Genomic DNA, 144,179 nt, shown 5'->3' on the forward strand with positions numbered 1-144,179 from the left:
ATTCCGAACTTTCCGGAACCTTGGTGCATTCCGGAACTCTGAACATTCCGGAATTCCGAACATTCCGGAACTCTGAACATTCCGGAATTCCGAACATTCCGGAACCTTGGTGCATTCCGGAACTCTGAACATTCCGGAATTCCGAACATTCCGGAACCTTGGTGCATTCCGGAACCTTGGTGCATTCCGGAATTCCGAACATTCCGGAACCTTGGTGCATTCCGGAACTCTGAACATTCCGGAACCTTTGTACATTCCGGAATTCCGAACATTCCGGAACCTTGGTGCATTCCGGAACTCTGAACATTCCGGAACTCTGAACATTGCGGAATTCCGAACATTCCGGAACCTTGGTTCATTCCGGAACTCTGAACATCCCGGAATTCCGAACATTCCGGAACCTTGGTGCATTCCCGAACCTTGGTGCATTCCGGAACTCTGAACATTCCGGAACTCTGAACATTCCGGAACTCTGAACATTCCGGAATTCCGAACATTCCGGAACCTTGGTGCATTCCGGAACTCTGAACATTCCGGAACCTTGGTGCATTCCGGAACTCTGAACATTCCGGAATTCCGAACATTCCGGAATTCCGAACATTCCGGAACCTTGGTGCATTCCGGAACCTTGGTGCATTCCAGGATTCTGAACATTCCGGAACCTTGGTGCATTCCGGAATTCCGAACATTCCGGAACCTTGGTGCATTCCGGAACTCTGAACATTCCGGAACTCTGAACCTTCCAGAATTCCGAACATTCCGGAATTCCGAACATTCCGGAACCTTGGTGCATTCCGGAACTCTGAACATTCCGGAATTCCGAACATTCCGGAACCTTGGTGCATTCCGGAACCTTGGTGCATTCCGGAATTCCGAACATTCCGGAACCTTGGTGCATTCCGGAACTCTGAACATTCCGGAATTCCAAACATTCCGGAATTCTGAACATTCCGGAACCTTGGTGCATTCCGGAACTCTGAACATTCCGGAATTCCGAACATTCCGGAACCTTGGTGCATTCCGGAACTCTGAACATTCCGGAATTCCGAACATTCCGGAATTCCGAACATTCCGGAACCTTGGTGCATTCCGGAACTCTGAACATTCCGGAATTCCGAACATTCCGGAACCTTGGTGCATTCCGGAACTCTGAACATTCCGGAATTTCGAAAATTCCGGAATTCTGAACATTCCAGAATTCCGAACATTCCGGAACCTTGGTGCATTCTGAAACTCTGAACATTCCGGAATTCCGAACATTCCGGAATTCCGAACATTCCAGAATTCCGAACATTCCGGAATTCCGAACATTCCGGAACCTTGGTGCATTCCGGAACTCTGAACATTCCGGAATTCCGAACATTCCGGAATTCCGAACATTCCGGAACCTTGGTGCATTCCGGAACTCTGAACATTCCGGAACTCTGAACATTCCGGAATTCCGAACATTCCGGAACCTTGGTGCATTCCGGAACCTTGGTGCATTCCGGAATTCCGAACATTCCGGAACCTTGGTGCATTCCGGAACTCTGAACATTCCGGAACCTTTGTACATTCCGGAATTCCGAACATTCCGGAACCTTGGTGCATTCCGGAACTCTGAACATTCCGGAACTCTGAACATTGCGGAATTCCGAACATTCCGGAACCTTGGTTCATTCCGGAACTCTGAACATCCCGGAATTCCGAACATTCCGGAACCTTGGTGCATTCCCGAACCTTGGTGCATTCCGGAACTCTGAACATTCCGGAACTCTGAACATTCCGGAACTCTGAACATTCCGGAATTCCGAACATTCCGGAACCTTGGTGCATTCCGGAACTCTGAACATTCCGGAACCTTGGTGCATTCCGGAACTCTGAACATTCCGGAATTCCGAACATTCCGGAATTCCGAACATTCCGGAACCTTGGTGCATTCCGGAACCTTGGTGCATTCCAGGATTCTGAACATTCCGGAACCTTGGTGCATTCCGGAATTCCGAACATTCCGGAACCTTGGTGCATTCCGGAACTCTGAACATTCCGGAACTCTGAACCTTCCAGAATTCCGAACATTCCGGAATTCCGAACATTCCGGAACCTTGGTGCATTCCGGAACTCTGAACATTCCGGAATTCCGAATATTCCGGAACCTTGGTCCATTCCGGAACTCTGAACATTCCGGAATTCCGAACAGGTTCCGGAATGTTCAGAATTCTGGAATGCACCAAGGTTCCGGAATGCACTAAGGTTCCGGAATGTTCGGAATTCCGGAATGTTCAGAGTTCCGGAATGCACCAAGGTTCCGGAATGTTCGGAATTCCGGAATGTTCGGAATTCCGGAATGTTCAGAGTTCCGGAATGCACCAAGGTTCCGGAATGTTCAGAATTCCGGAATGTTCAGAGTTCCGGAATGCACCAAGGTTCCGGAATGTTCGGAATTCCGGAATGTTCGGAATTCTGGAATGTTCAGAGTTCCGGAATGCACCAAGGTTCCGGAATGTTCGGAATTCCGGAATGTTCAGAGTCCCGGAATGCACCAAGGTTCCGGAATGTTCGGAATTCCGGAATGCACCAAGGTTCCGGAATGCACCAAGGTTCCGGAATGTTCGGAATTCCGGAATGTTCAGAGTTCCGGAATGCACCAAGGTTCCGGAATGCACCAAGGTTCCGGAATGTTCGGAATTCTGGAGTGTTCAGAGTTCCGGAATGTTTGGAATTCCGGAATGTTCAGAGTTCCGGAATGCATCAAGGTTCCGGAATGTTCGGAATTCCGGAATGTTCGGAATTCCGGAATGTTCAGAGTTCCGAAATGCACCAAGGTTTCGGAATGTTCGGAATTCCGGAATGTTCAGAGTTCCGGAATGCACCAAGGTTCCGGAATGTTCGGAATTCCGGAATGCACCAAGGTTCCGGAATGTTCGGAATTCCGGAATGCACCAAGGTTCCGGAATGCACCAAGGTTCCGGAATGTTCGGAATTCCGGAATGCACCAAGGTTCCGGAATATTCGGAATTCCGGAATGTTCAGAGTTCCGGAATGCACCAAGGTTCCGGAATGTTCGGAATTCCGGAATGTTCGGAATTCCGGAATGTTCAGAGTTCCGAAATGCACCAAGGTTCCGGAATGTTCGGAATTCCGGAATGTTCAGAGTTCCGGAATGCATCAAGGTTCCGGAATGTTCGGAATTCCGGAATGTTCAGAGTTCCGGAATGCACCAAGGTTCCGGAATGTTCGGAATTCCGGAATGTTCAGAGTTCCGGAATGCACCAAGGTTCCGGAATGTTCAGAATTCCGGAATGCACCAATGTTCCGGAATGTTCGGAATTCCGGAATGCACCAAGGTTCCGGAATGCACCAAGGTTCCGGAATGTTCGGAATTCCGGAATGTTCAGAGTTCCGGAATGCACCAAGGTTCCCGAATGCACCAAGGTTCCGGAATGTTCGGAATTCCGGAATGTTCAGAGTTCCGGAATGTACCAAGGTTCCGGAATGTTCGGAATTCCGGAATGTTCAGAGTTCCGGAATGTTCAGAGTTCCGGAATGTTCAGAGTTCCGGAATGCACCAAGGTTCCGGAATGTTCGGAATTCCGGAATGTTCGGAATTCCGGAATGTTCAGAGTTCCGGAATGCACCAAGGTTCCGGAATGTTCGGAATTCCGGAATGTTCGGAATTCCGGAATGTTCAGAGTTCCGGAATGCACCAAGGTTCCGGAATGTTCGGAATTCCGGAATGTTCGGAATTCCGGAATGTTCGGAATTCCGGAATGTTCAGAGTTCCGGAATGCACCAAGGTTCCGGAATGTTCGGAATTCCGGAATGTTCGGAATTCCGGAATGTTCAGAGTTCCGGAATGCACCAAGGTTCCGGAATGTTCGGAATTCCGGAATGTTCGGAATTCCGGAATGTTCAGAGTTCCGGAATGCACCAAGGTTCCGGAATGTTCGGAATTCCGGAATGTTCGGAATTCTGGAATGTTCAGAGTTCCGGAATGTTCGGAATTCCGGAATGTTCAGAGTTCCGGAATGCACCAAGGTTCCGGAATGTTCGGAATTCCGGAATGTTCAGAGTTCTGGAATGTTCAGAGTTCCGGAATGTTCAGAATTCCGGAATATTCAGAGTTCCGGAATGCACCAAGGTTCCGGAATGTTCGGAATTCCGGAATGTTCGGACTTCCGGAATGTTCAGAGTTCCGGAATGTTCAGAGTTCCGGAATGTTCAGAGTTCCGGAATGCACCAAGGTTCCGGAATGTTCGGAATTCCGGAATGTTCGGAATTCCGGAATGTTCAGAGTTCCGGAATGCACCAAGGTTCCGGAATGTTCGGAATTCCGGAATGTTCCGAATTCCGGAATGTTCAGAGTTCCGGAATGCACCAAGGTTCCGGAATGTTCGGAATTCCGGAATGTTCGGAATTCCGGAATGTTCGGAATTCCGGAATGTTCAGAGTTCCGGAATGCACCAAGGTTCCGGAATGTTCGGAATTCCGGAATGTTCGGAATTCCGGAATGTTCAGAGTTCCGGAATGCACCAAGGTTCCGGAATGTTCGGAATTCCGGAATGTTCGGAATTCCGGAATGTTCAGAGTTCCGGAATGCACCAAGGTTCCGGAATGTTCGGAATTCCGGAATGTTCGGAATTCTGGAATGTTCGGAATTCCGGAATGTTCGGAATTCCGGAATGTTCAGAGTTTCAGAATGCACCAAGGTTCCGGAATGTTCGGAATTCTGGAATGTTCAGAATTCCGGAATTTTCGAAATTCCGGAATGTTCAGAGTTCCGGAATGCACCAAGGTTCCGGAATGTTCGGAATTCCGGAATGTTCAGAGTTCCGGAATGCACCAAGGTTCCGGAATGTTCGGAATTCCGGAATGTTCAGAGTTCCGGAATGCACCAAGGTTCCGGAATGTTCGGAATTCCGGAATGTTTGGAATTCCGGAATGTTCAGAGTTCCGGAATGCACCAAGGTTCCGGAATGTTCGGAATTCCGGAATGTTTGGAATTCCGGAATGTTCAGAGTTCCGGAATGCACCAAGGTTCCGGAATGTTCGGAATTCCGGAATGTTCGGAATTCCGGAATGTTCAGAGTTCCGGAATGCACAAAGGTTCCGGAATGTTCGGAATGCCGGAATGTTCAGAGTTCCGGAATGTTCAGAGTTCCGGAATGTTCAGACTTCCGGAATTCACCAAGGTTCCGGAATGTTCGGTATTCCGGAATGTTCGGAATTCCGGAATGTTCAGAGTTCCGGAATGCACCAAGGTTCCGGAATGCACCAAGGTTCCGGAATGTTCGGAATTCCGGAATGTTCAGAGTTCCGGAATGCACCAAGGTTCCGGAATGTTCGGAATTCCGGAATGTTCAGAGTTCCGGAATGTTCAGAGTTCCGGAATGTTCAGAGTTCCGGAATGCACCAAGGTTCCGGAATGTTCGGTATTCCGGAATGTTCGGAATTCCGGAATGTTCAGAGTTCCGGAATGCACCAAGGTTCCGGAATGTTCAGAATTCCGGAATGTTCAGAGTTCCGGAATGCACCAAGGTTCCGGAATGTTCGGAATTCCGGAATGTTCGGAATTCTGGAATGTTCAGAGTTCCGGAATGCACCAAGGTTCCGGAATGTTCGGAATTCCGGAATGTTCAGAGTCCCGGAATGCACCAAGGTTCCGGAATGTTCGGAATTCCGGAATGCACCAAGGTTCCGGAATGCACCAAGGTTCCGGAATGTTCGGAATTCCGGAATGTTCAGAGTTCCGGAATGCACCAAGGTTCCGGAATGCACCAAGGTTCCGGAATGTTCGGAATTCTGGAGTGTTCAGAGTTCCGGAATGTTTGGAATTCCGGAATGTTCAGAGTTCCGGAATGCATCAAGGTTCCGGAATGTTCGGAATTCCGGAATGTTCGGAATTCCGGAATGTTCAGAGTTCCGAAATGCACCAAGGTTTCGGAATGTTCGGAATTCCGGAATGTTCAGAGTTCCGGAATGCACAGAGGTTCCGGAATGTTCGGAATTCCGGAATGCACCAAGGTTCCGGAATGTTCGGAATTCCGGAATGCACCAAGGTTCCGGAATGCACCAAGGTTCCGGAATGTTCGGAATTCCGGAATGCACCAAGGTTCCGGAATATTCGGAATTCCGGAATGTTCAGAGTTCCGGAATGCACCAAGGTTCCGGAATGTTCGGAATTCCGGAATGTTCGGAATTCCGGAATGTTCAGAGTTCCGAAATGCACCAAGGTTCCGGAATGTTCGGAATTCCGGAATGTTCAGAGTTCCGGAATGCATCAAGGTTCCGGAATGTTCGGAATTCCGGAATGTTCAGAGTTCCGGAATGCACCAAGGTTCCGGAATGTTCGGAATTCCGGAATGTTCAGAGTTCCGGAATGCACCAAGGTTCCGGAATGTTCAGAATTCCGGAATGCACCAATGTTCCGGAATGTTCGGAATTCCGGAATGCACCAAGGTTCCGGAATGCACCAAGGTTCCGGAATGTTCGGAATTCCGGAATGTTCAGAGTTCCGGAATGCACCAAGGTTCCGGAATGCACCAAGGTTCCGGAATGTTCGGAATTCCGGAATGTTCAGAGTTCCGGAATGCACCAAGGTTCCGGAATGTTCGGAATTCCGGAATGTTCAGAGTTCCGGAATGTTCAGAGTTCCGGAATGTTCAGAGTTCCGGAATGCACCAAGGTTCCGGAATGTTCGGAATTCCGGAATGTTCGGAATGCCGGAATGTTCAGAGTTCCGGAATGCACCAAGGTTCCGGAATGTTCGGAATTCCGGAATGTTCCGAATTCCGGAATGTTCAGAGTTCCGGAATGCACCAAGGTTCCGGAATGTTCGGAATTCCGGAATGTTCGGAATTCCGGAATGTTCGGAATTCCGGAATGTTCAGAGTTTCAGAATGCACCAAGGTTCCGGAATGTTCGGAATTCCGGAATGTTCGGAATTCCGGAATGTTCAGAGTTCCGGAATGCACCAAGGTTCCGGAATGTTCGGAATTCCGGAATGTTCAGAGTTCCGGAATGTTCAGAGTTCCGGAATGCACCAAGGTTCCGGAATGTTCGGAATTCCGGAATGTTCGGAATTCTGGAATGTTCGGAATTCCGGAATGTTCGGAATTCCGGAATGTTCAGAGTTTCAGAATGCACCAAGGTTCCGGAATGTTCGGAATTCTAGAATGTTCAGAGTTCCGGAATGCACCAAGGTTCCGGAATGTTCGGAATTCCGGAATGTTTGGAATTCCGGAATGTTCAGAGTTCCGGAATGCACCAAGGTTCCGGAATGTTCGGAATTCCGGAATGTTTGGAATTCCGGAATGTTCAGAGTTCCGGAATGCACCAAGGTTCCGGAATGTTCGGAATTCCGGAATGTTCGGAATTCCGGAATGTTCAGAGTTCCGGAATGCACAAAGGTTCCGGAATGTTCGGAATGCCGGAATGTTCAGAGTTCCGGAATGTACAGAGTTCCGGAATGCACCAAGGTTCCGGAATGCACCAAGGTTCCGGAATGTTCGGAATTCCGGAATGTTCCGAATTCCGGAATGTTCAGAGTTCCGGAATGCACCAAGGTTCCGGAATGTTCGGTATTCCGGAATGTTCGGAATTCCGGAATGTTCAGAGTTCCGGAATGCACCAAGGTTCCGGAATGCACCAAGGTTCCGGAATGTTCGGAATTCCGGAATGTTCAGAGTTCCGGAATGCACCAAGGTTCCGGAATGTTCGGAATTCCGGAATGTTCGGAATTCCGGAATGTTCAGAGTTCCGGAATGCACCAAGGTTCCGGAATATTCGGAATTCCGGAATGTTCAGAGTTCCGGAATGCACCAATGTTCCGGAATATTCGGAATTCCGGAATGTTCGGAATTCCGGAATGTTCGGAATTCCGGAATGTTCGGAATTCCGGAATGTTCAGAGTTCCGGAATGCACCAAGGTTCCGGAATGTTCGGAATTCCGGAATGTTCAGAGTTCCGGAATGTTCAGAGTTCCGGAATGTTCAGAGTTCCGGAATGCACCAAGGTTCCGGAATGTTCGGAATTCCGGAATGTTCAGAGTTCCGGAATGCACCAAGGTTCCGGAATGCACCAAGGTTCCGGAATGTTCGGAATTCCGGAATGTTCGGAATTCCGGAATGTTCAGAGTTCCGGAATGCACCAACGTTCCGGAATGTTCGGAATTCCGGAATGCACCAAGGTTCCGGAATGTTCGGAATTCCGGAATGTTCAGAGTTCCGGAATGCATCAAGGTTCCGGAATGTTCGGAATTCCGGAATGTTTTGAATTCCGGAATGTTCAGAGTTCCGGAATGCACCAAGGTTCCGGAATGTTCGGAATTCCGGAATGTTCAGAGTTCCGGAATGTTCAGAGTTCCGGAATGTTCAGAGTTCCGGAATGCACCAAGGTTCCGGAATGTTCGGAATTCCGGAATGTTCAGAATTCCGGAATGTTCAGAGTTCCGGAATGCACCAAGGTTCCGGAATGTTCGGAATTCCGGAATGTTCCGAATTCCGGAATGTTCAGAGTTCCGGAATGCACCAAGGTTCCGGAATGTTCGGAATTCCGGAATGTTCGGAATTCCGGAATGTTCGGAATTCCGGAATGTTCAGAGTTCCGGAATGCACCAAGGTTCCGGAATGTTCGGAATTCCGGAATGTTCAGAGTTCCGGAATGTTCAGAGTTCCGGAATGCACCAAGGTTCCGGAATGTTCGGAATTCCGGAATGTTCAGAGTTCCGGAATGCACCAAGGTTCCGGAATGTTCGGAATTCCGGAATGTTCGGAATTCCGGAATATTCAGAGTTCCGGAATGAACCAAGGTTCCGGAATGTTCGGAATTCCGGAATGTTCAGAGTTCCGGAATGCACCAAGGTTCCGGAATGTTCAGAATTCCGGAATGTACCAAGGTTCCGGAATGCACCAAGGTTCCGGAATTTTCGGAATTCTGGAATGTTCGGAATTCCGGAATGTTCGGAATTCCGGAATGTTCAGAGTTTCAGAATGCACCACGGTTCCGGAATGTTCGGAATTCTGGAATGTTCAGAATTCCGGAATGTTCGAAATTCCGGAATGTTCAGAGTTCCGGAATGCACCAAGGTTCCGGAATGTTCGGAATTCCGGAATGTTTGGAATTCCGGAATGTTCAGAGTTCCGGAATGCACCAAGGTTCCGGAATGTTCGGAATTCCGGAATGTTCAGAGTTCCGGAATGCACCAAGGTTCCGGAATGTTCGGAATTCCGGAATGTTTGGAATTCCGGAATGTTCAGAGTTCCGGAATGCACCAAGGTTCCGGAATGCACCAAGGTTCCGGAATGCACCAATGTTCCGGAATGTTCGGAATTCCGGAATGTTCAGAGTCCCGGAATGTTCAGAGTTCCGGAATGCACCAAGGTTCCGGAATGCACCAATGTTCCGGAATGTTCGGAATTCCGGAATGTTCAGAGTTCCGGAATGTTCAGAGTTCCGGAATGCACCAAGGTTCCGGAATGCACCAAGGTTCCGGAATGTTCGGAATTCCGGAATGTTCAGAGTTCCGGAATGCACCAAGGTTCCGGAATGTTCGGAATTCCGGAATGTTCAGAGTTCCGGAATGCACCAAGGTTCCGGAATGTTCGGAATTCCGGAATGTTCGGAATTCTGGAATGTTCAGAGTTCCGGAATGCACCAAGGTTCCGGAATGTTCGGAATTCCGGAATGTTCAGAGTTCCGGAATGTTCAGAGTTCCGGAATGCACCAAGGTTCCGGAATGTTCGGAATTCCGGAATGTACCAAGGTTCCGGAATGCACCAAGGTTCCGGAATGTTCGGAATTCTGGAATGTTCGGAATTCCGGAATGTTCGGAATTCCGGAATGTTCAGAGTTCCGGAATGCACCAAGGTTCCGGAATGTTCGGAATTCCGGAATGTTCAGAGTTCCGGAATGTTCAGAGTTCCGGAATGTTCAGAGTTCCGGAATGCACCAAGGTTCCGGAATGTTCGGAATTCCGGAATGTTCGGAATTCCGGAATGTTCAGAGTTCCGGAATGCACCAAGGTTCCGGAATGTTCGGAATTCCGGAATGTTCGGAATTCCGGAATGTTCAGAGTTCCGGAATGCACCAAGGTTCCGGAATGTTCGGAATTCCGGAATGTTCGGAATTCCGGAATGTTCGGAATTCCGGAATGTTCAGAGTTCCGGAATGCACCAAGGTTCCGGAATGTTCGGAATTCCGGAATGTTCGGAATTCCGGAATGTTCAGAGTTCCGGAATGCACCAAGGTTCCGGAATGTTCGGAATTCCGGAATGTTCGGAATTCTGGAATGTTCGGAATTCCGGAATGTTCGGAATTCCGGAATGTTCAGAGTTTCAGAATGCACCAAGGTTCCGGAATGTTCGGAATTCTGGAATGTTCAGAATTCCGGAATTTTCGAAATTCCGGAATGTTCAGAGTTCCGGAATGCACCAAGGTTCCGGAATGTTCGGAATTCCGGAATGTTCAGAGTTCCGGAATGCACCAAGGTTCCGGAATGTTCGGAATTCCGGAATGTTCAGAATTCCGGAATGTTCAGAGTTCCGGAATGCACCAAGGTTCCGGAATGTTCGGAATTCCGGAATGTTCAGAGTTCCGGAATGCACCAAGGTTCCGGAATGTTCGGAATTCCGGAATGTTTGGAATTCCGGAATGTTCAGAGTTCCGGAATGCACCAAGGTTCCGGAATGCACCAAGGTTCCGGAATGTTCGGAATTCCGGAATGTTCAGAGTTCCGGAATGCACCAAGGTTCCGGAATGTTCGGAATTCCGGAATGTTCAGAGTTCCGGAATGTTCAGAGTTCCGGAATGTTCAGAGTTCCGGAATGCACCAAGGTTCCGGAATGTTCGGAATTCCGGAATGTTCGGAATTCCGGAATGTTCCGAATTCCGGAATGTTCAGAGTTCCGGAATGCACCAAGGTTCCGGAATGTTCGGAATTCCGGAATGTTCAGAGTTCCGGAATGTTCAGAGTTCCGGAATGTTCAGAGTTCCGGAATGCACCAAGGTTCGGGAATGCACCAAGGTTCCGGAATGTTCGGAATTCCGGGATGTTCAGAGTTCCGGAATGAACCAAGGTTCCGGAATGTTCGGAATTCCGGAATGTTCAGAGTTCCGGAATGTTCAGAGTTCCGGAATGCACCAAGGTTCCGGAATGCACCAATGTTCCGGAATGTTCGGAATTCCGGAATGTTCACAGTTCCGGAATGTTCAGAGTTCCGGAATGCACCAAGGTTCCGGAATGCACCAATGTTCCGGAATGTTCGGAATTCCGGAATGTTCAGAGTTCCGGAATGTTCAGAGTTCCGGAATGCACCAAGGTTCCGGAATGCACCAAGGTTCCGGAATGTTCGGAATTCCGGAATGTTCAGAGTTCCGGAATGCACCAAGGTTCCGGAATGTTCGGAATTCCGGAATGTTCAGAGTTCCGGAATGCACCAAGGTTCCGGAATGTTCGGAATTCCGGAATGTTCAGAGTTCCGGAATGCACCAAGGTTCCGGAATGTTCGGAATTCCGGAATGTTCGGAATTCTGGAATGTTCAGAGTTCCGGAATGCACCAAGGTTCCGGAATGTTCGGAATTCCGGAATGTTCAGAGTTCCGGAATGTTCAGAGTTCCGGAATGCACCAAGGTTCCGGAATGTTCGGAATTCCGGAATGTACCAAGGTTCCGGAATGCACCAAGGTTCCGGAATGTTCGGAATTCTGGAATGTTCGGAATTCCGGAATGTTCGGAATTCCGGAATGTTCAGAGTTTCAGAATGCACCAAGGTTCCGGAATGTTCGGAATTCTGGAATGATCAGAATTCCGGAATGTTCGAAATTCCGGAATGTTCAGAGTTCCGGAATGCACCAAGGTTCCGGAATGTTCGGAATTCCGGAATGTTCAGAGTTCCGGAATGCACCAAGGTTCCGGAATGTTCGGAATTCCGGAATGTTCGGAATTCCGGAATGTTCAGAGTTCCGGAATGCACCAAGGTTCCGGAATATTCGGAATTCCGGAATGTTCAGAGTTCCGGAATGTTCAGAGTTCCGGAATGTTCAGAGTTCCGGAATGCACCAAGGTTCCGGAATGTTCGGAATTCCGGAATGTTCGGAATTCCGGAATGTTCAGAGTTCCGGAATGCACCAAGGTTCCGGAATGTTCGGAATTCCGGAATGTTCAGAGTTCCGGAATGCACCAAGGTTCCGGAATGTTCGGAATTCCGGAATGTTCAGAGTTCCGGAATGTTCGGAATTCCGGAATGTTCAGAGTTCCGGAATGCACCAAGGTTCCGGAATGTTCGGAATTCCGGAATGTTCGGAATTCCGGAATGTTCAGAGTTCCGGAATGCACAAAGGTTCCGGAATGTTCGGAATTCCGGAATGTTCGGAATTCCGGAATGTTCAGAGTTCCGAAATGCACCAAGGTTCCGGAATGTTCGGAATTCCGGAATGTTCAGAGTTCCGGAATGCACCAAGTTTCCGGAATGCACAAAGGTTCCGGAATGTTCAGAGTTCCGGAATGTTCAGAGTTCCGGAATGTTTGTCTGAGTCTTCTATCAATTATTTATATGAAGTTGTACAAAAACGCTTTCTTTCGCCAAGACAGTGCGTTTCTCACTGTTACATGCATTTGAATGGGGAACTTGACCGAAACAAAGTATAGGTTTTCACTATGTGAATAACTTGGAAATCTTAGCTCAAACAGCTGCAAAACCTGTTTTCCCAGCATGGGAACCTTGAGCTCTATAAGATAAAGCCATAAACATGTTTGTCTGAGTCTTCTATCAAAAGTTACAGCTATTTATATGAAGTTGTACAAAAACGCTTTCTTTCGCCAAGACAGTGCGTTTCTCACTGTTACATTCATTTGAATGGGGAACTCGACCGAAACAAAGTATAGGTTTTCATTATGTGAATAACTTGGAAATCTTAGCTCAAACAGCTGCAAAACCTGTTTTCCCAGCACGGAGACCTTGAGTTCTATAAGATAAAGCCATAAACATGTGTATCCGAGTCTTCTATCAAAAGTTACAGCTATTTATATGAAGTTGTACAAAAACGCTTTCTTTCGCCAAGACAGTGCGTTTCTCACTGTTACATGCATTTGAATGGGGAACTCGACCGAAACAAAGTATAGGTTTTCATTATGTGAATAACTTGGAAATCTTAGCTCAAACAGCTGCAAAACCTGTTTTCCCAGCACGGAGACCTTGAGTTCTATAAGATAAAGCCATAAACATGTTTGTCTGAGTCTTCTATCAAAAGTTACAGCTATTTATATGAAGTTGTACAAAAACGCTTTCTTTCGCCAAGACAGTGCGTTTCTCACTGTTACATGCATTTGAATGGGGAACTCCACCGAAACAAAGTATAGGTTTTCATTATGTGAATAACTTGGAAATCTTAGCTCAAACAGCTGCAAAACCTGTTTTCCCAGCACGGAGACCTTGAGTTCTATAAGATAAAGCCATAAACATGTTTGTCTGAGTCTTCTATCAAAAGTTACAGCTATTTATATGAAGTTGTACAAAAACGCTTTCTTTCGCCAAGACAGTGCGTTTCTCACTGTTACATGCATTTGAATGGGGAACTCGACCGAAACAAAGTATAGGTTTTCATTATGTGAATAACTTGGAAATCTTAGCTCAAACAGCTGCAAAACCTGTTTTCCCAGCACGGGAACCTTGAGCTCTATAAAATAAAGCCATAAACATGTGTATCCGAGTCTTCTATCAAAAGTTACAGCTATTCATATGAAGTTGTACAAAAACGCTTTCTTTCGCCAAGACAGTGCGTTTCTCACTGTTACATGCATTTGAATGGGGAACTCCACCGAAACAAAGTATAGGTTTTCATTATGTGAATAACTTGGAAATCTTAGCTCAAACAGCTGCAAAACCTGTTTGCCCAGCACGGGAACCTTGAGTTCTATAAGATAAAGCCATAAACATGTGTATCCGAGTCTTCTATCAAAAGTTACAGCTATTTATATGAAGTTGTACAAAATAGCTTTCTTTCGCCAAGACATTGCGTTTCTCACTGTTACATGCATTTGAATGGGGAACTCCACCGAAACAAAGTATAGGTTTTCATTATGTGAATAACTTGGAAATCTTAGCTCAAACAGCTGCAAAACCTGTTTTCCCAGCACGGAGACCTTGAGTTCTATAAGATAAAGCCATAAACATGCGTATCCGAGTCTTCTATCAAAAGTTACAGCTATTTATATGAAGTTGTACAAAATAGCTTTCTTTCGCCAAGACAGTGCGTTTCTCACTGTTACATGCATTTGAATGGGGAACTCGACCGAAACAAAGTATAGGTTTTCATTATGTGAATAACTTGGAAATCTTAGCTCAAACAGCTGCAAAACCTGTTTTCCCAGCACGGGAACCTTGAGCTCTATAAGATAAAGCCATAAACATGTGTATCCGAGTCTTCTATCAAAAGTTACAGCTATTCATATGAAGTTGTACAAAAACGCTTTCTTTCGCCAAGACAGTGCGTTTCTCACTGTTACATTCATTTGAATGGGGAACTCCACCGAAACAAAGTATAGGTTTTCATTATGTGAATAACTTGGAAATCTTAGCTCAAACAGCTGCAAAACCTGTTTTCCCAGCACGGGAACCTTGAGTTCTATAAGATAAAGCCATAAACATGTGTATCCGAGTCTTCTATCAAAAGTTACAGCTATTTATATGAAGTTGTACAAAAACGCTTTCTTTCGCCAAGACAGTGCGTTTCTCACTGTTACATGCATTTGAATGGGGAACTCGACCGAAACAAAGTATAGGTTTTCATTATGTGAATAACTTGGAAATCTTAGCTCAAACAGCTGCAAAACCTGTTTTCCCAGCACGGAGACCTTGAGTTCTATAAGATAAAGCCATAAACATGTTTGTCTGAGTCTTCTATCAAAAGTTACAGCTATTTATATGAAGTTGTACAAAAACGCTTTCTTTTGCCAAGACAGTGCGTTTCTCACTGTTACATTCATTTGAATGGGGAACTCCACCGAAACAAAGTATAGGTTTTCATTATGTGAATAACTTGGAAATCTTAGCTCAAACAGCTGCAAAACCTGTTTTCCCAGCACGGGAACCTTGAGCTCTATAAGATAAAGCCATAAACATGTGTATCCGAGTCTTCTATCAAAAGTTACAGCTATTTATATGAAGTTGTACAAAAACGCTTTCTTTCGCCAAGACAGTGCGTTTCTCACTGTTACATGCATTTGAATGGGGAACTCGACCGAAACAAAGTATAGGTTTTCATTATGTGAATAACTTGGAAATCTTAGCTCAAACAGCTGCAAAACCTGTTTTCCCAGCACGGGAACCTTGAGCTCTATAAAATAAAGCCATAAACATGTGTATCCGAGTCTTCTATCAAAAGTTACAGCTATTCATATGAAGTTGTACAAAAACGCTTTCTTTCGCCAAGACAGTGCGTTTCTCACTGTTACATGCATTTGAATGGGGAACTCCACCGAAACAAAGTATAGGTTTTCATTATGTGAATAACTTGGAAATCTTAGCTCAAACAGCTGCAAAACCTGTTTGCCCAGCACGGGAACCTTGAGTTCTATAAGATAAAGCCATAAACATGTGTATCCGAGTCTTCTATCAAAAGTTACAGCTATTTATATGAAGTTGTACAAAATAGCTTTCTTTCGCCAAGACATTGCGTTTCTCACTGTTACATGCATTTGAATGGGGAACTCCACCGAAACAAAGTATAGGTTTTCATTATGTGAATAACTTGGAAATCTTAGCTCAAACAGCTGCAAAACCTGTTTTCCCAGCACGGAGACCTTGAGTTCTATAAGATAAAGCCATAAACATGCGTATCCGAGTCTTCTATCAAAAGTTACAGCTATTTATATGAAGTTGTACAAAATAGCTTTCTTTCGCCAAGACAGTGCGTTTCTCACTGTTACATGCATTTGAATGGGGAACTCGACCGAAACAAAGTATAGGTTTTCATTATGTGAATAACTTGGAAATCTTAGCTCAAACAGCTGCAAAACCTGTTTTCCCAGCACGGGAACCTTGAGCTCTATAAGATAAAGCCATAAACATGTGTATCCGAGTCTTCTATCAAAAGTTACAGCTATTCATATGAAGTTGTACAAAAACGCTTTCTTTCGCCAAGACAGTGCGTTTCTCACTGTTACATTCATTTGAATGGGGAACTCCACCGAAACAAAGTATAGGTTTTCATTATGTGAATAACTTGGAAATCTTAGCTCAAACAGCTGCAAAACCTGTTTTCCCAGCACGGGAACCTTGAGTTCTATAAGATAAAGCCATAAACATGTGTATCCGAGTCTTCTATCAAAAGTTACAGCTATTTATATGAAGTTGTACAAAAACGCTTTCTTTCGCCAAGACAGTGCGTTTCTCACTGTTACATGCATTTGAATGGGGAACTCGACCGAAACAAAGTATAGGTTTTCATTATGTGAATAACTTGGAAATCTTAGCTCAAACAGCTGCAAAACCTGTTTTCCCAGCACGGAGACCTTGAGTTCTATAAGATAAAGCCATAAACATGTTTGTCTGAGTCTTCTATCAAAAGTTACAGCTATTTATATGAAGTTGTACAAAAACGCTTTCTTTTGCCAAGACAGTGCGTTTCTCACTGTTACATTCATTTGAATGGGGAACTCCACCGAAACAAAGTATAGGTTTTCATTATGTGAATAACTTGGAAATCTTAGCTCAAACAGCTGCAAAACCTGTTTTCCCAGCACGGGAACCTTGAGTTCTATAAGATAAAGCCATAAACATGTGTATCCGAGTCTTCTATCAAAAGTTACAGCTATTTATATGAAGTTGTACAAAAACGCTTTCTTTCGCCAAGACAGTGCGTTTCTCACTGTTACATGCATTTGAATGGGGAACTCGACCGAAACAAAGTATAGGTTTTCATTATGTGAATAACTTGGAAATCTTAGCTCAAACAGCTGCAAAACCTGTTTTCCCAGCACGGAGACCTTGAGTTCTATAAGATAAAGCCATAAACATGTTTGTCTGAGTCTTCTATCAAAAGTTACAGCTATTTATATGAAGTTGTACAAAAACGCTTTCTTTTGCCAAGACAGTGCGTTTCTCACTGTTACATTCATTTGAATGGCGAACTCCACCGAAACAAAGTATAGGTTTTCATTATGTGAATAACTTGGAAATCTTAGCTCAAACAGCTGCAAAACCTGTTTTCCCAGCACGGGAACCTTGAGCTCTATAAGATAAAGCCATAAACATGTGTATCCGAGTCTTCTATCAAAAGTTACAGCTATTCATATGAAGTTGTACAAAAACGCTTTCTTTCGCCAAGACAGTGCGTTTCTCACTGTTACATGCATTTGAATGGGGAACTCGACCGAAACAAAGTATAGGTTTTCATTATGTGAATAACTTGGAAATCTTAGCTCAAACAGCTGCAAAACCTGTTTTCCCAGCACGGAGACCTTGAGTTCTATAAGATAAAGCCATAAACATGTTTGTCTGAGTCTTCTATCAAAAGTTACAGCTATTTATATGAAGTTGTACAAAATAGCTTTCTTTCGCCAAGACAGTGCGTTTCTCACTGTTACATGCATTTGAATGGGGAACTCGACCGAAACAAAGTATAGGTTTTCATTATGTGAATAACTTGGAAATCTTAGCTCAAACAGCTGCAAAACCTGTTTTCCCAGCACGGGAACCTTGAGTTCTATAAGATAAAGCCATAAACATGTGTATCCGAGTCTTCTATCAAAAGTTACAGCTATTTATATGAAGTTGTACAAAATAGATTTCTTTCGCCAAGACAGTGCGTTTCTCACTGTTACATGCATTTGAATGGGGAACTCGACCGAAACAAAGTATAGGTTTTCATTATGTGAATAACTTGGAAATCTTAGTTCAAACAGCTGCAAAACCTGTTTTCCCAGCACGGGAACCTTGAGTTCTATAAGATAAAGCCATAAACATGTTTGTCTGAGTCTTCTATCAAAAGTTACAGCTATTTATATGAAGTTGTACAAAATAGCTTTCTTTCGCCAAGACAGTGCGTTTCTCACTGTTACATGCATTTGAATGGGGAACTCGACCGAAACAAAGTATAGGTTTTCATTATGTGAAAAACTTGGAAATCTTAGCTCAAACAGCTGCAAAACCTGTTTTCCCAGCACGGGAACCTTGAGTTCTATAAGATAAAGCCATAAACATGTGTATCCGAGTCTTCTATCAAAAGTTACAGCTATTTATATGAAGTTGTACAAAATAGCTTTCTTTCGCCAAGACAGTGCGTTTCTCACTGTTACATGCATTTGAATGGGGAACTCGACCGAAACAAAGTATAGGTTTTCATTATGTGAATAACTTGGAAATCTTAGCTCAAACAGCTGCAAAACCTGTTTTCCCAGCACGGAGACTTTGAGTTCTATAAGATAAAGCCATAAACATGTTTGTCTGAGTCTTCTATCAAAAGTTACAGCTATTTATATGAAGTTGTACAAAAACGCTTTCTTTCGCCAAGACAGTGCGTTTCTCACTGTTACATGCATTTGAATGGGGAACTCCACCAAAACAAAGTATAGGTTTTCATTATGTGAATAACTTGGAAATCTTAGCTCAAACAGCTGCAAAACCTGTTTTCCCAGCACGGGAACCTTGAGTTCTATAAGATAAAGCCATAAACATGTGTATCCGAGTCTTCTATCAAAAGTTACAGCTATTCATATGAAGTTGTACAAAAACGCTTTCTTTCGCCAAGACAGTGCGTTTCTCACTGTTACATGCATTTGAATGGGGAACTCGACCGAAACAAAGTATAGGTTTTCATTATGTGAATAACTTGGAAATCTTAGTTCAAACAGCTGCAAAACCTGTTTTCCCAGCACGGGAACCTTGAGTTCTATAAGATAAAGCCATAAACATGTTTGTCTGAGTCTTCTATCAAAAGTTACAGCTATTTATATGAAGTTGTACAAAATAGCTTTCTTTCGCCAAGACAGTGCGTTTCTCACTGTTACATGCATTTGAATGGGGAACTCGACCGAAACAAAGTATAGGTTTTCATTATGTGAATAACTTGGAAATCTTAGCTCAAACAGCTGCAAAACCTGTTTGCCCAGCACGGGAACCTTGAGTTCTATAAGATAAAGCCATAAACATGTGTATCCGAGTCTTCTATCAAAAGTTACAGCTATTTATATGAAGTTGTACAAAATAGCTTTCCTTCGCCAAGACAGTGCGTTTCTCACTGTTACATGCATTTGAATGGGGAACTCGACCGAAACAAAGTATAGGTTTTCATTATGTGAATAACTTGGAAATCTTAGCTCAAACAGCTGCAAAACCTGTTTTCCCAGCAAGGGAACCTTGAGTTCTATAAGATAAAGCCATAAACATGTTTGTCTGAGTCTTCTATCAAAAGTTACAGCTATTTATATGAAGTTGTACAAAATAGCTTTCTTTCGCCAAGACAGTGCGTTTCTCACTGTTACATGCATTTGAATGGGGAACTCCACCGAAACAAAGTATAGGTTTTCATTATGTGAATAACTTGGAAATCTTAGCTCAAACAGCTGCAAAACCTGTTTGCCCAGCAAGGAGACCTTGAGTTCTATAAGATAAAGCCATAAACATGGGTATCCGAGTCTTCTATCAAAAGTTACAGCTATTCATATGAAGTTGTACAAAAACGCTTTCTTTCGCCAAGACAGTGCGTTTCTCACTGTTACATGCATTTGAATGGGGAACTCGACCGAAACAAAGTATAGGTTTTCATTATGTGAATAACTTGGAAATCTTAGCTCAAACAGCTGCAAAACCTGTTTTCCCAGCACGGGAACCTTGAGTTCTATAAGATAAAGCCATAAACATGTGTATCCGAGTCTTCTATCAAAAGTTACAGCTATTTATATGAAGTTGTACAAAATAGCTTTCTTTCGCCAAGACAGTGCGTTTCTCACTGTTACATGCATTTGAATGGGGAACTCGACCGAAACAAAGTATAGGTTTTCATTATGTGAATAACTTGGAAATCTTAGCTCAAACAGCTGCAAAACCTGTTTTCCCAGCAAGGGAACCTTGAGTTCTATAAGATAAAGCCATAAACATGTTTGTCTGAGTCTTCTATCAAAAGTTACAGCTATTTATATGAAGTTGTACAAAATAGCTTTCTTTCGCCAAGACAGTGCGTTTCTCACTGTTACATGCATTTGAATGGGGAACTCCACCGAAACAAAGTATAGGTTTTCATTATGTGAATAACTTGGAAATCTTAGCTCAAACAGCTGCAAAACCTGTTTTCCCAGCACGGGTACCTTGAGCTCTATAAGATAAAGCCATAAACATGTGTATCCGAGTCTTCTATCAAAAGTTACAGCTATTCATATGAAGTTGTACAAAAACGCTTTCTTTCGCCAAGACAGTGCGTTTCTCACTGTTACATGCATTTGAATGGGGAACTCGACCGAAACAAAGTATAGGTTTTCATTATGTGAATAACTTGGAAATCTTAGCTCAAACAGCTGCAAAACCTGTTTTCCCAGCACGGAGACTTTGAGTTCTATAAGATAAAGCCATAAACATGTTTGTCTGAGTCTTCTATCAAAAGTTACAGCTATTTATATGAAGTTGTACAAAAACGCTTTCTTTCGCCAAGACAGTGCGTTTCTCACTGTTACATGCATTTGAATGGGGAACTCCACCAAAACAAAGTATAGGTTTTCATTATGTGAATAACTTGGAAATCTTAGCTCAAACAGCTGCAAAACCTGTTTTCCCAGCACGGGAACCTTGAGTTCTATAAGATAAAGCCATAAACATGTGTATCCGAGTCTTCTATCAAAAGTTACAGCTATTCATATGAAGTTGTACAAAAACGCTTTCTTTCGCCAAGACAGTGCGTTTCTCACTGTTACATGCATTTGAATGGGGAACTCGACCGAAACAAAGTATAGGTTTTCATTATGTGAATAACTTGGAAATCTTAGTTCAAACAGCTGCAAAACCTGTTTTCCCAGCACGGGAACCTTGAGTTCTATAAGATAAAGCCATAAACATGTTTGTCTGAGTCTTCTATCAAAAGTTACAGCTATTTATATGAAGTTGTACAAAATAGCTTTCTTTCGCCAAGACAGTGCGTTTCTCACTGTTACATGCATTTGAATGGGGAACTCGACCGAAACAAAGTATAGGTTTTCATTATGTGAATAACTTGGAAATCTTAGCTCAAACAGCTGCAAAACCTGTTTTCCCAGCACGGGAACCTTGAGTTCTATAAGATAAAGCCATAAACATGTTTGTCTGAGTCTTCTATCAAAAGTTACAGCTATTTATATGAAGTTGTACAAAATAGCTTTCTTTCGCCAAGACAGTGCGTTTCTCACTGTTACATGCATTTGAATGGGGAACTCGACCGAAACAAAGTATAGGTTTTCATTATGTGAATAACTTGGAAATCTTAGCTCAAACAGCTGCAAAACCTGTTTTCCCAGCAAGGGAACCTTGAGTTCTATAAGATAAAGCCATAAACATGTTTGTCTGAGTCTTCTATCAAAAGTTACAGCTATTTATATGAAGTTGTACAAAATAGCTTTCTTTCGCCAAGACAGTGCGTTTCTCACTGTTACATGCATTTGAATGGGGAACTCGACCGAAACAAAGTATAGGTTTTCATTATGTGAATAACTTGGAAATCTTAGCTCAAACAGCTGCAAAACCTGTTTTCCCAGCAAGGGAACCTTGAGTTCTATAAGATAAAGCCATAAACATGTTTGTCTGAGTCTTCTATCAAAAGTTACAGCTATTTATATGAAGTTGTACAAAATAGCTTTCTTTCGCCAAGACAGTGCGTTTCTCACTGTTACATGCATTTGAATGGGGAACTCCACCGAAACAAAGTATAGGTTTTCATTATGTGAATAACTTGGAAATCTTAGCTCAAACAGCTGCAAAACCTGTTTTCCCAGCACGGGTACCTTGAGCTCTATAAGATAAAGCCATAAACATGTGTATCCGAGTCTTCTATCAAAAGTTACAGCTATTCATATGAAGTTGTACAAAAACGCTTTCTTTCGCCAAGACAGTGCGTTTCTCACTGTTACATGCATTTGAATGGGGAACTCGACCGAAACAAAGTATAGGTTTTCATTATGTGAATAACTTGGAAATCTTAGCTCAAACAGCTGCAAAACCTGTTTTCCCAGCACGGAGACTTTGAGTTCTATAAGATAAAGCCATAAACATGTTTGTCTGAGTCTTCTATCAAAAGTTACAGCTATTTATATGAAGTTGTACAAAAACGCTTTCTTTCGCCAAGACAGTGCGTTTCTCACTGTTACATGCATTTGAATGGGGAACTCCACCAAAACAAAGTATAGGTTTTCATTATGTGAATAACTTGGAAATCTTAGCTCAAACAGCTGCAAAACCTGTTTTCCCAGCACGGGAACCTTGAGTTCTATAAGATAAAGCCATAAACATGTGTATCCGAGTCTTCTATCAAAAGTTACAGCTATTCATATGAAGTTGTACAAAAACGCTTTCTTTCGCCAAGACAGTGCGTTTCTCACTGTTACATGCATTTGAATGGGGAACTCGACCGAAACAAAGTATAGGTTTTCATTATGTGAATAACTTGGAAATCTTAGTTCAAACAGCTGCAAAACCTGTTTTCCCAGCACGGGAACCTTGAGTTCTATAAGATAAAGCCATAAACATGTTTGTCTGAGTCTTCTATCAAAAGTTACAGCTATTTATATGAAGTTGTACAAAATAGCTTTCTTTCGCCAAGACAGTGCGTTTCTCACTGTTACATGCATTTGAATGGGGAACTCGACCGAAACAAAGTATAGGTTTTCATTATGTGAATAACTTGGAAATCTTAGCTCAAACAGCTGCAAAACCTGTTTTCCCAGCACGGGAACCTTGAGTTCTATAAGATAAAGCCATAAACATGTTTGTCTGAGTCTTCTATCAAAAGTTACAGCTATTTATATGAAGTTGTACAAAATAGCTTTCTTTCGCCAAGACAGTGCGTTTCTCACTGTTACATGCATTTGAATGGGGAACTCCACCAAAACAAAGTATAGGTTTTCATTATGTGAATAACTTGGAAATCTTAGCTCAAACAGCTGCAAAACCTGTTTTCCCAGCACGGGAACCTTGAGTTCTATAAGATAAAGCCATAAACATGTGTATCCGAGTCTTCTATCAAAAGTTACAGCTATTCATATGAAGTTGTACAAAAACGCTTTCTTTCGCCAAGACAGTGCGTTTCTCACTGTTACATGCATTTGAATGGGGAACTCGACCGAAACAAAGTATAGGTTTTCATTATGTGAATAACTTGGAAATCTTAGCTCAAACAGCTGCAAAACCTGTTTGCCCAGCACGGAGACCTTGAGTTCTATAAGATAAAGCCATAAACATGTGTATCCGAGTCTTCTATCAAAAGTTACAGCTATTTATATGAAGTTGTACAAAAACGCTTTCTTTCGCCAAGACAGTGCGTTTCTCACTGTTACATGCATTTGAATGGGGAACTCGACCGAAACAAAGTATAGGTTTTCATTATGTGAATAACTTGGAAATCTTAGCTCAAACAGCTGCAAAACCTGTTTTCCCAGCACGGGAACCTTGAGCTCTATAAGATAAAGCCATAAACATGTGTATCCGAGTCTTCTATCAAAAGTTACAGCTATTCATATGAAGTTGTACAAAAACGCTTTCTTTCGCCAAGACAGTGCGTTTCTCACTGTTACATGCATTTGAATGGGGAACTCGACCGAAACAAAGTATAGGTTTTCATTATGTGAATAACTTGGAAATCTTAGCTCAAACAGCTGCAAAACCTGTTTGCCCAGCACGGAGACCTTGAGTTCTATAAGATAAAGCCATAAACATGTGTATCCGAGTCTTCTATCAAAAGTTACAGCTATTCATATGAAGTTGTACAAAAACGCTTTCTTTCGCCAAGACAGTGCGTTTCTCACTGTTACATGCATTTGAATGGGGAACTCCACCGAAACAAAGTATAGGTTTTCATTATGTGAATAACTTGGAAATCTTAGCTCAAACAGCTGCAAAACCTGTTTTCCCAGCACGGGAACCTTGAGCTCTATAAGATAAAGCCATAAACATGTGTATCCGAGTCTTCTATCAAAAGTTACAGCTATTTATATGAAGTTGTACAAAAACGCTTTCTTTCGCCAAGACAGTGCGTTTCTCACTGTTACATGCATTTGAATGGGGAACTCCACCGAAACAAAGTATAGGTTTTCATTATGTGAATAACTTGGAAATCTTAGCTCAAACAGCTGCAAAACCTGTTTTCCCAGCACGGGTACCTTGAGCTCTATAAGATAAAGCCATAAACATGTGTATCCGAGTCTTCTATCAAAAGTTACAGCTATTCATATGAAGTTGTACAAAAACGCTTTCTTTCGCCAAGACAGTGCGTTTCTCACTGTTACATGCATTTGAATGGGGAACTCGACCGAAACAAAGTATAGGTTTTCATTATGTGAATAACTTGGAAATCTTAGCTCAAACAGCTGCAAAACCTGTATGCCCAGCACGGGAACCTTGAGTTCTATAAGATAAAGCCATAAACATGTGTATCCGAGTCTTCTATCAAAAGTTACAGCTATTTATATGAAGTTGTACAAAAACGCTTTCTTTCGCCAAGACAGTGCGTTTCTCACTGTTACATGCATTTGAATGGGGAACTCGACCGAAACAAAGTATAGGTTTTCATTATGTGAATAACTTGGAAATCTTAGCTCAAACAGCTGCAAAACCTGTTTTCCCAGCACGGAGACCTTGAGTTCTATAAGATAAAGCCATAAACATGTTTGTCTGAGTCTTCTATCAAAAGTTACAGCTATTTATATGAAGTTGTACAAAAACGCTTTCTTTCGCCAAGACAGTGCGTTTCTCACTGTTACATGCATTTGAATGGGGAACTCCACCAAAACAAAGTATAGGTTTTCATTATGTGAATAACTTGGAAATCTTAGCTCAAACAGCTGCAAAACCTGTTTGCCCAGCACGGGAACCTTGAGTTCTATAAGATAAAGCCATAAACATGTGTATCCGAGTCTTCTATCAAAAGTTACAGCTATTTATATGAAGTTGTACAAAATAGATTTCTTTCGCCAAGACAGTGCGTTTCTCACTGTTACATGCATTTGAATGGGGAACTCGACCGAAACAAAGTATAGGTTTTCATTATGTGAATAACTTGGAAATCTTAGTTCAAACAGCTGCAAAACCTGTTTTCCCAGCACGGGAACCTTGAGTTCTATAAGATAAAGCCATAAACATGTTTGTCTGAGTCTTCTATCAAAAGTTACAGCTATTTATATGAAGTTGTACAAAATAGCTTTCTTTCGCCAAGACAGTGCGTTTCTCACTGTTACATGCATTTGAATGGGGAACTCGACCGAAACAAAGTATAGGTTTTCATTATGTGAATAACTTGGAAATCTTAGCTCAAACAGCTGCAAAACCTGTTTTCCCAGCACGGGAACCTTGAGTTCTATAAGATAAAGCCATAAACATGTGTATCCGAGTCTTCTATCAAAAGTTACAGCTATTTATATGAAGTTGTACAAAATAGCTTTCTTTCGCCAAGACAGTGCGTTTCTCACTGTTACATGCATTTGAATGGGGAACTCGACCGAAACAAAGTATAGGTTTTCATTATGTGAATAACTTGGAAATCTTAGCTCAAACAGCTGCAAAACCTGTTTTCCCAGCAAGGGAACCTTGAGTTCTATAAGATAAAGCCATAAACATGTTTGTCTGAGTCTTCTATCAAAAGTTACAGCTATTTATATGAAGTTGTACAAAATAGCTTTCTTTCGCCAAGACAGTGCGTTTCTCACTGTTACATGCATTTGAATGGGGAACTCGACCGAAACAAAGTATAGGTTTTCATTATGTGAATAACTTGGAAATCTTAGCTCAAACAGCTGCAAAACCTGTTTTCCCAGCACGGGTACCTTGAGCTCTATAAGATAAAGCCATAAACATGTGTATCCGAGTCTTCTATCAAAAGTTACAGCTATTCATATGAAGTTGTACAAAAACGCTTTCTTTCGCCAAGACAGTGCGTTTCTCACTGTTACATGCATTTGAATGGGGAACTCGACCGAAACAAAGTATAGGTTTTCATTATGTGAATAACTTGGAAATCTTAGCTCAAACAGCTGCAAAACCTGTTTTCCCAGCACGGGAACCTTGAGTTCTATAAGATAAAGCCATAAACATGTTTGTCTGAGTCTTCTATCAAAAGTTACAGCTATTTATATGAAGTTGTACAAAAACGCTTTCTTTCGCCAAGACAGTGCGTTTCTCACTGTTACATGCATTTGAATGGGGAACTCCACCAAAACAAAGTATAGGTTTTCATTATGTGAATAACTTGGAAATCTTAGCTCAAACAGCTGCAAAACCTGTTTTCCCAGCACGGGAACCTTGAGTTCTATAAGATAAAGCCATAAACATGTGTATCCGAGTCTTCTATCAAAAGTTACAGCTATTCATATGAAGTTGTACAAAAACGCTTTCTTTCGCCAAGACAGTGCGTTTCTCACTGTTACATGCATTTGAATGGGGAACTCGACCGAAACAAAGTATAGGTTTTCATTATGTGAATAACTTGGAAATCTTAGCTCAAACAGCTGCAAAACCTGTTTGCCCAGCACGGAGACCTTGAGTTCTATAAGATAAAGCCATAAACATGTGTATCCGAGTCTTCTATCAAAAGTTACAGCTATTTATATGAAGTTGTACAAAATAGATTTCTTTCGCCAAGACAGTGCGTTTCTCACTGTTACATGCATTTGAATGGGGAACTCGACCGAAACAAAGTATAGGTTTTCATTATGTGAATAACTTGGAAATCTTAGTTCAAACAGCTGCAAAACCTGTTTTCCCAGCACGGGAACCTTGAGTTCTATAAGATAAAGCCATAAACATGTTTGTCTGAGTCTTCTATCAAAAGTTACAGCTATTTATATGAAGTTGTACAAAATAGCTTTCTTTCGCCAAGACAGTGCGTTTCTCACTGTTACATGCATTTGAATGGGGAACTCGACCGAAACAAAGTATAGGTTTTCATTATGTGAATAACTTGGAAATCTTAGCTCAAACAGCTGCAAAACCTGTTTTCCCAGCACGGGAACCTTGAGTTCTATAAGATAAAGCCATAAACATGTGTATCCGAGTCTTCTATCAAAAGTTACAGCTATTTATATGAAGTTGTACAAAATAGCTTTCTTTCGCCAAGACAGTGCGTTTCTCACTGTTACATGCATTTGAATGGGGAACTCCACCGAAACAAAGTATAGGTTTTCATTATGTGAATAACTTGGAAATCTTAGCTCAAACAGCTGCAAAACCTGTTTTCCCAGCAAGGGAACCTTGAGTTCTATAAGATAAAGCCATAAACATGTTTGTCTGAGTCTTCTATCAAAAGTTACAGCTATTTATATGAAGTTGTACAAAATAGCTTTCTTTCGCCAAGACAGTGCGTTTCTCACTGTTACATGCATTTGAATGGGGAACTCGACCGAAACAAAGTATAGGTTTTCATTATGTGAATAACTTGGAAATCTTAGCTCAAACAGCTGCAAAACCTGTTTTCCCAGCACGGGTACCTTGAGCTCTATAAGATAAAGCCATAAACATGTGTATCCGAGTCTTCTATCAAAAGTTACAGCTATTCATATGAAGTTGTACAAAAACGCTTTCTTTCGCCAAGACAGTGCGTTTCTCACTGTTACATGCATTTGAATGGGGAACTCGACCGAAACAAAGTATAGGTTTTCATTATGTGAATAACTTGGAAATCTTAGCTCAAACAGCTGCAAAACCTGTTTTCCCAGCACGGGAACCTTGAGTTCTATAAGATAAAGCCATAAACATGTTTGTCTGAGTCTTCTATCAAAAGTTACAGCTATTTATATGAAGTTGTACAAAAACGCTTTCTTTCGCCAAGACAGTGCGTTTCTCACTGTTACATGCATTTGAATGGGGAACTCCACCAAAACAAAGTATAGGTTTTCATTATGTGAATAACTTGGAAATCTTAGCTCAAACAGCTGCAAAACCTGTTTTCCCAGCACGGGAACCTTGAGTTCTATAAGATAAAGCCATAAACATGTGTATCCGAGTCTTCTATCAAAAGTTACAGCTATTCATATGAAGTTGTACAAAAACGCTTTCTTTCGCCAAGACAGTGCGTTTCTCACTGTTACATGCATTTGAATGGGGAACTCGACCGAAACAAAGTATAGGTTTTCATTATGTGAATAACTTGGAAATCTTAGCTCAAACAGCTGCAAAACCTGTTTGCCCAGCACGGAGACCTTGAGTTCTATAAGATAAAGCCATAAACATGTGTATCCGAGTCTTCTATCAAAAGTTACAGCTATTTATATGAAGTTGTACAAAAACGCTTTCTTTCGCCAAGACAGTGCGTTTCTCACTGTTACATGCATTTGAATGGGGAACTCGACCGAAACAAAGTATAGGTTTTCATTATGTGAATAACTTGGAAATCTTAGCTCAAACAGCTGCAAAACCTGTTTTCCCAGCACGGGAACCTTGAGCTCTATAAGATAAAGCCATAAACATGTGTATCCGAGTCTTCTATCAAAAGTTACAGCTATTCATATGAAGTTGTACAAAAACGCTTTCTTTCGCCAAGACAGTGCGTTTCTCACTGTTACATGCATTTGAATGGGGAACTCGACCGAAACAAAGTATAGGTTTTCATTATGTGAATAACTTGGAAATCTTAGCTCAAACAGCTGCAAAACCTGTTTTCCCAGCACGGAGACCTTGAGTTCTATAAGATAAAGCCATAAACATGTTTGTCTGAGTCTTCTATCAAAAGTTACAGCTATTTATATGAAGTTGTACAAAAACGCTTTCTTTCGCCAAGACAGTGCGTTTCTCACTGTTACATGCATTTGAATGGGGAACTCCACCGAAACAAAGTATAGGTTTTCATTATGTGAATAACTTGGAAATCTTAGCTCAAACAGCTGCAAAACCTGTTTTCCCAGCACGGAGACCTTGAGTTCTATAAGATAAAGCCATAAACATGTGTATCCGAGTCTTCTATCAAAAGTTACAGCTATTTATATGAAGTTGTACAAAATAGCTTTCTTTCGCCAAGACAGTGCGTTTCTCACTGTTACATGCATTTGAATGGGGAACTCGACCGAAACAAAGTATAGGTTTTCATTATGTGAATAACTTGGAAATCTTAGCTCAAACAGCTGCAAAACCTGTTTTCCCAGCACGGAGACCTTGAGTTCTATAAGATAAAGCCATAAACATGTGTATCCGAGTCTTCTATCAAAAGTTACAGCTATTTATATGAAGTTGTACAAAAACGCTTTCTTTCGCCAAGACAGTGCGTTTCTCACTGTTACATGCATTTGAATGGGGAACTCGACCGAAACAAAGTATAGGTTTTCATTATGTGAATAACTTGGAAATCTTAGCTCAAACAGCTGCAAAACCTGTTTTCCCAGCACGGAGACCTTGAGTTCTATAAGATAAAGCCATAAACATGTGTATCCGAGTCTTCTATCAAAAGTTACAGCTATTTATATGAAGTTGTACAAAATAGCTTTCTTTCGCCAAGACAGTGCGTTTCTCACTGTTACATGCATTTGAATGGGGAACTTGACCGAAACAAAGTATAGGTTTTCATTATGTGAATAACTTGGAAATCTTAGCTCAAACAGCTGCAAAACCTGTTTGCCCAGCACGGAGACCTTGAGTTCTATAAGATAAAGCCATAAACATGTGTATCCGAGTCTTCTATCAAAAGTTACAGCTATTTAAATGAAGTTGTACAAAAACGCTTTCTTTCGCCAAGACAGTGCGTTTCTCACTGTTACATGCATTTGAATGGGGAACTCGACCGAAACAAAGTATAGGTTTTCATTATGTGAATAACTTGGAAATCTTAGCTCAAACAGCTGCAAAACCTGTTTTCCCAGCACGGGAACCTTGAGCTCTATAAGATAAAGCCATAAACATGTGTATCCGAGTCTTCTATCAAAAGTTACAGCTATTCATATGAAGTTGTACAAAAACGCTTTCTTTCGCCAAGACAGTGCGTTTCTCACTGTTACATGCATTTGAATGGGGAACTCCACCGAAACAAAGTATAGGTTTTCATTATGTGAATAACTTGGAAATCTTAGCTCAAACAGCTGCAAAACCTGTTTTCCCAGCACGGAGACCTTGAGTTCTATAAGATAAAGCCATAAACATGTTTGTCTGAGTCTTCTATCAAAAGTTACAGCTATTTATATGAAGTTGTACAAAAACGCTTTCTTTCGCCAAGACAGTGCGTTTCTCACTGTTACATTCATTTGAATGGGGAACTCGACCGAAACAAAGTATAGGTTTTCATTATGTGAATAACTTGGAAATCTTAGCTCAAACAGCTGCAAAACCTGTTTGCCCAGCACGGGAACCTTGAGTTCTATAAGATAAAGCCATAAACATGTGTATCCGAGTCTTCTATCAAAAGTTACAGCTATTTATATGAAGTTGTACAAAAACGCTTTCTTTCGCCAAGACAGTGCGTTTCTCACTGTTACATGCATTTGAATGGGGAACTCCACCGAAACAAAGTATAGGTTTTCATTATGTGAATAACTTGGAAATCTTAGCTCAAACAGCTGCAAAAGCTGTTTTCCCAGCACGGAGACCTTGAGTTCTATAAGATAAAGCCATAAACATGTGTATCCGAGTCTTCTATCAAAAGTTACAGCTATTTATATGAAGTTGTACAAAATAGCTTTCTTTCGCCAAGACAGTGCGTTTCTCACTGTTACATTCATTTGAATGGGGAACTCCACCGAAACAAAGTATAGGTTTTCATTATGTGAATAACTTGGAAATCTTAGCTCAAACAGCTGCAAAACCTGTTTTCCCAACACGGGAACCTTGAGTTCTATAAGATAAAGCCATAAACATGTTTGTCTGAGTCTTCTATCAAAAGTTACAGCTATTTATATGAAGTTGTACAAAATAGCTTTCTTTCGCCAAGACAGTGCGTTTCTCACTGTTACATGCATTTGAATGGGGAACTTGACCGAAACAAAGTATAGGTTTTCATTATGTGAATAACTTGGAAATCTTAGCTCAAACAGCTGCAAAACCTGTTTTCCCAGCACGGGAACCTTGAGCTCTATAAGATAAAGCCATAAACATGTGTATCCGAGTCTTCTATCAAAAGTTACAGCTATTTATATGAAGTTGTACAAAAACGCTTTCTTTCGCCAAGACAGTGCGTTTCTCACTGTTACATGCATTTGAATGGGGAACTCCACCGAAACAAAGTATAGGTTTTCATTATGTGAATAACTTGGAAATCTTAGCTCAAACAGCTGCAAAACCTGTTTTCCCAGCACGGAGACCTTGAGTTCTATAAGATAAAGCCATAAACATGTTTGTCTGAGTCTTCTATCAAAAGTTACAGCTATTTATATGAAGTTGTACAAAAACGCTTTCTTTCGCCAAGACAGTGCGTTTCTCACTGTTACATTCATTTGAATGGGGAACTCGACCGAAACAAAGTATAGGTTTTCATTATGTGAATAACTTGGAAATCTTAGCTCAAACAGCTGCAAAACCTGTTTGCCCAGCACGGGAACCTTGAGTTCTATAAGATAAAGCCATAAACATGTGTATCCGAGTCTTCTATCAAAAGTTACAGCTATTTATATGAAGTTGTACAAAAACGCTTTCTTTCGCCAAGACAGTGCGTTTCTCACTGTTACATGCATTTGAATGGGGAACTCCACCGAAACAAAGTATAGGTTTTCATTATGTGAATAACTTGGAAATCTTAGCTCAAACAGCTGCAAAAGCTGTTTTCCCAGCACGGAGACCTTGAGTTCTATAAGATAAAGCCATAAACATGTGTATCCGAGTCTTCTATCAAAAGTTACAGCTATTTATATGAAGTTGTACAAAATAGCTTTCTTTCGCCAAGACAGTGCGTTTCTCACTGTTACATTCATTTGAATGGGGAACTCCACCGAAACAAAGTATAGGTTTTCATTATGTGAATAACTTGGAAATCTTAGCTCAAACAGCTGCAAAACCTGTTTTCCCAGCACGGGAACCTTGAGTTCTATAAGATAAAGCCATAAACATGTGTATCCGAGTCTTCTATCAAAAGTTACAGCTATTTAAATGAAGTTGTACAAAAACGCTTTCTTTCGCCAAGACAGTGCGTTTCTCACTGTTACATGCATTTGAATGGGGAACTCCACCGAAACAAAGTATAGGTTTTCATTATGTGAATAACTTGGAAATCTTAGCTCAAACAGCTGCAAAAGCTGTTTTCCCAGCACGGAGACCTTGAGTTCTATAAGATAAAGCCATAAACATGTGTATCCGAGTCTTCTATCAAAAGTTACAGCTATTTATATGAAGTTGTACAAAATAGCTTTCTTTCGCCAAGACAGTGCGTTTCTCACTGTTACATTCATTTGAATGGGGAACTCCACCGAAACAAAGTATAGGTTTTCATTATGTGAATAACTTGGAAATCTTAGCTCAAACAGCTGCAAAACCTGTTTTCCCAGCACGGGAACCTTGAGTTCTATAAGATAAAGCCATAAACATGTGTATCCGAGTCTTCTATCAAAAGTTACAGCTATTCATATGAAGTTGTACAAAAACGCTTTCTTTCGCCAAGACAGTGCGTTTCTCACTGTTACATGCATTTGAATGGGGAACTCCACCGAAACAAAGTATAGGTTTTCATTATGTGAATAACTTGGAAATCTTAGCTCAAACAGCTGCAAAACCTGTTTTCCCAGCACGGGAACCTTGAGCTCTATAAGATAAAGCCATAAACATGTGTATCCGAGTCTTCTATCAAAAGTTACAGCTATTCATATGAAGTTGTACAAAAACGCTTTCTTTCGCCAAGACAGTGCGTTTCTCACTGTTACATTCATTTGAATGGGGAACTCCACCGAAACAAAGTATAGGTTTTCATTATGTGAATAACTTGGAAATCTTAGCTCAAACAGCTGCAAAACCTGTTTTCCCAGCACGGGAACCTTGAGTTCTATAAGATAAAGCCATAAACATGTGTATCCGAGTCTTCTATCAAAAGTTACAGCTATTTATATGAAGTTGTACAAAAACGCTTTCTTTCGCCAAGACAGTGCGTTTCTCACTGTTACATGCATTTGAATGGGGAACTCCACCGAAACAAAGTATAGGTTTTCATTATGTGAATAACTTGGAAATCTTAGCTCAAACAGCTGCAAAACCAGTTTTCCCAGCACGGAGACCTTGACTTCTATAAGATAAAGCCATAAACATGTGTATCCGAGTCTTCTATCAAAAGTTACAGCTATTTATATGAAGTTGTACAAAATAGCTTTCTTTCGCCAAGACAGTGCGTTTCTCACTGTTACATGCATTTGAATGGGGAACTCCACCGAAACAAAGTATAGGTTTTCATTATGTGAATAACTTGGAAATCTTAGCTCAAACAGCTGCAAAAGCTGTTTTCCCAGCACGGAGACCTTGAGTTCTATAAGATAAAGCCATAAACATGTGTATCCGAGTCTTCTATCAAAAGTTTCAGCTATTTATATGAAGTTGTACAAAAACGCTTTCTTTCGCCAAGACAGTGCGTTTCTCACTGTTACATGCATTTGAATGGGGAACTCCACCGAAACAAAGTATAGGTTTTCATTATGTGAATAACTTGGAAATCTTAGCTCAAACAGCTGCAAAACCTGTTTGCCCAGCACGGAGACCTTGAGTTCTATAAGATAAAGCCATAAACATGTGTATCCGAGTCTTCTATCAAAAGTTACAGCTATTTATATGAAGTTGTACAAAAAAGCTTTCTTTCACCAAGACAGTGCGTTTCTCACTGTTACATGCATTTGAATGGGGAACTCGACCGAAACAAAGTATAGGTTTTCATTATGTGAATAACTTGGAAATCTTAGCTCAAACAGCTGCAAAACCTGTTTTCCCAGCACGGAGACCTTGAGTTCTATAAGATAAAGCCATAAACATGTGTATCCGAGTCTTCTATCAAAAGTTACAGCTATTTAAATGAAGTTGTACAAAATAGCTTTCTTTCGCCAAGACAGTGCGTTTCTCACTGTTACATGCATTTGAATGGGGAACTCCACCGAAACAAAGTATAGGTTTTCATTATGTGAATAACTTGGAAATCTTAGCTCAAACAGCTGCAAAACCTGTTTTCCCAGCACGGGAACCTTGAGCTCTATAAGATAAAGCCATAAACATGTGTATCCGAGTCTTCTATCAAAAGTTACAGCTATTCATATGAAGTTGTACAAAAACGCTTTCTTTCGCCAAGACAGTGCGTTTCTCACTGTTACATTCATTTGAATGGGGAACTCGACCGAAACAAAGTATAGGTTTTCATTATGTGAATAACTTGGAAATCTTAGCTCAAACAGCTGCAAAACCTGTTTTCCCAGCACGGGAACCTTGAGTTCTATAAGATAAAGCCATAAACATGTGTATCCGAGTCTTCTATCAAAAGTTACAGCTATTTATATGAAGTTGTACAAAAACGCTTTCTTTCGCCAAGACAGTGCGTTTCTCACTGTTACATGCATTTGAATGGGGAACTCCACCGAAACAAAGTATAGGTTTTCATTATGTGAATAACTTGGAAATCTTAGCTCAAACAGCTGCAAAACCTGTTTTCCCAGCACGGAGACCTTGAGTTCTATAAGATAAAGCCATAAACATGTGTATCCGAGTCTTCTATCAAAAGTTACAGCTATTTATATGAAGTTGTACAAAATAGCTTTCTTTCGCCAAGACAGTGCGTTTCTCACTGTTACATGCATTTGAATGGGGAACTCGACCGAAACAAAGTATAGGTTTTCATTATGTGAATAACTTGGAAATCTTAGCTCAAACAGCTGCAAAACCTGTTTTCCCAGCACGGAGACCTTGAGTTCTATAAGATAAAGCCATAAACATGTGTATCCGAGTCTTCTATCAAAAGTTACAGCTATTTATATGAAGTTGTACAAAAACGCTTTCTTTCGCCAAGACAGTGCGTTTCTCACTGTTACATGCATTTGAATGGGGAACTCGACCGAAACAAAGTATAGGTTTTCATTATGTGAATAACTTGGAAATCTTAGCTCAAACAGCTGCAAAACCTGTTTTCCCAGCACGGAGACCTTGAGTTCTATAAGATAAAGCCATAAACATGTGTATCCGAGTCTTCTATCAAAAGTTACAGCTATTTATATGAAGTTGTACAAAAACGCTTTCTTTCGCCAAGACAGTGCGTTTCTCACTGTTACATTCATTTGAATGGGGAACTCCACCGAAACAAAGTATAGGTTTTCATTATGTGAATAACTTGGAAATCTTAGCTCAAACAGCTGCAAAACCTGTTTTCCCAGCACGGGAACCTTGAGTTCTATAAGATAAAGCCATAAACATGTGTATCCGAGTCTTCTATCAAAAGTTACAGCTATTTATATGAAGTTGTACAAAAACGCTTTCTTTCGCCAAGACAGTGCGTTTCTCACTGTTACATGCATTTGAATGGGGAACTCCACCGAAACAAAGTATAGGTTTTCATTATGTGAATAACTTGGAAATCTTAGCTCAAACAGCTGCAAAACCAGTTTTCCCAGCACGGAGACCTTGAGTTCTATAAGATAAAGCCATAAACATGTGTATCCGAGTCTTCTATCAAAAGTTACAGCTATTTATATGAAGTTGTACAAAATAGCTTTCTTTCGCCAAGACAGTGCGTTTCTCACTGTTACATGCATTTGAATGGGGAACTCGACCGAAACAAAGTATAGGTTTTCATTATGTGAATAACTTGGAAATCTTAGCTCAAACAGCTGCAAAACCTGTTTGCCCAGCACAGAGACCTTGAGTTCTATAAGATAAAGCCATAAACATGTTAATCCTAGTCTTCTATCAAAAGTTACAGCTATTTAAATGAAGTTGTACAAAAACGCTTTCTTTCGCCAAGACAGTGCGTTTCTCACTGTTACATGCATTTGAATGGGGAACTCCACCGAAACAAAGTATAGGTTTTCATTATGTGAATAACTTGGAAATCTTAGCTCAAACAGCTGCAAAACCTGTTTTCCCAGCACGGGAACCTTGAGCTCTATAAGATAAAGCCATAAACATGTGTATCCGAGTCTTCTATCAAAAGTTACAGCTATTCATATGAAGTTGTACAAAAACGCTTTCTTTCGCCAAGACAGTGCGTTTCTCACTGTTACATTCATTTGAATGGGGAACTCCACCGAAACAAAGTATAGGTTTTCATTATGTGAATAACTTGGAAATCTTAGCTCAAACAGCTGCAAAACCTGTTTTCCCAGCACGGGAACCTTGAGTTCTATAAGATAAAGCCATAAACATGTGTATCCGAGTCTTCTATCAAAAGTTACAGCTATTTATATGAAGTTGTACAAAAACGCTTTCTTTCGCCAAGACAGTGCGTTTCTCACTGTTACATGCATTTGAATGGGGAACTCCACCGAAACAAAGTATAGGTTTTCATTATGTGAATAACTTGGAAATCTTAGCTCAAACAGCTGCAAAACCAGTTTTCCCAGCACGGAGACCTTGAGTTCTATAAGATAAAGCCATAAACATGTGTATCCGAGTCTTCTATCAAAAGTTACAGCTATTTATATGAAGTTGTACAAAATAGCTTTCTTTCGCCAAGACAGTGCGTTTCTCACTGTTACATGCATTTGAATGGGGAACTCGACCGAAACAAAGTATAGGTTTTCATTATGTGAATAACTTGGAAATCTTAGCTCAAACAGCTGCAAAACCTGTTTTCCCAGCACGGGAACCTTGAGTTCTATAAGATAAAGCCATAAACATGTGTATCCGAGTCTTCTATCAAAAGTTACAGCTATTTATATGAAGTTGTACAAAAACGCTTTCTTTCGCCAAGACAGTGCGTTTCTCACTGTTACATGCATTTGAATGGGGAACTCCACCGAAACAAAGTATAGGTTTTCATTATGTGAATAACTTGGAAATCTTAGCTCAAACAGCTGCAAAAGCTGTTTTCCCAGCACGGAGACCTTGAGTTCTATAAGATAAAGCCATAAACATGTGTATCCGAGTCTTCTATCAAAAGTTACAGCTATTCATATGAAGTTGTACAAAAACGCTTTCTTTCGCCAAGACAGTGCGTTTCTCACTGTTACATTCATTTGAATGGGGAACTCGACCGAAACAAAGTATAGGTTTTCATTATGTGAATAACTTGGAAATCTTAGCTCAAACAGCTGCAAAACCTGTTTGCCCAGCACGGAGACCTTGAGTTCTATAAGATAAAGCCATAAACATGTGTATCCGAGTCTTCTATCAAAAGTTACAGCTATTTAAATGAAGTTGTACAAAATAGCTTTCTTTCGCCAAGACAGTGCGTTTCTCACTGTTACATGCATTTGAATGGGGAACTCGACCGAAACAAAGTATAGGTTTTCATTATGTGAATAACTTGGAAATCTTAGCTCAAACAGCTGCAAAACCTGTTTGCCCAGCACAGAGACCTTGAGTTCTATAAGATAAAGCCATAAACATGTTAATCCTAGTCTTCTATCAAAAGTTACAGCTATTTAAATGAAGTTGTACAAAAACGCTTTCTTTCGCCAAGACAGTGCGTTTCTCACTGTTACATGCATTTGAATGGGGAACTCCACCGAAACAAAGTATAGGTTTTCATTATGTGAATAACTTGGAAATCTTAGCTCAAACAGCTGCAAAACCTGTTTTCCCAGCACGGGAACCTTGAGTTCTTTAAGATAAAGCCATAAACATGTGTATCCGAGTCTTCTATCAAAAGTTACAGCTATTCATATGAAGTTGTACAAAACGCTTTCTTTCGCCAAGACAGTGCGTTTCTCACTGTTACATGCATTTGAATGGGGAACTCCACCGAAACAAAGTATAGGTTTTCATTATGTGAATAACTTGGAAATCTTAGCTCAAACAGCTGCAAAACCTGTTTTCCCAGCACGGGAACCTTGAGCTCTATAAGATAAAGCCATAAACATGTGTATCCGAGTCTTCTATCAAAAGTTACAGCTATTCATATGAAGTTGTACAAAAACGCTTTCTTTCGCCAAGACAGTGCGTTTCTCACTGTTACATTCATTTGAATGGGGAACTCCACCGAAACAAAGTATAGGTTTTCATTATGTGAATAACTTGGAAATCTTAGCTCAAACAGCTGCAAAACCTGTTTTCCCAGCACGGGAACCTTGAGTTCTATAAGATAAAGCCATAAACATGTGTATCCGAGTCTTCTATCAAAAGTTACAGCTATTTATATGAAGTTGTACAAAAACGCTTTCTTTCGCCAAGACAGTGCGTTTCTCACTGTTACATGCATTTGAATGGGGAACTCCACCGAAACAAAGTATAGGTTTTCATTATGTGAATAACTTGGAAATCTTAGCTCAAACAGCTGCAAAACCAGTTTTCCCAGCACGGAGACCTTGAGTTCTATAAGATAAAGCCATAAACATGTGTATCCGAGTCTTCTATCAAAAGTTACAGCTATTTATATGAAGTTGTACAAAATAGCTTTCTTTCGCCAAGACAGTGCGTTTCTCACTGTTACATGCATTTGAATGGGGAACTCGACCGAAACAAAGTATAGGTTTTCATTATGTGAATAACTTGGAAATCTTAGCTCAAACAGCTGCAAAACCTGTTTTCCCAGCACGGAGACCTTGAGTTCTATAAGATAAAGCCATAAACATGTGTATCCGAGTCTTCTATCAAAAGTTACAGCTATTTATATGAAGTTGTACAAAAACGCTTTCTTTCGCCAAGACAGTGCGTTTCTCACTGTTACATGCATTTGAATGGGGAACTCCACCGAAACAAAGTATAGGTTTTCATTATGTGAATAACTTGGAAATCTTAGCTCAAACAGCTGCAAAAGCTGTTTTCCCAGCACGGAGACCTTGAGTTCTATAAGATAAAGCCATAAACATGTGTATCCGAGTCTTCTATCAAAAGTTACAGCTATTCATATGAAGTTGTACAAAAACGCTTTCTTTCGCCAAGACAGTGCGTTTCTCACTGTTACATTCATTTGAATGGGGAACTCGACCGAAACAAAGTATAGGTTTTCATTATGTGAATAACTTGGAAATCTTAGCTCAAACAGCTGCAAAACCTGTTTGCCCAGCACGGAGACCTTGAGTTCTATAAGATAAAGCCATAAACATGTGTATCCGAGTCTTCTATCAAAAGTTACAGCTATTTATATGAAGTTGTACAAAAAAGCTTTCTTTCGCCAAGACAGTGCGTTTCTCACTGTTACATGTATTTGAATGGGGAACTCGACCGAAACAAAGTATAGGTTTTCATTATGTGAATAACTTGGAAATCTTAGCTCAAACAGCTGCAAAACCTGTTTGCCCAGCACGGAGACCTTGAGTTCTATAAGATAAAGCCATAAACATGTGTATCCGAGTCTTCTATCAAAAGTTACAGCTATTTAAATGAAGTTGTACAAAATAGCTTTCTTTCGCCAAGACAGTGCGTTTCTCACTGTTACATGCATTTGAATGGGGAACTCGACCGAAACAAAGTATAGGTTTTCATTATGTGAATAACTTGGAAATCTTAGCTCAAACAGCTGCAAAACCTGTTTTCCCAGCACGGGAACCTTGAGCTCTATAAGATAAAGCCATAAACATGTGTATCCGAGTCTTCTATCAAAAGTTACAGCTATTCATATGAAGTTGTACAAAAACGCTTTCTTTCGCCAAGACAGTGCGTTTCTCACTGTTACATTCATTTGAATGGGGAACTCCACCGAAACAAAGTATAGGTTTTCATTATGTGAATAACTTGGAAATCTTAGCTCAAACAGCTGCAAAACCTGTTTTCCCAGCACGGGAACCTTGAGTTCTATAAGATAAAGCCATAAACATGTGTATCCGAGTCTTCTATCAAAAGTTACAGCTATTTATATGAAGTTGTACAAAAACTCTTTCTTTCGCCAAGACAGTGCGTTTCTCACTGTTACATGCATTTGAATGGGGAACTCCACCGAAACAAAGTATAGGTTTTCATTATGTGAATAACTTGGAAATCTTAGCTCAAACAGCTGCAAAACCTGTTTTCCCAGCACGGAGACCTTGAGTTCTATAAGATAAAGCCATAAACATGTGTATCCGAGTCTTCTATCAAAAGTTACAGCTATTTATATGAAGTTGTACAAAATAGCTTTCTTTCGCCAAGACAGTGCGTTTCTCACTGTTACATGCATTTGAATGGGGAACTCGACCGAAACAAAGTATAGGTTTTCATTATGTGAATAACTTGGAAATCTTAGCTCAAACAGCTGCAAAACCTGTTTTCCCAGCACGGAGACCTTGAGTTCTATAAGATAAAGCCATAAACATGTGTATCCGAGTCTTCTATCAAAAGTTACAGCTATTTATATGAAGTTGTACAAAAACGCTTTCTTTCGCCAAGACAGTGCGTTTCTCACTGTTACATGCATTTGAATGGGGAACTCGACCGAAACAAAGTATAGGTTTTCATTATGTGAATAACTTGGAAATCTTAGCTCAAACAGCTGCAAAACCTGTTTTCCCAGCACGGAGACCTTGAGTTCTATAAGATAAAGCCATAAACATGTGTATCCGAGTCTTCTATCAAAAGTTACAGCTATTTATATGAAGTTGTACAAAATAGCTTTCTTTCGCCAAGACAGTGCGTTTCTCACTGTTACATGCATTTGAATGGGGAACTCCACCGAAACAAAGTATAGGTTTTCATTATGTGAATAACTTGGAAATCTTAGCTCAAACAGCTGCAAAACCTGTTTGCCCAGCACAGAGACCTTGAGTTCTATAAGATAAAGCCATAAACATGTGTATCCGAGTCTTCTATCAAAAGTTACAGCTATTTAAATGAAGTTGTACAAAAACGCTTTCTTTCGCCAAGACAGTGCGTTTCTCACTGTTACATGCATTTGAATGGGGAACTCCACCGAAACAAAGTATAGGTTTTCATTATGTGAATAACTTGGAAATCTTAGCTCAAACAGCTGCAAAAGCTGTTTTCCCAGCACGGAGACCTTGAGTTCTATAAGATAAAGCCATAAACATGTGTATCCGAGTCTTCTATCAAAAGTTACAGCTATTTATATGAAGTTGTACAAAATAGCTTTCTTTCGCCAAGACAGTGCGTTTCTCACTGTTACATGCATTTGAATGGGGAACTCGACCGAAACAAAGTATAGGTTTTCATTATGTGAATAACTTGGAAATCTTAGCTCAAACAGCTGCAAAACCTGTTTTCCCAGCACGGGAACCTTGAGCTCTATAAGATAAAGCCATAAACATGTGTATCCGAGTCTTCTATCAAAAGTTACAGCTATTAATATGAAGTTGTACAAAAACGTTTTCTTTCGCCAAGACAGTGCGTTTCTCACTGTTACATTCATTTGAATGGGGAACTCGACCGAAACAAAGTATAGGTTTTCATTATGTGAATAACTTGGAAATCTTAGCTCAAACAGCTGCAAAACCTGTTTGCCCAGCACGGGAACCTTGAGTTCTATAAGATAAAGCCATAAACATGTGTATCCGAGTCTTCTATCAAAAGTTACAGCTATTCATATGAAGTTGTACAAAGACGCTTTCTTTCGCCAAGACAGTGCGTTTCTCACTGTTACATGCATTTGAATGGGGAACTCGACCGAAACAAAGTATAGGTTTTCATTATGTGAATAACTTGGAAATCTTAGCTCAAACAGCTGCAAAAGCTGTTTTCCCAGCACGGAGACCTTGAGTTCTATAAGATAAAGCCATAAACATGTGTATCCGAGTCTTCTATCAAAAGTTACAGCTATTTATATGAAGTTGTACAAAAACGCTTTCTTTCGCCAAGACAGTGCGTTTCTCACTGTTACATTCATTTGAATGGGGAACTCGACCGAAACAAAGTATAGGTTTTCATTATGTGAATAACTTGGAAATCTTAGCTCAAACAGCTGCAAAACCTGTTTTCCCAGCACGGGAACCTTGAGTTCTATAAGATAAAGCCATAAACATGTGTATCCGAGTCTTCTATCAAAAGTTACAGCTATTCATATGAAGTTGTACAAAAACGCTTTCTTTCGCCAAGACAGTGCGTTTCTCACTGTTACATTCATTTGAATGGGGAACTCCACCGAAACAAAGTATAGGTTTTCATTATGTGAATAACTTGGAAATCTTAGCTCAAACAGCTGCAAAACCTGTTTGCCCAGCACGGGAACCTTGAGTTCTATAAGATAAAGCCATAAACATGTGTATCCGAGTCTTCTATCAAAAGTTACAGCTATTTAAATGAAGTTGTACAAAAACGCTTTCTTTCGCCAAGACAGTGCGTTTCTCACTGTTACATGCATTTGAATGGGGAACTCGACCGAAACAAAGTATAGGTTTTCATTATGTGAATAACTTGGAAATCTTAGCTCAAACAGCTGCAAAAGCTGTTTTCCCAGCACGGAGACCTTGAGTTCTATAAGATAAAGCCATAAACATGTGTATCCGAGTCTTCTATCAAAAGTTACAGCTATTTATATGAAGTTGTACAAAATAGCTTTCTTTCGCCAAGACAGTGCGTTTCTCACTGTTACATGCATTTGAATGGGGAACTCGACCGAAACAAAGTATAGGTTTTCATTATGTGAATAACTTGGAAATCTTAGCTCAAACAGCTGCAAAACCTGTTTGCCCAGCACGGAGACCTTGAGTTCTATAAGATAAAGCCATAAACATGTGTATCCGAGTCTTCTATCAAAAGTTACAGCTATTTAAATGAAGTTGTACAAAAACGCTTTCTTTCGCCAAGACAGTGCGTTTCTCACTGTTACATGCATTTGAATGGGGAACTCGACCGAAACAAAGTATAGGTTTTCATTATGTGAATAACTTGGAAATCTTAGCTCAAACAGCTGCAAAACCTGGTTTCCCAGCACGGGAACCTTGAGTTCTATAAGATAAAGCCATAAACATGTGTATCCGAGTCTTCTATCAAAAGTTACAGCTATTTAAATGAAGTTGTACAAAATAGCTTTCTTTCGCCAAGACAGTGCGTTTCTCACTGTTACATGCATTTGAATGGGGAACTCGACCGAAACAAAGTATAGGTTTTCATTATGTGAATAACTTGGAAATCTTAGCTCAAACAGCTGCAAAACCTGTTTTCCCAGCACGGGAACCTTGAGTTCTATAAGATAAAGCCATAAACATGTTTGTCTGAGTCTTCTATCAAAAGTTACAGCTATTTATATGAAGTTGTACAAAAACGCTTTCTTTCGCCAAGACAGTGCGTTTCTCACTGTTACATGCATTTGAATGGGGAACTCGACCGAAACAAAGTATAGGTTTTCATTATGTGAATAACTTGGAAATCTTAGCTCAAACAGCTGCAAAACCTGTTTTCCCAGCACGGGAACCTTGAGTTCTATAAGATAAAGCCATAAACATGTTTGTCTGAGTCTTCTATCAAAAGTTACAGCTATTTATATGAAGTTGTACAAAAACGCTTTCTTTCGCCAAGACAGTGCGTTTCTCACTGTTACATGCATTTGAATGGGGAACTCGACCGAAACAAAGTATAGGTTTTCATTATGTGAATAACTTGGAAATCTTAGCTCAAACAGCTGCAAAACCTGTTTTCCCAGCACGGGAACCTTGAGCTCTATAAGATAAAGCCATAAACATGTGTATCCGAGTCTTCTATCAAAAGTTACAGCTATTCATATGAAGTTGTACAAAAACGCTTTCTTTCGCCAAGACAGTGCGTTTCTCACTGTTACATGCATTTGAATGGGGAACTCCACCGAAACAAAGTATAGGTTTTCATTATGTGAATAACTTGGAAATCTTAGCTCAAACAGCTGCAAAACCTGTTTTCCCAGCACGGGAACCTTGAGTTCTATAAGATAAAGCCATAAACATGTGTATCCGAGTCTTCTATCAAAAGTTACAGCTATTTATATGAAGTTGTACAAAAACGCTTTCTTTCGCCAAGACAGTGCGTTTCTCACTGTTACATGCATTTGAATGGGGAACTCCACCGAAACAAAGTATAGGTTTTCATTATGTGAATAACTTGGAAATCTTAGCTCAAACAGCTGCAAAACCTGTTTTCCCAGCACGGAGACCTTGAGTTCTATAAGATAAAGCCATAAACATGTGTATCCGAGTCTTCTATCAAAAGTTACAGCTATTTATATGAAGTTGTACAAAATAGCTTTCTTTCGCCAAGACAGTGCGTTTCTCACTGTTACATGCATTTGAATGGGGAACTCGACCGAAACAAAGTATAGGTTTTCATTATGTGAATAACTTGGAAATCTTAGCTCAAACAGCTGCAAAACCTGGTTTCCCAGCACGGGAACCTTGAGTTCTATAAGATAAAGCCATAAACATGTGTATCCGAGTCTTCTATCAAAAGTTACAGCTATTTAAATGAAGTTGTACAAAATAGCTTTCTTTCGCCAAGACAGTGCGTTTCTCACTGTTACATGCATTTGAATGGGGAACTCGACCGAAACAAAGTATAGGTTTTCATTATGTGAATAACTTGGAAATCTTAGCTCAAACAGCTGCAAAACCTGTTTTCCCAGCACGGGAACCTTGAGTTCTATAAGATAAAGCCATAAACATGTTTGTCTGAGTCTTCTATCAAAAGTTACAGCTATTTATATGAAGTTGTACAAAAACGCTTTCTTTCGCCAAGACAGTGCGTTTCTCACTGTTACATGCATTTGAATGGGGAACTCGACCGAAACAAAGTATAGGTTTTCATTATGTGAATAACTTGGAAATCTTAGCTCAAACAGCTGCAAAACCTGTTTTCCCAGCACGGGAACCTTGAGCTCTATAAGATAAAGCCATAAACATGTGTATCCGAGTCTTCTATCAAAAGTTACAGCTATTCATATGAAGTTGTACAAAAACGCTTTCTTTCGCCAAGACAGTGCGTTTCTCACTGTTACATGCATTTGAATGGGGAACTCCACCGAAACAAAGTATAGGTTTTCATTATGTGAATAACTTGGAAATCTTAGCTCAAACAGCTGCAAAACCTGTTTTCCCAGCACGGGAACCTTGAGTTCTATAAGATAAAGCCATAAACATGTGTATCCGAGTCTTCTATCAAAAGTTACAGCTATTTATATGAAGTTGTACAAAAACGCTTTCTTTCGCCAAGACAGTGCGTTTCTCACTGTTACATGCATTTGAATGGGGAACTCGACCGAAACAAAGTATAGGTTTTCATTATGTGAATAACTTGGAAATCTTAGCTCAAACAGCTGCAAAACCTGTTTTCCCAGCACGGGAACCTTGAGTTCTATAAGATAAAGCCATAAACATGTGTATCCGAGTCTTCTATCAAAAGTTACAGCTATTTATATGAAGTTGTACAAAAACGCTTTCTTTCGCCAAGACAGTGCGTTTCTCACTGTTACATGCATTTGAATGGGGAACTCGACCGAAACAAAGTATAGGTTTTCATTATGTGAATAACTTGGAAATCTTAGCTCAAACAGCTGCAAAAGCTGTTTTCCCAGCACGGAGACCTTGAGTTCTATAAGATAAAGCCATAAACATGTGTATCCGAGTCTTCTATCAAAAGTTACAGCTATTTATATGAAGTTGTACAAAATAGCTTTCTTTCGCCAAGACAGTGCGTTTCTCACTGTTACATGCATTTGAATGGGGAACTCGACCGAAACAAAGTATAGGTTTTCATTATGTGAATAACTTGGAAATCTTAGCTCAAACAGCTGCAAAACCTGTTTGCCCAGCACGGAGACCTTGAGTTCTATAAGATAAAGCCATAAACATGTGTATCCGAGTCTTCTATCAAAAGTTACAGCTATTTAAATGAAGTTGTACAAAAACGCTTTCTTTCGCCAAGACAGTGCGTTTCTCACTGTTACATGCATTTGAATGGGGAACTCGACCGAAACAAAGTATAGGTTTTCATTATGTGAATAACTTGGAAATCTTAGCTCAAACAGCTGCAAAACCTGTTTGCCCAGCACGGGAACCTTGAGTTCTATAAGATAAAGCCATAAACATGTTTGTCTGAGTCTTCTATCAAAAGTTACAGCTATTTATATGAAGTTGTACAAAAACGCTTTCTTTCGCCAAGACAGTGCGTTTCTCACTGTTACATGCATTTGAATGGGGAACTTGACCGAAACAAAGTATAGGTTTTAACTATGTGAATAACTTGGAAATCTTAGCTCAAACAGCTGCAAAACCTGTTTTCCCAGCACGGGAACCTTGAGTTCTATAAGATAAAGCCATAAACATGTGTATCCGAGTCTTCTATCAAAAGTTACAGCTATTTAAATGAAGTTGTACAAAAACGCTTTCTTTCGCCAAGACAGTGCGTTTCTCACTGTTACATGCATTTGAATGGGGAACTCCACCGAAACAAAGTATAGGTTTTCATTATGTGAATAACTTGGAAATCTTAGCTCAAACAGCTGCAAAACCTGTTTGCCCAGCACGGGAACCTTGAGTTCTATAAGATAAAGCCATAAACATGTTTGTCTGAGTCTTCTATCAAAAGTTACAGCTATTTATATGAAGTTGTACAAAAACGCTTTCTTTCGCCAAGACAGTGCGTTTCTCACTGTTACATGCATTTGAATGGGGAACTCGACCGAAACAAAGTATAGGTTTTCATTATGTGAATAACTTGGAAATCTTAGCTCAAACAGCTGCAAAACCTGTTTTCCCAGCACGGGAACCTTGAGCTCTATAAGATAAAGCCATAAACATGTGTATCCGAGTCTTCTATCAAAAGTTACAGCTATTCATATGAAGTTGTACAAAAACGCTTTCTTTCGCCAAGACAGTGCGTTTCTCACTGTTACATGCATTTGAATGGGGAACTCCACCGAAACAAAGTATAGGTTTTCATTATGTGAATAACTTGGAAATCTTAGCTCAAACAGCTGCAAAACCTGTTTTCCCAGCACGGGAACCTTGAGTTCTATAAGATAAAGCCATAAACATGTGTATCTGAGTCTTCTATCAAAAGTTACAGCTATTTATATGAAGTTGTACAAAAACGCTTTCTTTCGCCAAGACAGTGCGTTTCTCACTGTTACATGCATTTGAATGGGGAACTCGACCGAAACAAAGTATAGGTTTTCATTATGTGAATAACTTGGAAATCTTAGCTCAAACAGCTGCAAAAGCTGTTTTCCCAGCACGGAGACCTTGAGTTCTATAAGATAAAGCCATAAACATGTGTATCCGAGTCTTCTATCAAAAGTTACAGCTATTTAAATGAAGTTGTACAAAAACGCTTTCTTTCGCCAAGACAGTGCGTTTCTCACTGTTACATGCATTTGAATGGGGAACTCGACCGAAACAAAGTATAGGTTTTCATTATGTGAATAACTTGGAAATCTTAGCTCAAACAGCTGCAAAACCTGTTTGCCCAGCACGGGAACCTTGAGTTCTATAAGATAAAGCCATAAACATGTTTGTCTGAGTCTTCTATCAAAAGTTACAGCTATTTATATGAAGTTGTACAAAAACGCTTTCTTTCGCCAAGACAGTGCGTTTCTCACTGTTACATGCATTTGAATGGGGAACTTGACCGAAACAAAGTATAGGTTTTCACTATGTGAATAACTTGGAAATCTTAGCTCAAACAGCTGCAAAACCTGTTTTCCCAGCACGGGAACCTTGAGTTCTATAAGATAAAGCCATAAACATGTGTATCCGAGTCTTCTATCAAAAGTTACAGCTATTTATATGAAGTTGTACAAAATAGCTTTCTTTCGCCAAGACAGTGCGTTTCTCACTGTTACATGCATTTGAATGGGGAACTCGACCGAAACAAAGTATAGGTTTTCATTATGTGAATAACTTGGAAATCTTAGCTCAAACAGCTGCAAAACCTGTTTGCCCAGCACGGAGACCTTGAGTTCTATAAGATAAAGCCATAAACATGTGTATCCGAGTCTTCTATCAAAAGTTACAGCTATTTAAATGAAGTTGTACAAAAACGCTTTCTTTCGCCAAGACAGTGCGTTTCTCACTGTTACATGCATTTGAATGGGGAACTCGACCGAAACAAAGTATAGGTTTTCATTATGTGAATAACTTGGAAATCTTAGCTCAAACAGCTGCAAAACCTGTTTTCCCAGCACGGGAACCTTGAGTTCTATAAGATAAAGCCATAAACATGTTTGTCTGAGTCTTCTATCAAAAGTTACAGCTATTTATATGAAGTTGTACAAAAACGTTTTCTTTCGCCAAGACAGTGCGTTTCTCACTGTTACATGCATTTGAATGGGGAACTCGACCGAAACAAAGTATAGGTTTTCATTATGTGACTAACTTGGAAATCTTAGCTCAAACAGCTGCAAAACCTGGTTTCCCAGCACGGGAACCTTGAGTTCTATAAGATAAAGCCATAAACATGTTTGTCTGAGTCTTCTATCAAAAGTTACAGCTATTTATATGAAGTTGTACAAAAACGCTTTCTTTCGCCAAGACAGTGCGTTTCTCACTGTTACATGCATTTGAATGGGGAACTCGACCGAAACAAAGTATAGGTTTTCATTATGTGAATAACTTGGAAATCTTAGCTCAAACAGCTGCAAAACCTGTTTTCCCAGCACGGGAACCTTGAGCTCTATAAGATAAAGCCATAAACATGTGTATCCGAGTCTTCTATCAAAAGTTACAGCTATTCATATGAAGTTGTACAAAAACGCTTTCTTTCGCCAAGACAGTGCGTTTCTCACTGTTACATGCATTTGAATGGGGAACTCCACCGAAACAAAGTATAGGTTTTCATTATGTGAATAACTTGGAAATCTTAGCTCAAACAGCTGCAAAACCTGTTTGCCCAGCACGGGAACCTTGAGTTCTATAAGATAAAGCCATAAACATGTTTGTCTGAGTCTTCTATCAAAAGTTACAGCTATTTATATGAAGTTGTACAAAAACGCTTTCTTTCGCCAAGACAGTGCGTTTCTCACTGTTACATGCATTTGAATGGGGAACTCCACCGAAACAAAGTATAGGTTTTCATTATGTGAATAACTTGGAAATCTTAGCTCAAACAGCTGCAAAACCTGTTTGCCCAGCACGGGAACCTTGAGTTCTATAAGATAAAGCCATAAACATGTTTGTCTGAGTCTTCTATCAAAAGTTACAGCTATTTAAATGAAGTTGTACAAAAACGCTTTCTTTCGCCAAGACAGTGCGTTTCTCACTGTTACATGCATTTGAATGGGGAACTCGACCGAAACAAAGTATAGGTTTTCATTATGTGAATAACTTGGAAATCTTAGCTCAAACAGCTGCAAAACCTGTTTTCCCAGCACGGGAACCTTGAGTTCTATAAGATAAAGCCATAAACATGTTTGTCTGAGTCTTCTATCAAAAGTTACAGCTATTTATATGAAGTTGTACAAAAACGCTTTCTTTCGCCAAGACAGTGCGTTTCTCACTGTTACATGCATTTGAATGGGGAACTCGACCGAAACAAAGTATAGGTTTTCATTATGTGAATAACTTGGAAATCTTAGCTCAAACAGCTGCAAAACCTGTTTTCCCAGCACGGGAACCTTGAGCTCTATAAGATAAAGCCATAAACATGTGTATCCGAGTCTTCTATCAAAAGTTACAGCTATTCATATGAAGTTGTACAAAAACGCTTTCTTTCGCCAAGACAGTGCGTTTCTCACTGTTACATGCATTTGAATGGGGAACTCCACCGAAACAAAGTATAGGTTTTCATTATGTGAATAACTTGGAAATCTTAGCTCAAACAGCTGCAAAACCTGTTTTCCCAGCACGGGAACCTTGAGTTCTATAAGATAAAGCCATAAACATGTGTATCCGAGTCTTCTATCAAAAGTTACAGCTATTTATATGAAGTTGTACAAAAACGCTTTCTTTCGCCAAGACAGTGCGTTTCTCACTGTTACATGCATTTGAATGGGGAACTCGACCGAAACAAAGTATAGGTTTTCATTATGTGAATAACTTGGAAATCTTAGCTCAAACAGCTGCAAAAGCTGTTTTCCCAGCACGGAGACCTTGAGTTCTATAAGATAAAGCCATAAACATGTGTATCCGAGTCTTCTATCAAAAGTTACAGCTATTTAAATGAAGTTGTACAAAAACGCTTTCTTTCGCCAAGACAGTGCGTTTCTCACTGTTACATGCATTTGAATGGGGAACTCGACCGAAACAAAGTATAGGTTTTCATTATGTGAATAACTTGGAAATCTTAGCTCAAACAGCTGCAAAACCTGTTTGCCCAGCACGGGAACCTTGAGTTCTATAAGATAAAGCCATAAACATGTTTGTCTGAGTCTTCTATCAAAAGTTACAGCTATTTATATGAAGTTGTACAAAAACGCTTTCTTTCGCCAAGACAGTGCGTTTCTCACTGTTACATGCATTTGAATGGGGAACTTGACCGAAACAAAGTATAGGTTTTCACTATGTGAATAACTTGGAAATCTTAGCTCAAACAGCTGCAAAACCTGTTTTCCCAGCACGGGAACCTTGAGTTCTATAAGATAAAGCCATAAACATGTGTATCCGAGTCTTCTATCAAAAGTTACAGCTATTTATATGAAGTTGTACAAAATAGCTTTCTTTCGCCAAGACAGTGCGTTTCTCACTGTTACATGCATTTGAATGGGGAACTCGACCGAAACAAAGTATAGGTTTTCATTATGTGAATAACTTGGAAATCTTAGCTCAAACAGCTGCAAAACCTGTTTGCCCAGCACGGAGACCTTGAGTTCTATAAGATAAAGCCATAAACATGTGTATCCGAGTCTTCTATCAAAAGTTACAGCTATTTAAATGAAGTTGTACAAAAACGCTTTCTTTCGCCAAGACAGTGCGTTTCTCACTGTTACATGCATTTGAATGGGGAACTCGACCGAAACAAAGTATAGGTTTTCATTATGTGAATAACTTGGAAATCTTAGCTCAAACAGCTGCAAAACCTGTTTGCCCAGCACGGAGACCTTGAGTTCTATAAGATAAAGCCATAAACATGTGTATCCGAGTCTTCTATCAAAAGTTACAGCTATTTAAATGAAGTTGTACAAAAACGCTTTCTTTCGCCAAGACAGTGCGTTTCTCACTGTTACATGCATTTGAATGGGGAACTCGACCGAAACAAAGTATAGGTTTTCATTATGTGAATAACTTGGAAATCTTAGCTCAAACAGCTGCAAAACCTGTTTTCCCAGCACGGGAACCTTGAGCTCTATAAGATAAAGCCATAAACATGTGTATCTGAGTCTTCTATCAAAAGTTACAGCTATTCATATGAAGTTGTACAAAAACGCTTTCTTTCGCCAAGACAGTGCGTTTCTCACTGTTACATGCATTTGAATGGGGAACTCGACCGAAACAAAGTATAGGTTTTCATTATGTGAATAACTTGGAAATCTTAGCTCAAACAGCTGCAAAACCTGTTTTCCCAGCACGGAGACCTTGAGTTCTATAAGATAAAGCCATAAACATGTTTGTCTGAGTCTTCTATCAAAAGTTACAGCTATTTATATGAAGTTGTACAAAAACGCTTTCTTTCGCCAAGACAGTGCGTTTCTCACTGTTACATGCATTTGAATGGGGAACTCGACCGAAACAAAGTATAGGTTTTCATTATGTGAATAACTTGGAAATCTTAGCTCAAACAGCTGCAAAACCTGTTTTCCCAGCACGGAGACCTTGAGTTCTATAATATAAGGCCATAAACATGTTTGTCTGAGTCTTCTATCAAAAGTTACAGCTATTTATATGAAGTTGTACAAAAACGCTTTCTTTCGCCAAGACAGTGCGTTTCTCACTGTTACATGCATTTGAATGGGGAACTCGACCGAAACAAAGTATAAGTTTTCATTATGTGAATAACTTGGAAATCTTAGCTCAAACAGCTGCAAAACCTGTTTTCCCAGCACGGAGACCTTGAGTTCTATAATATAAGGCCATAAACATGTTTGTCTGAGTCTTCTATCAAAAGTTACAGCTATTTCTATGAAGTTGTACAAAATAGCTTTCTTTCGCCAAGACAGTGCGTTTCTCACTGTTACATGCATTTGAATGGGGAACTCGACCGAAACAAAGTATAGGTTTTCATTATGTGAATAACTTGGAAATCTTAGCTCAAACAGCTGCAAAACCTGTTTTCCCAGCACGGAGACCTTGAGTTCTATAATATAAGGCCATAAACATGTTTGTCTGAGTCTTCTATCAAAAGTTACAGCTATTTATATGAAGTTGTACAAAAACGCTTTCTTTCGCCAAGACAGTGCGTTTCTCACTGTTACATGCATTTGAATGGGGAACTCGACCGAAACAAAGTATAAGTTTTCATTATGTGAATAACTTGGAAATCTTAGCTCAAACAGCTGCAAAACCTGTTTTCCCAGCACGGAGACCTTGAGTTCTATAATATAAGGCCATAAACATGTTTGTCTGAGTCTTCTATCAAAAGTTACAGCTATTTCTATGAAGTTGTACAAAATAGCTTTCTTTCGCCAAGACAGTGCGTTTCTCACTGTTACATGCATTTGAATGGGGAACTCGACCGAAACAAAGTATAGGTTTTCATTATGTGAATAACTTGGAAATCTTAGCTCAAACAGCTGCAAAACCTGTTTTCCCAGCACGGAGACCTTGAGTTCTATAAGATAAAGCCATAAACATGTGTATCCAAGTCTTCTATCAAAAGTTACAGCTATTTATATGAAGTTGTACAAAAACGCTTTCTTTCGCCAAGACAGTGCGTTTCTCACTGTTACATGCATTTGAATGGGGAACTCGACCGAAACAAAGTATAAGTTTTCATTATGTGAATAACTTGGAAATCTTAGCTCAAACAGCTGCAAAACCTGTTTTCCCAGCACGGAGACCTTGAGTTCTATAAGATAAAGCCATAAACATGTTTGTCTGAGTCTTCTATCAAAAGTTACAGCTATTTATATGAAGTTGTACAAAATAGCTTTCTTTCGCCAAGACAGTGCGTTTCTCACTGTTACATGCATTTGAATGGGGAACTCGACCGAAACAAAGTATAGGTTTTCATTATGTGAATAACTTGGAAATCTTAGCTCAAACAGCTGCAAAACCTATTTGCCCAGCACGGAGACCTTGAGTTCTATAAGATAAAGCCATAAACATGTGTATCCAAGTCTTCTATCAAAAGTTACAGCTATTCATATGAAGTTGTACAAAAACGCTTTCTTTCGCCAAGACAGTGCGTTTCTCACTGTTACATGCATTTGAATGGGGAACTCGACCGAAACAAAGTATAGGTTTTCATTATGTGAATAACTTGGAAATCTTAGCTCAAACAGCTGCAAAACCTATTTGCCCAGCACGGAGACCTTGAGTTCTATAAGATAAAGCCATAAACATGTGTATCCGAGTCTTCTATCAAAAGTTACAGCTATTTATATGAAGTTGTACAAAAACGCTTTCTTTCACCAAGACAGTGCGTTTCTCACTGTTACATGCATTTTGAATGGGGAACTCGACCGAAACAAAGTATAAGTTTTCATTATGTGAATAACTTGGAAATCTTAGCTCAAACAGCTGCAAAACCTGTTTGCCCAGCACGGAGACCTTGAGTTCTATAAGATAAAGCCATAAACATGTGTATCCGAGTCTTCTATCAAAAGTTACAGCTATTTCTATGAAGTTGTACAAAAACGCTTTCTTTCGCCAAGACAGTGCGTTTCTCACTGTTACATGCATTTGAATGGGGAACTCGACCGAAACAAAGTATAAGTTTTCATTATGTGAATAACTTGGAAATCTTAGCTCAAACAGCTGCAAAACCTGTTTTCCCAGCACGGAGACCTTGAGTTCTATAAGATAAAGCCATAAACATGTTTGTCTGAGTCTTCTATCAAAAGTTACAGCTATTTATATGAAGTTGTACAAAAACGCTTTCTTTCACCAAGACAGTGCGTTTCTCACTGTTACATGCATTTTGAATGGGGAACTCGACCGAAACAAAGTATAAGTTTTCATTATGTGAATAACTTGGAAATCTTAGCTCAAACAGCTGCAAAACCTGTTTGCCCAGCACGGAGACCTTGAGTTCTATAAGATAAAGCCATAAACATGTGTATCCGAGTCTTCTATCAAAAGTTACAGCTATTTCTATGAAGTTGTACAAAAACGCTTTCTTTCGCCAAGACAGTGCGTTTCTCACTGTTACATGCATTTGAATGGGGAACTCGACCGAAACAAAGTATAAGTTTTCATTATGTGAATAACTTGGAAATCTTAGCTCAAACAGCTGCAAAACCTGTTTTCCCAGCACGGAGACCTTGAGTTCTATAAGATAAAGCCATAAACATGTTTGTCTGAGTCTTCTATCAAAAGTTACAGCTATTTATATGAAGTTGTACAAAAACGCTTTCTTTCGCCAAGACAGTGCGTTTCTCACTGTTACATGCATTTGAATGGGGAACTCGACCGAAACAAAGTATAAGTTTTCATTATGTGAATAACTTGGAAATCTTAGCTCAAACAGCTGCAAAACCTGTTTTCCCAGCACGGAGACCTTGAGTTCTATAATATAAGGCCATAAACATGTTTGTCTGAGTCTTCTATCAAAAGTTACAGCTATTTCTATGAAGTTGTACAAAATAGCTTTCTTTCGCCAAGACAGTGCGTTTCTCACTGTTACATGCATTTGAATGGGGAACTCGACCGAAACAAAGTATAGGTTTTCATTATGTGAATAACTTGGAAATCTTAGCTCAAACAGCTGCAAAACCTGTTTTCCCAGCACGGAGACCTTGAGTTCTATAATATAAGGCCATAAACATGTTTGTCTGAGTCTTCTATCAAAAGTTACAGCTATTTATATGAAGTTGTACAAAATAGCTTTCTTTCGCCAAGACAGTGCGTTTCTCACTGTTACATGCATTTGAATGGGGAACTCGACCGAAACAAAGTATAGGTTTTCATTATGTGAATAACTTGGAAATCTTAGCTCAAACAGCTGCAAAACCTATTTGCCCAGCACGGAGACCTTGAGTTCTATAAGATAAAGCCATAAACATGTGTATCCGAGTCTTCTATCAAAAGTTACAGCTATTTATATGAAGTTGTACAAAAACGCTTTCTTTCGCCAAGACAGTGCGTTTCTCACTGTTACATGCATTTTGAATGGGGAACTCGACCGAAACAAAGTATAAGTTTTCATTATGTGAATAACTTGGAAATCTTAGCTCAAACAGCTGCAAAACCTGTTTGCCCAGCACGGAGACCTTGAGTTCTATAAGATAAAGCCATAAACATGTTTGTCTGAGTCTTCTATCAAAAGTTACAGCTATTTCTATGAAGTTGTACAAAAACGCTTTCTTTCGCCAAGACAGTGCGTTTCTCACTGTTACATGCATTTGAATGGGGAACTCGACCGAAACAAAGTATAGGTTTTCATTATGTGAATAACTTGGAAATCTTAGCTCAAACAGCTGCAAAACCTATTTGCCCAGCACGGAGACCTTGAGTTCTATAAGATAAAGCCATAAACATGTGTATCCGAGTCTTCTATCAAAAGTTACAGCTATTCATATGAAGTTGTACAAAAACGCTTTCTTTCGCCAAGACAGTGCGTTTCTCACTGTTACATGCATTTGAATGGGGAACTCGACCGAAACAAAGTATAAGTTTTCATTATGTGAATAACTTGGAAATCTTAGCTCAAACAGCTGCAAAACCTGTTTGCCCAGCACGGAGACCTTGAGTTCTATAAGATAAAGCCATAAACATGTTTGTCTGAGTCTTCTATCAAAAGTTACAGCTATTTATATGAAGTTGTACAAAATAGCTTTCTTTCGCCAAGACAGTGCGTTTCTCACTGTTACATGCATTTGAATGGGGAACTCGACCGAAACAAAGTATAGGTTTTCATTATGTGAATAACTTGGAAATCTTAGCTCAAACAGCTGCAAAACCTATTTGCCCAGCACGGAGACCTTGAGTTCTATAAGATAAAGCCATAAACATGTGTATCCGAGTCTTCTATCAAAAGTTACAGCTATTCATATGAAGTTGTACAAAAACGCTTTCTTTCGCCAAGACAGTGCGTTTCTCACTGTTACATGCATTTGAATGGGGAACTCGACCGAAACAAAGTATAGGTTTTCATTATGTGAATAACTTGGAAATCTTAGCTCAAACAGCTGCAAAACCTATTTGCCCAGCACGGAGACCTTGAGTTCTATAAGATAAAGCCATAAACATGTGTATCCGAGTCTTCTATCAAAAGTTACAGCTATTTATATGAAGTTGTACAAAAACGCTTTCTTTCACCAAGACAGTGCGTTTCTCACTGTTACATGCATTTTGAATGGGGAACTCGACCGAAACAAAGTATAAGTTTTCATTATGTGAATAACTTGGAAATCTTAGCTCAAACAGCTGCAAAACCTGTTTTCCCAGCACGGAGACCTTGAGTTCTATAAGATAAAGCCATAAACATGTGTATCCGAGTCTTCTATCAAAAGTTACAGCTATTTCTATGAAGTTGTACAAAAACGCTTTCTTTCGCCAAGACAGTGCGTTTCTCACTGTTACATGCATTTGAATGGGGAACTCGACCGAAACAAAGTATAGGTTTTCATTATGTGAATAACTTGGAAATCTTAGCTCAAACAGCTGCAAAACCTATTTGCCCAGCACGGAGACCTTGAGTTCTATAAGATAAAGCCATAAACATGTGTATCCGAGTCTTCTATCAAAAGTTACAGCTATTCATATGAAGTTGTACAAAAACGCTTTCTTTCGCCAAGACAGTGCGTTTCTCACTGTTACATGCATTTGAATGGGGAACTCGACCGAAACAAAGTATAAGTTTTCATTATGTGAATAACTTGGAAATCTTAGCTCAAACAGCTGCAAAACCTGTTTTCCCAGCACGGAGACCTTGAGTTCTATAAGATAAAGCCATAAACATGTTTGTCTGAGTCTTCTATCAAAAGTTACAGCTATTTATATGAAGTTGTACAAAAACGCTTTCTTTCGCCAAGACAGTGCGTTTCTCACTGTTACATGCATTTGAATGGGGAACTCGACCGAAACAAAGTATAAGTTTTCATTATGTGAATAACTTGGAAATCTTAGCTCAAACAGCTGCAAAACCTGTTTTCCCAGCACGGAGACCTTGAGTTCTATAATGTAAGGCCATAAACATGTTTGTCTGAGTCTTCTATCAAAAGTTACAGCTATTTCTATGAAGTTGTACAAAATAGCTTTCTTTCGCCAAGACAGTGCGTTTCTCACTGTTACATGCATTTGAATGGGGAACTCGACCGAAACAAAGTATAGGTTTTCATTATGTGAATAACTTGGAAATCTTAGCTCAAACAGCTGCAAAACCTATTTGCCCAGCACGGAGACCTTGAGTTCTATAAGATAAAGCCATAAACATGTGTATCCGAGTCTTCTATCAAAAGTTACAGCTATTTATATGAAGTTGTACAAAATAGCTTTCTTTCGCCAAGACAGTGCGTTTCTCACTGTTACATTCATTTGAATGGGGAACTCCACCGAAACAAAGTATAGGTTTTCATTATGTGAATAACTTGGAAATCTTAGCTCAAACAGCTGCAAAAGCTGTTTTCCCAACACGGGAACCTTGAGTTCTATAAGATAAAGCCATAAACATGTTTGTCTGAGTCTTCTATCAAAAGTTACAGCTATTTATATGAAGTTGTACAAAATAGCTTTCTTTCGCCAAGACAGTGCGTTTCTCACTGTTACATGCATTTGAATGGGGAACTTGACCGAAACAAAGTATAGGTTTTCATTATGTGAATAACTTGGAAATCTTAGCTCAAACAGCTGCAAAACCTGTTTGCCCAGCACGGAGACCTTGAGTTCTATAAGATAAAGCCATAAACATGTGTATCCGAGTCTTCTATCAAAAGTTACAGCTATTTAAATGAAGTTGTACAAAAACGCTTTCTTTCGCCAAGACAGTGCGTTTCTCACTGTTACATGCATTTGAATGGGGAACTCGACCGAAACAAAGTATAGGTTTTCATTATGTGAATAACTTGGAAATCTTAGCTCAAACAGCTGCAAAACCTGTTTTCCCAGCACGGGAACCTTGAGCTCTATAAGATAAAGCCATAAACATGTGTATCCGAGTCTTCTATCAAAAGTTACAGCTATTCATATGAAGTTGTACAAAAACGCTTTCTTTCGCCAAGACAGTGCGTTTCTCACTGTTACATGCATTTGAATGGGGAACTCCACCGAAACAAAGTATAGGTTTTCATTATGTGAATAACTTGGAAATCTTAGCTCAAACAGCTGCAAAACCTGTTTTCCCAGCACGGAGACCTTGAGTTCTATAAGATAAAGCCATAAACATGTTTGTCTGAGTCTTCTATCAAAAGTTACAGCTATTTATATGAAGTTGTACAAAAACGCTTTCTTTCGCCAAGACAGTGCGTTTCTCACTGTTACATTCATTTGAATGGGGAACTCGACCGAAACAAAGTATAGGTTTTCATTATGTGAATAACTTGGAAATCTTAGCTCAAACAGCTGCAAAACCTGTTTGCCCAGCACGGGAACCTTGAGTTCTATAAGATAAAGCCATAAACATGTGTATCCGAGTCTTCTATCAAAAGTTACAGCTATTTCTATGAAGTTGTACAAAAACGCTTTCTTTCGCCAAGACAGTGCGTTTCTCACTGTTACATTCATTTGAATGGGGAACTCCACCGAAACAAAGTATAGGTTTTCATTATGTGAATAACTTGGAAATCTTAGCTCAAACAGCTGCAAAACCTGTTTTCCCAGCACGGGAACCTTGAGTTCTATAAGATAAAGCCATAAACATGTGTATCCGAGTCTTCTATCAAAAGTTACAGCTATTTATATGAAGTTGTACAAAAACGCTTTCTTTCGCCAAGACAGTGCGTTTCTCACTGTTACATGCATTTGAATGGGGAACTCGACCGAAACAAAGTATAGGTTTTCATTATGTGAATAACTTGGAAATCTTAGCTCAAACAGCTGCAAAACCAGTTTTCCCAGCACGGAGACCTTGAGTTCTATAAGATAAAGCCATAAACATGTGTATCCGAGTCTTCTATCAAAAGTTACAGCTATTTATATGAAGTTGTACAAAATAGCTTTCTTTCGCCAAGACAGTGCGTTTCTCACTGTTACATGCATTTGAATGGGGAACTCGACCGAAACAAAGTATAGGTTTTCATTATGTGAATAACTTGGAAATCTTAGCTCAAACAGCTGCAAAACCTGTTTTCCCAGCACGGAGACCTTGAGTTCTATAAGATAAAGCCATAAACATGTGTATCCGAGTCTTCTATCAAAAGTTACAGCTATTTATATGAAGTTGTACAAAAACGCTTTCTTTCGCCAAGACAGTGCGTTTCTCACTGTTACATGCATTTGAATGGGGAACTCGACCGAAACAAAGTATAGGTTTTCATTATGTGAATAACTTGGAAATCTTAGCTCAAACAGCTGCAAAACCTGTTTTCCCAGCACGGAGACCTTGAGTTCTATAAGATAAAGCCATAAACATGTGTATCCGAGTCTTCTATCAAAAGTTACAGCTATTCATATGAAGTTGTACAAAAACGCTTTCTTTCGCCAAGACAGTGCGTTTCTCACTGTTACATTCATTTGAATGGGGAACTCGACCGAAACAAAGTATAGGTTTTCATTATGTGAATAACTTGGAAATCTTAGCTCAAACAGCTGCAAAACCTGTTTGCCCAGCACGGAGACCTTGAGTTCTATAAGATAAAGCCATAAACATGTGTATCCGAGTCTTCTATCAAAAGTTACAGCTATTTATATGAAGTTGTACAAAAAAGCTTTCTTTCACCAAGACAGTGCGTTTCTCACTGTTACATGCATTTGAATGGGGAACTCGACCGAAACAAAGTATAGGTTTTCATTATGTGAATAACTTGGAAATCTTAGCTCAAACAGCTGCAAAACCTGTTTTCCCAGCACGGAGACCTTGAGTTCTATAAGATAAAGCCATAAACATGTGTATCCGAGTCTTCTATCAAAAGTTACAGCTATTTAAATGAAGTTGTACAAAATAGCTTTCTTTCGCCAAGACAGTGCGTTTCTCACTGTTACATGCATTTGAATGGGGAACTCGACCGAAACAAAGTATAGGTTTTCATTATGTGAATAACTTGGAAATCTTAGCTCAAACAGCTGCAAAACCTGTTTTCCCAGCACGGGAACCTTGAGCTCTATAAGATAAAGCCATAAACATGTGTATCCGAGTCTTCTATCAAAAGTTACAGCTATTCATATGAAGTTGTACAAAAACGCTTTCTTTCGCCAAGACAGTGCGTTTCTCACTGTTACATTCATTTGAATGGGGAACTCCACCGAAACAAAGTATAGGTTTTCATTATGTGAATAACTTGGAAATCTTAGCTCAAACAGCTGCAAAACCTGTTTTCCCAGCACGGGAACCTTGAGTTCTATAAGATAAAGCCATAAACATGTGTATCCGAGTCTTCTATCAAAAGTTACAGCTATTTATATGAAGTTGTACAAAAACGCTTTCTTTCGCCAAGACAGTGCGTTTCTCACTGTTACATGCATTTGAATGGGGAACTCCACCGAAACAAAGTATAGGTTTTCATTATGTGAATAACTTGGAAATCTTAGCTCAAACAGCTGCAAAACCTGTTTTCCCAGCACGGAGACCTTGAGTTCTATAAGATAAAGCCATAAACATGTGTATCCGAGTCTTCTATCAAAAGTTACAGCTATTTATATGAAGTTGTACAAAATAGCTTTCTTTCGCCAAGACAGTGCGTTTCTCACTGTTACATGCATTTGAATGGGGAACTCGACCGAAACAAAGTATAGGTTTTCATTATGTGAATAACTTGGAAATCTTAGCTCAAACAGCTGCAAAACCTGTTTTCCCAGCACGGAGACCTTGAGTTCTATAAGATAAAGCTATAAACATGTTTGTCTGAGTCTTCTATCAAAAGTTACAGCTATTTATATGAAGTTGTACAAAAACGCTTTCTTTCGCCAAGACAGTGCGTTTCTCACTGTTACATGCATTTGAATGGGGAACTCGACCGAAACAAAGTATAAGTTTTCATTATGTGAATAACTTGGAAATCTTAGCTCAAACAGCTGCAAAACCTGTTTTCCCAGCACGGAGACCTTGAGTTCTATAAGATAAAGCCATAAACATGTGTATCCGAGTCTTCTATCAAAAGTTACAGCTATTTATATGAAGTTGTACAAAAACGCTTTCTTTCACCAAGACAGTGCGTTTCTCACTGTTACATGCATTTTGAATGGGGAACTCGACCGAAACAAAGTATAGGTTTTCATTATGTGAATAACTTGGAAATCTTAGCTCAAACAGCTGCAAAACCTATTTGCCCAGCACGGAGACCTTGAGTTCTATAAGATAAAGCCATAAACATGTGTATCCGAGTCTTCTATCAAAAGTTACAGCTATTTATATGAAGTTGTACAAAAACGCTTTCTTTCACCAAGACAGTGCGTTTCTCACTGTTACATGCATTTTGAATGGGGAACTCGACCGAAACAAAGTATAAGTTTTCATTATGTGAATAACTTGGAAATCTTAGCTCAAACAGCTGCAAAACCTGTTTTCCCAGCACGGAGACCTTGAGTTCTATAAGATAAAGCCATAAACATGTTTGTCTGAGTCTTCTATCAAAAGTTACAGCTATTTATATGAAGTTGTACAAAAACGCTTTCTTTCGCCAAGACAGTGCGTTTCTCACTGTTACATGCATTTGAATGGGGAACTCGACCAAAACAAAGTATAAGTTTTCATTATGTGAATAACTTGGAAATCTTAGCTCAAACAGCTGCAAAACCTGTTTTCCCAGCACGGAGACCTTGAGTTCTATAAGATAAAGCCATAAACATGTGTATCCGAGTCTTCTATCAAAAGTTACAGCTATTTCTATGAAGTTGTACAAAAACGCTTTCTTTCGCCAAGACAGTGCGTTTCTCACTGTTACATGCATTTTGAATGGGGAACTCGACCGAAACAAAGTATAGGTTTTCATTATGTGAATAACTTGGAAATCTTAGCTCAAACAGCTGCAAAACCTGTTTTCCCAGCACGGAGACCTTGAGTTCTATAAGATAAAGCCATAAACATGTTTGTCTGAGTCTTCTATCAAAAGTTACAGCTATTTATATGAAGTTGTACAAAAACGCTTTCTTTCGCCAAGACAGTGCGTTTCTCACTGTTACATGCATTTGAATGGGGAACTCGACCGAAACAAAGTATAGGTTTTCATTATGTGAATAACTTGGAAATCTTAGCTCAAACAGCTGCAAAACCTATTTGCCCAGCACGGAGACCTTGAGTTCTATAAGATAAAGCCATAAACATGTGTATCCGAGTCTTCTATCAAAAGTTACAGCTATTTATATGAAGTTGTACAAAAACGCTTTCTTTCACCAAGACAGTGCGTTTCTCACTGTTACATGCATTTTGAATGGGGAACTCGACCGAAACAAAGTATAAGTTTTCATTATGTGAATAACTTGGAAATCTTAGCTCAAACAGCTGCAAAACCTGTTTTCCCAGCACGGAGACCTTGAGTTCTATAAGATAAAGCCATAAACATGTGTATCCGAGTCTTCTATCAAAAGTTACAGCTATTTCTATGAAGTTGTACAAAAACGCTTTCTTTCGCCAAGACAGTGCGTTTCTCACTGTTACATGCATTTTGAATGGGGAACTCGACCGAAACAAAGTATAGGTTTTCATTATGTGAATAACTTGGAAATCTTAGCTCAAACAGCTGCAAAACCTGTTTTCCCAGCACGGAGACCTTGAGTTCTATAAGATAAAGCCATAAACATGTTTGTCTGAGTCTTCTATCAAAAGTTACAGCTATTTATATGAAGTTGTACAAAAACGCTTTCTTTCGCCAAGACAGTGCGTTTCTCACTGTTACATGCATTTGAATGGGGAACTCGACCGAAACAAAGTATAAGTTTTCATTATGTGAATAACTTGGAAATCTTAGCTCAAACAGCTGCAAAACCTGTTTTCCCAGCACGGAGACCTTGAGTTCTATAAGATAAAGCCATAAACATGTTTGTCTGAGTCTTCTATCAAAAGTTACAGCTATTTATATGAAGTTGTACAAAAACGCTTTCTTTCGCCAAGACAGTGCGTTTCTCACTGTTACATGCATTTGAATGGGGAACTCCACCAAAACAAAGTATAGGTTTTCATTATGTGAATAACTTGGAAATCTTAGCTCAAACAGCTGCAAAACCTGTTTGCCCAGCACGGGAACCTTGAGTTCTATAAGATAAAGCCATAAACATGTGTATCCGAGTCTTCTATCAAAAGTTACAGCTATTTATATGAAGTTGTACAAAATAGATTTCTTTCGCCAAGACAGTGCGTTTCTCACTGTTACATGCATTTGAATGGGGAACTCGACCGAAACAAAGTATAGGTTTTCATTATGTGAATAACTTGGAAATCTTAGTTCAAACAGCTGCAAAACCTGTTTTCCCAGCACGGGAACCTTGAGTTCTATAAGATAAAGCCATAAACATGTTTGTCTGAGTCTTCTATCAAAAGTTACAGCTATTTATATGAAGTTGTACAAAATAGCTTTCTTTCGCCAAGACAGTGCGTTTCTCACTGTTACATGCATTTGAATGGGGAACTCGACCGAAACAAAGTATAGGTTTTCATTATGTGAATAACTTGGAAATCTTAGCTCAAACAGCTGCAAAACCTGTTTTCCCAGCAAGGGAACCTTGAGTTCTATAAGATAAAGCCATAAACATGTTTGTCTGAGTCTTCTATCAAAAGTTACAGCTATTTATATGAAGTTGTACAAAATAGCTTTCTTTCGCCAAGACAGTGCGTTTCTCACTGTTACATGCATTTGAATGGGGAACTCGACCGAAACAAAGTATAGGTTTTCATTATGTGAATAACTTGGAAATCTTAGCTCAAACAGCTGCAAAACCTGTTTTCCCAGCACGGGTACCTTGAGCTCTATAAGATAAAGCCATAAACATGTGTATCCGAGTCTTCTATCAAAAGTTACAGCTATTCATATGAAGTTGTACAAAAACGCTTTCTTTCGCCAAGACAGTGCGTTTCTCACTGTTACATGCATTTGAATGGGGAACTCGACCGAAACAAAGTATAGGTTTTCATTATGTGAATAACTTGGAAATCTTAGCTCAAACAGCTGCAAAACCTGTTTTCCCAGCACGGGAACCTTGAGTTCTATAAGATAAAGCCATAAACATGTTTGTCTGAGTCTTCTATCAAAAGTTACAGCTATTTATATGAAGTTGTACAAAAACGCTTTCTTTCGCCAAGACAGTGCGTTTCTCACTGTTACATGCATTTGAATGGGGAACTCCACCAAAACAAAGTATAGGTTTTCATTATGTGAATAACTTGGAAATCTTAGCTCAAACAGCTGCAAAACCTGTTTTCCCAGCACGGGAACCTTGAGTTCTATAAGATAAAGCCATAAACATGTGTATCCGAGTCTTCTATCAAAAGTTACAGCTATTCATATGAAGTTGTACAAAAACGCTTTCTTTCGCCAAGACAGTGCGTTTCTCACTGTTACATGCATTTGAATGGGGAACTCGACCGAAACAAAGTATAGGTTTTCATTATGTGAATAACTTGGAAATCTTAGCTCAAACAGCTGCAAAACCTGTTTGCCCAGCACGGAGACCTTGAGTTCTATAAGATAAAGCCATAAACATGTGTATCCGAGTCTTCTATCAAAAGTTACAGCTATTTATATGAAGTTGTACAAAAACGCTTTCTTTCGCCAAGACAGTGCGTTTCTCACTGTTACATGCATTTGAATGGGGAACTCGACCGAAACAAAGTATAGGTTTTCATTATGTGAATAACTTGGAAATCTTAGCTCAAACAGCTGCAAAACCTGTTTTCCCAGCACGGGAACCTTGAGCTCTATAAGATAAAGCCATAAACATGTGTATCCGAGTCTTCTATCAAAAGTTACAGCTATTCATATGAAGTTGTACAAAAACGCTTTCTTTCGCCAAGACAGTGCGTTTCTCACTGTTACATGCATTTGAATGGGGAACTCGACCGAAACAAAGTATAGGTTTTCATTATGTGAATAACTTGGAAATCTTAGCTCAAACAGCTGCAAAACCTGTTTGCCCAGCACGGAGACCTTGAGTTCTATAAGATAAAGCCATAAACATGTGTATCCGAGTCTTCTATCAAAAGTTACAGCTATTCATATGAAGTTGTACAAAAACGCTTTCTTTCGCCAAGACAGTGCGTTTCTCACTGTTACATGCATTTGAATGGGGAACTCGACCGAAACAAAGTATAGGTTTTCATTATGTGAATAACTTGGAAATCTTAGCTCAAACAGCTGCAAAACCTGTTTTCCCAGCACGGAGACCTTGAGTTCTATAAGATAAAGCCATAAACATGTTTGTCTGAGTCTTCTATCAAAAGTTACAGCTATTTATATGAAGTTGTACAAAAACGCTTTCTTTCGCCAAGACAGTGCGTTTCTCACTGTTACATGCATTTGAATGGGGAACTCCACCGAAACAAAGTATAGGTTTTCATTATGTGAATAACTTGGAAATCTTAGCTCAAACAGCTGCAAAACCTGTTTTCCCAGCACGGAGACCTTGAGTTCTATAAGATAAAGCCATAAACATGTGTATCCGAGTCTTCTATCAAAAGTTACAGCTATTTATATGAAGTTGTACAAAATAGCTTTCTTTCGCCAAGACAGTGCGTTTCTCACTGTTACATGCATTTGAATGGGGAACTCGACCGAAACAAAGTATAGGTTTTCATTATGTGAATAACTTGGAAATCTTAGCTCAAACAGCTGCAAAACCTGTTTTCCCAGCACGGAGACCTTGAGTTCTATAAGATAAAGCCATAAACATGTGTATCCGAGTCTTCTATCAAAAGTTACAGCTATTTATATGAAGTTGTACAAAAACGCTTTCTTTCGCCAAGACAGTGCGTTTCTCACTGTTACATGCATTTGAATGGGGAACTCGACCGAAACAAAGTATAGGTTTTCATTATGTGAATAACTTGGAAATCTTAGCTCAAACAGCTGCAAAACCTGTTTTCCCAGCACGGAGACCTTGAGTTCTATAAGATAAAGCCATAAACATGTGTATCCGAGTCTTCTATCAAAAGTTACAGCTATTTATATGAAGTTGTACAAAATAGCTTTCTTTCGCCAAGACAGTGCGTTTCTCACTGTTACATGCATTTGAATGGGGAACTTGACCGAAACAAAGTATAGGTTTTCATTATGTGAATAACTTGGAAATCTTAGCTCAAACAGCTGCAAAACCTGTTTGCCCAGCACGGAGACCTTGAGTTCTATAAGATAAAGCCATAAACATGTGTATCCGAGTCTTCTATCAAAAGTTACAGCTATTTAAATGAAGTTGTACAAAAACGCTTTCTTTCGCCAAGACAGTGCGTTTCTCACTGTTACATGCATTTGAATGGGGAACTCGACCGAAACAAAGTATAGGTTTTCATTATGTGAATAACTTGGAAATCTTAGCTCAAACAGCTGCAAAACCTGTTTTCCCAGCACGGGAACCTTGAGCTCTATAAGATAAAGCCATAAACATGTGTATCCGAGTCTTCTATCAAAAGTTACAGCTATTCATATGAAGTTGTACAAAAACGCTTTCTTTCGCCAAGACAGTGCGTTTCTCACTGTTACATGCATTTGAATGGGGAACTCCACCGAAACAAAGTATAGGTTTTCATTATGTGAATAACTTGGAAATCTTAGCTCAAACAGCTGCAAAACCTGTTTTCCCAGCACGGAGACCTTGAGTTCTATAAGATAAAGCCATAAACATGTTTGTCTGAGTCTTCTATCAAAAGTTACAGCTATTTATATGAAGTTGTACAAAAACGCTTTCTTTCGCCAAGACAGTGCGTTTCTCACTGTTACATTCATTTGAATGGGGAACTCGACCGAAACAAAGTATAGGTTTTCATTATGTGAATAACTTGGAAATCTTAGCTCAAACAGCTGCAAAACCTGTTTGCCCAGCACGGGAACCTTGAGTTCTATAAGATAAAGCCATAAACATGTGTATCCGAGTCTTCTATCAAAAGTTACAGCTATTTATATGAAGTTGTACAAAAACGCTTTCTTTCGCCAAGACAGTGCGTTTCTCACTGTTACATGCATTTGAATGGGGAACTCCACCGAAACAAAGTATAGGTTTTCATTATGTGAATAACTTGGAAATCTTAGCTCAAACAGCTGCAAAAGCTGTTTTCCCAGCACGGAGACCTTGAGTTCTATAAGATAAAGCCATAAACATGTGTATCCGAGTCTTCTATCAAAAGTTACAGCTATTTATATGAAGTTGTACAAAATAGCTTTCTTTCGCCAAGACAGTGCGTTTCTCACTGTTACATTCATTTGAATGGGGAACTCCACCGAAACAAAGTATAGGTTTTCATTATGTGAATAACTTGGAAATCTTAGCTCAAACAGCTGCAAAACCTGTTTTCCCAACACGGGAACCTTGAGTTCTATAAGATAAAGCCATAAACATGTTTGTCTGAGTCTTCTATCAAAAGTTACAGCTATTTATATGAAGTTGTACAAAATAGCTTTCTTTCGCCAAGACAGTGCGTTTCTCACTGTTACATGCATTTGAATGGGGAACTTGACCGAAACAAAGTATAGGTTTTCATTATGTGAATAACTTGGAAATCTTAGCTCAAACAGCTGCAAAACCTGTTTGCCCAGCACGGAGACCTTGAGTTCTATAAGATAAAGCCATAAACATGTGTATCCGAGTCTTCTATCAAAAGTTACAGCTATTTAAATGAAGTTGTACAAAAACGCTTTCTTTCGCCAAGACAGTGCGTTTCTCACTGTTACATGCATTTGAATGGGGAACTCGACCGAAACAAAGTATAGGTTTTCATTATGTGAATAACTTGGAAATCTTAGCTCAAACAGCTGCAAAACCTGTTTTCCCAGCACGGGAACCTTGAGCTCTATAAGATAAAGCCATAAACATGTGTATCCGAGTCTTCTATCAAAAGTTACAGCTATTCATATGAAGTTGTACAAAAACGCTTTCTTTCGCCAAGACAGTGCGTTTCTCACTGTTACATGCATTTGAATGGGGAACTCCACCGAAACAAAGTATAGGTTTTCATTATGTGAATAACTTGGAAATCTTAGCTCAAACAGCTGCAAAACCTGTTTTCCCAGCACGGAGACCTTGAGTTCTATAAGATAAAGCCATAAACATGTTTGTCTGAGTCTTCTATCAAAAGTTACAGCTATTTATATGAAGTTGTACAAAAACGCTTTCTTTCGCCAAGACAGTGCGTTTCTCACTGTTACATTCATTTGAATGGGGAACTCGACCGAAACAAAGTATAGGTTTTCATTATGTGAATAACTTGGAAATCTTAGCTCAAACAGCTGCAAAACCTGTTTGCCCAGCACGGGAACCTTGAGTTCTATAAGATAAAGCCATAAACATGTGTATCCGAGTCTTCTATCAAAAGTTACAGCTATTTATATGAAGTTGTACAAAATAGCTTTCTTTCGCCAAGACAGTGCGTTTCTCACTGTTACATGCATTTGAATGGGGAACTCGACCGAAACAAAGTATAGGTTTTCATTATGTGAATAACTTGGAAATCTTAGCTCAAACAGCTGCAAAACCTGTTTTCCCAGCACGGGAACCTTGAGCTCTATAAGATAAAGCCATAAACATGTGTATCCGAGTCTTCTATCAAAAGTTACAGCTATTCATATGAAGTTGTACAAAAACGCTTTCTTTCGCCAAGACAGTGCGTTTCTCACTGTTACATTCATTTGAATGGGGAACTCCACCGAAACAAAGTATAGGTTTTCATTATGTGAATAACTTGGAAATCTTAGCTCAAACAGCTGCAAAACCTGTTTGCCCAGCACGGGAACCTTGAGTTCTATAAGATAAAGCCATAAACATGTGTATCCGAGTCTTCTATCAAAAGTTACAGCTATTTATATGAAGTTGTACAAAAACGCTTTCTTTCGCCAAGACAGTGCGTTTCTCACTGTTACATGCATTTGAATGGGGAACTCCACCGAAACAAAGTATAGGTTTTCATTATGTGAATAACTTGGAAATCTTAGCTCAAACAGCTGCAAAACCAGTTTTCCCAGCACGGAGACCTTGAGTTCTATAAGATAAAGCCATAAACATGTGTATCCGAGTCTTCTATCAAAAGTTACAGCTATTTATATGAAGTTGTACAAAAACGCTTTCTTTCGCCAAGACAGTGCGTTTCTCACTGTTACATGCATTTGAATGGGGAACTCCACCGAAACAAAGTATAGGTTTTCATTATGTGAATAACTTGGAAATCTTAGCTCAAACAGCTGCAAAACCTGTTTTCCCAGCACGGAGACCTTGAGTTCTATAAGATAAAGCCATAAACATGTGTATCCGAGTCTTCTATCAAAAGTTACAGCTATTTATATGAAGTTGTACAAAATAGCTTTCTTTCGCCAAGACAGTGCGTTTCTCACTGTTACATGCATTTGAATGGGGAACTCGACCGAAACAAAGTATAGGTTTTCATTATGTGAATAACTTGGAAATCTTAGCTCAAACAGCTGCAAAACCTGTTTGCCCAGCACGGGAACCTTGAGTTCTATAAGATAAAGCCATAAACATGTTTGTCTGAGTCTTCTATCAAAAGTTACAGCTATTTATATGAAGTTGTACAAAAACGCTTTCTTTCGCCAAGACAGTGCGTTTCTCACTGTTACATGCATTTGAATGGGGAACTCCACCGAAACAAAGTATAGGTTTTCATTATGTGAATAACTTGGAAATCTTAGCTCAAACAGCTGCAAAACCAGTTTTCCCAGCACGGAGACCTTGAGTTCTATAAGATAAAGCCATAAACATGTGTATCCGAGTCTTCTATCAAAAGTTACAGCTATTTATATGAAGTTGTACAAAATAGCTTTCTTTCGCCAAGACAGTGCGTTTCTCACTGTTACATGCATTTGAATGGGGAACTCGACCGAAACAAAGTATAGGTTTTCATTATGTGAATAACTTGGAAATCTTAGCTCAAACAGCTGCAAAACCTGTTTTCCCAGCACGGAGACCTTGAGTTCTATAAGATAAAGCCATAAACATGTGTATCCGAGTCTTCTATCAAAAGTTACAGCTATTTATATGAAGTTGTACAAAAACGCTTTCTTTCGCCAAGACAGTGCGTTTCTCACTGTTACATGCATTTGAATGGGGAACTCCACCGAAACAAAGTATAGGTTTTCATTATGTGAATAACTTGGAAATCTTAGCTCAAACAGCTGCAAAAGCTGTTTTCCCAGCACGGAGACCTTGAGTTCTATAAGATAAAGCCATAAACATGTGTATCCGAGTCTTCTATCAAAAGTTACAGCTATTTATATGAAGTTGTACAAAAACGCTTTCTTTCGCCAAGACAGTGCGTTTCTCACTGTTACATGCATTTGAATGGGGAACTCGAGCGAAACAAAGTATAGGTTTTCATTATGTGAATAACTTGGAAATCTTAGCTCAAACAGCTGCAAAACCTGTTTGCCCAGCACGGAGACCTTGAGTTCTATAAGATAAAGCCATAAACATGTGTATCCGAGTCTTCTATCAAAAGTTACAGCTATTTATATGAAGTTGTACAAAAAAGCTTTCTTTCACCAAGACAGTGCGTTTCTCACTGTTACATGCATTTGAATGGGGAACTCGACCGAAACAAAGTATAGGTTTTCATTATGTGAATAACTTGGAAATCTTAGCTCAAACAGCTGCAAAACCTGTTTTCCCAGCACGGAGACCTTGAGTTCTATAAGATAAAGCCATAAACATGTGTATCCGAGTCTTCTATCAAAAGTTACAGCTATTTAAATGAAGTTGTACAAAATAGCTTTCTTTCGCCAAGACAGTGCGTTTCTCACTGTTACATGCATTTGAATGGGGAACTCCACCAAAACAAAGTATAGGTTTTCATTATGTGAATAACTTGGAAATCTTAGCTCAAACAGCTGCAAAACCTGTTTTCCCAGCACGGGAACCTTGAGCTCTATAAGATAAAGCCATAAACATGTGTATCCGAGTCTTCTATCAAAAGTTACAGCTATTCATATGAAGTTGTACAAAAATGCTTTCTTTCGCCAAGACAGTGCGTTTCTCACTGTTACATTCATTTGAATGGGGAACTCCACCGAAACAAAGTATAGGTTTTCATTATGTGAATAACTTGGAAATCTTAGCTCAAACAGCTGCAAAACCTGTTTTCCCAGCACGGGAACCTTGAGTTCTATAAGATAAAGCCATAAACATGTGTATCCGAGTCTTCTATCAAAAGTTACAGCTATTTATATGAAGTTGTACAAAAACGCTTTCTTTCGCCAAGACAGTGCGTTTCTCACTGTTACATGCATTTGAATGGGGAACTCCACCGAAACAAAGTATAGGTTTTCATTATGTGAATAACTTGGAAATCTTAGCTCAAACAGCTGCAAAACCTGTTTTCCCAGCACGGAGACCTTGAGTTCTATAAGATAAAGCCATAAACATGTGTATCCGAGTCTTCTATCAAAAGTTACAGCTATTTATATGAAGTTGTACAAAAACGCTTTCTTTCGCCAAGACAGTGCGTTTCTCACTGTTACATTCATTTGAATGGGGAACTCCACCGAAACAAAGTATAGGTTTTCATTATGTGAATAACTTGGAAATCTTAGCTCAAACAGCTGCAAAACCTGTTTTCCCAGCACGGGAACCTTGAGTTCTATAAGATAAAGCCATAAACATGTGTATCCGAGTCTTCTATCAAAAGTTACAGCTATTTATATGAAGTTGTACAAAAACGCTTTCTTTCGCCAAGACAGTGCGTTTCTCACTGTTACATGCATTTGAATGGGGAACTCCACCGAAACAAAGTATAGGTTTTCATTATGTGAATAACTTGGAAATCTTAGCTCAAACAGCTGCAAAACCTGTTTTCCCAGCACGGAGACCTTGAGTTCTATAAGATAAAGCCATAAACATGTGTATCCGAGTCTTCTATCAAAAGTTACAGCTATTTATATGAAGTTGTACAAAATAGCTTTCTTTCGCCAAGACAGTGCGTTTCTCACTGTTACATGCATTTGAATGGGGAACTCGACCGAAACAAAGTATAGGTTTTCATTATGTGAATAACTTGGAAATCTTAGCTCAAACAGCTGCAAAACCTGTTTGCCCAGCACAGAGACCTTGAGTTCTATAAGATAAAGCCATAAACATGTTAATCCTAGTCTTCTATCAAAAGTTACAGCTATTTAAATGAAGTTGTACAAAAACGCTTTCTTTCGCCAAGACAGTGCGTTTCTCACTGTTACATGCATTTGAATGGGGAACTCCACCGAAACAAAGTATAGGTTTTCATTATGTGAATAACTTGGAAATCTTAGCTCAAACAGCTGCAAAACCTGTTTTCCCAGCACGGGAACCTTGAGTTCTATAAGATAAAGCCATAAACATGTGTATCCGAGTCTTCTATCAAAAGTTACAGCTATTCATATGAAGTTGTACAAAAACGCTTTCTTTCGCCAAGACAGTGCGTTTCTCACTGTTACATGCATTTGAATGGGGAACTCCACCGAAACAAAGTATAGGTTTTCATTATGTGAATAACTTGGAAATCTTAGCTCAAACAGCTGCAAAACCTGTTTTCCCAGCACGGGAACCTTGAGTTCTATAAGATAAAGCCATAAACATGTGTATCCGAGTCTTCTATCAAAAGTTACAGCTATTTATATGAAGTTGTACAAAAACGCTTTCTTTCGCCAAGACAGTGCGTTTCTCACTGTTACATGCATTTGAATGGGGAACTCCACCGAAACAAAGTATAGGTTTTCATTATGTGAATAACTTGGAAATCTTAGCTCAAACAGCTGCAAAACCAGTTTTCCCAGCACGGAGACCTTGAGTTCTATAAGATAAAGCCATAAACATGTGTATCCGAGTCTTCTATCAAAAGTTACAGCTATTTATATGAAGTTGTACAAAATAGCTTTCTTTCGCCAAGACAGTGCGTTTCTCACTGTTACATGCATTTGAATGGGGAACTCGACCGAAACAAAGTATAGGTTTTCATTATGTGAATAACTTGGAAATCTTAGCTCAAACAGCTGCAAAACCTGTTTGCCCAGCACAGAGACCTTGAGTTCTATAAGATAAAGCCATAAACATGTTAATCCTAGTCTTCTATCAAAAGTTACAGCTATTTAAATGAAGTTGTACAAAAACGCTTTCTTTCGCCAAGACAGTGCGTTTCTCACTGTTACATGCATTTGAATGGGGAACTCCACCGAAACAAAGTATAGGTTTTCATTATGTGAATAACTTGGAAATCTTAGCTCAAACAGCTGCAAAACCTGTTTTCCCAGCACGGGAACCTTGAGTTCTATAAGATAAAGCCATAAACATGTGTATCCGAGTCTTCTATCAAAAGTTACAGCTATTCATATGAAGTTGTACAAAAACGCTTTCTTTCGCCAAGACAGTGCGTTTCTCACTGTTACATGCATTTGAATGGGGAACTCCACCGAAACAAAGTATAGGTTTTCATTATGTGAATAACTTGGAAATCTTAGCTCAAACAGCTGCAAAACCTGTTTTCCCAGCACGGGAACCTTGAGCTCTATAAGATAAAGCCATAAACATGTGTATCCGAGTCTTCTATCAAAAGTTACAGCTATTTATATGAAGTTGTACAAAAACGCTTTCTTTCGCCAAGACAGTGCGTTTCTCACTGTTACATGCATTTGAATGGGGAACTCCACCGAAACAAAGTATAGGTTTTCATTATGTGAATAACTTGGAAATCTTAGCTCAAACAGCTGCAAAACCTGTTTTCCCAGCACGGAGACCTTGAGTTCTATAAGATAAAGCCATAAACATGTGTATCCGAGTCTTCTATCAAAAGTTACAGCTATTCATATGAAGTTGTACAAAAACGCTTTCTTTCGCCAAGACAGTGCGTTTCTCACTGTTACATTCATTTGAATGGGGAACTCGACCGAAACAAAGTATAGGTTTTCATTATGTGAATAACTTGGAAATCTTAGCTCAAACAGCTGCAAAAGCTGTTTTCCCAGCACGGAGACCTTGAGTTCTATAAGATAAAGCCATAAACATGTGTATCCGAGTCTTCTATCAAAAGTTACAGCTATTCATATGAAGTTGTACAAAAACGCTTTCTTTCGCCAAGACAGTGCGTTTCTCACTGTTACATTCATTTGAATGGGGAACTCCACCGAAACAAAGTATAGGTTTTCATTATGTGAATAACTTGGAAATCTTAGCTCAAACAGCTGCAAAACCTGTTTGCCCAGCACGGAGACCTTGAGTTCTATAAGATAAAGCCATAAACATGTGTATCCGAGTCTTCTATCAAAAGTTACAGCTATTTATATGAAGTTGTACAAAAAAGCTTTCTTTCGCCAAGACAGTGCGTTTCTCACTGTTACATGTATTTGAATGGGGAACTCGACCGAAACAAAGTATAGGTTTTCATTATGTGAATAACTTGGAAATCTTAGCTCAAACAGCTGCAAAACCTGTTTGCCCAGCACGGAGACCTTGAGTTCTATAAGATAAAGCCATAAACATGTGTATCCGAGTCTTCTATCAAAAGTTACAGCTATTTAAATGAAGTTGTACAAAATAGCTTTCTTTCGCCAAGACAGTGCGTTTCTCACTGTTACATGCATTTGAATGGGGAACTCCACCGAAACAAAGTATAGGTTTTCATTATGTGAATAACTTGGAAATCTTAGCTCAAACAGCTGCAAAACCTGTTTTCCCAGCACGGGAACCTTGAGCTCTATAAGATAAAGCCATAAACATGTGTATCCGAGTCTTCTATCAAAAGTTACAGCTATTCATATGAAGTTGTACAAAAACGCTTTCTTTCGCCAAGACAGTGCGTTTCTCACTGTTACATTCATTTGAATGGGGAACTCCACCGAAACAAAGTATAGGTTTTCATTATGTGAATAACTTGGAAATCTTAGCTCAAACAGCTGCAAAACCTGTTTGCCCAGCACAGAGACCTTGAGTTCTATAAGATAAAGCCATAAACATGTGTATCCGAGTCTTCTATCAAAAGTTACAGCTATTTAAATGAAGTTGTACAAAAACGCTTTCTTTCGCCAAGACAGTGCGTTTCTCACTGTTACATGCATTTGAATGGGGAACTCCACCGAAACAAAGTATAGGTTTTCATTATGTGAATAACTTGGAAATCTTAGCTCAAACAGCTGCAAAAGCTGTTTTCCCAGCACGGAGACCTTGAGTTCTATAAGATAAAGCCATAAACATGTGTATCCGAGTCTTCTATCAAAAGTTACAGCTATTTATATGAAGTTGTACAAAATAGCTTTCTTTCGCCAAGACAGTGCGTTTCTCACTGTTACATGCATTTGAATGGGGAACTCCACCGAAACAAAGTATAGGTTTTCATTATGTGAATAACTTGGAAATCTTAGCTCAAACAGCTGCAAAACCTGTTTTCCCAGCACGGAGACCTTGAGTTCTATAAGATAAAGCCATAAACATGCGTATCCGAGTCTTCTATCAAAAGTTACAGCTATTTATATGAAGTTGTACAAAATAGCTTTCTTTCGCCAAGACAGTGCGTTTCTCACTGTTACATGCATTTGAATGGGGAACTCGACCGAAACAAAGTATAGGTTTTCATTATGTGAATAACTTGGAAATCTTAGCTCAAACAGCTGCAAAACCTGTTTTCCCAGCACGGGAACCTTGAGCTCTATAAGATAAAGCCATAAACATGTGTATCCGAGTCTTCTATCAAAAGTTACAGCTATTCATATGAAGTTGTACAAAAACGCTTTCTTTCGCCAAGACAGTGCGTTTCTCACTGTTACATTCATTTGAATGGGGAACTCCACCGAAACAAAGTATAGGTTTTCATTATGTGAATAACTTGGAAATCTTAGCTCAAACAGCTGCAAAACCTGTTTTCCCAGCACGGGAACCTTGAGTTCTATAAGATAAAGCCATAAACATGTGTATCCGAGTCTTCTATCAAAAGTTACAGCTATTTATATGAAGTTGTACAAAATAGCTTTCTTTCGCCAAGACAGTGCGTTTCTCACTGTTACATGCATTTGAATGGGGAACTCGACCGAAACAAAGTATAGGTTTTCATTATGTGAATAACTTGGAAATCTTAGCTCAAACAGCTGCAAAACCTGTTTGCCCAGCACGGGAACCTTGAGTTCTATAAGATAAAGCCATAAACATGTGTATCCGAGTCTTCTATCAAAAGTTACAGCTATTTAAATGAAGTTGTACAAAAACGCTTTCTTTCGCCAAGACAGTGCGTTTCTCACTGTTACATGCATTTGAATGGGGAACTCGACCGAAACAAAGTATAGGTTTTCATTATGTGAATAACTTGGAAATCTTAGCTCAAACAGCTGCAAAACCTGTTTGCCCAGCACGGAGACCTTGAGTTCTATAAGATAAAGCCATAAACATGTGTATCCGAGTCTTCTATCAAAAGTTACAGCTATTTATATGAAGTTGTACAAAGACGCTTTCTTTCGCCAAGACAGTGCGTTTCTCACTGTTACATGCATTTGAATGGGGAACTCGACCGAAACAAAGTATAGGTTTTCATTATGTGAATAACTTGGAAATCTTAGCTCAAACAGCTGCAAAACCTGTTTGCCCAGCACGGGAACCTTGAGTTCTATAAGATAAAGCCATAAACATGTGTATCCGAGTCTTCTATCAAAAGTTACAGCTATTTAAATGAAGTTGTACAAAAACGCTTTCTTTCGCCAAGACAGTGCGTTTCTCACTGTTACATGCATTTGAATGGGGAACTCGACCGAAACAAAGTATAGGTTTTCATTATGTGAATAACTTGGAAATCTTAGCTCAAACAGCTGCAAAAGCTGTTTTCCCAGCACGGAGACCTTGAGTTCTATAAGATAAAGCCATAAACATGTGTATCCGAGTCTTCTATCAAAAGTTACAGCTATTTATATGAAGTTGTACAAAATAGCTTTCTTTCGCCAAGACAGTGCGTTTCTCACTGTTACATGCATTTGAATGGGGAACTCGACCGAAACAAAGTATAGGTTTTCATTATGTGAATAACTTGGAAATCTTAGCTCAAACAGCTGCAAAACCTGTTTTCCCAGCACGGGAACCTTGAGTTCTATAAGATAAAGCCATAAACATGTTTGTCTGAGTCTTCTATCAAAAGTTACAGCTATTTATATGAAGTTGTACAAAAACGTTTTCTTTCGCCAAGACAGTGCGTTTCTCACTGTTACATGCATTTGAATGGGGAACTCGACCGAAACAAAGTATAGGTTTTCATTATGTGAATAACTTGGAAATCTTAGCTCAAACAGCTGCAAAACCTGGTTTCCCAGCACGGGAACCTTGAGTTCTATAAGATAAAGCCATAAACATGTGTATCCGAGTCTTCTATCAAAAGTTACAGCTATTCATATGAAGTTGTACAAAAACGCTTTCTTTCGCCAAGACAGTGCGTTTCTCACTGTTACATTCATTTGAATGGGGAACTCCACCGAAACAAAGTATAGGTTTTCATTATGTGAATAACTTGGAAATCTTAGCTCAAACAGCTGCAAAACCTGTTTGCCCAGCACGGGAACCTTGAGTTCTATAAGATAAAGCCATAAACATGTGTATCCGAGTCTTCTATCAAAAGTTACAGCTATTTAAATGAAGTTGTACAAAAACGCTTTCTTTCGCCAAGACAGTGCGTTTCTCACTGTTACATGCATTTGAATGGGGAACTCGACCGAAACAAAGTATAGGTTTTCATTATGTGAATAACTTGGAAATCTTAGCTCAAACAGCTGCAAAACCTGTTTGCCCAGCACGGGAACCTTGAGTTCTATAAGATAAAGCCATAAACATGTGTATCCGAGTCTTCTATCAAAAGTTACAGCTATTTAAATGAAGTTGTACAAAAACGCTTTCTTTCGCCAAGACAGTGCGTTTCTCACTGTTACATGCATTTGAATGGGGAACTCGACCGAAACAAAGTATAGGTTTTCATTATGTGAATAACTTGGAAATCTTAGCTCAAACAGCTGCAAAAGCTGTTTTCCCAGCACGGAGACCTTGAGTTCTATAAGATAAAGCCATAAACATGTGTATCCGAGTCTTCTATCAAAAGTTACAGCTATTTATATGAAGTTGTACAAAATAGCTTTCTTTCGCCAAGACAGTGCGTTTCTCACTGTTACATGCATTTGAATGGGGAACTCGACCGAAACAAAGTATAGGTTTTCATTATGTGAATAACTTGGAAATCTTAGCTCAAACAGCTGCAAAACCTGTTTTCCCAGCACGGGAACCTTGAGTTCTATAAGATAAAGCCATAAACATGTTTGTCTGAGTCTTCTATCAAAAGTTACAGCTATTTATATGAAGTTGTACAAAAACGTTTTCTTTCGCCAAGACAGTGCGTTTCTCACTGTTACATGCATTTGAATGGGGAACTCGACCGAAACAAAGTATAGGTTTTCATTATGTGAATAACTTGGAAATCTTAGCTCAAACAGCTGCAAAACCTGGTTTCCCAGCACGGGAACCTTGAGTTCTATAAGATAAAGCCATAAACATGTGTATCCGAGTCTTCTATCAAAAGTTACAGCTATTTATATGAAGTTGTACAAAATAGCTTTCTTTCGCCAAGACAGTGCGTTTCTCACTGTTACATGCATTTGAATGGGGAACTCGACCGAAACAAAGTATAGGTTTTCATTATGTGAATAACTTGGAAATCTTAGCTCAAACAGCTGCAAAACCTGTTTTCCCAGCACGGGAACCTTGAGTTCTATAAGATAAAGCCATAAACATGTTTGTCTGAGTCTTCTATCAAAAGTTACAGCTATTTATATGAAGTTGTACAAAAACGCTTTCTTTCGCCAAGACAGTGCGTTTCTCACTGTTACATGCATTTGAATGGGGAACTCGACCGAAACAAAGTATAGGTTTTCATTATGTGAATAACTTGGAAATCTTAGCTCAAACAGCTGCAAAACCTGTTTTCCCAGCACGGGAACCTTGAGCTCTATAAGATAAAGCCATAAACATGTGTATCCGAGTCTTCTATCAAAAGTTACAGCTATTCATATGAAGTTGTACAAAAACGCTTTCTTTCGCCAAGACAGTGCGTTTCTCACTGTTACATGCATTTGAATGGGGAACTCGACCGAAACAAAGTATAGGTTTTCATTATGTGAATAACTTGGAAATCTTAGCTCAAACAGCTGCAAAACCTGTTTGCCCAGCACGGAGACCTTGAGTTCTATAAGATAAAGCCATAAACATGTGTATCCGAGTCTTCTATCAAAAGTTACAGCTATTTAAATGAAGTTGTACAAAAACGCTTTCTTTCGCCAAGACAGTGCGTTTCTCACTGTTACATGCATTTGAATGGGGAACTCGACCGAAACAAAGTATAGGTTTTCATTATGTGAATAACTTGGAAATCTTAGCTCAAACAGCTGCAAAACCTGTTTTCCCAGCACTGGAACCTTGAGTTCTATAAGATAAAGCCATAAACATGTTTGTCTGAGTCTTCTATCAAAAGTTACAGCTATTTATATGAAGTTGTACAAAAACGTTTTCTTTCGCCAAGACAGTGCGTTTCTCACTGTTACATGCATTTGAATGGGGAACTCGACCGAAACAAAGTATAGGTTTTCATTATGTGAATAACTTGGAAATCTTAGCTCAAACAGCTGCAAAACCTGGTTTCCCAGCACGGGAACCTTGAGTTCTATAAGATAAAGCCATAAACATGTGTATCCGAGTCTTCTATCAAAAGTTACAGCTATTTAAATGAAGTTGTACAAAATAGCTTTCTTTCGCCAAGACAGTGCGTTTCTCACTGTTACATGCATTTGAATGGGGAACTCGACCGAAACAAAGTATAGGTTTTCATTATGTGAATAACTTGGAAATCTTAGCTCAAACAGCTGCAAAACCTGTTTTCCCAGCACGGGAACCTTGAGTTCTATAAGATAAAGCCATAAACATGTTTGTCTGAGTCTTCTATCAAAAGTTACAGCTATTTATATGAAGTTGTACAAAAACGCTTTCTTTCGCCAAGACAGTGCGTTTCTCACTGTTACATGCATTTGAATGGGGAACTCGACCGAAACAAAGTATAGGTTTTCATTATGTGAATAACTTGGAAATCTTAGCTCAAACAGCTGCAAAACCTGTTTTCCCAGCACGGGAACCTTGAGCTCTATAAGATAAAGCCATAAACATGTGTATCCGAGTCTTCTATCAAAAGTTACAGCTATTCATATGAAGTTGTACAAAAACGCTTTCTTTCGCCAAGACAGTGCGTTTCTCACTGTTACATGCATTTGAATGGGGAACTCCACCGAAACAAAGTATAGGTTTTCATTATGTGAATAACTTGGAAATCTTAGCTCAAACAGCTGCAAAACCTGTTTTCCCAGCACGGGAACCTTGAGTTCTATAAGATAAAGCCATAAACATGTGTATCCGAGTCTTCTATCAAAAGTTACAGCTATTTATATGAAGTTGTACAAAAACGCTTTCTTTCGCCAAGACAGTGCGTTTCTCACTGTTACATGCATTTGAATGGGGAACTCGACCGAAACAAAGTATAGGTTTTCATTATGTGAATAACTTGGAAATCTTAGCTCAAACAGCTGCAAAAGCTGTTTTCCCAGCACGGAGACCTTGAGTTCTATAAGATAAAGCCATAAACATGTGTATCCGAGTCTTCTATCAAAAGTTACAGCTATTTATATGAAGTTGTACAAAATAGCTTTCTTTCGCCAAGACAGTGCGTTTCTCACTGTTACATGCATTTGAATGGGGAACTCGACCGAAACAAAGTATAGGTTTTCATTATGTGAATAACTTGGAAATCTTAGCTCAAACAGCTGCAAAACCTGGTTTCCCAGCACGGGAACCTTGAGTTCTATAAGATAAAGCCATAAACATGTGTATCCGAGTCTTCTATCAAAAGTTACAGCTATTTAAATGAAGTTGTACAAAATAGCTTTCTTTCGCCAAGACAGTGCGTTTCTCACTGTTACATGCATTTGAATGGGGAACTCGACCGAAACAAAGTATAGGTTTTCATTATGTGAATAACTTGGAAATCTTAGCTCAAACAGCTGCAAAACCTGTTTTCCCAGCACGGGAACCTTGAGTTCTATAAGATAAAGCCATAAACATGTTTGTCTGAGTCTTCTATCAAAAGTTACAGCTATTTATATGAAGTTGTACAAAAACGCTTTCTTTCGCCAAGACAGTGCGTTTCTCACTGTTACATGCATTTGAATGGGGAACTCGACCGAAACAAAGTATAGGTTTTCATTATGTGAATAACTTGGAAATCTTAGCTCAAACAGCTGCAAAACCTGTTTTCCCAGCACGGGAACCTTGAGCTCTATAAGATAAAGCCATAAACATGTGTATCCGAGTCTTCTATCAAAAGTTACAGCTATTCATATGAAGTTGTACAAAAACGCTTTCTTTCGCCAAGACAGTGCGTTTCTCACTGTTACATGCATTTGAATGGGGAACTCCACCGAAACAAAGTATAGGTTTTCATTATGTGAATAACTTGGAAATCTTAGCTCAAACAGCTGCAAAACCTGTTTTCCCAGCACGGGAACCTTGAGTTCTATAAGATAAAGCCATAAACATGTGTATCCGAGTCTTCTATCAAAAGTTACAGCTATTTATATGAAGTTGTACAAAAACGCTTTCTTTCGCCAAGACAGTGCGTTTCTCACTGTTACATGCATTTGAATGGGGAACTCGACCGAAACAAAGTATAGGTTTTCATTATGTGAATAACTTGGAAATCTTAGCTCAAACAGCTGCAAAACCTGTTTTCCCAGCACGGGAACCTTGAGTTCTATAAGATAAAGCCATAAACATGTGTATCCGAGTCTTCTATCAAAAGTTACAGCTATTTATATGAAGTTGTACAAAAACGCTTTCTTTCGCCAAGACAGTGCGTTTCTCACTGTTACATGCATTTGAATGGGGAACTCGACCGAAACAAAGTATAGGTTTTCATTATGTGAATAACTTGGAAATCTTAGCTCAAACAGCTGCAAAAGCTGTTTTCCCAGCACGGAGACCTTGAGTTCTATAAGATAAAGCCATAAACATGTGTATCCGAGTCTTCTATCAAAAGTTACAGCTATTTATATGAAGTTGTACAAAATAGCTTTCTTTCGCCAAGACAGTGCGTTTCTCACTGTTACATGCATTTGAATGGGGAACTCGACCGAAACAAAGTATAGGTTTTCATTATGTGAATAACTTGGAAATCTTAGCTCAAACAGCTGCAAAACCTGTTTGCCCAGCACGGAGACCTTGAGTTCTATAAGATAAAGCCATAAACATGTGTATCCGAGTCTTCTATCAAAAGTTACAGCTATTTAAATGAAGTTGTACAAAAACGCTTTCTTTCGCCAAGACAGTGCGTTTCTCACTGTTACATGCATTTGAATGGGGAACTCGACCGAAACAAAGTATAGGTTTTCATTATGTGAATAACTTGGAAATCTTAGCTCAAACAGCTGCAAAACCTGTTTGCCCAGCACGGGAACCTTGAGTTCTATAAGATAAAGCCATAAACATGTTTGTCTGAGTCTTCTATCAAAAGTTACAGCTATTTATATGAAGTTGTACAAAAACGCTTTCTTTCGCCAAGACAGTGCGTTTCTCACTGTTACATGCATTTGAATGGGGAACTTGACCGAAACAAAGTATAGGTTTTAACTATGTGAATAACTTGGAAATCTTAGCTCAAACAGCTGCAAAACCTGTTTTCCCAGCACGGGAACCTTGAGTTCTATAAGATAAAGCCATAAACATGTGTATCCGAGTCTTCTATCAAAAGTTACAGCTATTTAAATGAAGTTGTACAAAAACGCTTTCTTTCGCCAAGACAGTGCGTTTCTCACTGTTACATGCATTTGAATGGGGAACTCGACCGAAACAAAGTATAGGTTTTCATTATGTGAATAACTTGGAAATCTTAGCTCAAACAGCTGCAAAACCTGTTTGCCCAGCACGGGAACCTTGAGTTCTATAAGATAAAGCCATAAACATGTTTGTCTGAGTCTTCTATCAAAAGTTACAGCTATTTATATGAAGTTGTACAAAAACGCTTTCTTTCGCCAAGACAGTGCGTTTCTCACTGTTACATGCATTTGAATGGGGAACTCGACCGAAACAAAGTATAGGTTTTCATTATGTGAATAACTTGGAAATCTTAGCTCAAACAGCTGCAAAACCTGTTTTCCCAGCACGGGAACCTTGAGCTCTATAAGATAAAGCCATAAAGATGTGTATCCGAGTCTTCTATCAAAAGTTACAGCTATTCATATGAAGTTGTACAAAAACGCTTTCTTTCGCCAAGACAGTGCGTTTCTCACTGTTACATGCATTTGAATGGGGAACTCCACCGAAACAAAGTATAGGTTTTCATTATGTGAATAACTTGGAAATCTTAGCTCAAACAGCTGCAAAACCTGTTTTCCCAGCACGGGAACCTTGAGTTCTATAAGATAAAGCCATAAACATGTGTATCCGAGTCTTCTATCAAAAGTTACAGCTATTTATATGAAGTTGTACAAAAACGCTTTCTTTCGCCAAGACAGTGCGTTTCTCACTGTTACATGCATTTGAATGGGGAACTCGACCGAAACAAAGTATAGGTTTTCATTATGTGAATAACTTGGAAATCTTAGCTCAAACAGCTGCAAAAGCTGTTTTCCCAGCACGGAGACCTTGAGTTCTATAAGATAAAGCCATAAACATGTGTATCCGAGTCTTCTATCAAAAGTTACAGCTATTTAAATGAAGTTGTACAAAAACGCTTTCTTTCGCCAAGACAGTGCGTTTCTCACTGTTACATGCATTTGAATGGGGAACTCGACCGAAACAAAGTATAGGTTTTCATTATGTGAATAACTTGGAAATCTTAGCTCAAACAGCTGCAAAACCTGTTTGCCCAGCACGGGAACCTTGAGTTCTATAAGATAAAGCCATAAACATGTTTGTCTGAGTCTTCTATCAAAAGTTACAGCTATTTATATGAAGTTGTACAAAAACGCTTTCTTTCGCCAAGACAGTGCGTTTCTCACTGTTACATGCATTTGAATGGGGAACTCGACCGAAACAAAGTATAGGTTTTCATTATGTGAATAACTTGGAAATCTTAGCTCAAACAGCTGCAAAACCTGTTTTCCCAGCACGGAGACCTTGAGTTCTATAAGAAAAAGCCATAAACATGTTTGTCTGAGTCTTCTATCAAAAGTTACAGCTATTTATATGAAGTTGTACAAAAACGCTTTCTTTCGCCAAGACAGTGCGTTTCTCACTGTTACATGCATTTGAATGGGGAACTCGACCGAAACAAAGTATAGGTTTTCATTATGTGAATAACTTGGAAATCTTAGCTCAAACAGCTGCAAAACCTGTTTTCCCAGCACGGAGACCTTGAGTTCTATAATATAAGGCCATAAACATGTTTGTCTGAGTCTTCTATCAAAAGTTACAGCTATTTATATGAAGTTGTACAAAAACGCTTTCTTTCGCCAAGACAGTGCGTTTCTCACTGTTACATGCATTTGAATGGGGAACTCGACCGAAACAAAGTATAGGTTTTCATTATGTGAATAACTTGGAAATCTTAGCTCAAACAGCTGCAAAACCTGTTTTCCCAGCACGGAGACCTTGAGTTCTATAATATAAGGCCATAAACATGTTTGTCTGAGTCTTCTATCAAAAGTTACAGCTATTTCTATGAAGTTGTACAAAATAGCTTTCTTTCGCCAAGACAGTGCGTTTCTCACTGTTACATGCATTTGAATGGGGAACTCGACCGAAACAAAGTATAGGTTTTCATTATGTGAATAACTTGGAAATCTTAGCTCAAACAGCTGCAAAACCTGTTTTCCCAGCACGGAGACCTTGAGTTCTATAAGATAAAGCCATAAACATGTGTATCCAAGTCTTCTATCAAAAGTTACAGCTATTTATATGAAGTTGTACAAAAACGCTTTCTTTCGCCAAGACAGTGCGTTTCTCACTGTTACATGCATTTGAATGGGGAACTCGACCGAAACAAAGTATAAGTTTTCATTATGTGAATAACTTGGAAATCTTAGCTCAAACAGCTGCAAAACCTGTTTTCCCAGCACGGAGACCTTGAGTTCTATAAGATAAAGCCATAAACATGTTTGTCTGAGTCTTCTATCAAAAGTTACAGCTATTTATATGAAGTTGTACAAAATAGCTTTCTTTCGCCAAGACAGTGCGTTTCTCACTGTTACATGCATTTGAATGGGGAACTCGACCGAAACAAAGTATAGGTTTTCATTATGTGAATAACTTGGAAATCTTAGCTCAAACAGCTGCAAAACCTATTTGCCCAGCACGGAGACCTTGAGTTCTATAAGATAAAGCCATAAACATGTGTATCCAAGTCTTCTATCAAAAGTTACAGCTATTCATATGAAGTTGTACAAAAACGCTTTCTTTTGCCAAGACAGTGCGTTTCTCACTGTTACATGCATTTGAATGGGGAACTCGACCGAAACAAAGTATAGGTTTTCATTATGTGAATAACTTGGAAATCTTAGCTCAAACAGCTGCAAAACCTATTTGCCCAGCACGGAGACCTTGAGTTCTATAAGATAAAGCCATAAACATGTGTATCCGAGTCTTCTATCAAAAGTTACAGCTATTTATATGAAGTTGTACAAAAACGCTTTCTTTCACCAAGACAGTGCGTTTCTCACTGTTACATGCATTTTGAATGGGGAACTCGACCGAAACAAAGTATAAGTTTTCATTATGTGAATAACTTGGAAATCTTAGCTCAAACAGCTGCAAAACCTGTTTGCCCAGCACGGAGACCTTGAGTTCTATAAGATAAAGCCATAAACATGTGTATCCGAGTCTTCTATCAAAAGTTACAGCTATTTCTATGAAGTTGTACAAAAACGCTTTCTTTCGCCAAGACAGTGCGTTTCTCACTGTTACATGCATTTGAATGGGGAACTCGACCGAAACAAAGTATAAGTTTTCATTATGTGAATAACTTGGAAATCTTAGCTCAAACAGCTGCAAAACCTGTTTTCCCAGCACGGAGACCTTGAGTTCTATAAGATAAAGCCATAAACATGTTTGTCTGAGTCTTCTATCAAAAGTTACAGCTATTTATATGAAGTTGTACAAAAACGCTTTCTTTCACCAAGACAGTGCGTTTCTCACTGTTACATGCATTTTGAATGGGGAACTCGACCGAAACAAAGTATAAGTTTTCATTATGTGAATAACTTGGAAATCTTAGCTCAAACAGCTGCAAAACCTGTTTGCCCAGCACGGAGACCTTGAGTTCTATAAGATAAAGCCATAAACATGTGTATCCGAGTCTTCTATCAAAAGTTACAGCTATTTATATGAAGTTGTACAAAAACGCTTTCTTTCGCCAAGACAGTGCGTTTCTCACTGTTACATGCATTTGAATGGGGAACTCGACCGAAACAAAGTATAAGTTTTCATTATGTGAATAACTTGGAAATCTTAGCTCAAACAGCTGCAAAACCTGTTTTCCCAGCACGGAGACCTTGAGTTCTATAATATAAGGCCATAAACATGTTTGTCTGAGTCTTCTATCAAAAGTTACAGCTATTTCTATGAAGTTGTACAAAATAGCTTTCTTTCGCCAAGACAGTGCGTTTCTCACTGTTACATGCATTTGAATGGGGAACTCGACCGAAACAAAGTATAGGTTTTCATTATGTGAATAACTTGGAAATCTTAGCTCAAACAGCTGCAAAACCTGTTTGCCCAGCACGGAGACCTTGAGTTCTATAAGATAAAGCCATAAACATGTGTATCCGAGTCTTCTATCAAAAGTTACAGCTATTTCTATGAAGTTGTACAAAAACGCTTTCTTTCGCCAAGACAGTGCGTTTCTCACTGTTACATGCATTTGAATGGGGAACTCGACCGAAACAAAGTATAAGTTTTCATTATGTGAATAACTTGGAAATCTTAGCTCAAACAGCTGCAAAACCTGTTTTCCCAGCACGGAGACCTTGAGTTCTATAAGATAAAGCCATAAACATGTTTGTCTGAGTCTTCTATCAAAAGTTACAGCTATTTATATGAAGTTGTACAAAAACGCTTTCTTTCACCAAGACAGTGCGTTTCTCACTGTTACATGCATTTTGAATGGGGAACTCGACCGAAACAAAGTATAAGTTTTCATTATGTGAATAACTTGGAAATCTTAGCTCAAACAGCTGCAAAACCTGTTTGCCCAGCACGGAGACCTTGAGTTCTATAAGATAAAGCCATAAACATGTGTATCCGAGTCTTCTATCAAAAGTTACAGCTATTTATATGAAGTTGTACAAAAACGCTTTCTTTCGCCAAGACAGTGCGTTTCTCACTGTTACATGCATTTGAATGGGGAACTCGACCGAAACAAAGTATAAGTTTTCATTATGTGAATAACTTGGAAATCTTAGCTCAAACAGCTGCAAAACCTGTTTTCCCAGCACGGAGACCTTGAGTTCTATAATATAAGGCCATAAACATGTTTGTCTGAGTCTTCTATCAAAAGTTACAGCTATTTCTATGAAGTTGTACAAAATAGCTTTCTTTCGCCAAGACAGTGCGTTTCTCACTGTTACATGCATTTGAATGGGGAACTCGACCGAAACAAAGTATAGGTTTTCATTATGTGAATAACTTGGAAATCTTAGCTCAAACAGCTGCAAAACCTGTTTTCCCAGCACGGAGACCTTGAGTTCTATAATATAAGGCCATAAACATGTTTGTCTGAGTCTTCTATCAAAAGTTACAGCTATTTATATGAAGTTGTACAAAATAGCTTTCTTTCGCCAAGACAGTGCGTTTCTCACTGTTACATGCATTTGAATGGGGAACTCGACCGAAACAAAGTATAGGTTTTCATTATGTGAATAACTTGGAAATCTTAGCTCAAACAGCTGCAAAACCTATTTGCCCAGCACGGAGACCTTGAGTTCTATAAGATAAAGCCATAAACATGTGTATCCGAGTCTTCTATCAAAAGTTACAGCTATTCATATGAAGTTGTACAAAAACGCTTTCTTTCGCCAAGACAGTGCGTTTCTCACTGTTACATGCATTTGAATGGGGAACTCGACCGAAACAAAGTATAGGTTTTCATTATGTGAATAACTTGGAAATCTTAGCTCAAACAGCTGCAAAACCTATTTGCCCAGCACGGAGACCTTGAGTTCTATAAGATAAAGCCATAAACATGTGTATCCGAGTCTTCTATCAAAAGTTACAGCTATTTATATGAAGTTGTACAAAAACGCTTTCTTTCACCAAGACAGTGCGTTTCTCACTGTTACATGCATTTTGAATGGGGAACTCGACCGAAACAAAGTATAAGTTTTCATTATGTGAATAACTTGGAAATCTTAGCTCAAACAGCTGCAAAACCTGTTTTCCCAGCACGGAGACCTTGAGTTCTATAAGATAAAGCCATAAACATGTGTATCCGAGTCTTCTATCAAAAGTTACAGCTATTTCTATGAAGTTGTACAAAAACGCTTTCTTTCGCCAAGACAGTGCGTTTCTCACTGTTACATGCATTTGAATGGGGAACTCGACCGAAACAAAGTATAAGTTTTCATTATGTGAATAACTTGGAAATCTTAGCTCAAACAGCTGCAAAACCTGTTTGCCCAGCACGGAGACCTTGAGTTCTATAAGATAAAGCCATAAACATGTTTGTCTGAGTCTTCTATCAAAAGTTACAGCTATTTATATGAAGTTGTACAAAAACGCTTTCTTTCGCCAAGACAGTGCGTTTCTCACTGTTACATGCATTTGAATGGGGAACTCGACCGAAACAAAGTATAGGTTTTCATTATGTGAATAACTTGGAAATCTTAGCTCAAACAGCTGCAAAACCTATTTGCCCAGCACGGAGACCTTGAGTTCTATAAGATAAAGCCATAAACATGTGTATCCGAGTCTTCTATCAAAAGTTACAGCTATTCATATGAAGTTGTACAAAAACGCTTTCTTTCGCCAAGACAGTGCGTTTCTCACTGTTACATGCATTTGAATGGGGAACTCGACCGAAACAAAGTATAGGTTTTCATTATGTGAATAACTTGGAAATCTTAGCTCAAACAGCTGCAAAACCTATTTGCCCAGCACGGAGACCTTGAGTTCTATAAGATAAAGCCATAAACATGTGTATCCGAGTCTTCTATCAAAAGTTACAGCTATTCATATGAAGTTGTACAAAAACGCTTTCTTTCGCCAAGACAGTGCGTTTCTCACTGTTACATGCATTTGAATGGGGAACTCGACCGAAACAAAGTATAGGTTTTCATTATGTGAATAACTTGGAAATCTTAGCTCAAACAGCTGCAAAACCTATTTGCCCAGCACGGAGACCTTGAGTTCTATAAGATAAAGCCATAAACATGTGTATCCGAGTCTTCTATCAAAAGTTACAGCTATTCATATGAAGTTGTACAAAAACGCTTTCTTTCGCCAAGACAGTGCGTTTCTCACTGTTACATGCATTTTGAATGGGGAACTCGACCGAAACAAAGTATAAGTTTTCATTATGTGAATAACTTGGAAATCTTAGCTCAAACAGCTGCAAAACCTGTTTTCCCAGCACGGAGACCTTGAGTTCTATAAGATAAAGCTATAAACATGTTTGTCTGAGTCTTCTATCAAAAGTTACAGCTATTTATATGAAGTTGTACAAAAACGCTTTCTTTCGCCAAGACAGTGCGTTTCTCACTGTTACATGCATTTGAATGGGGAACTCGACCGAAACAAAGTATAAGTTTTCATTATGTGAATAACTTGGAAATCTTAGCTCAAACAGCTGCAAAACCTGTTTTCCCAGCACGGAGACCTTGAGTTCTATAAGATAAAGCCATAAACATGTGTATCCGAGTCTTCTATCAAAAGTTACAGCTATTTATATGAAGTTGTACAAAAACGCTTTCTTTCACCAAGACAGTGCGTTTCTCACTGTTACATGCATTTTGAATGGGGAACTCGACCGAAACAAAGTATAGGTTTTCATTATGTGAATAACTTGGAAATCTTAGCTCAAACAGCTGCAAAACCTATTTGCCCAGCACGGAGACCTTGAGTTCTATAAGATAAAGCCATAAACATGTGTATCCGAGTCTTCTATCAAAAGTTACAGCTATTTATATGAAGTTGTACAAAAACGCTTTCTTTCACCAAGACAGTGCGTTTCTCACTGTTACATGCATTTTGAATGGGGAACTCGACCGAAACAAAGTATAAGTTTTCATTATGTGAATAACTTGGAAATCTTAGCTCAAACAGCTGCAAAACCTGTTTTCCCAGCACGGAGACCTTGAGTTCTATAAGATAAAGCCATAAACATGTTTGTCTGAGTCTTCTATCAAAAGTTACAGCTATTTATATGAAGTTGTACAAAAACGCTTTCTTTCGCCAAGACAGTGCGTTTCTCACTGTTACATGCATTTGAATGGGGAACTCGACCGAAACAAAGTATAAGTTTTCATTATGTGAATAACTTGGAAATCTTAGCTCAAACAGCTGCAAAACCTGTTTTCCCAGCACGGAGACCTTGAGTTCTATAAGATAAAGCCATAAACATGTGTATCCGAGTCTTCTATCAAAAGTTACAGCTATTTCTATGAAGTTGTACAAAAACGCTTTCTTTCGCCAAGACAGTGCGTTTCTCACTGTTACATGCATTTTGAATGGGGAACTCGACCGAAACAAAGTATAGGTTTTCATTATGTGAATAACTTGGAAATCTTAGCTCAAACAGCTGCAAAACCTGTTTTCCCAGCACGGAGACCTTGAGTTCTATAAGATAAAGCCATAAACATGTTTGTCTGAGTCTTCTATCAAAAGTTACAGCTATTTATATGAAGTTGTACAAAAACGCTTTCTTTCGCCAAGACAGTGCGTTTCTCACTGTTACATTCATTTGAATGGGGAACTCGACCGAAACAAAGTATAGGTTTTCATTATGTGAATAACTTGGAAATCTTAGCTCAAACAGCTGCAAAACCTATTTGCCCAGCACGGAGACCTTGAGTTCTATAAGATAAAGCCATAAACATGTGTATCCGAGTCTTCTATCAAAAGTTACAGCTATTTATATGAAGTTGTACAAAAACGCTTTCTTTCGCCAAGACAGTGCGTTTCTCACTGTTACATGCATTTTGAATGGGGAACTCGACCGAAACAAAGTATAGGTTTTCATTATGTGAATAACTTGGAAATCTTAGCTCAAACAGCTGCAAAACCTGTTTTCCCAGCACGGAGACCTTGAGTTCTATAAGATAAAGCCATAAACATGTTTGTCTGAGTCTTCTATCAAAAGTTACAGCTATTTATATGAAGTTGTACAAAAACGCTTTCTTTCGCCAAGACAGTGCGTTTCTCACTGTTACATGCATTTGAATGGGGAACTCGACCGAAACAAAGTATAGGTTTTCATTATGTGAATAACTTGGAAATCTTAGCTCAAACAGCTGCAAAACCTATTTGCCCAGCACGGAGACCTTGAGTTCTATAAGATAAAGCCATAAACATGTGTATCCGAGTCTTCTATCAAAAGTTACAGCTATTCATATGAAGTTGTACAAAAACGCTTTCTTTCGCCAAGACAGTGCGTTTCTCACTGTTACATGCATTTGAATGGGGAACTCGACCGAAACAAAGTATAGGTTTTCATTATGTGAATAACTTGGAAATCTTAGCTCAAACAGCTGCAAAACCTATTTGCCCAGCACGGAGACCTTGAGTTCTATAAGATAAAGCCATAAACATGTGTATCCGAGTCTTCTATCAAAAGTTACAGCTATTTATATGAAGTTGTACAAAAACGCTTTCTTTCACCAAGACAGTGCGTTTCTCACTGTTACATGCATTTTGAATGGGGAACTCGACCGAAACAAAGTATAAGTTTTCATTATGTGAATAACTTGGAAATCTTAGCTCAAACAGCTGCAAAACCTGTTTTCCCAGCACGGAGACCTTGAGTTCTATAAGATAAAGCCATAAACACGTGTATCCGAGTCTTCTATCAAAAGTTACAGCTATTTCTATGAAGTTGTACAAAAACGCTTTCTTTCGCCAAGACAGTGCGTTTCTCACTGTTACATGCATTTGAATGGGGAACTCGACCGAAACAAAGTATAGGTTTTCAATATGTGAATAACTTGGAAATCTTAGCTCAAACAGCTGCAAAACCTATTTGCCCAGCACGGAGACCTTGAGTTCTATAAGATAAAGCCATAAACATGTGTATCCGAGTCTTCTATCAAAAGTTACAGCTATTCATATGAAGTTGTACAAAAACGCTTTCTTTCGCCAAGACAGTGCGTTTCTCACTGTTACATGCATTTGAATGGGGAACTCGACCAAAACAAAGTATAAGTTTTCATTATGTGAATAACTTGGAAATCTTAGCTCAAACAGCTGCAAAACCTGTTTTCCCAGCACGGAGACCTTGAGTTCTATAAGATAAAGCCATAAACATGTTTGTCTGAGTCTTCTATCAAAAGTTACAGCTATTTATATGAAGTTGTACAAAAACGCTTTCTTTCGCCAAGACAGTGCGTTTCTCACTGTTACATGCATTTGAATGGGGAACTCGACCGAAACAAAGTATAAGTTTTCATTATGTGAATAACTTGGAAATCTTAGCTCAAAGAGCTGCAAAACCTGTTTTCCCAGCACGGAGACCTTGAGTTCTATAATATAAGGCCATAAACATGTTTGTCTGAGTCTTCTATCAAAAGTTACAGCTATTTCTATGAAGTTGTACAAAATAGCTTTCTTTCGCCAAGACAGTGCGTTTCTCACTGTTACATGCATTTGAATGGGGAACTCGACCGAAACAAAGTATAAGTTTTCATTATGTGAATAACTTGGAAATCTTAGCTCAAACAGCTGCAAAACCTATTTGCCCAGCACGGAGACCTTGAGTTCTATAAGATAAAGCCATAAACATGTTTGTCTGAGTCTTCTATCAAAAGTTACAGCTATTTATATGAAGTTGTACAAAAACGCTTTCTTTCGCCAAGACAGTGCGTTTCTCACTGTTACATGCATTTGAATGGGGAACTCGACCGAAACAAAGTATAGGTTTTCATTATGTGAATAACTTGGAAATCTTAGCTCAAACAGCTGCAAAACCTATTTGCCCAGCACGGAGACCTTGAGTTCTATAAGATAAAGCCATAAACATGTGTATCCGAGTCTTCTATCAAAAGTTACAGCTATTTATATGAAGTTGTACAAAAACGCTTTCTTTCGCCAAGACAGTGCGTTTCTCACTGTTACATGCATTTTGAATGGGGAACTCGACCGAAACAAAGTATAGGTTTTCATTATGTGAATAACTTGGAAATCTTAGCTCAAACAGCTGCAAAACCTGTTTTCCCAGCACGGAGACCTTGAGTTCTATAAGATAAAGCCATAAACATGTTTGTCTGAGTCTTCTATCAAAAGTTACAGCTATTTATATGAAGTTGTACAAAAACGCTTTCTTTCGCCAAGACAGTGCGTTTCTCACTGTTACATGCATTTGAATGGGGAACTCGACCGAAACAAAGTATAGGTTTTCATTATGTGAATAACTTGGAAATCTTAGCTCAAACAGCTGCAAAACCTATTTGCCCAGCACGGAGACCTTGAGTTCTATAAGATAAAGCCATAAACATGTGTATCCGAGTCTTCTATCAAAAGTTACAGCTATTCATATGAAGTTGTACAAAAACGCTTTCTTTCGCCAAGACAGTGCGTTTCTCACTGTTACATGCATTTGAATGGGGAACTCGACCGAAACAAAGTATAGGTTTTCATTATGTGAATAACTTGGAAATCTTAGCTCAAACAGCTGCAAAACCTATTTGCCCAGCACGGAGACCTTGAGTTCTATAAGATAAAGCCATAAACATGTGTATCCGAGTCTTCTATCAAAAGTTACAGCTATTTATATGAAGTTGTACAAAAACGCTTTCTTTCACCAAGACAGTGCGTTTCTCACTGTTACATGCATTTTGAATGGGGAACTCGACCGAAACAAAGTATAAGTTTTCATTATGTGAATAACTTGGAAATCTTAGCTCAAACAGCTGCAAAACCTGTTTTCCCAGCACGGAGACCTTGAGTTCTATAAGATAAAGCCATAAACACGTGTATCCGAGTCTTCTATCAAAAGTTACAGCTATTTCTATGAAGTTGTACAAAAACGCTTTCTTTCGCCAAGACAGTGCGTTTCTCACTGTTACATGCATTTGAATGGGGAACTCGACCGAAACAAAGTATAGGTTTTCATTATGTGAATAACTTGGAAATCTTAGCTCAAACAGCTGCAAAACCTATTTGCCCAGCACGGAGACCTTGAGTTCTATAAGATAAAGCCATAAACATGTGTATCCGAGTCTTCTATCAAAAGTTACAGCTATTCATATGAAGTTGTACAAAAACGCTTTCTTTCGCCAAGACAGTGCGTTTCTCACTGTTACATGCATTTGAATGGGGAACTCGACCGAAACAAAGTATAAGTTTTCATTATGTGAATAACTTGGAAATCTTAGCTCAAACAGCTGCAAAACCTGTTTTCCCAGCACGGAGACCTTGAGTTCTATAAGATAAAGCCATAAACATGTTTGTCTGAGTCTTCTATCAAAAGTTACAGCTATTTATATGAAGTTGTACAAAAACGCTTTCTTTCGCCAAGACAGTGCGTTTCTCACTGTTACATGCATTTGAATGGGGAACTCGACCGAAACAAAGTATAAGTTTTCATTATGTGAATAACTTGGAAATCTTAGCTCAAAGAGCTGCAAAACCTGTTTTCCCAGCACGGAGACCTTGAGTTCTATAATATAAGGCCATAAACATGTTTGTCTGAGTCTTCTATCAAAAGTTACAGCTATTTCTATGAAGTTGTACAAAATAGCTTTCTTTCGCCAAGACAGTGCGTTTCTCACTGTTACATGCATTTGAATGGGGAACTCGACCGAAACAAAGTATAAGTTTTCATTATGTGAATAACTTGGAAATCTTAGCTCAAACAGCTGCAAAACCTGTTTTCCCAGCACGGAGACCTTGAGTTCTATAAGATAAAGCCACAAACATGTGTATCCGAGTCTTCTATCAAAAGTTACAGCTATTTCTATGAAGTTGTACAAAAACGCTTTCTTTCGCCAAGACAGTGCGTTTCTCACTGTTACATGCATTTTGAATGGGGAACTCGACCGAAACAAAGTATAGGTTTTCATTATGTGAATAACTTGGAAATCTTAGCTCAAACAGCTGCAAAACCTGTTTTCCCAGCACGGAGACCTTGAGTTCTATAAGATAAAGCCATAAACATGTTTGTCTGAGTCTTCTATCAAAAGTTACAGCTATTTATATGAAGTTGTACAAAAACGCTTTCTTTCGCCAAGACAGTGCGTTTCTCACTGTTACATGCATTTGAATGGGGAACTCGACCGAAACAAAGTATAGGTTTTCATTATGTGAATAACTTGGAAATCTTAGCTCAAACAGCTGCAAAACCTATTTGCCCAGCACGGAGACCTTGAGTTCTATAAGATAAAGCCATAAACATGTGTATCCGAGTCTTCTATCAAAAGTTACAGCTATTTATATGAAGTTGTACAAAAACGCTTTCTTTCACCAAGACAGTGCGTTTCTCACTGTTACATGCATTTTGAATGGGGAACTCGACCGAAACAAAGTATAAGTTTTCATTATGTGAATAACTTGGAAATCTTAGCTCAAACAGCTGCAAAACCTGTTTTCCCAGCACGGAGACCTTGAGTTCTATAAGATAAAGCCATAAACATGTGTATCCGAGTCTTCTATCAAAAGTTACAGCTATTTCTATGAAGTTGTACAAAAACGCTTTCTTTCGCCAAGACAGTGCGTTTCTCACTGTTACATGCATTTTGAATGGGGAACTCGACCGAAACAAAGTATAGGTTTTCATTATGTGAATAACTTGGAAATCTTAGCTCAAACAGCTGCAAAACCTGTTTTTCCTGCACGGAGACCTTGAGTTCTATAAGATAAAGCCATAAACATGTTTGTCTGAGTCTTCTATCAAAAGTTACAGCTATTTATATGAAGTTGTACAAAAACGCTTTCTTTCGCCAAGACAGTGCGTTTCTCACTGTTACATGCATTTGAATGGGGAACTCGACCGAAACAAAGTATAGGTTTTCATTATGTGAATAACTTGGAAATCTTAGCTCAAACAGCTGCAAAACCTATTTGCCCAGCACGGAGACCTTGAGTTCTATAAGATAAAGCCATAAACATGTGTATCCGAGTCTTCTATCAAAAGTTACAGCTATTCATATGAAGTTGTACAAAAACGCTTTCTTTCGCCAAGACAGTGCGTTTCTCACTGTTACATGCATTTGAATGGGGAACTCGACCGAAACAAAGTATAGGTTTTCATTATGTGAATAACTTGGAAATCTTAGCTCAAACAGCTGCAAAACCTATTTGCCCAGCACGGAGACCTTGAGTTCTATAAGATAAAGCCATAAACATGTGTATCCGAGTCTTCTATCAAAAGTTACAGCTATTTATATGAAGTTGTACAAAAACGCTTTCTTTCACCAAGACAGTGCGTTTCTCACTGTTACATGCATTTTGAATGGGGAACTCGACCGAAACAAAGTATAAGTTTTCATTATGTGAATAACTTGGAAATCTTAGCTCAAACAGCTGCAAAACCTGTTTTCCCAGCACGGAGACCTTGAGTTCTATAAGATAAAGCCATAAACACGTGTATCCGAGTCTTCTATCAAAAGTTACAGCTATTTCTATGAAGTTGTACAAAAACGCTTTCTTTCACCAAGACAGTGCGTTTCTCACTGTTACATGCATTTGAATGGGGAACTCGACCGAAACAAAGTATAGGTTTTCATTATGTGAATAACTTGGAAATCTTAGCTCAAACAGCTGCAAAACCTATTTGCCCAGCACGGAGACCTTGAGTTCTATAAGATAAAGCCATAAACATGTGTATCCGAGTCTTCTATCAAAAGTTACAGCTATTCATATGAAGTTGTACAAAAACGCTTTCTTTCGCCAAGACAGTGCGTTTCTCACTGTTACATGCATTTGAATGGGGAACTCGACCGAAACAAAGTATAGGTTTTCATTATGTGAATAACTTGGAAATCTTAGCTCAAACAGCTGCAAAACCTATTTGCCCAGCACGGAGACCTTGAGTTCTATAAGATAAAGCCATAAACATGTGTATCCGAGTCTTCTATCAAAAGTTACAGCTATTCATATGAAGTTGTACAAAAACGCTTTCTTTCACCAAGACAGTGCGTTTCTCACTGTTACATGCATTTTGAATGGGGAACTCGACCGAAACAAAGTATAAGTTTTCATTATGTGAATAACTTGGAAATCTTAGCTCAAACAGCTGCAAAACCTGTTTTCCCAGCACGGAGACCTTGAGTTCTATAAGATAAAGCCATAAACACGTGTATCCGAGTCTTCTATCAAAAGTTACAGCTATTTCTATGAAGTTGTACAAAAACGCTTTCTTTCGCCAAGACAGTACGTTTCTCACTGTTACATGCATTTGAATGGGGAACTCGACCGAAACAAAGTATAGGTTTTCATTATGTGAATAACTTGGAAATCTTAGCTCAAACAGCTGCAAAACCTGTTTTCCCAGCACGGAGACCTTGAGTTCTATAAGATAAAGCCATAAACATGTGTATCCGAGTCTTCTATCAAAAGTTACAGCTATTCATATGAAGTTGTACAAAAACGCTTTCTTTCGCCAAGACAGTGCGTTTCTCACTGTTACATGCATTTGAATGGGGAACTCGACCGAAACAAAGTATAAGTTTTCATTATGTGAATAACTTGGAAATCTTAGCTCAAACAGCTGCAAAACCTGTTTTCCCAGCACGGAGACCTTGAGTTCTATAAGATAAAGCCATAAACATGTTTGTCTGAGTCTTCTATCAAAAGTTACAGCTATTTATATGAAGTTGTACAAAAACGCTTTCTTTCGCCAAGACAGTGCGTTTCTCACTGTTACATGCATTTGAATGGGGAACTCGACCGAAACAAAGTATAAGTTTTCATTATGTGAATAACTTGGAAATCTTAGCTCAAAGAGCTGCAAAACCTGTTTTCCCAGCACGGAGACCTTGAGTTCTATAATATAAGGCCATAAACATGTTTGTCTGAGTCTTCTATCAAAAGTTACAGCTATTTCTATGAAGTTGTACAAAATAGCTTTCTTTCGCCAAGACAGTGCGTTTCTCACTGTTACATGCATTTTGAATGGGGAACTCGACCGAAACAAAGTATAGGTTTTCATTATGTGAATAACTTGGAAATCTTAGCTCAAACAGCTGCAAAACCTGTTTTCCCAGCACGGAGACCTTGAGTTCTATAAGATAAAGCCATAAACATGTTTGTCTGAGTCTTCTATCAAAAGTTACAGCTATTTATATGAAGTTGTACAAAAACGCTTTCTTTCGCCAAGACAGTGCGTTTCTCACTGTTACATGCATTTGAATGGGGAACTCGACCGAAACAAAGTATAGGTTTTCATTATGTGAATAACTTGGAAATCTTAGCTCAAACAGCTGCAAAACCTATTTGCCCAGCACGGAGACCTTGAGTTCTATAAGATAAAGCCATAAACATGTGTATCCGAGTCTTCTATCAAAAGTTACAGCTATTTATATGAAGTTGTACAAAAACGCTTTCTTTCACCAAGACAGTGCGTTTCTCACTGTTACATGCATTTTGAATGGGGAACTCGACCGAAACAAAGTATAAGTTTTCATTATGTGAATAACTTGGAAATCTTAGCTCAAACAGCTGCAAAACCTGTTTTCCCAGCACGGAGACCTTGAGTTCTATAAGATAAAGCCATAAACATGTGTATCCGAGTCTTCTATCAAAAGTTACAGCTATTTCTATGAAGTTGTACAAAAACGCTTTCTTTCGCCAAGACAGTGCGTTTCTCACTGTTACATGCATTTTGAATGGGGAACTCGACCGAAACAAAGTATAGGTTTTCATTATGTGAATAACTTGGAAATCTTAGCTCAAACAGCTGCAAAACCTGTTTTCCCAGCACGGAGACCTTGAGTTCTATAAGATAAAGCCATAAACATGTTTGTCTGAGTCTTCTATCAAAAGTTACAGCTATTTATATGAAGTTGTACAAAAACGCTTTCTTTCGCCAAGACAGTGCGTTTCTCACTGTTACATGCATTTGAATGGGGAACTCGACCGAAACAAAGTATAGGTTTTCATTATGTGAATAACTTGGAAATCTTAGCTCAAACAGCTGCAAAACCTATTTGCCCAGCACGGAGACCTTGAGTTCTATAAGATAAAGCCATAAACATGTGTATCCGAGTCTTCTATCAAAAGTTACAGCTATTCATATGAAGTTGTACAAAAACGCTTTCTTTCGCCAAGACAGTGCGTTTCTCACTGTTACATGCATTTGAATGGGGAACTCGACCGAAACAAAGTATAGGTTTTCATTATGTGAATAACTTGGAAATCTTAGCTCAAACAGCTGCAAAACCTATTTGCCCAGCACGGAGACCTTGAGTTCTATAAGATAAAGCCATAAACATGTGTATCCGAGTCTTCTATCAAAAGTTACAGCTATTTATATGAAGTTGTACAAAAACGCTTTCTTTCACCAAGACAGTGCGTTTCTCACTGTTACATGCATTTTGAATGGGGAACTCGACCGAAACAAAGTATAAGTTTTCATTATGTGAATAACTTGGAAATCTTAGCTCAAACAGCTGCAAAACCTGTTTTCCCAGCACGGAGACCTTGAGTTCTATAAGATAAAGCCATAAACACGTGTATCCGAGTCTTCTATCAAAAGTTACAGCTATTTCTATGAAGTTGTACAAAAACGCTTTCTTTCGCCAAGACAGTGCGTTTCTCACTGTTACATGCATTTGAATGGGGAACTCGACCGAAACAAAGTATAGGTTTTCATTATGTGAATAACTTGGAAATCTTAGCTCAAACAGCTGCAAAAGCTATTTGCCCAGCACGGAGACCTTGAGTTCTATAAGATAAAGCCATAAACATGTGTATCCGAGTCTTCTATCAAAAGTTACAGCTATTTATATGAAGTTGTACAAAAACGCTTTCTTTCGCCAAGACAGTGCGTTTCTCACTGTTACATGCATTTTGAATGGGGAACTCGACCGAAACAAAGTATAAGTTTTCATTATGTGAATAACTTGGAAATCTTAGCTCAAACAGCTGCAAAACCTGTTTTCCCAGCACGGAGACCTTGAGTTCTATAAGATAAAGCCATAAACATGTTTGTCTGAGTCTTCTATCAAAAGTTACAGCTATTTATATGAAGTTGTACAAAAACGCTTTCTTTCGCCAAGACAGTGCGTTTCTCACTGTTACATGCATTTGAATGGGGAACTCGACCGAAACAAAGTATAAGTTTTCATTATGTGAATAACTTGGAAATCTTAGCTCAAACAGCTGCAAAACCTGTTTTCCCAGCACGGAGACCTTGAGTTCTATAAGATAAAGCCATAAACATGTTTGTCTGAGTCTTCTATCAAAAGTTACAGCTATTTATATGAAGTTGTACAAAAACGCTTTCTTTCGCCAAGACAGTGCGTTTCTCACTGTTACATGCATTTGAATGGGGAACTCGACCGAAACAAAGTATAGGTTTTCATTATGTGAATAACTTGGAAATCTTAGCTCAAACAGCTGCAAAACCTATTTGCCCAGCACGGAGACCTTGAGTTCTATAAGATAAAGCCATAAACATGTGTATCCGAGTCTTCTATCAAAAGTTACAGCTATTTATATGAAGTTGTACAAAAACGCTTTCTTTCGCCAAGACAGTGCGTTTCTCACTGTTACATGCATTTTGAATGGGGAACTCGACCGAAACAAAGTATAAGTTTTCATTATGTGAATAACTTGGAAATCTTAGCTCAAACAGCTGCAAAACCTGTTTTCCCAGCACGGAGACCTTGAGTTCTATAAGATAAAGCCATAAACATGTTTGTCTGAGTCTTCTATCAAAAGTTACAGCTATTTCTATGAAGTTGTACAAAAACGTTTTCTTTCGCCAAGACAGTGCGTTTCTCACTGTTACATGCATTTGAATGGGGAACTCGACCGAAACACAGTATAAGTTTTCATTATGTGAATAACTTGGAAATCTTAGCTCAAACAGCTGCAAAACCTATTTGCCCAGCACGGAGACCTTGAGTTCTATAAGATAAAGCCATAAACATGTGTATCCGAGTCTTCTATCAAAAGTTACAGCTATTCATATGAAGTTGTACAAAAACGCTTTCTTTCGCCAAGACAGTGCGTTTCTCACTGTTACATGCATTTGAATGGGGAACTCGACCGAAACAAAGTATAAGTTTTCATTATGTGAATAACTTGGAAATCTTAGCTCAAACAGCTGCAAAACCTGTTTTCCCAGCACGGAGACCTTGAGTTCTATAATATAAGGCCATAAACATGTTTGTCTGAGTCTTCTATCAAAAGTTACAGCTATTTATATGAAGTTGTACAAAAACGCTTTCTTTCGCCAAGACAGTGCGTTTCTCACTGTTACATGCATTTGAATGGGGAACTCGACCGAAACAAAGTATAAGTTTTCATTATGTGAATAACTTGGAAATCTTAGCTCAAACAGCTGCAAAACCTGTTTTCCCAGCACGGAGACCTTGAGTTCTATAAGATAAAGCCATAAACATGTGTATCCGAGTCTTCTATCAAAAGTTACAGCTATTTATATGAAGTTGTACAAAAACGCTTTCTTTCACCAAGACAGTGCGTTTCTCACTGTTACATGCATTTTGAATGGGGAACTCGACCGAAACAAAGTATAAGTTTTCATTATGTGAATAACTTGGAAATCTTAGCTCAAACAGCTGCAAAACCTGTTTTCCCAGCACGGAGACCTTGAGTTCTATAAGATAAAGCCATAAACATGTGTATCCGAGTCTTCTATCAAAAGTTACAGCTATTTCTATGAAGTTGTACAAAAACGCTTTCTTTCGCCAAGACAGTGCGTTTCTCACTGTTACATGCATTTGAATGGGGAACTCGACCGAAACAAAGTATAGGTTTTCATTATGTGAATAACTTGGAAATCTTAGCTCAAACAGCTGCAAAACCTGTTTGCCCAGCACGGAGACCTTGAGTTCTATAAGATAAAGCCATAAACATGTGTATCCGAGTCTTCTATCAAAAGTTACAGCTATTTATATGAAGTTGTACAAAAACGCTTTCTTTCGCCAAGACAGTGCGTTTCTCACTGTTACATGCATTTGAATGGGGAACTCGACCGAAACAAAGTATAAGTTTTCATTATGTGAATAACTTGGAAATCTTAGCTCAAACAGCTGCAAAACCTGTTTTCCCAGCACGGAGACCTTGAGTTCTATAAGATAAAGCCATAAACATGTTTGTCTGAGTCTTCTATCAAAAGTTACAGCTATTTATATGAAGTTGTACAAAATAGCTTTCTTTCGCCAAGACAGTGCGTTTCTCACTGTTACATGCATTTGAATGGGGAACTCGACCGAAACAAAGTATAGGTTTTCATTATGTGAATAACTTGGAAATCTTAGCTCAAACAGCTGCAAAAGCTATTTGCCCAGCACGGAGACCTTGAGTTCTATAAGATAAAGCCATAAACATGTGTATCCGAGTCTTCTATCAAAAGTTACAGCTATTTATATGAAGTTGTACAAAAACGCTTTCTTTCGCCAAGACAGTGCGTTTCTCACTGTTACATGCATTTTGAATGGGGAACTCGACCGAAACAAAGTATAAGTTTTCATTATGTGAATAACTTGGAAATCTTAGCTCAAACAGCTGCAAAACCTGTTTTCCCAGCACGGAGACCTTGAGTTCTATAAGATAAAGCCATAAACATGTTTGTCTGAGTCTTCTATCAAAAGTTACAGCTATTTATATGAAGTTGTACAAAAACGCTTTCTTTCGCCAAGACAGTGCGTTTCTCACTGTTACATGCATTTGAATGGGGAACTCGACCGAAACAAAGTATAAGTTTTCATTATGTGAATAACTTGGAAATCTTAGCTCAAACAGCTGCAAAACCTGTTTTCCCAGCACGGAGACCTTGAGTTCTATAAGATAAAGCCATAAACATGTTTGTCTGAGTCTTCTATCAAAAGTTACAGCTATTTATATGAAGTTGTACAAAAACGCTTTCTTTCGCCAAGACAGTGCGTTTCTCACTGTTACATGCATTTGAATGGGGAACTCGACCGAAACAAAGTATAGGTTTTCATTATGTGAATAACTTGGAAATCTTAGCTCAAACAGCTGCAAAACCTATTTGCCCAGCACGGAGACCTTGAGTTCTATAAGATAAAGCCATAAACATGTGTATCCGAGTCTTCTATCAAAAGTTACAGCTATTTATATGAAGTTGTACAAAAACGCTTTCTTTCGCCAAGACAGTGCGTTTCTCACTGTTACATGCATTTTGAATGGGGAACTCGACCGAAACAAAGTATAAGTTTTCATTATGTGAATAACTTGGAAATCTTAGCTCAAACAGCTGCAAAACCTGTTTTCCCAGCACGGAGACCTTGAGTTCTATAAGATAAAGCCATAAACATGTTTGTCTGAGTCTTCTATCAAAAGTTACAGCTATTTCTATGAAGTTGTACAAAAACGTTTTCTTTCGCCAAGACAGTGCGTTTCTCACTGTTACATGCATTTTGAATGGGGAACTCGACCGAAACAAAGTATAGGTTTTCATTATGTGAATAACTTGGAAATCTTAGCTCAAACAGCTGCAAAACCTGTTTGCCCAGCACGGAGACTTTGAGTTCTATAAGATAAAGCCATAAACATGTGTATCCGAGTCTTCTATCAAAAGTTACAGCTATTTCTATGAAGTTGTACAAAAACGCTTTCTTTCGCCAAGACAGTGCGTTTCTCACTGTTACATGCATTTGAATGGGGAACTCGACCGAAACACAGTATAAGTTTTCATTATGTGAATAACTTGGAAATCTTAGCTCAAACAGCTGCAAAACCTATTTGCCCAGCACGGAGACCTTGAGTTCTATAAGATAAAGCCATAAACATGTGTATCCGAGTCATCTATCAAAAGTTACAGCTATTTATATGAAGTTGTACAAAAACGCTTTCTTTCGCCAAGACAGTGCGTTTCTCACTGTTACATGCATTTTGAATGGGGAACTCGACCGAAACAAAGTATAGGTTTTCATTATGTGAATAACTTGGAAATCTTAGCTCAAACAGCTGCAAAACCTGTTTTCCCAGCACGGAGACTTTGAGTTCTATAAGATAAAGCCATAAACATGTTTGTCTGAGTCTTCTATCAAAAGTTACAGCTATTTATATGAAGTTGTACAAAAACGCTTTCTTTCGCCAAGACAGTGCGTTTCTCACTGTTACATGCATTTGAATGGGGAACTCGACCGAAACAAAGTATAAGTTTTCATTATGTGAATAACTTGGAAATCTTAGCTCAAACAGCTGCAAAACCTGTTTTCCCAGCACGGAGACCTTGAGTTCTATAAGATAAAGCCATAAACATGTGTATCCGAGTCTTCTATCAAAAGTTACAGCTATTTCTATGAAGTTGTACAAAAACGCTTTCTTTCGCCAAGACAGTGCGTTTCTCACTGTTACATGCATTTTGAATGGGGAACTCGACCGAAACAAAGTATAGGTTTTCATTATGTGAATAACTTGGAAATCTTAGCTCAAACAGCTGCAAAACCTATTTGCCCAGCACGGAGACCTTGAGTTCTATAAGATAAAGCCATAAACATGTGTATCCGAGTCATCTATCAAAAGTTACAGCTATTTATATGAAGTTGTACAAAAACGCTTTCTTTCGCCAAGACAGTGCGTTTCTCACTGTTACATGCATTTGAATGGGGAACTCGACCGAAACAAAGTATAAGGTTTCATTATGTGAATAACTTGGAAATCTTAGCTCAAACAGCTGCAAAACCTGTTTTCCCAGCACGGAGACCTTGAGTTCTATAATATAAGGCCATAAACATGTTTGTCTGAGTCTTCTATCAAAAGTTACAGCTATTTCTATGAAGTTGTACAAAAACGTTTTCTTTCGCCAAGACAGTGCGTTTCTCACTGTTACATGCATTTTGAATGGGGAACTCGACCGAAACAAAGTATAGGTTTTCATTATGTGAATAACTTGGAAATCTTAGCTCAAACAGCTGCAAAACCTGTTTGCCCAGCACGGAGACCTTGAGTTCTATAAGATAAAGCCATGAACATGTGTATCCGAGTCTTCTATCAAAAGTTACAGCTATTTATATGAAGTTGTACAAAATAGCTTTCTTTCGCCAAGACAGTGCATTTCTCACTGTTACATTCATTTGAATGGGGAACTCCATTCCGGAACCTTGGTGCATTCCGGAACTCTGAACATTCCGGAATTCCGAACATTCCGGAACCTTGGTGCATTCCGGAACCTTTGTGCATTCCAGAATTCTGAACATTCCGGAACCTTGGTACATTCCGGAATTCCGAACATTCCGGAACCGTGGTGCATTCCGGAACTCTGAACATTCCGGAACTCTGAACATTCCGGAATTCCGAACATTCCGGAACCTTGGTGCATTCCGGAACCTTGTTGCATTCCGGAACTCTGAACATTCCGGAACTCTGAACATTCCGGAATTCCGAACATTCCGGAACCTTGGTGCATTCCGGAATTCCGAACATTCCGGAACCTTGGTGCATTCCGGAACTCTGAACATTCCGGAACTCTGAACATTCCGGAATTCCGAACATTCCGGAACCTTGGTGCATTCCGGAACCTTGGTGCATTCCGGAACCTTGGTGCATTCCGGAACTCTGAACATTCCGGAATTCCGAACATTCCGGAATTCCGAACATTCCGGAACCTTGGTGCATTCCGGAACTCTGAACATTCCGGAATTCCGAACATTCCGGAATTCCGAACATTCCGGAACCTTGGTGCATTCCGGAACATTGGTGCATTCCAGAATTCTGAACATTCCGGAATTCCGAACATTCCGGAACCTTGGTGCATTCCGGAACTCTGAACATTCCGGAATGCCGAACATTCCGGAACCTTGGTGCATTGCGGAACCTTGGTGCATTCCGGAACTCTGAACATTCCGGAATTCCGAACATTCCGGAATTCCGAACATTCCGGAATTCCGAACATTCCGGAACCTTGGTGCATTCCGGAACCTTGGTGCATTCCGGAACTCTGAACATTCCGGAATTCCGAACATTCCGGAACCTTGGTGCATTCCGGAACCTTGGTGCATTCCGGAACTCTGAACATTCCGGAATTCCGAACATTCCGGAATTCCGAACATTCCTGAACCTTGGTGCATTCCGGAACTCTGAACATTCCGGAATTCCGAACATTCCGGAATTCCGAACATTCCGGAACCTTGGTGCATTCCGGAACTCTGAACATTCCGGAACCTTGGTGCATTCCGGAACTCTGAACATTCCGGAACTCTGAACATTCCGGAACCTTGGTGCATTCCGGAACTCTGAACATTCCGGAATTCCGAACATTTCGGAACCTTGGTGCATTCCGGAACCTTGGTGCATTCCAGAATTCTGAACACTCCGGAACCTTGGTACATTCCGGAACTCTGAACATTCCGGAACTCTGAACATTCCGGAACCTTGGTGCATTCCGGAACCTTGGTGCATTCCAGAACTCTGAACATTCCAGAATTCCGAACATTCCGGAACCTTGGTGCATTCCGGAACCTTGATGCATTCCGGAACTCTGAACATTCCGGAATTCCGAACATTCCGGAATTCCGAACATTCCGGAACCTTGGTGCATTCCGGAACTCTGAACATTCCGGAATTCCGAACATTCCGGAACCTTGGTGCATTCCGGAACCTTGGTGCATTCCGGAACTCCGAACATTCCAGAATTCCGAACATTCCGGAATTCCGAACATTCCGGAACCTTGGTGCATTCCGGAACTCTGAACATTCCGGAATTCCGAACATTCCGGAACCTTGGTGCATTCCGGAACCTTGGTGCATTCCGGAACTCTGAACATTCCGGAACTCTGAACATTCCGGAATTCCGAACATTCCGGAACCTTGGTGCATTCCAGAATTCTGAACATTCCGGAACCTTGGTACATTCCGGAATTCCGAACATTCCGGAATTCCGAACATTCCGGAACCTTGGTGCATTCCGGAACTCATAAAATTCCGGAATTCCGAACATTCCGGAACCTTGGTGCATTGCGGAACCTTGGTGCATTCCGGAACTCTGAACATTCCGGAATTCCGAACATTCTGGAACCTTGGTGCATTCCGGAACCTTGGTGCATTCCGGAACTCTGAACATTCCGGAACTCTGAACATTCCGGAATTCCGAACATTCCGGAACCTTGGGGCATTGCGGAACCTTGGTGCATTCCGGAACTCTGAACATTCCGGAATTCCGAACATTCCGGAACCTTGGTGCATTCCGGAACCTTGGTGCATTCCGGAACTCTGAACAATCCGGAATTCCGAACATTCCGGAACCTTGGTGCATTCCGGAACTCTGAACATTCCGGAATTCCGAACATTCCGGAACCTTGGTGCATTGCGGAACCTTGGTGCATTCCGGAACTCTGAACATTCCGGAATTCCGAACATTCCGGAACCTTGGTGCATTCCGGAACCTTGGTGCATTCCGGAACTCTGAACATTCCGGAACTCTGAACATTCCGGAATTCCGAACATTCCGGAACCTTGGTGCATTCCGGAACTCTGAACATTCCGGAACTCTGAACATTCCGGAATTCCGAACATTAAGGAACCTTGTTGCATTCCGGAACTCCGAACATTCCAGAATTCCGAACATTCCGGAATTCCGAACATTCCGGAACCTTGGTGCATTCCGGAACTCTGAACATTCCGGAATTCCGAACATTCCGGAACCTTGGTGCATTCCGGAACCTTGGTGCATTCCGGAACTCTGAACATTCCGGAACTCTGAACATTCCGGAATTCCGAACATTAAGGAACCTTGGTGCATTCCGGAACTCCGAACATTCCAGAATTCCGAACATTCCGGAATTCCGAACATTCCGGAACCTTGGTGCATTCCGGAACTCTGAACATTCCGGAATTCCGAACATTCCGGAACCTTGGTGCATTCCAGAATTCCGAACATTCCGGAACCTTGGTGCATTCCGGAACTCTGAACATTCCGGAACTCTGAACATTCCGGAACTCTGAACATTCCGGAATTCCGAACATTCCGGAACCTTGGTGCATTCCGGAACCTTGGTGCAATCCGGAACTCCGAACATTCCAGAATTCTGAACACTCCGGATTTCTGAACATTCCGGAACCTTGGTGCATTCCGGAACCTTGCTGCATTCCGGAACTCTGAACATTCCGGAATTCCGAACATTCCGGAACCTTGGTGCATTCCGGAACCTTGGTGCAATCCGGAACTCCGAACATTCCAGAATTCTGAACATTCCGGAATTCCGAACATTCCGGAACCTTGGTGCATTCCGGAACTCTGAACATTCCGGAATTCCGAACATTCCGGAATTCCGAACATTCCGGAATTCCGAACATTCCGGAACCTTGGTGCATTCCGGAACCTTGGTGCATTCCGGAACTCTGAACATTCCGGAATTCCGAACATTCCGGAATTCCGAACATTCCGGAACCTTGGTGCATTCCGGAACTCTGAACATTCCGGAATTCCGAACATTCCGGAATTCCGAACATTCCGGAGCCTTGGTGCATTCCGGAACTCTGAACATTCCGGAATTCCGAACATTCCGGAATTCCGAACATTCCGGAACCTTGGTGCATTCCGGAACTCTGAACATTCCGGAACTCTGAACATTCCGGAACCTTGGTGCATTCCGGAACTCTGAACATTCCGGAATTCCGAACATTCCGGAACCTTGGTGCATTCCGGAACCTTGGTGCATTCCGGAACTCTGAACATTCCGGAACTCTGAACATTCCGGAATTCCGAACATTCCGGAACCTTGGTGCATTCCGGAACCTTGGTGCATTCCAGAATTCCGAACATTCCGGAACCTTGGTGCATTCCGGAACTCTGAACATTCCGGAACTCTGAACATTCCGGAACTCTGAACATTCCGGAACCTTGGTGCATTCCGGCATTCTGAACATTCCGGAATTCCGAACATTCCGGAACCTTGGTGCATTCCGGAACTCTGAACATTCCGGAACTCTGAACATTCCGGAATTCCGAACATTCCGGAACCTTGGTGCATTCCGGAACCTTGGTGCATTCCGGAACTCCGAACATTCCAGAATTCCGAACATTCCGGAATTCCGAACATTCCGGAACCTTGGTGCATTCCGGAACCTTGGTGCATTCCGGAACCTTGGTGCAATCCGGAACTCCGAACATTCCAGAATTCTGAACATTCCGGAATTCCGAACATTCCGGAACCTTGGTGCATTCCGGAACTCTGAACATTCCGGAATTCCGAACATTCCGGAATTCCGAACATTCCGGAATTCCGAACATTCCGGAACCTTGGTGCATTCCGGAACCTTGGTGCATTCCGGAACTCTGAACATTCCGGAATTCCGAACATTCCGGAATTCCGAACATTCCGGAACCTTGGTGCATTCCGGAACTCTGAACATTCCGGAAATCCGAACATTCCGGAATTCCGAACATTCCGGAGCCTTGGTGCATTCCGGAACTCTGAACATTCCGGAATTCCGAACATTCCGGAATTCCGAACATTCCGGAACCTTGGTGCATTCCGGAACTCTGAACATTCCGGAACCTTGGTGCATTCCGGAACTCTGAACATTCCGGAACTCTGAACATTCCGGAACCTTGGTGCATTCCGGAACTCTGAACATTCCGGAATTCCGAACATTCCGGAACCTTGGTGCATTCCGGAACCTTGGTGCATTCCGGAACTCTGAACATTCCGGAACTCTGAACATTCCGGAATTCCGAACATTCCGGAACCTTGGTGCATTCCGGAACTCCGAACATTCCAGAATTCCGAACATTCCGGAACTCTGAACATTCCGGAATTCCGAACATTCCGGAATTCCGAACATTCCGGAACCTTGGTGCATTCCGGAACTCTGAACATTCCGGAACTCTGAACATTCCGGAATTCCGAACATTCCGGAACCTTGGTGCATTCCGGAACCTTGGTGCATTCCGGAACTCTGAACATTCCGGAACTCTGAACATTCCGGAATTCTGAACATTCCGGAACCTTGGTGCATTCCGGAACCTTGGTGCATTCCGGAACCTTGGTGCATTCCGGAACTCTGAACATTCCGGAACTCTGAACATTCCGGAATTCCGAACATTCCGGAACCTTGCTGCATTCCGGAACGTTGCTGCATTCCGGAACTCTGAACATTCCGGAACTCTGAACATTCCGGAACCTTGGTGCATTCCGGAACCTTGGTGCATTCCGGAACTCTGAACATTCCGGAACTCTGAACATTCCGGAATTCCGAACATTCCGGAACCTTGCTGCATTCCGGAACGTTGCTGCATTCCGGAACTCTGAACATTCCGGAACTCTGAACATTCCGGAACCTTGGTGCATTCCGGAACTCTGAACATTCCGGAACTCTGAACATTCCGGAACCTTGGTGCATTCCGGAACTCTGAACATTCCGGAACTCTGAACATTCCGGAATTCCGAACATTCCGGAATTCCGAACATTCCGGAACCTTGGTGCACTCCGGAACCTTGGTGCATTCCGGAATTCCGAACATTCCGGAACCTTGGTGCATTCCGGAACTCTGAACATTCCGGAACTCTGAACATTCCGGAATTCCGAACATTCCGGAACCTTGGTGCATTCCGGAACCTTGGTGCATTCCGGAACTCTGAACATTCCGGAATTACGAACATTCCGGAATTCCGAACATTCCGGAACCTTGGTGCATTCCGGAACCTTGGTGCATTCCGGAACTCTGAACATTCCGGAACTCTGAAAATTCCGGAATTCCGAACATTCCGGAACCTTGGTGCATTCCGGAACCTTGGTGCATTCCGGAACTCTGAACATTCCGGAATTCTGAACATTCCGGAACCTTGGTGCATTCCGGAACCTTGGTGCATTCCGGAACCTTGGTGCATTCCGGAACTCTGAACATTCCGGAACTCTGAACACTCCAGAACCTTGGTGCATTCCGGAACCTTGGTGCATTCCGGAACTCTGAACATTCCGGAATTCCGAACATTCCGGAACCTTGGTGCATTCCGGAACCATGGTGCATTCCGGAACTCTGAACATTCCGGTATTCTGAACATTCCGGAATTCCGAACATTCCGGAACCTTGGTGCATTCCGGAACTCTGAACATTCCGGAACTCTTAACATTCCGGAATTCGGAATTCCGGAATGTTCAGAGTTCTGAACACGGAATGTTCAGAGTTCCGGAATGTTCAGAGTTCCGGAATGCACCAAGGTTCCGGAATGTTCGGAATTCTGGAATGCACCAAGGTTCCGGAATGCACCAAGGTTCCGGAATGTTCGGAATTCCGGAATGTTCAGAGTTCCGGAATGTTCAGAGTTCCGGAATGCACCAAGGTTCCGGAATGTTCAGAATTCCGGAATGTTCAGAGTTCCGGAATGCACCAAGGTTCCGGAATGCACCAAGGTTCCGGAATGTTCAGAATTCCGGAATGTTCAGAGTTCCGGAATGTTCAGAGTTCCGGAATGCACCAAGGTTCCGGAATGCACCAAGGTTCCGGAATGTTCGGAATTCCGGAATGTTCGGAATTCCGGAATGTTCAGAGTTCCGGAATGCACCAAGGTTCCGGAATGTTCGGAATTCCGGAATGCACCAAGGTTCCGGAATGTTCGGAATTCTGGAATGTTCAGAGTTCCGGAATGCACCAAGGTTCCGGAATGTTCGGAATTCCGGAATGTTCGGAATTCCGGAATGTTCAGAGTTCCGGAATGCACCAAGGTTCCGGAATGCACCAAGGTTCCGGAATGTTCGGAATTCCGGAATGTTCAGAGTTCCGGAATGCACCAAGGTTCCGGAATGCACCAAGGTTCCGGAATGTTCGGAATTCCGGAATGTTCAGAGTTCCGGAATGTTCAGAGTTCCGGAATGCACCAAGGTTCCGGAATGTTCGGAATTCCGGAATGTTCAGAATTCCGGAATGTTCGGAATTCCGGAATGTTCAGAGTTCCGGAATGCACCAAGGTTCCGGAATGTTCAGAATTCCGGAATGTTCGGAATTCCGGAATGTTCAGAGTTCCGGAATGCACAAAGGTTCCGGAATGTTCGGAATTCCGGAATGTTCGGAATTCCGGAATGTTCAGAGTTCCGGAATGCACCAAGGTTCCGGAATGTTCGGAATTCCGGAATGTTCGGAATTCCGGAATGTTCAGAGTTCCGGAATGCATCAAGGTTCCGGAATGTTCGGAATTCCGGAATGTTCAGAGTTCCGGAATGTTCAGAGTTCCGGAATGCACCAAGGTTCCGGAATGCACCAAGGTTCCGGAATGTTCGGAATTCCGGAATGTTCGGAATTCCGGAATGTTCAGAGTTCCGGAATGCACCAAGGTTCCGGAATGTTCGGAATTCCGGAATGTTCGGAATTCCGGAATGTTCGGAATTCCGGAATGTTCAGAGTTCCGGAATGCACCAAGGTTCCGGAATGTTCGGAATTCTGGAATGTTCAGAGTTCCGGAATGCACCAAGGTTCCGGAATGTTCGGAATTCCGGAATGTTCGGAATTCCGGAATGTTCAGAGTTCCGGAATGCACCAAGGTTCCGGAATGCACCAAGGTTCCGGAATGTTCGGAATTCCGGAATGTTCAGAGTTCCGGAATGCACCAAGGTTCCGGAATGCACCAAGGTTCCGGAATGTTCGGAATTCCGGAATGTTCAGAGTTCCGGAATGTTCAGAGTTCCGGAATGCACCAAGGTTCCGGAATGTTCGGAATTCCGGAATGTTCAGAATTCCGGAATGTTCGGAATTCCGGAATGTTCAGAGTTCCGGAATGCACCAAGGTTCCGGAATGTTCAGAATTCCGGAATGTTCGGAATTCCGGAATGTTCAGAGTTCCGGAATGCACAAAGGTTCCGGAATGTTCGGAATTCCGGAATGTTCGGAATTCCGGAATGTTCAGAGTTCCGGAATGCACCAAGGTTCCGGAATGTTCGGAATTCCGGAATGTTCGGAATTCCGGAATGTTCAGAGTTCCGGAATGCATCAAGGTTCCGGAATGTTCGGAATTCCGGAATGTTCGGAATTCCGGAATGTTCAGAGTTCCGGAATGCACCAAGGTTCCGGAATGCACCAAGGTTCCGGAATGTTCGGAATTCCGGAATGTTCAGAGTTCCGGAATGTTCAGAGTTCCGGAATGCACCAAGGTTCCGGAATGTTCGGAATTCCGGAATGTTCAGAGTTCCGGAATGCACCAAGGTTCCGGAATGTTCGGAATTCCGGAATGTTCAGAGTTCCGGAATGCACCAAGGTTCCGGAATGTTCGGAATTCCGGAATGTTCGGAATTCCGGAATGTTCAGAGTTCCGGAATGCACCAAGGTTCCGGAATGCACCAAGGTTCCGGAATGTTCGGAATTCCGGAATGTTCAGAGTTCCGGAATGCACCAAGGTTCCGGAATGTTCGGAATTCCGGAATGCACCAAGGTTCCGGAATGTTCGGAATTCCGGAATGTTCAGAGTTCCGGAATGCACCAAGGTTCCGGAATGTTCGGAATTCCGGAATGTTCAGAGTTCCGGAATGCACCAAGGTTCCGGAATGTTCGGAATTCCGGAATGTTCTGAATTCCGGAATGTTCGGAATTCCGGAATGTTCAGAGTTCCGGAATGCACCAAGGTTCCGGAATGTTCGGAATTCCGGAATGTTCAGAGTTCCGGAATGCACCAAGGTTCCGGATTGTTCGGAATTCCGGAATGCACCAAGGTTCCGGAATGTTCGGAATTCCGGAATGTTCAGAGTTCCGGAATGCACCAAGGTTCCGGAATGTTCGGAATTCCGGAATGGTCAGAGTTCCGGAATTTTCAGAGTTCCGGAATGCACAAAGGTTCCGGAATGTTCGGAATTCCGGAATGTTCAGAGTTCCGGAATGCACCAAGGTTCCGGAATGTTCGGAATTCCGGAATGTTCAGAGTTCCGGAATGCACCAAGGTTCCGGATTGTTCGGAATTCCGGAATGCACCAAGGTTCCGGAATGTTCGGAATTCCGGAATGTTCGGAATACCGGAATGTACCAAGGTTCCGGAATGCACCAAGGTTCCGGAATGTTCGGAATTCCGGAATGTTCGGAATTCCGGAATGGTCAGAGTTCCGGAATTTTCAGAGTTCCGGAATGCACAAAGGTTCCGGAATGTTCGGAATTCCGGAATGTTCAGAGTTCCGGAATGCACCAAGGTTCCGGAATGTTCGGAATTCCGGAATGTTCAGAGTTCCGGAATGCACCAAGGTTCCGGATTGTTCGGAATTCCGGAATGCACCAAGGTTCCGGAATGTTCGGAATTCCGGAATGTTCGGAATACCGGAATGTACCAAGGTTCCGGAATGCACCAAGGTTCCGGAATGTTCAGAGTTCCGGAATGCACCAAGGTTCCGGAATGTTCGGAATTCCGGAATGTTCAGAGTTCCGGAATGCACCAAGGTTCCGGAATGTTCGGAATTCCGGAATGTTCGGAATTCCGGAATGTTCGGAATTCCGGAATGTTCAGAGTTCCGGAATTCACCAAGGTTCCGGAATGTTCGGAATTCCGGAATGTTCGGAATTCCGGAATGTTCAGAGTTCCGGAATGCACCAAGGTTCCGGAATGTTCGGAATTCCGGAATGTTCAGAGTTCCGGAATGCACCAAGGTTCCGGAATGTTCGGAATTCCGGAATGCACCAAGGTTCCGGAATGTTCGGAATTCCGGAATGTTCAGAGTTCCGGAATGCACCAAGGTTCCGGAATGTTCGGAATTCCGGAATGTTCAGAGTTCCGGAATGCACCAAGGTTCCGGAATGTTCGGAATTCCGGAATGTTCTGAATTCCGGAATGTTCGGAATTCCGGAATGTTCAGAGTTCCGGAATGCACCAAGGTTCCGGAATGTTCGGAATTCCGGAATGTTCAGAGTTCCGGACTGCACCAAGGTTCCGGAATGCACCAAGGTTCCGGAATGTTCGGAATTCCGGAATGTTCAGAGTTCCGGAATGCACCAAGGTTCCGGAATGTTCGGAATTCCGGAATGTTCAGAGTTCCGGAATGCACCAAGGTTCCGGAATGTTCGGAATTCCGGAATGTTCGGAATTCCGGAATGTTCGGAATACCGGAATGTTCAGAGTTCCGGAATGCACCAAGGTTCCGGAATGTTCGGAATTCCGGAATGTTCAGAGTTCCGGAATGCACCAAGGTTCCGGAATGTTCGGAATTCCGGAATGTTCAGAGTTCCGGAATGCACCAAGGTTCCGGAATGTTCGGAATTCCGGAATGTTCAGAGTTCCGGAATGCACCAAGGTTCCGGAATGTTCGGAATTCCGGAATGTTCGGAATTCCGGAATGTTCGGAATACCGGAATGTTCAGAGTTCCGGAATGCACCAAGGTTCCGGAATGTTCGGAATTCCGGAATGTTCGGAATTCCGGAATGTTCGGAATTCCGGAATGTTCAGAGTTCCGGAATTCACCAAGGTTCCGGAATGTTCGGAATTCCGGAATGTTCGGAATTCCGCAATGTTCAGAGTTCCGGAATGCACCAAGGTTCCGGAATGCACCAAGGTTCCGGAATGCACCAAGGTTCCGGAATGTTCGGAATTCCGGAATGTTCCGAGTTCCGGAATGTTCAGAGTTCCGGAATGCACCAAGGTTCCGGAATGTTCGGAATTCCGGAATGTTCAGAGTTCCGGAATGTTCAGAGTTCCGGAATGCACCAAGGTTCCGGAATGTTCGGAATTCCGGAATGTTCAGAGTTCCGGAATGCACCAAGGTTCCGGAATGTTCGGAATTCCGGAATGTTCAGAGTTCCGGAATGCACCAAGGTTCCGGAATGTTCGGAATTCCGGAATGTTCGGAATTCCGGAATGTTCGGAATTCCGGAATGTTCGGAATTCCGGAATGTTCGGAATTCCGGAATGTTCAGAGTTCCGGAATGCACCAAGGTTCCGGAATGCACCAAGGTTCCTGAATGTTCAGAATTCCGGAATGTTCAGAGTTCCGGAATGCACCAAGGTTCCGGAATGTTCGGAATTCCGGAATGTTACGAGTTCCGGAATGTTCAGAGTTCCGGAATGCACCAAGGTTCCGGAATGTTCGGAATTCCGGAATGTTCGGAATTCCGGAATGTTCAGAGTTCCGGAATGCACCAAAGTTCCGGAATGCACCAAGGTTCCGGAATGTTCGGAATTCCGGAATGTTCAGAGTTCCGGAATGCACCAAGGTTCCGGAATGTTCGGAATTCCGGAATGTTCGGAATTCCGGAATGTTCGGAATTCCGGAATGTTCAGAGTTCCGGAATTCACCAAGGTTCCGGAATGTTCGGAATTCCGGAATGTTCGGAATTCCGCAATGTTCAGAGTTCCGGAATGCACCAAGGTTCCGGAATGCACCAAGGTTCCGGAATGCACCAAGGTTCCGGAATGTTCGGAATTCCGGAATGTTCCGAGTTCCGGAATGTTCAGAGTTCCGGAATGCACCAAGGTTCCGGAATGTTCGGAATTCCGGAATGTTCAGAGTTCCGGAATGTTCAGAGTTCCGGAATGCACCAAGGTTCCGGAATGTTCGGAATTCCGGAATGTTCAGAGTTCCGGAATGCACCAAGGTTCCGGAATGTTCGGAATTCCGGAATGTTCAGAGTTCCGGAATGCACCAAGGTTCCGGAATGTTCGGAATTCCGGAATGTTCGGAATTCCGGAATGTTCGGAATTCCGGAATGTTCGGAATTCCGGAATGTTCAGAGTTCCGGAATGCACCAAGGTTCCGGAATGTTCGGAATTCCGGAATGTTCAGAGTTCCGGAATGCACCAAGGTTCCGGAATGTTCGGAATTCCGGAATGTTCGGAATTCCGGAATGTTCAGAGTTCCGGAATGCACCAAAGTTCCGGAATGCACCAAGGTTCCGGAATGTTCGGAATTCCGGAATGTTCAGAGTTCCGGAATGCACCAAGGTTCCGGAATGTTCGGAATTCCGGAATGTTCCAAGGTTCCGGAATGTTCGGAATTCCGGAATGTTCAGAGTTCCGGAATTCACCAAGGTTCCGGAATGTTCGGAATTCCGGAATGTTCGGAATTCCGCAATGTTCAGAGTTCCGGAATGCACCAAGGTTCCGGAATGCACCAAGGTTCCGGAATGTTCGGAATTCCGGAATGTTCGGAATTCCGGAATGTTCAGAGTTCCGGAATGCACCAAGGTTCCGGAATGTTCGGAATTCCGGAATGTTCAGAGTTCCGGAATGCACCAAGGTTCCGGAATGTTCGGAATTCCGGAATGCACCAAGGTTCCGGAATGTTCGGAATTCCGGAATGTTCAGAGTTCCGGAATGCACCAAGGTTCCGGAATGTTCGGAATTCCGGAATGTTCAGAGTTCCGGAATGCACCAAGGTTCCGGAATGTTCGGAATTCCGGAATGTTCTGAATTCCGGAATGTTCAGAGTTCCGGAATGCACCAAGGTTCCGGAATGTTCGGAATTCCGGAATGTTCAGAGTTCCGGACTGCACCAAGGTTCCGGAATGCACCAAGGTTCCGGAATGTTCGGAATTCCGGAATGTTCAGAGTTCCGGAATGCACCAAGGTTCCGGAATGTTCGGAATTCCGGAATGTTCAGAGTTCCGGAATGCACCAAGGTTCCGGAATGTTCGGAATTCCGGAATGTTCGGAATTCCGGAATGTTCGGAATTCCGGAATGTTCGGAATTCCGGAATGTTCAGAGTTCCGGAATGCACCAAGGTTCCGGAATGTTCGGAATTCCGGAATGTTCAGAGTTCCGGAATGCACCAAGGTTCCGGAATGTTCGGAATTCCGGAATGTTCAGAGTTCCGGAATGCACCAAGGTTCCGGAATGTTCGGAATTCCGGAATGTTCGGAATTCCGGAATGTTCGGAATACCGGAATGTTCAGAGTTCCGGAATGCACCAAGGTTCCGGAATGTTCGGAATTCCGGAATGTTCAGAGTTCCGGAATGCACCAAGGTTCCGGAATGTTCGGAATTCCGGAATGTTCGGAATTCCGGAATGTTCAGAGTTCCGGAATGCACCAAGGTTCCGGAATGCACCAAGGTTCCTGAATGTTCGGAATTCCGGAATGTTCAGAGTTCCGGAATGCACCAAGGTTCCGGAATGTTCGGAATTCCGGAATGTTCGGAATTCCGGAATGTTCAGAGTTCCGGAATGCACCAAGGTTCCGGAATGCACCAAGGTTCCTGAATGTTCGGAATTCCGGAATGTTCAGAGTTCCGGAATGCACCAAGGTTCCGGAATGTTCGGAATTCCGGAATGTTCAGAGTTCCGGAATGCACCAAGGTTCCGGAATGCACCAAGGTTCCTGAATGTTCGGAATTCCGGAATGTTCAGAGTTCCGGAATGCACCAAGGTTCCGGAATGTTCGGAATTCCGGAATGTTCAGAGTTCCGGAATGCACCAAGGTTCCGGAATGTTCGGAATTCCGGAATGTTCGGAATTCCGGAATGTTCGGAATTCCGGAATGTTCAGAGTTCCGGAATTCACCAAGGTTCCGGAATGTTCGGAATTCCGGAATGTTCGGAATTCCGCAATGTTCAGAGTTCCGGAATGCACCAAGGTTCCGGAATGCACCAAGGTTCCGGAATGTTCGGAATTCCGGAATGTTCGGAATTCCGGAATGTTCAGAGTTCCGGAATGCACCAAGGTTCCGGAATGTTCGGAATTCCGGAATGTTCAGAGTTCCGGAATGCACCAAGGTTCCGGAATGTTCGGAATTCCGGAATGCACCAAGGTTCCGGAATGTTCGGAATTCCGGAATGTTCAGAGTTCCGGAATGCACCAAGGTTCCGGAATGTTCGGAATTCCGGAATGTTCAGAGTTCCGGAATGCACCAAGGTTCCGGAATGTTCGGAATTCCGGAATGTTCTGAATTCCGGAATGTTCGGAATTCCGGAATGTTCAGAGTTCCGGAATGCACCAAGGTTCCGGAATGTTCGGAATTCCGGAATGTTCAGAGTTCCGGACTGCACCAAGGTTCCGGAATGCACCAAGGTTCCGGAATGTTCGGAATTCCGGAATGTTCAGAGTTCCGGAATGCACCAAGGTTCCGGAATGTTCGGAATTCCGGAATGTTCAGAGTTCCGGAATGCACCAAGGTTCCGGAATGTTCGGAATTCCGGAATGTTCGGAATTCCGGAATGTTCGGAATTCCGGAATGTTCGGAATTCCGGAATGTTCAGAGTTCCGGAATGCACCAAGGTTCCGGAATGTTCGGAATTCCGGAATGTTCAGAGTTCCGGAATGCACCAAGGTTCCGGAATGTTCGGAATTCCGGAATGTTCAGAGTTCCGGAATGCACCAAGGTTCCGGAATGTTCGGAATTCCGGAATGTTCGGAATTCCGGAATGTTCGGAATACCGGAATGTTCAGAGTTCCGGAATGCACCAAGGTTCCGGAATGTTCGGAATTCCGGAATGTTCAGAGTTCCGGAATGCACCAAGGTTCCGGAATGTTCGGAATTCCGGAATGTTCGGAATTCCGGAATGTTCGGAATTCCGGAATGTTCAGAGTTCCGGAATTCACCAAGGTTCCGGAATGTTCGGAATTCCGGAATGTTCGGAATTCCGCAATGTTCAGAGTTCCGGAATGCACCAAGGTTCCGGAATGCACCAAGGTTCCGGAATGCACCAAGGTTCCGGAATGTTCGGAATTCCGGAATGTTCCGAGTTCCGGAATGTTCAGAGTTCCGGAATGCACCAAGGTTCCGGAATGTTCGGAATTCCGGAATGTTCAGAGTTCCGGAATGTTCAGAGTTCCGGAATGCACCAAGGTTCCGGAATGTTCGGAATTCCGGAATGTTCGGAATACCGGAATGTTCAGAGTTCCGGAATGCACCAAGGTTCCGGAATGTTCGGAATTCCGGAATGTTCGGAATTCCGCAATGTTCAGAGTTCCGGAATGCACCAAGGTTCCGGAATGCACCAAGGTTCCGGAATGTTCGGAATTCCGGAATGTTCCGAGTTCCGGAATGTTCAGAGTTCCGGAATGCACCAAGGTTCCGGAATGTTCGGAATTCCGGAATGTTCGGAATACCGGAATGTTCAGAGTTCCGGAATGCACCAAGGTTCCGGAATGTTCGGAATTCCGGAATGTTCAGAGTTCCGGAATGCACCAAGGTTCCGGAATGTTCAGAGTTCCGGAATGCGCCAAGGTTCCGGAATGTTCGGAATTCTGGAATGTTCAGAGTTCCGGAATGTTCGGAATTCCGGAATGTTCAGAGTTCCGGAATGTACCAAGGTTCCGGAATGTTCGGAATTCCGGAATGTACCAAGGTTCCGGAATGCACCAAGGTTCCGGAATGTTCGGAATTCCGGAATGTTCGGAATTCCGGAATGTTCAGAGTTCCGGAATGCACCAAGGTTCCGGAATGTTCGGAATTCCGGAATGTTCTGAATTCCGGAATGTTCGGAATTCCGGAATGTTCAGAGTTCCGGAATGCACCAAGGTTCCGGAATGTTCGGAATTCCGGAATGTTCAGAGTTCCGGAATGCACCAAGGTTCCGGATTGTTCGGAATTCCGGAATGCACCAAGGTTCCGGAATGTTCGGAATTCCGGAATGTTCAGAGTTCCGGAATGCACCAAGGTTCCGGAATGTTCGGAATTCCGGAATGGTCAGAGTTCCGGAATTTTCAGAGTTCCGGAATGCACAAAGGTTCCGGAATGTTCGGAATTCCGGAATGTTCAGAGTTCCGGAATGCACCAAGGTTCCGGAATGTTCGGAATTCCGGAATGTTCAGAGTTCCGGAATGCACCAAGGTTCCGGATTGTTCGGAATTCCGGAATGCACCAAGGTTCCGGAATGTTCGGAATTCCGGAATGTTCGGAATACCGGAATGTACCAAGGTTCCGGAATGCACCAAGGTTCCGGAATGTTCGGAATTCCGGAATGTTCGGAATTCCGGAATGTTCAGAGTTTCGGAATGCACCAAGGTTCCGGAATGTTCAGAGTTCCGGAATGCACCAAGGTTCCGGAATGTTCGGAATTCCGGAATGTTCAGAGTTCCGGAATGCACCAAGGTTCCGGAATGCACCAAGGTTCCGGAATGTTCGGAATTCCGGAATGTTCGGAATTCCGGAATGTTCAGAGTTCCGGAATGCACCAAGGTTCCGGAATGTTCAGAGTTCCGGAATGCGCCAAGGTTCCGGAATGTTCGGAATTCTGGAATGTTCAGAGTTCCGGAATGTTCGGAATTCCGGAATGTTCAGAGTTCCGGAATGTACCAAGGTTCCGGAATGTTCGGAATTCCGGAATGTACCAAGGTTCCGGAATGCACCAAGGTTCCGGAATGTTCGGAATTCCGGAATGTTCGGAATTCCGGAATGTTCAGAGTTCCGGAATGCACCAAGGTTCCGGAATGTTCTGAATTCCGGAATGTACCAAGGTTCCGGAATGTTCGGAATTCCAGAATGTTCAGAGTTCCGGAATGCACCAAAGTTCCGGAATGCACCAAGGTTCCGGAATGTTCTGAATTCCGGAATGTACCAAGGTTCCGGAATGCACCAAGGTTCCGGAATGTTCGGAATTCCGGAATGTTCGGAATACCGGAATGTACCAAGGTTCCGGAATGCACCAAGGTTCCGGAATGTTCGGAATTCCGGAATGTTCGGAATTCCGGAATGTTCAGAGTTTCGGAATGCACCAAGGTTCCGGAATGTTCAGAGTTCCGGAATGCACCAAGGTTCCGGAATGTTCGGAATTCCGGAATGTTCAGAGTTCCGGAATGCACCAAGGTTCCGGAATGTTCGGAATTCCGGAATGTTCAGAGTTCCGGAATGCACCAAAGTTCCGGAATGCACCAAGGTTCCGGAATGTTCAGAATTCCGGAATGTTCCGAGTTCCGGAATGTTCAGAGTTCCGGAATGCACCAAGGTTCCGGAATGTTCGGAATTCCGGAATGTTCGGAATACCGGAATGTTCAGAGTTCCGGAATGCACCAAGGTTCCGGAATGTTCGGAATTCCGGAATGTTCAGAGTTCCGGAATGCACCAAGGTTCCGGAATGTTCGGAATTCCGGAATGTTCAGAGTTCCGGAATGCACCAAGGTTCCGGAATGTTCGGAATTCCGGAATGTTCGGAATTCCGGAATGTTCGGAATACCGGAATGTTCAGAGTTCCGGAATGCACCAAGGTTCCGGAATGTTCGGAATTCCGGAATGTTCAGAGTTCCGGAATGCACCAAGGTTCCGGAATGTTCGGAATTCCGGAATGTTCAGAGTTCCGGAATGCACCAAGGTTCCGGAATGTTCGGAATTCCGGAATGTTCGGAATTCCGGAATGTTCGGAATTCCGGAATGTTCGGAATTCCGGAATGTTCAGAGTTCCGGAATGCACCAAGGTTCCAGAATGCACCAAGGTTCCGGAATGCACCAAGGTTCCGGAATGTTCGGAATTCCGGAATGTTCAGAGTTCCGGAATGCACCAAGGTTCCGGAATGTTCGGAATTCCGGAATGTTCGGAATTCCGGAATGTTCAGAGTTCCGGAATGCACCAAGGTTCCGGAATGCACCAAGGTTCCGGAATGTTCTGAATTCCGGAATGTTCAGAGTTCCGGAATGTTCAGAGTTCCGGAATGCACCAAGGTTCCGGAATGTTCGGAATTCCGGAATGTTCAGAGTTCCCGAATGCACCAAGGTTCCGGAATGTTCGGAATTCCGGAATGTTCGGAATTCCGGAATGTTCAGAGTTCCGGAATGCACCAAGGTTCCGGAATGCACCAAGGTTCCTGAATGTTCGGAATTCCGGAATGTTCAGAGTTCCGGAATGCACCAAGGTTCCGGAATGTTCGGAATTCCGGAATGTTCAGAGTTCCGGAATGCACCAAAGTTCCGGAATGCACCAAGGTTCCGGAATGTTCGGAATTCCGGAATGTTCAGAGTTCCGGAATGCACCAAGGTTCCGGAATGTTCGGAATTCCGGAATGTTCGGAATTCCGGAATGTTCGGAATTCCGGAATGTTCAGAGTTCCGGAATTCACCAAGGTTCCGGAATGTTCGGAATTCCGGAATGTTCGGAATTCCGCAATGTTCAGAGTTCCGGAATGCACCAAGGTTCCGGAATGCACCAAGGTTCCGGAATGTTCGGAATTCCGGAATGTTCCGAGTTCCGGAATGTTCAGAGTTCCGGAATGCACCAAGGTTCCGGAATGTTCGGAATTCCGGAATGTTCAGAGTTCCGGAATGTTCAGAGTTCCGGAATGCACCAAGGTTCCGGAATGTTCGGAATTCCGGAATGTTCGGAATACCGGAATGTTCAGAGTTCCGGAATGCACCAAGGTTCCGGAATGTTCGGAATTCCGGAATGTTCAGAGTTCCGGAATGCACCAAGGTTCCGGAATGTTCGGAATTCCGGAATGTTCAGAGTTCCGGAATGCACCAAGGTTCCGGAATGTTCGGAATTCCGGAATGTTCAGAGTTCCGGAATGCACCAAGGTTCCGGAATGTTCGGAATTCCGGAATGTTCGGAATTCCGGAATGTTCGGAATTCCGGAATGTTCGGAATTCCGGAATGTTCAGAGTTCCGGAATGCACCAAGGTTCCGGAATGCACCAAGGTTCCTGAATGTTCGGAATTCCGGAATGTTCAGAGTTCCGGAATGCACCAAGGTTCCGGAATGTTCGGAATTCCGGAATGTTACGAGTTCCGGAATGTTCAGAGTTCCGGAATGCACCAAGGTTCCGGAATGTTCGGAATTCCGGAATGTTCGGAATTCCGGAATGTTCAGAGTTCCGGAATGCACCAAAGTTCCGGAATGCACCAAGGTTCCGGAATGTTCGGAATTCCGGAATGTTCAGAGTTCCGGAATGCACCAAGGTTCCGGAATGTTCGGAATTCCGGAATGTTCGGAATTCCGGAATGTTCGGAATTCCGGAATGTTCAGAGTTCCGGAATTCACCAAGGTTCCGGAATGTTCGGAATTCCGGAATGTTCGGAATTCCGCAATGTTCAGAGTTCCGGAATGCACCAAGGTTCCGGAATGCACCAAGGTTCCGGAATGTTCGGAATTCCGGAATGTTCAGAGTTCCGGAATGTTCAGAGTTCCGGAATGCACCAAGGTTCCGGAATGTTCGGAATTCCGGAATGTTCGGAATTCCGGAATGTTCAGAGTTCCGGAATGCACCAAGGTTCTGGAATGTTCGGAATTCCGGAATGTTCAGAGTTCCGGAATGCACCAAGGTTCCGGAATGTTCTGAATTCCGGAATGTTCGGAATTCCGGAATGTTCAGAGTTCCGGAATGCACCAAGGTTCCGGAATGTTCGGAATTCCGGAATGTTCAGAGTTCCGGAATGCACCAAGGTTCCGGATTGTTCGGAATTCCGGAATGCACCAAGGTTCCGGAATGTTCGGAATTCCGGAATGTTCGGAATACCGGAATGTACCAAGGTTCCGGAATGCACCAAGGTTCCGGAATGTTCGGAATTCCGGAATGGTCAGAGTTCCGGAATTTTCAGAGTTCCGGAATGCACAAAGGTTCCGGAATGTTCGGAATTCCGGAATGTTCAGAGTTCCGGAATGCACCAAGGTTCCGGAATGTTCGGAATTCCGGAATGTTCAGAGTTCCGGAATGCACCAAGGTTCCGGAATGCACCAAGGTTCCGGAATGTTCGGAATTCCGGAATGTTCGGAATTCCGGAATGTTCAGAGTTCCGGAATGCGCCAAGGTTCCGGAATGTTCGGAATTCTGGAATGTTCAGAGTTCCGGAATGTTCGGAATTCCGGAATGTTCAGAGTTCCGGAATGTACCAAGGTTCCGGAATGTTCGGAATTCCGGAATGTACCAAGGTTCCGGAATGCACCAAGGTTCCGGAATGTTCGGAATTCCGGAATGTTCGGAATTCCGGAATGTTCAGAGTTCCGGAATGCACCAAGGTTCCGGAATGCACCAAGGTTCCGGAATGTTCTGAATTCCGGAATGTACCAAGGTTCCGGAATGTTCGGAATTCCGGAATGTTCGGAATTCCAGAATGTTCAGAGTTCCGGAATGCACCAAAGTTCCGGAATGCACCAAGGTTCCGGAATGTTCTGAATTCCGGAATGTTCAGAGTTCCGGAATGCACCAAGGTTCCGGAATGTTCGGAATTCCGGAATGTTCGGAATTCCGGAATGTTCGGAATTCCGGAATGTTCAGAGTTCCGGAATGCACCAAGGTTCCAGAATGCACCAAGGTTCCGGAATGTTCGGAATTCCGGAATGTTCAGAGTTCCGGAATGCACCAAAGTTCCGGAATGTACCAAGGTTCCGGAATGCACCAAGGTTCCGGAATGTTCGGAATTCCGGAATGTTCGGAATACCGGAATGTACCAAGGTTCCGGAATGCACCAAGGTTCCGGAATGTTCGGAATTCCGGAATGTTCGGAATTCCGGAATGTTCAGAGTTCCGGAATGCACCAAGGTTCCGGAATGTTCAGAGTTCCGGAATGCGCCAAGGTTCCGGAATGTTCGGAATTCTGGAATGTTCAGAGTTCCGGAATGCACCAAGGTTCCGGAATGTTCGGAATTCCGGAATGTACCAAGGTTCCGGAATGCACCAAGGTTCCTGAATGTTCGGAATTCCGGAATGTTCGGAATTCCGGAATGTTCAGAGTTCCGGAATGCACCAAGGTTCCGGAATGTTCGGAATTCCGGAATGTTCGGAATTCCGGAATGTTCGGAATACCGGAATGTTCAGAGTTCCGGAATGCACCAAGGTTCCGGAATGTTCGGAATTCCGGAATGTTCAGAGTTCCGGAATGCACCAAGGTTCCGGAATGTTCGGAATTCCGGAATGTTCGGAATACCGGAATGTTCAGAGTTCCGGAATGCACCAAGGTTCCGGAATGTTCGGAATTCCGGAATGTTCAGAGTTCCGGAATGCACCAAGGTTCCGGAATGTTCGGAATTCCGGAATGTTCAGAGTTCCGGAATGCACCAAGGTTCCGGAATGTTCGGAATTCCGGAATGTTCGGAATTCCGGAATGTTCGGAATTCCGGAATGTTCAGAGTTCCGGAATGCACCAAGGTTCCAGAATGCACCAAGGTTCCGGAATGTTCGGAATTCCGGAATGTTCGGAATTCCGGAATGTTCAGAGTTCCGGAATGCACCAAAGTTCCGGAATGCACCAAGGTTCCGGAATGTTCGGAATTCCGGAATGTTCAGAGTTCCGGAATGCACCAAGGTTCCAGAATGTTCGGAATTCCGGAATGCACCAAGGTTCCGGAATGTTCGGAATTCCGGAATGTTCAGAGTTCCGGAATGCACCAAGGTTCCGGATTGTTCGGAATTCCGGAATGCACCAAGGTTCCGGAATGTTCGGAATTCCGGAATGCACCAAGGTTCCGGAATGTTCAGAGTTCCGGAATGCACCAAGGTTCCGGAATGTTCGGAATTCCGGAATGTTCAGAGTTCCGGAATGCACCAAGGTTCCGGAATGTTCGGAATTCCGGAATGTTCGGAATACCGGAATGTTCAGAGTTCCGGAATGCACCAAGGTTCCGGAATGTTCGGAATTCCGGAATGTTCAGAGTTCCGGAATGCACCAAGGTTCCGGAATGTTCGGAATTCCGGAATGTTCAGAGTTCCGGAATGCACCAAGGTTCCGGAATGTTCGGAATTCCGGAATGTTCGGAATTCCGGAATGTTCGGAATTCCGGAATGTTCGGAATTCCGGAATGGTCAGAGTTCCGGAATGCACCAAGGTTGCGGAAGTTCAGAGTTCCGGAATGCACCAAGGTTCCGGAATGTTCAGAGTTCCGGAATGCACCAAGGTTCCGGAATGTTCCGAGTTCCGGAATCCACCAAGGTTCCGGAATGTTCGGAATTCCGGAATGTTTGGAATTCCGGAATGTTCAGAGTTCCGGAATGTTCAGAGTTCCGGAATGCACCAAGGTTCCGGAATGTTCAGAGTTCCGGAATGCACCAAGGTTCCGGAATGTTCGGAGTTCCGGAATGCACCAAGGTTCCGGAATGTTCGGAATTCCGGAATGTTCAGAGTTCCGGAATGTTCAGAGTTCCGGAATCCACCAAGGTTCCGGAATGTTCGGAATTCCGGAATGTTCAGAGTTCCGGAATGTTCAGAGTTCCGGAATGCACCAAGGTTCCGGAATGTTCAGAGTTCCGGAATGCACCAAGGTTCCGGAATGTTCGGAGTTCCGGAATGCACCAAGGTTCCGGAATGTTCGGAATTCCGGAATGTTCAGAGTTCCGGAATGTTCAGAGTTCCGGAATCCACCAAGGTTCCGGAATGTTCAGAGTTCCGGAATGCACCAAGGTTCCGGAATGTTCAGAGTTCCGGAATCCACCAAGGTTCCGGAATGTTCGGAATTCCGGAATGTTCAGAGTTCCGGAATGCACCAAGGTTCCGGAATGTTCGGAATTCCGGAATGCACCAAGGTTCCAGAATGTTCGGAATTCCGGAATGTTCAGAGTTCCGGAATGTTCAGAGTTCCGGAATGCACCAAGGTTCCGGAATGTTCGGAATTCCGGAATGCACCAAGGTTCCGGAATGTTCAGAGTTCCGGAATGCACCAAGGTTCCGGAATGTTCAGAGTTCCGGAATGCACCAAGGTTCCGGATTGTTCGGAATTCCGGAATGCACCAAGGTTCCGGAATGTTCGGAATTCCGGAATGTTCAGAGTTCCGGAATGCACCAAGGTTCCGGAATGTTCGGAATTCCGGAATCCACCAAGGTTCCGGAATGTTCGGAATTACGGAATGTTCAGAGTTCCGGAATGTTCAGAGTTCCGGAATGCACCAAGGTTCCGGAATGTTCGGAATTCCGGAATGCACCAAGGTTGCGGAATGTTCAGAGTTCCGGAATGCACCAAGGTTCCGGAATGTTCGGAATTCCGGAATGTTCAGAGTTCCGGAATGTTCAGAGTTCCGGAATCCACCAAGGTTCCGGAATGTTCAGAGTTCCGGAATGCACCAAGGTTCCGGAATGTTCAGAGTTCCGGAATGCACCAAGGTTCCGGAATGTTCGGAATTCCGGAATGTTCAGAGTTCCGGAATGCACCAAGGTTCCGGAATGTTCGGAATTCCGGAATGGTCAGAGTTCCGGAATTTTCAGAGTTCCGGAATGCACAAAGGTTCCGGAATGTTCGGAATTCCGGAATGTTCAGAGTTCCGGAATGCACCAAGGTTCCGGAATGTTCGGAATTCCGGAATGCACCAAGGTTCCGGAATGTTCAGAGTTCCGGAATGCACCAAGGTTCCGGAATGTTCGGAATTCCGGAATGTTCAGAGTTCCGGAATGCACCAAGGTTCCGGATTGTTCGGAATTCCGGAATGCACCAAGGTACCGGAATGTTCGGAATTCCGGAATGTTCGGAATTCCGGAATGCACCAAGGTTCCGGAATGTTCGGAATTCCGGAATGTTCAGAGTTCCGGAATGTTCAGAGTTCCGGAATGCACCAAGGTTCCGGAATGTTCGGAATTCCGGAATGCACCAAGGTTCCGGAATGTTCGGAATTCCGGAATGGTCAGAGTTCCGGAATGCACCAAGGTTCCGGAATGTTCCGAGTTCCGGAATCCACCAAGGTTCCGGAATGTTCGGAATTCCGGAATGTTCAGAGTTCCGGAATGTTCAGAGTTCCGGAATGCACCAAGGTTCCGGAATGTTCCGAGTTCCGGAATCCACCAAGGTTCCGGAATGTTCGGAATTCCGGAATGTTCAGAGTTCCGGAATGCACCAAGGTTCCGGAATGTTCGGAATTCCAGAATGTTCGGAATTCCGGAATGTTCAGAGTTCCGGAATGCACCAAGGTTCCGGAATGTTCAGAGTTCCGGAATGCACCAAGGTTCCGGAATGTTCGGAGTTCCGGAATGCACCAAGGTTCCGGAATGTTCGGAATTCCGGAATGTTCAGAGTTCCGGAATGTTCAGAGTTCCGGAATCCACCAAGGTTCCGGAATGTTCGGAATTCCGGAATGTTCAGAGTTCCGGAATGCACCAAGGTTCCGGAATGTTCGGAATTCCGGAATGTACCAAGGTTCCGGAATGTTCGGAATTCCGGAATGCACCAAGGTTCCGGAATGTTCGGAATTCCGGAATGTTCAGAGTTCCGGAATGTTCAGAGTTCCGGAATGCACCAAGGTTCCGGAATGTTCGGAATTCCGGAATGTTCAGAGTTCCGGAATGTTCGGAATTCCGGAATGCACCAAGGTTCCGGAATGTTCAGAGTTCCGGAATGCACCAAGGTTCCGGAATGTTCGGAATTCCGGAATGCACCAAGGTTCCGGAATGTTCAGAGTTCCGGAATGCACCAAGGTTCCGGAATGTTCGGAATTCCGGAATGTTCAGAGTTCCGGAATGCACCAAGGTTCCGGAATGTTCGGAATTCCGGAATGCACCAAGGTTCCGGAATGTTCAGAGTTCCGGAATGCACCAAGGTTCCGGAATGTTCGGAATTCCGGAATGTTCAGAGTTCCGGAATGTTCGGAATTCCGGAATGTTCAGAGTTCCGGAATGTTCAGAGTTCCGGAATGCACCAAGGTTCCGGAATGTTCGGAATTCCGGAATGCACCAAGGTTCCGGAATGTTCGGAATTCCGGAATGCACCAAGGTTCCGGAATGTTCGGAATTCCGGAATGTTCGGAGTTCCGGAATGCACCAAGGTTCCGGAATGTTCGGAATTCCGGAATGTTCAGAGTTCCGGAATGTTCAGAGTTCCGGAATGCACCAAGGTTCCGGAATGTTCGGAATTCCGGAATGCACCAAGGTTCCGGAATGTTCGGAATTCCGGAATGCACCAAGGTTCCGGAATGTTCGGAATTCCGGAATGTTCAGAGTTCCGGAATGTTCGGAATCCCGGAATGTTCAGAGTTCCGGAATGTTCAGAGTTCCGGAATGCACCAAGGTTCCGGAATGTTCAGAGTTCCGGAATCCACCAAGGTTCCGGAATGTTCAGAGTTCCGGAATCCACCAAGGTTCCGGAATGTTCGGAATTCCGGAATGTTCAGAGTTCCGGAATGCACCAAGGTTCCGGAATGTTCGGAATTCCGGAATGCACCAAGGTTCCAGAATGTTCGGAATTCCGGAATGTTCAGAGTTCCGGAATGCACCAAGGTTCCGGAATGTTCGGAATTCCGGAATGCACCAAGGTTCCGGAATGTTCGGAATTCCGGAATGGTCAGAGTTCCGGAATGCACCAAGGTTGCGGAAGTTCAGAGTTCCGGAATGCACCAAGGTTCCGGAATGTTCGGAATTCCGGAATGTTCAGAGTTCCGGAATGCACCAAGGTTCCGGAATGTTCGGAATTCCGGAATGTACCAAGGTTCCGGAATGTTCGGAATTCCGGAATGCACCAAGGTTCCGGAATGTTCGGAATTCCGGAATGTTCAGAGTTCCGGAATGTTCAGAGTTCCGGAATGCACCAAGGTTCCGGAATGTTCGGAATTCCGGAATGTTCAGAGTTCCGGAATGTTCGGAATTCCGGAATGTTCAGAGTTCCGGAATGTTCAGAGTTCCGGAATGCACCAAGGTTCCGGAATGTTCGGAATTCCGGAATGCACCAAGGTTCCAGAATGTTCGGAATTCCGGAATGTTCAGAGTTCCGGAATGTTCAGAGTTCCGGAATGCACCAAGGTTCCGGAATGTTCGGAATTCCGGAATGTTCAGAGTTCCGGAATGTTCAGAGTTCCGGAATGCACCAAGGTTCCGGAATGTTCGGAATTCCGGAATGCACCAAGGTTCCGGAATGTTCGGAATTCCGGAATGTTCAGAGTTCCGGAATGTTCAGAGTTCCGGAATGCACCAAGGTTCCGGAATGTTCGGAATTCCGGAATGTTCAGAGTTCCGGAATGTTCGGAATTCCGGAATGCACCAAGGTTCCGGAATGTTCAGAGTTCCGGAATGCACCAAGGTTCCGGAATGTTCGGAATTCCGGAATGTTCAGAGTTCCGGAATGCACCAAGGTTCCGGATTGTTCGGAATTCCGGAATGCACCAAGGTTCCGGAATGTTCGGAATTCCGGAATGTTCAGAGTTCCGGAATGCACCAAGGTTCCGGAATGTTCGGAATTCCGGAATGCACCAAGGTTCCGGAATGTTCGGAATTCCGGAATGTTCAGAGTTCCGGAATGTTCAGAGTTCCGGAATGCACCAAGGTTCCGGAATGTTCAGAGTTCCGGAATGCACCAAGGTTCCGGAATGTTCGGAATTCCGGAATGCACCAAGGTTCCGGAATGTTCAGAGTTCCGGAATGCACCAAGGTTCCGGAATGTTCGGAATTCCGGAATGGTCAGAGTTCCGGAATGCACCAAGGTTGCGGAATGTTCGGAATTCCGGAATGCACCAAGGTTCCGGAATGTTCAGAGTTCCGGAATGCACCAAGGTTCCGGAATGCACCAAGGTTCCGGAATGTTCGGAATTCCGGAATGCACCAAGGTTCCGGAATGTTCAGAGTTCCGGAATGCACCAAGGTTCCGGAATGTTCGGAATTCCGGAATGTTCAGAGTTCCGGAATGCACCAAGGTTCCGGATTGTTCGGAATCCCGGAATGCACCAAGGTTCCGGAATGTTCGGAATTCCGGAATGTTCGGAATTCCGGAATGCACCAAGGTTGCGGAATGTTCAGAGTTCCGGAATGCACCAAGGTTCCGGAATGTTCAGAGTTCCGGAATGCACCAAGGTTCCGGAATGTTCCGAGTTCCGGAATCCACCAAGGTTCCGGAATGTTCGGAATTCCGGAATGTTCAGAGTTCCGGAATGCACCAAGGTTCCGGAATGTTTGGAATTCCGGAATGCACCAAGGTTCCGGAATGTTCGGAATTCCGGAATGTTCAGAGTTCCGGAATGTTCGGAATTCCGGAATGCACCAAGGTTCCGGAATGTTCAGAGTTCCGGAATGCACCAAGGTTCCGGAATGTTCGGAATTCCGGAATGTTCAGAGTTCCGGAATGCACCAAGGTTCCGGATTGTTCGGAATCCCGGAATGCACCAAGGTTCCGGAATGTTCGGAATTCCGGAATGTTCGGAATTCCGGAATGCACCAAGGTTGCGGAATGTTCAGAGTTCCGGAATGCACCAAGGTTCCGGAATGTTCAGAGTTCCGGAATGCACCAAGGTTCCGGAATGTTCCGAGTTCCGGAATCCACCAAGGTTCCGGAATGTTCGGAATTCCGGAATGTTCAGAGTTCCGGAATGCACCAAGGTTCCGGAATGTTTGGAATTCCGGAATGCACCAAGGTTCCGGAATGTTCGGAATTCCGGAATGTTCAGAGTTCCGGAATGTTCGGAATTCCGGAATGCACCAAGGTTCCGGAATGTTCAGAGTTCCGGAATGCACCAAGGTTCCGGAATGTTCGGAATTCCGGAATGTTCAGAGTTCCGGAATGCACCAAGGTTCCGGATTGTTCGGAATTCCGGAATGCACCAAGGTTCCGGAATGTTCGGAATTCCGGAATGTTCAGAGTTCCGGAATGCACCAAGGTTCCGGAATGTTCGGAATTCCGGAATGCACCAAGGTTCCGGAATGTTCAGAGTTCCGGAATGCACCAAGGTTCCGGAATGTTCGGAATTCCGGAATGTTCAGAGTTCCGGAATGCACCAAGGTTCCGGATTGTTCGGAATTCCGGAATGCACCAAGGTTCCGGAATGTTCGGAATTCCGGAATGTTCAGAGTTCCGGAATGCACCAAGGTTCCGGAATGTTCGGAATTCCGGAATGCACCAAGGTTCCGGAATGTTCGGAATTCCGGAATGTTCAGAGTTCCGGAATGTTCAGAGTTCCGGAATCCACCAAGGTTCCGGAATGTTCAGAGTTCCGGAATGCACCAAGGTTCCGGAATGTTCAGAGTTCCGGAATCCACCAAGGTTCCGGAATGTTCGGAATTCCGGAATGTTCAGAGTTCCGGAATGCACCAAGGTTCCGGAATGTTCGGAATTCCGGAATGCACCAAGGTTCCAGAATGTTCGGAATTCCGGAATGTTCAGAGTTCCGGAATGCACCAAGGTTCCAGAATGTTCGGAATTCCGGAATGTTCAGAGTTCCGGAATGTTCAGAGTTCCGGAATGCACCAAGGTTCCGGAATGTTCGGAATTCCGGAATGCACCAAGGTTCCGGAATGTTCAGAGTTCCGGAATGCACCAAGGTTCCGGAATGTTCGGAATTCCGGAATGTTCAGAGTTCCGGAATGCACCAAGGTTCCGGATTGTTCGGAATCCCGGAATGCACCAAGGTTCCGGAATGTTCGGAATTCCGGAATGTTCGGAATTCCGGAATGCACCAAGGTTCCGGAATGTTCGGAATTCCGGAATGGTCAGAGTTCCGGAATGCACCAAGGTTGCGGAATGTTCGGAATTCCGGAATGTTCAGAGTTCCGGAATGCACCAAGGTTCCGGAATGTTCGGAATTCCGGAATGTTCAGAGTTCCGGAATGTTCGGAATCCCGGAATGTTCAGAGTTCCGGAATGCACCAAGGTTCCGGAATGTTCGGAATTCCGGAATGCACCAAGGTTCCGGAATGTTCGGAATTCCGGAATGCACCAAGGTTCCGGAATGTTCGGAATTCCGGAATGCACCAAGGTTCCGGAATGTTCGGAATTCCGGAATGTTCAGAGTTCCGGAATGTTCGGAATCCCGGAATGTTCAGAGTTCCGGAATGTTCAGAGTTCCGGAATGCACCAAGGTTCCGGAATGTTCGGAATTCCGGAATGCACCAAGGTTCCGGAATGTTCGGAATTCCGGAATGCACCAAGGTTCCGGAATGTTCGGAATTCCGGAATGGTCAGAGTTCCGGAATGCACCAAGGTTGCGGAATGTTCAGAGTTCCGGAATGCACCAAGGTTCCGGAATGTTCGGAATTCCGGAATGTTCAGAGTTCCGGAATGTTCAGAGTTCCGGAATCCACCAAGGTTCCGGAATGTTCAGAGTTCCGGAATGCACCAAGGTTCCGGAATGTTCGGAATTCCGGAATGTTCAGAGTTCCGGAATGTTCGGAATTCCAGAATGCACCAAGGTTCCGGAATGTTCGGAATTCCGGAATGTTCAAAGTTCCGGAATGCACCAAGGTTCCGGAATGTTCAGAGTTCCGGAATGTTCAGAGTTCCGGAATCCACCAAGGTTCCGGAATGTTCAGAGTTCCGGAATGCACCAAGGTTCCGGAATGTTCGGAATTCCGGAATGTACCAAGGTTCCGGAATGTTCGGAATTCCGGAATGTTCAGAGTTCCGGAATCCACCAAGGTTCCGGAATGTTCAGAGTTCCGGAATGCACCAAGGTTCCGGAATGTTCAGAGTTCCGGAATCCACCAAGGTTCCGGAATGTTCGGAATTCCGGAATGTTCAGAGTTCCGGAATGCACCAAGGTTCCGGAATGTTCGGAATTCCGGAATGCACCAAGGTTCCGGAATGTTCGGAATTCCGGAATGTTCAGAGTTCCGGAATGCACCAAGGTTCCGGAATGTTCGGAATTCCGGAATGCACCAAGGTTCCGGAATGTTCGGAATTCCGGAATGTTCAGAGATCCGGAATGCACCAAGGTTCCGGAATGTTCAGAGTTCCGGAATGAACCAAGGTTCCGGAATGTTCAGAATTCCGGAATGCACCAAGGTTCCGGAATGTTCGGAATTCCGGAATGTTCAGAGTTCCGGAATGTTCAGAGTTCCGGAATGCACCAAGGTTCCGGAATGTTCGGAATTCCGGAATGTTCAGAGTTCCGGAATGCACCAAGGTTCCGGAATGTTCGGAATTCCGGAATGCACCAAGGTTCCGGAATGTTCGGAATTCCGGAATGCACCAAGGTTCCGGAATGTTCGGAATTCCGGAATGTTCAGAGTTCCGGAATGTTCAGAGTTCCGGAATGCACCAAGGTTCCGGAATGTTCGGAATTCCGGAATGCACCAAGGTTCCGGAATGTTCGGAATTCCGGAATGTTCAGAGTTCCGGAATGTTCAGAATTCCGGAATGCACCAAGGTTCCGGAATGTTCGGAATTCCGGAATGTTCAGAGTTCCGGAATGTTCAGAGTTCCGGAATGCACCAAGGTTCCGGAATGTTCGGAATTCCGGAATGTTCAGAGTTCCGGAATGTTCGGAATTCCGGAATGCACCAAGGTTCCGGAATGTTCGGAATTCCGGAATGTTCAGAGTTCCGGAATGTTCAGAGTTCCGGAATGCACCAAGGTTCCGGAATGTTCGGAATTCCGGAATGTTCAGAGTTCCGGAATGCACCAAGGTTCCGGAATGTTCGGAATTCCGGAATGCACCAAGGTTCCGGAATGTTCAGAGTTCCGGAATGCAACAAGGTTCCGGAATGTTCGGAATTCCGGAATGTTCAGAGTTCCGGAATGCACCAAGGTTCCGGAATGTTCGGAATTCCGGAATGTTCAGAGTTCCGGAATCCACCAAGATTCCGGATGTTCAGAGTTCCGGAATCCACCAAGGTTCCGGAATGTTCGGAATTCCGGAATGTTCAGAGTTCCGCAATGCACCAAGGTTCCGGAATGTTCGGAATTCCGGAATGTTCAGAGTTCCGGAATGCACCAAGGTTCCGGAATGTTCAGAGTTCCGGAATGTTCAGAGTTCCGGAATCCACCAAGGTTCCGGAATGTTCAGAGTTCCGGAATGCACCAAGGTTCCGGAATGTTCGGAATTCCGGAATGCACCAAGGTTCCGGAATGCACCAAGGTTCCGGAATGTTCGGAATCCCGGAATGTTCGTTTGCACAGTGTCTGAGGGTGGCAGGAGACACACCGTCTGGGCCGGGAGCTTTCCGAGCATTCAGATTCTTAAACTGCTTCCTCACATCTGCTTCATGAATATGAAGAGTTGTGGTGGGAGGAGGTGGTGTGAAATCCTCTTTTGTGTGGGGTGAGGAGGGGGGTGTTGTAGGTGAACAGTTTGAAGGTGGTGATGGCTCTATGGAGGGGGGAGAGGTGGGGGGATGAGTGTCCAAAGTGTCTCTATTGTTGGGGCCGTTGGAGGTGTGAAGGCTGCCTGATGGCTCGTCAAAACGGCAGTAAAAGTCGTTGAGGGTGTTGGCCAAGAGCAAGTCGTCAGTGGAGTGGGGGGTTTTAGGCTTGTAGTTTGTGATATTCCTAAAACCTTTCCACACAGAGGCCGAGTCATTCTCTGAGATCTGCTACTGCATCTTCTCAGAGTGCTGATGTTTAGCAATGTCCACTTCTCTAGTGGCATCAAAGGCCCTGATGTAATGCGGATGGCCTCAGCCAAAAGCACAGTCCCTGGTTTGGTTAAGATGGCCTCACAGGAAGCACTGTCTCTGGTGTAATGTGAATGGCCTTAGCCAACACCACTGGCCCTGGGAAATGTGCATGATATCGGTCAGCACCACAGGCCCAGGTGTAATGTGGATGGCCTCATCCAACAACACTGGCCGTGGTGAAATGTGGATGGTTTTGGACAGCACCACTTGCGCTGGTATAATGTGGATGGCATCAACGACTAGCACAAGCCCTGGTGAAATGTAGTTGGCCTCAGCCTGTAGCACAGGCCCTGATGTTATGTGGATGGCATGAGCCAGCAATGCAGGCCCTTGTGAAATGTGGATGGCCTCATCTAATAACACTGTCCCTGGTGAAATATGGATGGTATTGGTCAGCACCACTGGCCCTGGTGTAATGTGAATGGCCTTAGCCAACACCACTGCCCCTGGTGTAATGTGGATGGCATTAGCCAGTATCACATGCCCTTGTGTATTGTGGATGTCGTCAGCCAGCAACACAAGCACTGGTGAAATGTAGTTGGCCTCACCCAGTAGCACAGTCCCTGGTGTAATGTGGATGGCATGACCAAGCAACGCAGGCCCTGGTGAAATGAGGATGGCCTCAGCCAGCAACAAAGGCCCTGGTGTTGTGAAGATAGCCTCACAAGGAGCACTGGCCCTGGTTTAATGTGGATGGCATCAACGAGCAGCAGAGGCCCTGGTGGAGTGAAGATGGCCTCAAAACAAGCACTGTCCCTGGTGTAATGTGGATGGTAGAAGTCGGCATCAAAGGCCCTGATGTAATGTGGATGGCCTCAGCCAAAAGCACAGTCCCTGGTTTGGTTAAGATGGCCTCACAGGAAGCACAGTCTCTGGTGTAATGTGAATGGCCTTAGCCAACACCACTGGCCCTGGGAAATGTGCATGATATCGGTCAGCACCACAGGCCCAGGTGTAATGTGGATGGCATGACCAAGCAACGCAGGCCCTGGTGAAATGAGGATGGCCTCAGTCAGCAACAAAGGCCCTGGTGTTGTAAAGATGGCCTCACAGGGAGCACTGGCCCTGGTTTAATGTGGATGGCATCAGCCAGAAGAACAGGCCTTTGTATATTGTCGATGGGATCAGGCACCAATACAGGCCCTGGTGATATGTAGTTGGCCTCAGCCATGACCACACCCTGGTGTAATGTAAATGTCCTAAGCCAGTAGCAAAGGCCCTGGTGTAATGTGAATGACCTTAGCCAACACCACTGGCCCTGGTGAAATGTGCATGATATCGGTCAGCACCACAGGCCCAGGCGTAATGTGGATGGCATCAACGAGCAGCAGAGGCCCTGGTGGGGTGAAGATGGCCTCAAAGGAAGCACTGTCCCTGGTGTAATGTGGATTTTAGAAGTCGGCATCACAGGCCCTGATGTAATGCGGATGGCCTCAGCCAAAAGCACAGTCCCTGGTTTGGTTAAGATGGCCTCACAGGAAGCACTGTCTCTGGTGTAATGTGAATGGCCTTAGCCAACACCACTGGCCCTGGGAAATGTGCATGATATCGGTCAGCACCACAGGCCCAGGTGTAATGTGGATGGCCTCATCCAACAACACTGGCCGTGGTGAAATGTGGATGGTTTTGGACAGCACCACTTGCGCTGGTATAATGTGGATGGCATCAACGACTAGCACAGGCCCTGGTGAAATGTAGTTGGCCTCAGCCTGTAACACAGGCCCTGATGTTTTGTTGATGGCATGAGCCAGCAATGCAGGCCCTTGTGAAATGTGGATGGCCTCATCTAATAACACTGTCCCTGGTGAAATATGGATGGTATTGGTCAGCACCACTGGCCCTGGTGTAATGTGAATGGCCTTAGCCAACACCACTGCCCCTGGTGTAATGTGGATGGCATTAGCCAGTATCACATGCCCTTGTGTATTGTGGATGTCGTCAGCCAGCAACACAAGCACTGGTGAAATGTAGTTGGCCTCACCCAGTAGCACAGTCCCTGGTGTAATGTGGATGGCATGACCAAGCAACGCAGGCCCTGGTGAAATGAGGATGGCCTCAGCCAGCAACAAAGGCCCTGGTGTTGTGAAGATAACCTCACAAGGAGCACTGGCCCTGGTTTAATGTGGATGGCATCAACGAGCAGCAGAGGCCCTGGTGGGGTGAAGATGGCCTCAAAGCAAGCACTGTCCCTGGTGTAATGTGGATGGTAGAAGTCGGCATCAAAGGCCCTGATGTAATGTGGATGGCCTCAGCCAAAAGCACAGTCCCTGGTTTGGTTAAGATGGCCTCACAGGAAGCACAGTCTCTGGTGTAATGTGAATGGCCTTAGCCAACACCACTGGCCCTGGGAAATGTGCATGATATCGGTCAGCACCACAGGCCCAGGTGTAATGTGGATGGCATGACCAAGCAACGCAAAGGCCCTGGTGTTGTAAAGATGGCCTCACAGGGAGCACTGGCCCTGGTTTAATGTGGATGGCATCAGGCAGTAGCACAGGCCGTTGTATATTGTGGATGGGATCGGGCACCAATACAGGCCCTGGTGATATGTAGTCGGCCTCAGCCATGACCACACCCTGGTGTAATGTAAATGTTCTAAGCCAGTAGCAAAGGCCCTGGTGTAATGTGAATGACCTTAGCCAACACCACTGGCCCTGGTGAAATGTGCAAGATATCGGTCAGCACTACAGGCCCAGGCGTAATGTGGATGGCATCAACGAGCAGCAGAGGCCCTGGTGGGGTGAAGATGGCCTCAAAGGAAGCACTGTCCCTGGTGTAATGTGGATTTTAGAAGTCGGCATCACAGGCCCTGATGTAATGCAGATGGCCTCAGCCAAAAGCACAGTCCCTGGTTTGGTTAAGATGGCCTCACAGGAAGCACTGTCTCTGGTGTAATGTGAATGGCCTTAGCCAACACCACTGGCCCTGGGAAATGTGCATGATGTCGGTCAGCACCACAGGCCCAGGTGTAATGTGGATGGCCTCATCCAACAACACTGGCCGTGGTGAAATGTGGATGGTTTTGGACAGCACCACTTGCGCTGGTATAATGTGGATGGCATCAACGACTAGCACAGGCCCTGGTGAAATGTAGTTGGCCTCAGCCTGTAGCACAGGCCCTGATGTTATGTGGATGGCATGAGCCAGCAATGCAGGCCCTTGTGAAATGTGGATGGCCTCATCTAATAACACTGTCCCTGGTGAAATATGGATGGTATTGGTCAGCACCACTGGCCCTGGTGTAATGTGAATGGCCTTAGCCAACACCACATAATGAAAACCTATACTTTGTTTCGGTCGAGTTCCCCATTCAAATGCATGTAACAGTGAGAAACGCACTGTCTTGGCGAAAGAAAGCGTTTTTGTACAACTTCATTTAAATAGCTGTAACTTTTGATAGAAGACTCGGATACACATGTTTATGGCTTTATCTTATAGAACTCAAGGTCTCCGTGCTGGGCAAACAGGTTTTGCAGCTGTTTGAGCTAAGATTTCCAAGTTATTCACATAATGAAAACCTATACTTTGTTTCGGTCGAGTTCCCCATTCAAATGAATGTAACAGTGAGAAACGCACTGTCTTGGCGAAAGAAAGCGTTTTTGTACAACTTCATATAAATAGCTGTAACTTTTGATAGAAGACTCAGACAAACATGTTTATGGCTTTATCTTATAGAACTCAAGGTTCCCGTGCTGGGAAAACAGGTTTTGCAGCTGTTTGAGCTAAGATTTCCAAGTTATTCACATAATGAAAACCTATACTTTGTTTCGGTCGAGTTCCCCATTCAAATGCATGTAACAGTGAGAAACGCACTGTCTTGGCGAAAGAAAGCTATTTTGTACAACTTCATTTAAATAGCTGTAACTTTTGATAGAAGACTCGGATACACATGTTTATGGCTTTATCTTATAGAACTCAAGGTCTCCGTGCTGGGAAACCAGGTTTTGCAGCTGTTTGAGCTAAGATTTCCAAGTTATTCACATAATGAAAACCTATACTTTGTTTCGGTGGAGTTCCCCATTCAAATGAATGTAACAGTGAGAAACGCACTGTCTTGGCGAAAGAAAGCGTTTTTGTACAACTTCATATAAATAGCTGTAACTTTTGATAGAAGACTCAGACAAACATGTTTACGGCTTTATCTTATAGAACTCAAGGTCTCCGTGCTGGGAAAACAGGTTTTGTAGCTGTTTGAGCTAAGATTTCCAAGTTATTCACATAATGAAAACCTATACTTTGTTTCGGTGGAGTTCCCCATTCAAATGCATGTAACAGTGAGAAACGCACTGTCTTGGCGAAAGAAAGCGTTTTTGTACAACTTCATATGAATAGCTGTAACTTTTGATAGAAGACTCGGATACACATGTTTATGGCTTTATTTTATAGAGCTCAAGGTTCCCGTGCTGGGAAAACAGGTTTTGCAGCTGTTTGAGCTAAGATTTCCAAGTTATTCACATAATGAAAACCTATACTTTGTTTCGGTCGAGTTCCCCATTCAAATGCATGTAACAGTGAGAAACGCACTGTCTTGGCGAAAGAAAGCGTTTTTGTACAACTTCATATGAATAGCTGTAACTTTTGATAGAAGACTCGGATACACATGTTTATGGCTTTATCTTATAGAGCTCAAGGTTCCCGTGCTGGGAAAACAGGTTTTGCAGCTGTTTGAGCTAAGATTTCCAAGTTATTCACATAATGAAAACCTATACTTTGTTTCAGTCGAGTTCCCCATTCAAATGCATGTAACAGTGAGAAACGCACTGTCTTGGCGAAAGAAAGCGTTTTTGTACAACTTCATATAAATAGCTGTAACTTTTGATAGAAGACTCGGATACACATGTTTATGGCTTTATCTTATAGAACTCAAGGTTCCCGTGCTGGGAAACCAGGTTTTGCAGCTGTTTGAGCTAAGATTTCCAAGTTATTCACATAATGAAAACCTATACTTTGTTTCGGTGGAGTTCCCCATTCAAATGCATGTAACAGTGAGAAACGCACTGTCTTGGCGAAAGAAAGCGTTTTTGTACAACTTCATATGAATAGCTGTAACTTTTGATAGAAGACTCGGATACACATGTTTATGGCTTTATCTTATAGAGCTCAAGGTTCCCGTGCTGGGAAAACAGGTTTTGCAGCTGTTTGAGCTAAGATTTCCAAGTTATTCACATAATGAAAACCTATACTTTGTTTCAGTCGAGTTCCCCATTCAAATGCATGTAACAGTGAGAAACGCACTGTCTTGGCGAAAGAAAGCGTTTTTGTACAACTTCATATAAATAGCTGTAACTTTTGATAGAAGACTCGGATACACATGTTTATGGCTTTATCTTATAGAACTCAAGGTTCCCGTGCTGGGAAACCAGGTTTTGCAGCTGTTTGAGCTAAGATTTCCAAGTTATTCACATAATGAAAACCTATACTTTGTTTCGGTGGAGTTCCCCATTCAAATGCATGTAACAGTGAGAAACGCACTGTCTTGGCGAAAGAAAGCGTTTTTGTACAACTTCATTTAAATAGCTGTAACTTTTGATAGAAGACTCGGATACACATGTTTATGGCTTTATCTTATAGAACTCAAGGTCTCCGTGCTGGGCAAACAGGTTTTGCAGCTGTTTGAGCTAAGATTTCCAAGTTATTCACATAATGAAAACCTATACTTTGTTTCGGTCGAGTTCCCCATTCAAATGCATGTAACAATGAGAAACGCACTGTCTTGGCGAAAGAAAGCGTTTTTGTACAACTTCATATAAATAGCTGTAACTTTTGATAGAAGACTCAGACAAACATGTTTATGGCTTTATCTTATAGAACTCAAGGTCTCCGTGCTGGGAAAACAGGTTTTGCAGCTGTTTGAGCTAAGATTTCCAAGTTATTCACATAATGAAAACCTATACTTTGTTTCGGTCGAGTTCCCCATTCAAATGCATGTAACAGTGAGAAACGCACTGTCTTGGCGAAAGAAAGCGTTTTTGTACAACTTCATATGAATAGCTGTAACTTTTGATAGAAGACTCGGATACACATGTTTATGGCTTTATCTTATAGAGCTCAAGGTTCCCGTGCTGGGAAAACAGGTTTTGCAGCTGTTTGAGCTAAGATTTCCAAGTTATTCACATAATGAAAACCTATACTTTGTTTCGGTCGAGTTCCCCATTCAAATGCATGTAACAGTGAGAAACGCACTGTCTTGGCGAAAGAAAGCTATTTTGTACAACTTCATTTAAATAGCTGTAACTTTTGATAGAAGACTCGGATACACATGTTTATGGCTTTATCTTATAGAACTCAAGGTTCCCGTGCTGGGAAAACAGGTTTTGCAGCTGTTTGAGCTAAGATTTCCAAGTTATTCACATAATGAAAACTTATACTTTGTTTCGGTCGAGTTCCCCATTCAAATGCATGTAACAGTGAGAAACGCACTGTCTTGGCGAAAGAAAGCGTTTTTGTACAACTTCATATAAATAGCTGTAACTTTTGATAGAAGACTCAGACAAACATGTTTATGGCTTTATCTTATAGAACTCAAGGTCTCCGTGCTGGGAAAACAGGTTTTACAGCTGTTTGAGCTAAGATTTCCAAGTTATTCACATAATGAAAACCTATACTTTGTTTCGGTCGAGTTCCCCATTCAAATGCATGTAACAGTGAGAAACGCACTGTCTTGGCGAAAGAAAGCGTTTTTGTACAACTTCATATGAATAGCTGTAACTTTTGATAGAAGACTCGGATACACATGTTTATGGCTTTATCTTATAGAGCTCAAGGTTCCCGTGCTGGGAAAACAGGTTTTGCAGCTGTTTGAGCTAAGATTTCCAAGTTATTCACATAATGAAAACCTATACTTTGTTTCGGTGGAGTTCCCCATTCAAATGCATGTAACAGTGAGAAACGCACTGTCTTGGCGAAAGAAAGCGTTTTTGTACAACTTCATATGAATAGCTGTAACTTTTGATAGAAGACTCGGATACACATGTTTATGGCTTTATCTTATAGAGCTCAAGGTTCCCGTGCTGGGAAAACAGGTTTTGCAGCTGTTTGAGCTAAGATTTCCAAGTTATTCACATAATGAAAACCTATACTTTGTTTCGGTCGAGTTCCCCATTCAAATGCATGTAACAGTGAGAAACGCACTGTCTTGGCGAAAGAAAACGTTTTTGTACAACTTCATATAAATAGCTGTAACTTTTGATAGAAGACTCAGACAAACATGTTTATGGCTTTATCTTATAGAACTCAAGGTTCCCGTGCTGGGAAAACAGGTTTTGCAGCTGTTTGAGCTAAGATTTCCAAGTTATTCACATAATGAAAACCTATACTTTGTTTCGGTCGAGTTCCCCATTCAAATGCATGTAACAGTGAGAAACGCACTGTCTTGGCGAAAGAAAGCGTTTTTGTACAACTTCATTTAAATAGCTGTAACTTTTGATAGAAG

The sequence above is a fragment of the Aulonocara sp. 'chitande type north' Nkhata Bay genome, linkage group LG13 (genome assembly GCF_057382095.1).
Source record: "Aulonocara sp. 'chitande type north' Nkhata Bay isolate Kocher_YH1m ecotype deep benthic linkage group LG13, A_spYH_male_GT1.1, whole genome shotgun sequence".
In the NCBI taxonomy this organism is placed as follows: domain Eukaryota; kingdom Metazoa; phylum Chordata; class Actinopteri; order Cichliformes; family Cichlidae; genus Aulonocara; species Aulonocara sp. 'chitande type north' Nkhata Bay.